This window comes from Cupressus sempervirens, chromosome 1 (assembly GCF_028749045.1).
Source record: "Cupressus sempervirens isolate cs-2001-9-10 chromosome 1, ASM2874904v1, whole genome shotgun sequence".
Classification (NCBI taxonomy): Eukaryota; Viridiplantae; Streptophyta; class Pinopsida; order Cupressales; family Cupressaceae; genus Cupressus; species Cupressus sempervirens.
In genome coordinates, this window is record NC_143118.1 from 851,281,375 (window position 1) to 851,425,553 (window position 144,179).

Sequence of the window (144,179 nt, forward strand, 5' to 3'; positions counted from 1 at the left end):
AGGTATACTTGGCATTGTATCAGGTTCAATGTAAACAAATCTTCTGTAGTCTTCAGGTTCCTTTTTGCTTTCTTCTTCTGTTCTTTCTGCAAACTCATCAACTTTCACATGTGCACTTTCTATGACTTTGTGAGTAGATAAGTTCAAACATCTATATGCTTTGCTTTTGCAAGAGTATCCCAAAAATATTCCTACATCATTTTTTACATCAAATTTACCTTTTCTAGATTCTTTCAAAATGTAACATTTGCTTCCAAATAATTTTAGATAAATTACATTGGGTTTGTAGCCATACCACAACTCATAGGGTGTTTTGAATGAGTCCTTTTTCAGCTGTACTCAGTTTAAGGTATGAACTGCAATGTTGATAGCTTTCTTCCAGTATTTGATGGCAATGCCTTTCTCAATCATTAAGGTTCTTGCACAATCCATGATAGATCTGTTCCTTCTTTCTGCTATTCCATTTTGTTTAGGAGTTCCAAGTGTTGAAACCTGTCTTTTGATTCCCCTTTCAATGCAAAAGTTATTGAACTCATGTGAAATGAATTCACCACCTTTGTCAAACCTTAAGCATTTCAGTCTTTTGCCTGTTTCCTTTTCTACTCTGGCCAAATGCCATTTGAACTTTTCAAATGCTTCTGATTTCTCTCTTAGGTACATGATAGTCATCATTTTTGAATAATCATCAACAAATAGAATGAAATTTTTTTCACCAGTATAACTTTCAATGCCAATAGGTCCACACAAATTAGTATGCACAATTTCTAGAACTTCTTCAGTTTGATAGTTCTTGCTTTTAAAACTAGTCTTTCCCATTTTACCAATTTGACAATTCTTGCATAGACCAACCTCAGGTTTCTTTATGTTAGGAATACCTCTTACTTTTCTAAATTTACTGATCTTTATCAAGTTGTCAAAGTTTACATGACATAACCTCCTATGCCATAACCAACTTTCTTTAATTTGAGCAATGAAACATGAACATTCACCAAGTTCAAGATAAAATAAGTTACCTTTTGTTTGAGTGCCTGATCCAATTAGCTTTCCTTTGCAATCTAGCAATTTTGCTTTTCCATGTATAAATTCTACTTGGAATCCATTATTGAGTAGCTGTGCCACACTCAACAAATTATGCTTTAGTCCTTCTACCCAATATGCATTATCACATACAAGTTCCTTGGTTAGTGAGATTCTTCCTTTTTCTCTTATACAAAAAAGTTCGTTGTTACCAAATCTTACACTGCCACCATCATAGTCTTCAAAGTATTCAAACTTAGTTTTATTACCAGTCATGTTATGAGAACAACCACTATCTATGATCCATGTATCATTTCTACTCATATGAGAAATGAGTGCCATTTCTTCATCATTATCAGACTCGTCTTTCACAACAATGTAGACAATTTCATCTTTTTCATCATCATCAGAATCATTAGAATATTTAGCCATGAAACATGTTTTATTACCTTTATCCTTGAATGATTTGAAGTCTTTCTTGCCATTGTACTTGTGACCTTTCTTCTCATCTTTGTTCTACTTATTTGGGCACCTAGTTGCAATATGTCCAATTTCTTCACAAGAAAAGTAGATTAGAGGAACCTTACCTTTGTATTTCCCTTTGCCTCTTGAACATTTTCTTGCTAGTAGAGCTTCAACCACCTCAAGATCACTGTTTGAACTTTGTTCTGATTCTTCATCACTGTCTAATTGCGGATCCTTCATCTTTTTCCCTTTTTCTTTGAGTGAAAGCTTGGCTTCAAATGCTGATTCAATGTTCTTGATAGCTGGAACATAATTGTCATAGTTGTCTAGCTCAAATGCAGTCAATCTTCCAACTATGGCCTCTAAATTTATTTTATGATTTGCCTCACATCTTTCTTGAATTGCAGAGACTCTGATTGCATAAATGGGAAGTAGAGTTCTAAGAACTTTACTTATAACTATCTCATCATTGATATCTCCTCCAGATGCTTTGATTGCACTAACACATGCTTTAACTCTTTCAACATACTTTGCAATGTTTTCATCCTCTCTCATCCTCATTTGATCAAATTGTCCTCTCAAACTTTCTACTTTGGCTCTTCTCACATTATCATCTCCTTCATAGATCTCTTTCAGCTTGTTCTATATTTCAAAGATAGTTTTGCAATCCTTGATGTCATCAAATTCTTCATAACTCAGAGCAGATGCTATATCTATCATCATGTTGTTGTGAGTCTTCTTTTCAGCAATATCATTGACGGATAATGTACCAGAAGGTTCTTCATATTTTTCGTCGAGGTACTTTAGCCCTGTATCACCAATAGAAGCTAGATGAGGTGGAAGCTAAGACATGAAAGAAGATTGATATTGCAAGGACTTCTATTTCTTCAGATGTTGCGAGGGTGATGGTACACATATGAGTGATCTTGTATTGGGTAGTTCTGATTCAGTTTCTTATCGCAATGCAGTTAGTGAGACAAAGAGATTGCATACGAGTCAGGGATTGCAGAGACATGACGTGATCAATCAGCTGAAGGTGAGTGATGGTGACATTTCTTCAGCTCTTAGACGTCATGATGTTATCCATCAGATGCTAGCTACATATGGTTGGGGTCCTCCTATGTCTGATGAGCATAGTGATAATACTCTTTCTCTACCAGAGGTTCATGTGCTATGAGAGGCTGTCAAGATCTTGAAGCATAACTATTTGCAACTAGTTATTGACAGGGATTACCTTTTGGAGTGGGGTAGCACCTATTATGAGACATTGTTAGAAGAAGAGGAGGAGGTGGTTGAGCTCACCCAAGAGCTTAAGATGACTATGGACTCTCTTTAGTGTACTTAGCTGGCTCTTCAGGAGTCACAGTCACAATTGGATGAGATGACCATAGAGTTGGAGCATGTTCAGACCACACCAGCCCTAGATCCAATTCATTTGCATATTGTGGTTGGTAGTGAGTTTTCTTCTACAGTTGGGGATGATGGATGTGATGATGTGGTAGACACATCCATTTCAGATATGGGTGCAGTAGGTATGGATGAAGTAAGAGTATTAGTGGAGTTGAGCTCTCATGTTGATTTTCTTCCTTCTGTTGGAGCAAATCCATTTCTTCATCTCATACAGCTGATAGCATTGGTCAGTTGGTAGTGCCACATTTTCAGTGGGATCAGTTGTGGGTCTAGGAGAGCAGGTTGATTCTTCCACATATAATTTCTATTGCACAAAGTCCTCCATGGAGTATCTATTGGAGAGTTCAGACATGAGGGAGGATTCATACAGAGTGTCTAAGGGTACTTTCATCCGAGGCTCTCGTGCTATTTAGAGGTTGGTGGGAAAGATTGTAGAGACATTGTCTACTATGCTTCCCCACAAAGATTTCAAGGTTGGGTTTGCTAAGAGGGTTGCCTAGGATCTTTCTTGACCAATAATTCAGAGTCAGAGATTGGAGCTATCTTTTGATTTCCAATTTGATGATGATGAGCCCTTGATAGAGATCGAGAGTTTTTATTGGCATTACACTGTGAGGAGTGCTCATCACTTTTCTTTTGACCTACAAGTAGAGGACTTGGTTTCATGTCGGTGTGGGTTGGCTCCAATTTCATATCATCCATTATGGAATGGGTTAGCACCATCTTTTGCAGATGGGATTGGCAGCTGCAAGTTAGATCCCTTGCAGTATCTACACACCCAGGACAGTTTGGTAGAGGTTGGAGTTAGTGGTAGTGTTTTAGTTACCTATGGTTGTTACCATCTCCACAATGCAGTTGGGTGTGAGTATCAGTTTGACGGGGACTCAGGTGTGGACAGAGTTGGTATTATAGTTGGATTGAGTTTTGATGGGTTGTCATCACCATCAGCGTGTACAGTCAATTTCTAGATGATTTTGTCATTCATATTAGTTATCTAGGTGTTGATGCTTCAGGAGTTTCTTGTACATAGTAGGGATAGTACATAGTTCTACCTTTGAGATCCATGGGGATTGTGATGTTAATTTTGCTCTAGGATTGCTTGGAGACAAGCAATCTTAGGGAGGGAGGACTAAAATGTCTCCATTTTTAGCATGTTCTTGTAGTTGACTAGGTCAGTCCACCATCATGACCCTCGTGAGATGACAGTGGGATTTGAGGGTCTTAGTTGTGTGGTTATAGGCTTTTCAACTGCCTATGGTGTATTTTGGCTCTGTTTGAGGGACTTAATATTTATAGTAAGTCAATCTATTGGTTCAGATGAGATCAGTTAAGTTAGAGGAGTTGGAGGATGCTCTCAGTTTTTATTTCAAACTTCCAGTTTGAGCTCCAAGAATCTTGGAGGGAGTGTCTATTTATAGTAAGTCACCCCGTCAGGTTCATTCATCATCTTTCATCATCAAGATCACTTTAGTGTTGTTAGATTTTAATTTTGATGCCTCTTAAATTATTTTCACAAGATAGTTGAATTATTATTATTATTCATATAAATGCACTCAAGTTGCTATTTTTGATAGTGTTGTTGGTTGGTCACCTCAGTATCATAGATCGTTGGAACCAAGACACATTTTTTTAAATCATGGGAACAAGAAACAATGGCCTTCCATGTCAAAATTTTAAGTTATGGTGGAAAAGGTCATTTTCGGAGCCAAAAGCAATTAATAAATTAGATTATAATGACACTTTATTATATTTTTATGTTGTGTGTGGGAAGCTTCTTAAGTGAAGTTCATTTGGGAAACTTTGTGCCATTTGGAGATTATAAATATGAGCCCATTTGATGAGTAAAGAATCTGATTATTTGATTATCTTATTTTGCTTTGTCGTCTTTGTGACGTTTCTAAAGTTCTAATTTTTCGGTGCCCTTGCTAAAGTATAAGGGTTTGGGAACTACAACCGAAGTATTGTAGATTTAATTATGAGAATCCACAACTGAGGTATTGTGAAATTTTCAGTTTTATTATCGTCTCCTCTTTCTATATTAACTGTGGCTGAGGAACATTTATACAATTGAATATTACAATTTCTTTATTGCTGGACGAGGGTTTAGTCTACAAATTGGAGTTTGTTTTGGGCAACATTTGTAAGAGTAGATTGTGAACGTCAAATTGAAATTGGACTAGGTAGCTTTCAGTTTGACTTTGCAATTACATTTTATGGCAAAGATCAGGTTCTTAATTTGTAAATTCAATTTATATTACATAGTTTGAAAGTAAATAGGTTGGCTTCAAATTATGATTTATAATTAGCCAACAATTAAATTCCATTTTCATTATATTGCTATATGGTTTGTTGATGAATGAATTTAGAGGTTGGTGTGAATCATTTCATAATTGTTTATTAGCATTTGGTATTTATTTATGCAAAACTTATAAGGCCAAAATTAAGTAAATTTATGATCAGTTTGATGTACATCCTGATATTGTGTTTGAAAATTTAAGACATCGTAGATTGAGTGCTAATTGGGTTGCTTGCCAAGTGTTTGACAAAATGTCAAACCATCGAAAAGTGAAAGAAATTGATGCTTGATTTAGCTATAACCAGATAGGGTTATTATAGTGGTATCAAAGCTTTCTTGCAAAATGTTTGACGAAATGTCAAATAACTGAATTATAAAAGAATTTGGTGTTTGATGAAGTTATAACTGGTTGAGGTTATTACAATTGAACAGACAATCAATAGGAGTGATGCATTGTGTAGATCTCAACTAGAAAGTGACTACAACTCCCTCCCTTAATCATATCAGACACATCAAACATAAATGTAAAACACACACACACACACACACACGCACGCGCGCACACACACATGCAAGTATGGGTAAGTATAATAGTAAATCTTAAATAAAAATAACATCATATTCTAACATGAATATCTCATCATCATGAGGACACAATAAACATCTTTCTAAGACACAACATTTGACATCATCGTAAAAGTAATTTCATTAAAGCATCATCATTGCAAGTAGGGAATTGTTACAACTTGACATTATCAATTACTCAACATATCAAAGTATCACATTTTCAAATATCAAATAAAGTCTAACACATCTATAGAAGAGTCATACGAAACTTTAACATCTAAATTTACAATGATAGCAAAGTAGGGGTATTACAACTAGGAGCAACTTGGGATACGAGAAATACGCCCGTTGGACAAACAACTCACCATCAAATTACTAGACATTGAGGCAATAACTGGTCACCTTCTCTTTTTAGTTTATTTAATGCATTCATGTGAATTAAATGTTTCAATTTATATTACAACATGAAAAGGTTAATCTCACTGATTGTGTTAGATAGGTATACAAAAATTAATTAAAAAATCATATTTTTAAAAAAGATTAAAAAATCTTTCTATGTAATGCTCATTTATGCAATATGTAATAATTTTTGTTTCTATAACCTTTCAAGCTATTGTATTTTCTTGCAAATGAATAAAATATAAAATGATTTAGAGTGCACATGTTGCTTGAAAACATAATGACTCTAACTAATTGAGCATGTAGGTGAAATGTGGTAACATTCTTGGCAACATTTACATATGTCTGTGTACTAGAAATCAAACCAGTAGCCTAAAAATTATCCATTGGGCATGGAGTCAATTATCAAAACATATCAAAGACTTGGAAATTAGATTGTGAAAGAATGATAACCCCTCATTAATGATTGAGTGTATGTTAAATTGATCTATGACGATGAAGTACATAACTTCATTATCCCAAATTATAGATGTATGTTTGCTTATTCAACAAGTGTTGTTTTGTTTGGTGGCAAACACTCAAAATAACTTGTATGTTTGCTTATTCAACAAGTGTTGTTTTGTTTGGTGGCAAACACTCAAAATAACTTGTATCTAACTACATTGCATATATTTTCCTTTTTACTCCCTTGGGACCACTCCCAATTCATAGAATACGAATATATGATTTATTATAATAGAACACAAATTTCATTGTCATGGACTATATGTATGCACTCCACAAATTAAGATTGATTGACAATTTAGTAGACCTTCACTTGCAACTTACGAACGTTAAAAAATAGAATGGAAACTAAAAGAAAACCTAGCTTAACTATACTGGACAATACTTAGGGAAAACAAAAATAAACAAACTAGACTGCAACAACACTCTTAATGAAAGAAAAACAACTAACATAGGGTATTACAAGGGTAGATCAAACCTCAAAATATGCTTGAGTTGTATCTCATTAATCGGGATAGGCAAAAATTTCCCATCCATCTTTGATAATTAGAATGTGTTATGCTCCTTGCATTTTTTAATGATGAACGTGCCACTCCACATCTTATCAAACTGGGTGTGCTGCCCTAGCCCACTTTTTGATATGTCCCACCCGAGTACATCACCTTCCCTAGCCTACTTTTCGATATGTCCTACCTGAGTACATCACCTTCTTTGAGCAACCTAGGTATGGTTTTCTTGTCAAAGATCCTCTTTACCTAGAATTGATGATACTCTATGTTCTTCATTGCCTTATCCTACTGGTTTCCTCTAATTCCATGAGTTGATCATATCTCACTGTCATAAGACCTTTCTCTTTAAACATTTCTAGCTGAAATCTCTAATGTTAGAAGATCAACTAATACAGGTAATCTAGCCTCTTCCCCATAAAGAACATATGGTAAATTCTCAATTGATCTCTTGGGCTTTTTATATTTGTCCTTCCTATTTGAATGCACCACTTTAAAAAAAAAACATATAATGCCTACATGTAAAATGAAACTAATTTTTTTTTTTAATTCAAATTAAAAACATTAAGATTGTGTTTCACAAATTATTAATCTAAATCCAAAAAAAGGAAGTCAAAGTAGGATGAGATACAGTTGAAATTACGTGGCAGGCTTTCAACAAAACTATACCGCCTCACATTTTTCAAAACATGGTAACTAAAACGCAAAAGGTCAATTAATGGAGCCCACGAGCGTCTCTTAAAACAACATTGCTGGCAGTAGATAATGCGCTACAATTTCATCGTGGCAGCTGAGCTGGCAATACAAACGTTGCACATGGCATTACAGGATATTAGGCAGAAGTAAATGATGGATTGTTCATTGTAAATATGGTGGTCACTGCTGCCTTATGGATGCCAAACATCTCACCTCCCTGCAAGCAAGTTTGGATTGGCCAATGGCCGCTTCAAATGAGGTAACCCTCTTATCAACTCGATAGCATATATCCACACATATAATCCATTCGATGGCATTGCATATGTAATAAATATGATGTATGTGCGAGTGCATTTATTATATACACACACGAAAAATGCCGCTCAGACATTCTTCTGACTGATGGCCTGTTAGCTTAAACTAGGCTTCCTGCAACAATATGCCTGAGTTAACCTATGAATTATCACATTATTTTCCCATGAGGATTTAGGTACTGGGTAGTGGGTGCCCGTTAGGAGCCATTATCAATTCTTCTTTTCAAAACCTTCGATTGTGCTAGAATTCTACGAATGGCTTAGTTTGTAGAATTCAGGTCCATTCCAAGAGGGCTATGGGTACTGCCCTTTTCCCTGAAATGTCCTTCTGTAGGCTTCTGCTCAAAGTTATTACCATTTGGTATCGGTAAAGGAATACGGATTCTTTCCGGAGTTATTCTTGTACATCATAGACATGAATTTTACTAGAGTGTTCCATACTTTCTATTCTTTTCTTTCTCACTGTCCGATATATGCATTGTTTACCGATGGTATATACACGAGTTTTCATCTTTTCTTGAAAAATCATCAAGTCTTCCAACAATCTGCAAGAATAGCCATCAATAGAAATCACAGAGCCGTTTTCCGCTCATACAGAAAGACCAAATAAAGTTTTACCTTGCTAGTATGCTACAGAGGGAAATAACATGCAAGAAAATATTTTCTTTTTGAATCCAACTTGCTTATGGATTTAGAGCAGCAGCAATATTGAGGGTTTTTAACTTCAAAAGAAAAGGCACCAAGAACTATTTAAGACTTCTTTGAAATTCTAAATGAATGAATGAAAGAATTTTAATGACGTCCACGAGGCCATAAGCCTAAGGGACCCACATAAAACTCCTAGTCAGTTTGATGTGATTTCTCCAGCCTGTATCTTTTGTTGTGAATTTGCATAAGTAAAATGGCTCCCTTGAAGAGTCTTGCTCCTTCGAAAAGGTCTTTTATGTTGTTCACTTTTAACGTTTCTTTGTGTTGGCTGTGAATGTCTTTGTATGCTGTACAATCCTTTAGATAGTGCCACTCTATTTCCACCACACCCTTGTTGCAAAATCTACAAATTCTGTCCTCCCACTCTTCCTTAGGAACTTTCCATCTACCAGTTTCACATCTCAAATGGTGGGAACCAGATTTCAATTGTACGATTAGGATTTTTGCCTTTCCTTTGATCTCGGCTCCTAAATATCCATTGTCATCATGTTTGCATGTGGGATTAAATTCTTTGACATAATAGTCTTTTTTTCTACCTAGTGTTGATGTTAGTTTTGTACCATTACATAACATATAGCGATTGAATACTTGATATAGAATATCAAACACTCAATCCCTCTCTTGAAAAGTAAATACTCATGAAGGCATGAGAATAACTCCAATGTTCCTTACACTTGTGGATACTAACTCATGTAGGCAGCCTTTCGTTGTTCATTCAAGGATTGTCGGGTTCTTGTTGTGGTGGTGATGATGATGGTTTTATACGAGTGCCAAATGACGTTGATGGTGATGGTGATGGTGATGGAGGGTGAGTGTTCGAATGACCTATGCCATCCTAACCTTCTTCAAAACTCCAACTACTCAACTACTTGCTGTTCTACATCTACTCCTATGAATGGAAAGATTAGTAAATGGATGGGGATCGAATCTAATGAAAGCTTACCAGTGGCTCTACCTCCATAGATGCAATGATTCAAGAGAAAAAGACTAGATTACCATGCAAGGCTTCCTAACAAGCCGCTAGGATGCTAGTGGCTTAGTTATAAATCCCTATCAAACATCCACTAATATCACCATGCAACTATCCATCTACTCTTATTCTTACTTAGTGACCTTCTTGAAATAAAATCTACTTTAGTAACTTCAATGAAATTTAATTTTAACTATTGGAAGTAGCAACCATGCAATAACACCAAATGCTCTTGATCACCATGCAAGTCACAACAATGATAAAGAGAAGTGATTTTGGTATTATCTTAGCAACAATTTTCTTCAACCCTTTACAAATGAGAGTCAATGGCCTTATATAGAGGCCAAAATTACAACCAACGGTAGAGATTAAGAGGCAAAATCAACGATCCAGATTGAATCTTAGAAACCCTAATTAGGTTGTCACCCCATTGGCTAATAAGAAGATGCCACCTCATCAATGGACCAATGAAAAAAAGGAAAAGTGACAAACAATGAGAAGGCACCAAAATGGTAGCCAATCATAATCAGACACCTATCCTCCCCAAGAAGAAGGAGAAATTGCCACTTGGGCTTACATCAAATGATCTTCTAATATAAATCTACCCTTTTCTTTCATCTTTTTAGCCAAGGCAATGAACTTGGCTAGCTTGTTGTTGATTTCCTTGATGGAAGGGTAAAGTGTGTGCTTCATCTTGAGCTCAGCCGAATTCATCATGTTGCTTGCTGCTTGCAGTGTCTTTTCATGATCCTTTTCATACCCTTTCGCATATCCGATAAAGGCATTGAGGGAGGCAAGAGTGCCCAAATGTTTCTTCTTGATGACAACTTTCCCCAACTCATCCAATCTCGACCCAAATTTTGTCTCATTGACGTTCTCCTCTTTGATATCTTCAAAATCAAGTGCAACCCCAAACATCGCTCATCATGGTTGAAATGGAAGTGTCAACGCCTGGGCTGTGCTGTGCAATCTCATTTCGTATCTCCTCAAGTATCCTCAATCTGATGGTCAAGGCAACAAACCAAGACTCCACCATACTCATTCCTCCTTCATCTACCAACTTGGTTTTCTCCAAATATTTCTCTGGTAGCTCGATAAATGCCTGTAGCCTGGGAATGGCTAAGTCCTTGATTGGAAGGAAATCCTTCCACTCCCCTTCAAACGCTCTGAATTTATCTCTAATAGCCACTAATGACTTGAATGTAGAGATAAAGGAAGGCAAGAAATTTTGTCCATTTTGGATTGTAGCATGAATCCAATCCTTAACTTCGCGAGCTGAGCCGATATCTCTTCTATGTTGCTCCCGCTGTCTTGAGGAAGGGTTGCTTGGTGCAACTCTTGGATAGGCTAGCAATCTCCCCAATAATTGTTCTCGGCCTCCAACTTTACAATCCTTTCATTTGCCTTCCTCAACCTTTCTCTGATTGAAACCATGCCTTCTTGGATCTCCTCACATTCCATGTCATCCGTGATTCTTCCCAAGTTATGCTCAACTATCTCATATTCCTGAGCTACAATCTCATCCAACGCCTTGCTAATTGTTGGTATAGCAATCTGACCTTTTCGGTGACCGTCATCATCACTCCTGATTACCTTTGCCACCATTTTTGCTATTTGCTTCTGCTTCTCGCTATCACCCTTTTCCACTAACCCTTAAATGTCTTCAACTGTTCGGACAATCACCACCTCGTCTCTTGGCATAAGCATTTGCCTTGACCATAGTGATGCTATGTATCTCCCCAAATCTGGATTCAGTTTGACTAACAAAGCATCACCAACGGCTTCAGGCACTTGGCTTATTTCCTCAATATCAATTGGCCTATCCTCTTCTTCACTAGTGATTGTCGTATCATCTCCATGTTAATTCTCCGAGAGGAGAGTACTCGGAACTATTGTTGTTGTTAATGTTTTAGCATCAGTAGAAGTAAATAATGCTTATCTGATATACTAATCTGTGTTTATGTTTTCAGATAAATTGTTATTGCTGATTCTTATATATATAATATATATTATATATATTATGCATTATATATCTTATATATATATATATATATATATATATATGATATATGTAATATAATATGTATTATATATTATCATATAATAATATATATAATAATATTATATTATATTACATATATGGTTACTATATTAATATCATATATATGTTGAAGATGAGTTATGCATATAGTTATGGTGATTAACTATAGAGACATGTCTCTTCATGTCTCTTGAAGAGACATGTCTCCTCCTCTCATATTATACATATATGAGATCCAAATTTGCATTTGGAAATTATCAATTACAATGGCAATGAAAATACATTTGCAGAAACGATCCTAGTTACTTTAACATGGTATCAGAGCCAATCTGCAAGCTTGTATGTGACAATAATTTATTGTTTTTAATAAGATCAACACAAAACACTCTATATTAAAAAATGCTGCACGAAAATGTAGAGGAAGCAGATTCATGTTAATCCTACTGAATATTAGATCACCACCATAGGGAAATATGCAGAGAAGACAAGACAGGGATGGGCATCTTCGTTTATAGGCCCACACTTAAAGGGACCCCTTGTTAGTGAAGATACGAGATTTGTAGGTGATAAAATAATGCACACAAATAAAGGTAGTGAATCGCAACAAGGACAAAACATATGTATTAAAACCATGTGTCTTCTATCACATGCACAACAGTACCTATACTAGAAAGAGCCCTTTGCATCTCGAAGTGCTTTGTGCATGCAAACAGATTGCTATAGGGTCCTGGGAGTCGTGTAGGGGCCTAGAGCTTACATCGAGCAGTGATAATGATTTCCTGGTGCTCTCAAATATATATGTGAGAATGCAGAATAAGGGCCGGGGTATTTGCTTTATGATCAAAGTAGTATATAGATGAGACGTTGCGCAGCGGACTTGGAAGTGTGCCTACTAAGTGTGTGGTTCTAAGTACAAGTCTAGGCCACGACATACCTGATAGTTTCAGAGCCAACACCCATTTAGTACCATATAATAGCAGAGGCAGAGGCACCACTAGTCTGTAATATTATTTCTAGAATGATCACAACCTCTTATCAGTAGAAGTAAAAGTAGTAGATTCGGTTGGAGAACCTATTGTTGAACCAATTGATCCAATTGCTTCATCGAGTGGAGGTCATCGGATCCCACACACGAGGAAGGGTGAAATAAGTAGTAATAAGTCCATAAAGGAGAAGTGGAGTTTGACCTTCAAGAATAAAGCTTCGTGTAAAGGCAAATAGAATTAGGCGCCGATGTTTGAGAAGAGGAAATTAAAGGACAAACTTTGTGCAGCCAAGTCAAATTTGTTCTGCAGTGATCAAACCTTAGTGACTACTGGAGCCATGATACGGAAGACAAGTTAATTATACCATCAGATTTTAGAACATAATGTATAGGGAATGAAGTGAGCCGCAACCAGGCGTGATGCGTGAGCTTGGTAAATATATTGGGCGATTAAGTATTATTTAAGTTTCAAATTAAGCTTCAACGGTAAGACAAGTACCAACCTAAACCACGTGAGCAACATACAAGAAAAGACTCACGTTCGAGTCTCTCATTACACTCCAGTGAAATTATTGGGAATGAAAGATGTGAAATTTGAAATTCCAATCTATTGCGAAATTTTTTTAATGGCGACAATTTTTTACAAATATGGGTCAGTAGTCGGGCTAAATTATAGTTACCACTGCCAATGAGGACAGGATTGAAATCTATGTTTGCCTTCTTGAAGGATTGCAAGAAGAATATGCCTAAAATAACACTTTCGTTGTTACTGACAAATCCAACTCTCGTGGAATTCAAAATAGATTCAAGTTGCTAAATGTCGAGAGCATATACAAATACATGATTGAGATGAATAAATACCTGGCGATCCCAAGTATAATAGTCAAAGTGAATTGACCTTTAATGGAGGATACGTGTGATATGGCATTAGATGAGATGATTGATACTTGACATGGGCACCGTCAAATCTGTGATATCGAGGGGCTAAGTCTTATTTATTATGGGAAATATACATATTCCTGGCAGGCTCTTTTGGATTGAACTAAGAGTTGTAATTACAAGGTCTTCAATCATATTGCAACATTAGGAATGTACAACAAAGGAGGGAAAAGTCATTCCTGCAAACGACTAAGATTATTTGGTCTAGCATAAAGACTTTTTTGTATATGGCTTTAGTACAAGGTAAAAGGAGGTATGCAAATAATTTCAAATTAGTGGTAATATTATGGATTAAAATATATATATTGAAAATTGAGTATATATGTTCAAAGCATATAAGATATTTATCTATATTATATTGGGAGGATCTTATATAATTTTGCAGAGTTATTTATCATCCTTGAGTATTATCTCTTATTTCTATACGAGCTATGTGCCTTGATCTTTTTCCTTCGAGAATGTTATTTCAGGAAAAAGAGGGAGGTTGATATTTCAGGCAACTTTGAAAGAGAGGGTGCAGATAGATGATATGATTAAGTCAATCTTCGGTGATCTCGATCATTGATTCAGAGGGAGTAAACCATGTTGTGATGGAATCTTCAATGATCGATAAATTGTAACAATAAAAAAGACTATAATTCATTCAACTATGTGATCTTAATGGACCTACCCCTTGAGTACATGATATGAAAGTGCAAGTTGAAACTTAGAAAGAAGTATTCAAATTTGATGTGATGTGAAAGTGTTCAAAGATATACGAGTGGTAACTTTACATTGTGGGGGGAATAATAGGCAATGTTTCATTCCCACTTGAACCATCCTTAGAAAAGGAGATATTCCATGATCCTCATGGGTAGATAAGTACTTGTATCTTTTACATTTATTTATTCATTTATTTGTAATTCTATACATACTTTAAGGGTTATTTGCTTTGATCTTTTCCTTTATATTTGAGGATATTCTTATAGGAAAAGAAGGTTGGTACTTCAAATATGCTACCAAATATTGTGCAGACTAAATCTAATGAAAGTATTTTCAAATACCCTGATGATCAAGATGGATCTTGAAGCAAGTATCTTTGATGATTGAGATTATGAGATTCTTCTACATTAAGAGGGAGTATGACACTTCTTCGAAGACAATGTTGGAGCTTAAAAGATTGATACTCAGAGGGAGTATAGAAATACATGTGGGTGACTGCATGATGTTGATGGGCCTACTCCTACATATATCAAGAGGGAGTGATGAGTTTGATAGGGATCCTTGGGTAAAGAGAGTTTCTAAGGAAGTAACAAGAGGACTTGACTTCCCAGGATTGATGTTCAAAGGGAGAAATTCTTGAGATGCAATCATTTGTGGATGATATCGTCTCTATGAGGAGAAGTTCTAAAGAGAAAAACTTGGTATGATTTGTAATATTGAATATTGAATTAAAATTTTTCAATTCATGTGAGTTTATGCTTCTATTGTTGTTTAGTCGCATCATATATGTAATGAAAGGTGACGATCTTTCATGGACATATTTATTCATAAGGTAATTATTTAGAAGGTGACAATCTTGTAAATAATAGACCTGTTATTGTGGACATCTCTAGACATTGCTTAAGTGCAAGTAGAGATTATGAAATCTTATGTTATTACTATGGACATCTCTAGACATTTCTTCAAGTAATTAGAGATTATAGATAACGAATTTATGTTACTATCATGGACATCTCTAGACATTGTTTAAGTGCAAGTAGAGATCACGAGTAACAAATTTTTATGGACATCTCTAGACATTGCCCAAGTGCAATTAGAGATCATGAAATTTTATATATTCACTATGGACATCTCTAGACATTGCTTAAGTGCAAGTAGAGATCATAGGAAATATTTTTTATGATACTGTTTCAGATGACTAGAGAATATAATGTATATTATGATAGTGTTCATAACATGGTGATTTTTGTTATCTGACTTACAACTGTTTCATTGTGTGAAGATCAGATAAAGCAACCAGGTATTCTATACTAAAATTCTAATGGTGTATTACTTCTCCGTTGCTAAAGAGGGAGTGTTAATGTTTTAGCATCAGTAGAAGTAAATGATGCTTCTCTGATATACTAATCTGTGTTTATGTTTTCAGATAAATTGTTATTGCTGATTCTTATATCTATAATATAAATTATATATATTATGCATTATATATCTTTTATATATAATATAATATAATATATATGATATATGTAATATAATATGTATTATATATTATTATATAATAATATATATAATAAGATTATATTATATTACATATATGGTTAATATATTAATATCATATATATGTTAAAGATGAGTTATGCATAATAGTTATGGTGATTAACTATAGAGACATGTCTCTTGAAGAGAGATGTCACCTCCTCTCATATTATACATATATGAGATCCAAATTTGCATTTGGAAATTATCAATTACAATGGCAATGAAAATACATTCACAGAAACGATTCTAGTTACTTTAACAGCTGTAACCGCTTGATTCCGAATCAAAGCTCACCTCTACTACCCCTTGTCCACTTGTATTATCCTTACTGTCTTCATGGCAAAGGCATCACAAAACATCTTATAATCTTTGGTGTTATGCAAATGAAGTTGTGGATAGCACTCATGCACCAAACATTGCCCTGACCCATTGCCAATCACTCCTAAGGCCTTAAGTCTAAGATTTTCATATAGTCTTGCAATCAGATAGAAAACATAGGACCCCATATAGAATTGCTTTTGATTTTGCATTGACCTAAGTTGCAATTCTAAATTTTCACTTATAATTCCGGCCCAATCAAACTTTCTCTTTCCATTTTCAATTTTATCTATAAAGTAATACATCCAGTTCTCGAATTGCATACCTTGAGCTATGCCCACGATCCGACTGAGAAGCACAATAAGATCGTCGTACTCTGATTTAAAATTTGACCTGGTAACTCCCTTCTTCCCTTCGTGTAACGAATTTTTCTTTAAATGAATGAAATAAGCCTCCTGATTATTCTGAAAGAACTTAGCCGCCTGATCCTTCATCACCACTGTCACGCTGTTATATTGGGGGATATTAAATGCTTCCACGATCGCTTGTCCGCCGATGTTGGCTAACACTCTTTTTCCTTCATAAAAAATGATGGACTTGGTAATAATATCAAACTGGGATGCACATTGCATTACCAATTCTGGACAAGGCAAGGTAGGAGGGAAGGTCGCCGCGTGTACAATTCCGCTCTTGTAGATCTGTTTCGCCATGGGGGATTGCCCTTCCTTCAATCTATCTTTCAACTGTACCATGTTTACTGTGCTGATATTGGTATCACTTATTCGCCTCACTTTCTTGAAGAAGGTGGTCTTAGGCATCATGTCTTTCTTGTCTTTTTTGGTATTCGTTCCCTTTGGGTTCTTGCTTGCACTAACATCTACCATCCTAAACACTTATTTCTGCCCCTTCGTTCTAAATGATATGGACTACACTTATCGATCTCCAACTTTTTTTTCTATCAATGGAATTTAGCTTATTTTTGCCTCTCTAAGTCCTATCTCTACACTTATCAATCTCCAAACTTCAACTTAGGGGTGAGACTACCACTTATTTCTGCCTCTTTGTTACCTTAGGATGGACTACACTTATATCTCCCAACTTCAAACCTAGGGTGGTCTAACTTATTCCTGCCTCTTTAAGTGTCCTATCATGAAATCTACACTTATATCTCCCAACTTCAGCCTATCAATGGAATGATGAAGTGGTGGATGATGAGTGCAAGGAGAAAATAAGGGAAACAAACTAAGCAAAAACAAGGAATAGAATCCGCCTTTAAAACCAATCTTCACCTCGAAAAATGAATAGAACTTTACCTTAAATCTGCCTTTATCAATAACCAAACTCTTCAAATTCGGATCAGATTTCAGAAATTTCAACCTTCCTTGCAAATAATGATGCCGTAACAAAAATCAGAATTTTGACTTCCTTGAAATTGCCTACACTTGCTAAAAATTAGACCTTGAATCATGTAGTCTTTTCACCAAATAAAATCGCCTAAATCTGGAAAGAGAAACCGCAGCCCTTGGAGGAAAAATCAGACCTCAAAGAAAATTGTCCAAGCTGGAAAAATTTAGATCTGCTCCAGAAATTTGACCTAGGGCAGAAATTCGCCCATGGAGGAAGGAGAAAATTTTGCCAAATAATGAAAAATCTGCTCAAAAATCACCCAAATCTGAAAGTTACTTCTCTAGAAGAAAAATCGCTCACCCAAGGAGGAGGAGAAAGAAAGAATGAGGAAATAAGAGGGGGGTGAAGCCCCTCTTATATCAAAATTTCTTGCCTCTCCTAGTGGGTAGACTTGCCTGGAGCAAAGACAAAATTAAATTAGCCCTCTAATTAATGACCCAAATTTAAATGCAATGTTAAAATTACTTTTCCCATAGTGAAATTGGCTCATTTAATTGCTAGTTTTGATCAAAACTTGCAAAATAGAAACAAGGTAAGCCTAGGAGATGTCAAAATTTGCATTTAATAACATTTTGACAATTAAAATATCATTAAAATTGAATTTAGCAAGCTAAAATCAATCTTCAATTCCAATTTACCAATTTCCTCTAACATTTAAAAATCTTCCAAGCAATATTTCAACCAATTTGATGCGATTTTGCAATTTAACCAAATTTCAATTTTGCAATGCAATAATAATTTAAAAAAAAAAAAACAAAAATAATTCTTTTCCTAGCAACCAAAAAATTCAAACTCCAATTCCAATTTCACTATCAAAAATTTCATTTTCTTCGAAAAAATTCAAGATTTTCCGAAATGACCAAATCTAACAAATTCATTTTTTGAAAATGCTTAAGCTCATACAATTATTTCAAAATTCCATCTAAGTCTAAAATTTGCAATTTTATCCTACCAAGTATTATTTTAACCATCGAAAAATGTCGTTCTTTGAATTCTATTTAACCTAAGGATAAAATTACATGTTTTGAAAAAAATTAAAAAATCAAGTTCCGCACCGGATGAAAAATAAACCAAATTAAATCACATCCCTCCTAGTCCGAAGGTATCCAAGGTGTAAAATTTTCAAATCGAAAACCTCTGGACAACTTGATGGAACTCTAAATTTTGTCAAAATTTAGAGTCCCAAGCACCATGGAAAAGAGAATATGGAAGACATGGTGAATTAAGGAATCGCAATGAGTCTAAGGTAATGATACATCTATAAGCAATGATGGGGTCATGGCTGAGAAAGATAACATTTGAACAAGAAAAATATCCATATATGGGCCTTTAATGATAAGGCTAGCAAGCCTTGAGGATTCAATTTATTTTATTCTTCTCCATGCTAATACTGGAATTTCAAGTAATGCTCGTGGATATAATAAATATGAGAGAGAGATGAATCTTCAGATAACCTCACGATTAGAGTGACAAAATATTGTGCGCTAGCAGCCATCAATAGCATCTCACCATCATATAACCCCTAGATAGCACTATCCCATGTGTATTGGATTGATACCAAGATTACCATAATATCTAGATTGAGTACAAATGCGATACAGGAGAGGAATCAACTACGATTATTGGAAACATTGCTATTGTGTGCATCCGCAGTGCCAAGGAATTCGTGTATTGGTTTAAAACATACCTAATATGATATAAGTAAATATCCAAAGAAAATTTATTTTGAGCGCAGAAGTTATGAAACGTTTGTTCAAATATAATTTGCTAAGGTTGGTAAATATGATTAAGAGCCTGTGCGATTAATGTGAGGCTAGACAAATAAGTTGATGACATGGTAAGAAATTTTGCAAGTGTCCAGACTTATAATTTGCAAGGCTATCTAGCAGCCCGATTAATCACCAACAATTAAAAGAGAATAAAATGACAATTATATATATATCACCAAAGACATACGAAGACAAGAATAGAATATATATTCCGCATCTAGGTGTCGAAGGTCATCATTAGTCATAGCAGAGAATTTTCGAGCAAACTGGGCAAACAAATTCCATCCTTCCAAATAGCGGGTACAGACTATACGCATTAGTACACATTCGACTGTTTGGGAGTTCCAAATAAAATAAAATAGACATGAATCAAAGTGGAGATAAAGAACAATGCGAGACCATTGAACGAACATCGTTGAATGGAGAGGGGTGATAAACAATGAATAATAGTAGGAAGGAAGGATATACTTCATCTGGTCGAGTAGTGACGTTGATGGAAGCAACGTTGAAGTCATCGAACATCAGATGTGTTAATGATTCACTGGCACAGATGGAATTTTTAAAGTTGCATCCAAACCAGTCGCATGCACAAAGGTTGAAAGCAACCGAGGTATCTTCTATTTCAAAATTGTCGTTTCTAAGAATGATTATCATGTGTTTCAAACGAAACATATAATCAAGAATATAATATCATATTTAATATGATATGATTTAAAATATTATTAGGTTAGTTTATTTAAAAGCAGACATGACTTTTTAAAAGGTCACAATATCATGTATAAGTAAGAGATAAAGTCATTTGTAAAAGAGATGAAGAAAATAAGACATATCTAAACATTTTATATTCTCTGAGGAGAAAGTATTTCATATTCTTTATTGTATTGAGGAATAAGGGGCTTATTATGATTTTGTAATACAAATTCCATTATTTTATTTTTATAATAAAATAAAATGTTTTTGCTTATTATTAAAGGTGTGGAGATTTAAACCGTAGGCGAATTGTCCTTTGTAATTATTTTTGGAATTCTGTATACAATTTAAATGTTAGATAAGTGGACATTGTCATCTAGCATTTAAATTTGATCACAGATATTGTGAAATATTAAATTGTTTCCATATTTATGTCCAGTTTGTCTCCCAGAGGAGTTAAAGTTCAATTTGGACTAATTTAAAATTGCATATACATTTGATCTGTCGCATCTTGATTATTTAATTACTGGCAGTATAAGTGCGTTGAACATTATAAAGTTGTACGTGAAAATTCATTGAAGTTGACTCTATTGCCCAGATGAGCAGAGGCACCATTCTTTTTATTATTAAAGTAAGAAAATCTATAACTTCCTTCCTACAAGCATCAAATTAATTATTATTCAATTATACAAAACATTCAACTATTATCCAGCATCCAGTTTTCATTTTAATTGAGTTCGAGGACCTTGCTAGTCGGAGAACTCCAAAGTTTAAATTCGCTATAGAAAAGCCTTGGACCAAACAGTTAGTGTTTGATGTAAAGGTTTACCTGCCTGGGTGTAGTGGAGCCTGAAGTGCAGGGGAATCAAGGTGATTCCCGTTCGTTGGCCAGAACTGATTGCGGAATCCTATCGGAGAAGTGGCAGGCTCTTGGATTTCCAATCTGCGGTTTTGGGAACCAACAGATTGGCGACTATGCTGGGGAGAGTTGCTTGCAACACATATTACGAAGCTACCCAGAATTTCTAAGTTCGTAGATTAGTATTAGAAAGAAGTTTTAACAGTTTGATTGGAAGTGTACTTTGTTGGAAGTAAGAACCCGAAAGATCAATACATTCCTCGAAAGAGGTGGCGACTCTATTCAATAAAGTTTCAGTTGGTAGCTCTGCTGAGAGAGAGGACTTAGAAGGAGATGATTTGATTACCTAACATGGAGAAAGAATACTACGATCAAGAGGCGGATCTATGTTACACCATGGAGGAAGAATACATACACCCCTCAGATGCATTTTTCAATCTGGAAAGATATGAAGGCGAGACATCGGCACATTTGTTTATAAGGATGGTGGATATTTTTCGGGAAGTACTTTTAGATATCATGCCTCCATGCAAGGAATTGATAAGGAAGTTTTGTGAGTTGAGAATCTCACCAAAAGATCCTGATTTGATGCTTCTCTTCCAAATGTTGGATGAAAGTCCGAGTTATGTATCTCCTTTGGATGCATATTTGAATTTAGAAAAGCAAGAAGATGAATCTGCAACAGAATTCTGCCTGAGAATGTTTAATGCTTATCAAGAAATACCTTCAGAATAAAAACCTCCATCATCTGATTTTCTCTACAGGATGCCGGAATTAGTCCTCTTATATGATCATCAGTTTCTTAACTTTCTTGAACTTATGGATAATGAACTAGTTCCAAAGAAAAATGAATGTGAGACTGAAGTAACATATGAGTCAAATGAAATTTCAGATTCAAATGGAGATGAAAATTTTAGGCATTTTGAAGGAGAATCAGCCCATGATGATATTCATATGCTTACAAGTGATAGTGAATGTGAAAAGGAGGAAGAGGATTCTTTGAGTGTGGAAGAAATTTCAGCTTTGTTGGACATGGAATATCAGAAACATGTTGAACGAAATGGTTTAAATTTTTTCTCAATTCACTATGGTGAGCAAGGTGATGTATCAGCTCATTCTCAAGAAGTCTTGGATGAAAGAGATGATCATTCCGAGGAATCATATAGTGAAGATGATATAGAATTACAGATGGCATATGAGCATGAAGAAGTCTTAGGATATATTGTTGATGAAGATATCCATCTTACTAGTTAGGAAGATGATGATTCCCAGATGGATGAAATTGGTACATTATTTGATGAATCATTTGCTGATCTTGATGAAAGCTCTCATGATAGTATGACTGAATTCTCTATATTCTTGAACCCATTGTTCGAAGAAGAAGTAATAGAAGACGGGTCTGAATTCACTATATTATCAAATCCATTGTTTGAAGAGGATTTTCTCTGCAATCAAGTCCATCAGCATCATGATGAAGATAGCAGGTCTGATTCTGAAATTGATGGAACTCATGAAGTATATTCAAAAGATGAGACTTCTTTCAATTCATCCCATCAGCAGGAAGTACATCAGACATGTGAAGGTGAGATAAAATCAGACTTACACAAAGAAAAGAATGTGTTGAAGAACAGTGCTGAAAGTTTTCCAAATGTAATATCTGATCAGATCCTTGACGAAAGTGAAGTAGCATTTCATAAAGTTAAGCCTTTTTGTGAGGAGAAACAATTTCTTGAGCATGGTGATGGGGCAGATTGTGTGGAGAAGGATGTCCAAGAAGATGCTTGTACAACTGCTCAAAGGTGTTACTCAAAGGAGCTTCTATTCAGCAAAGACCACGTTGATGAAACAAAGCCAGCATGTATTGTCTATAAAGATGATTCACCTGATGAATATTTGAGAGATGGACAACAAACCAAGGAAATAAAAAAAAGGCATATGTCACATGATGATTGTTTTCTAACATTCGCTCATGGATTGGATTCTACTAAGGAATAGTACGATATCATGATCAACAGGTTCAAAGTGTTACACAAACAGAATTGAGTGTTTGATAGAGGAAGATATTGATGTTCACTTTTGGGGGGCCTTGGGCCACCCAATTTCACCTTGTATCATGTTAAGCATGAATGCTCGGTCTGCTCTTCCAGAGATAGTTGAGATCTCATTATGTTCACATGGAGCATATGTCCCCAATTAGAGCCACTGACGGAACTCTAAATTTTGGCAAACTTTAGAGTCCCAAGCACCATGGAAAAGAGAATATGGAAGACATGGTGAATTAAGGAATCACAATGAGTCGAAGGTAGTGATATATCTATAAGCAATGATTGGGTCATGGCTGAGAAAGATAACATTTGAACAAGAAAAATATCCATATATGGGCCTTTAACAATAAGGCTAGAAAGCCTTAAGGATTCAATTTATTTTATTCTTCTCCATGCTAATACTGGAATTTCAAGTAATGCTCGTGGATATAATGAATATGAGAGAGAGATGAATCTTCAAACAACCTCACGATTAGAGTGACAAAATATTGTGCGCTAGCAGCCGTCAATAGCATCTCAACACCATATAATGCCTAGATAACACTATCCCATATGTTTTGGACTGATATCAAGATTAATGTGATGTCTAGATTGAGTACAAATGCGATACAGGAGAGGAATCAACCATGATTATTGGAAACATTGCTATTGTGTGCATCCGCAGTGCCAAGGGATTCATGTATTGGTTTAAAACATACCTAATATGAAATAAGTAAATATCCAAAGAAAATTTATTTCGAGCGTAGAAGTTATGAAACATTTGTTCAAATATAATTTGCTAAGGTCGGTAAATATGATTAAGAGCCTGTGCGATTAATGTGAGGCCAGACAAATAAGTTGACGACATGGTAAGAAATTTTGCAAGTGTCCAGACTAATAATTTGCAAGGCTATCTGGCAGCCCGATTAATCACCAACAATTAAAAGAGAATAAAATGAGAATTTTATATATATATCACCAAAGAAATACGAAGACAAGAATAGAATATATATTCTGCATCCAGGTGTCGAAGGTCATCATTAGTCATAGCAGAGAATTTCTGAGCAAATTGGGCAAACAAACTCCATCCTTCCAAATAGCGGGTATAGACTATACACATTAGTACACATATCCGAATGTTTGGGAGTTCCAAATAAAATAATATAGACATGAATCGAAGTGGAGATAAAGAACAATGCCAGACCATTGAACAAACATCATTGAATGGAGAGGGGTGATAAACAACAAATAATAGAAGGAAGGATATACATCATCTGGTCGAGCAGTGACGTTGATGGGAGCAACGTTGAAGTCATCAAACTTCAGATGTTAATGATTCACTAGCAGAGATGGAATTTATAAAGTTGCATCCAAACCAGTCATGTGTGCACAAAGGTTGAAAGCAATCGGGGTATCTTCTATTTCAAAAGTGTCGTTTCTAAGAATGATTATTATGTGTTTCAAACGAAACATATAATCAAGAATATAATATCATATTTAATATGATATGATTTAAAATATTATTAGGTTAGTTTATTTAAAAGCAGACGTGACTTTTTAAAAGGTCACAATATCATGTATAAGTAAGAGATAAAGTCATTTGTAAAAGAGATGAAGAAAATAAGACATATCCGAACATTTTATGTTCTCTGAGGAAAAAGTATTTCATATTTTTTATTGTATGGAGGAATAAGGGGCTTATTATGATTTTGTAATACAAATTCCATTATTTTATTTTTATAATAAAATAAAATGTTTTTGCTTATTATTATAGGTGTGGAGATTTAAACTGTAGGCGAATCATCCTTTGTAATTATTTTTGGAATTCTATATACAATTTAAATGTCAGATAAGTGGACATGGTCATCTAGCATTTAAATTTGATCACCACAGATATTGTGAAATATTAAATTGTTTCCATATCTGTGTCCAATTTGTCTCCCGGAGGAGTTAAAGTTCAATCTGGACTAATTTAAAATTGCATATACATTTGATCTGTCGCATCTTGATTATTTAATTATTGGTAGTATAAGTGCATCGAACATTATAAAGTTGTACGTGAAAATTCACTGAAGTTGACTCTATTGCTCGGATGAGTAGAGGCACTGGTCTTTTTATTATTGAAGTTAGAAAATCTATAAATTCCTTCCTACAAGCATCAAATTAATTATTATTCAATTATACAAAACATTCAACTATTATCCAACATCCAGTTTTCATTTTAGTTGAGTTCGAGGATCTTGCTAGCTGGAGATCTCCAAAGTTTAAATTCGCTATAGAAAAGCCTTGGACTAGACAATTAGTGTTTGAGGTAAAGGTTTACCTGCTTGGGTGTAGCGGAGCCTGAAGTGCAGGGGAATCAAGACGATTCCCATTTGTTGGCCAGAACTGATTGCAGAATCCTATCGGAGAAGTGACAGGCTCTTAGATTTCCAATCTGCGGTTTTGGGAACCAACACAACTCCAATTTGTTTTTTTGCCAAGGCAACCAAAAAAGGGGGTCCCCAAAACTTTTGGGGTGATGATGTGAAAACCTCACAAGACCTAGCTGGTTTGCCCACATGACAGATCTGATTTTTCCTGCCACCCATTTTTTTATTAAAGAAAAGGCTGTGAAGGTTGTGAAGGAAATGGCCTTTGTTCAACATAATGAGATCATAATTTTGAAGAGGGGAGATCACATCAATCAATTAGAACAAGCAAAACGGATTAAAGAGCCTTCAATGTATGATACAAATGCTCCAACAATTTGCTGAAGTCTAAAAGGAACCAAATCTTCACAGAAAATCTTGCAAATTCTCACCAAAATGCGGCACCCAAAATGATCAAGCATGAATGACAATGCAAGCAAACATTTGTGCCAAGAGGCTAAATAATCTTGTTTGAACTGAAAGATTCCTATATATATAATTGAAATTCTATTGAAAATGTATAAACATTTCACAAAATATGCAAGGAAAATGAGGTTGAAACCCTCTTTCAGCCAAGAGATTTCCAATATAAATGCAGTGAAGTTCTATGTTGTAGAATGGTTACCAGACAAAGAATTAAAGCATGAATTCAACTTTACTAGTATCAACATAAACATTTACTGCCAATGATAATCATACCAATATTGGCCAGGGAAACCAATATTCTTTTATTGATTGCCAAAAACAACAAGTCCATCATTCATGTTCCAATGCTTTTAAATAGAGGTTGGTTGGTTAGGGAGACCAACCGACACCCCCTCGCTACCTAACTACCCAAACCCAAAACTATCTATAATCATATTATTGCTTTATTATGCCCTACATTATCCCCCCCAAAAAAAAAAGTTCCAGACTACTTAATCATAATAACCTGAAAGGTTAGGCTTCTAGGTGGCCTTTCTAGCTTGATGTCTACACATGTAGGAACTCATTACTTCCACCTGGTACCCAGGTATACGAGCTTGTTGCTTTTGCCTCCTGGTGTCCGTATGACGTATGAAATGCCCCCTCTATGTACAATCTTCTGCCTTCGTACGACTTGGTTGTATGATCTTGATGCCAACTCGTACGACCCACTTTCATGGTTGCATAGTCCGTACGACATATGACATCCTTAATTCACTATGACATCATTTTCTTCTTTTCGTAAGATGCTTCTTCCACCCATGCCTCCTTTCACCATACGAACCTGGTTGATGTGTCTTCGTATGGACCCCTTGATTGTTTAGGCTAGTTTCTGTCATGATTGCTTTGTACGGACTTTACTTTTGCCCTCCCACGTACAAAATATTGCATATGGATTTTTCGTAGTTTGTGCCATACGAAAATAATCCTCCTGCGTTCTGCAAACTCCGTCCCTACTCCGCGTATCGAAATTGTGTGTACGGAAATCATCCTCTTGATTTTGTATGTCGTGCAATCTCTATTTTCCTACTGCCCTTTGTACGTCGTATAGATTTAGTCCTTGTGCCTTCGTACAAACCTGTCTTCCTCGGTTGTTCAGCACCTATGGGCTATGCTCCGTCTCTCTTTTTGTCTTTTCCCTCCTACTCCTTGATCTTTGGGTTCAACTATAGTCTGGGCATCTTGATTTCTTTGCATGTAACCTTTGATTTTGGACTTCATTCCATCTTTTAAGAGATTATAAGATAATTTTATGGCTTCGTTTGTTTCATCTTTGACTATCCTTTTAATGTGCTCCTTATGGCATCCTGCATCTCCTTTCTGGGATTCTCTCTCTTGGATCTTCAACATATTGTGTTTTGGTTGAAACGCTTTGTAATCTCCCATTTGCTAGTGGAATAGGTGATTAAGAGAACTTGTTTCATCTTTTGATTAATTTCTAAAGTGTGATATGCCCTCTTCATCTGGCTCAACTCTGCCATCTTTGTCGTCCGCCTCTCAGGTGCAAATTCCTAACTTATAGACTGGCTCCTTAAGTCAATTGTGTACTACCGACAATCTACTTCGATGGAAAGGCTATTTTTCTTCCAGTTATGGTTTGCTTTTGTTGCGACTAACCACCCTCTCCCTAATAATGCACCATATCCCTTCTTTTCTAGAATAATCACCATGAAATCTAGAAAGAACTATTGTGTGCCAATCATTACCTTTTCTCCCATTAGCATCCTATAGGCTTGTTCCCATGTTGATTTGTTCCCACCAGCTGAAATTTCAGTGGCCAAGGGGTTGGTTTCCCTAGAGCCTTCCAAGTTTCCTCAGGGAGGACATTAACACCCGAGCCTCCATCCTCGATAGCATTTGTCAACTTGCCCTCCATTATCTCCATTTCTACCACAGCGGGTGTCCTGCTGATCCCTATGGTGAATAAAGTGTTCGTGTCCTTTCCTAGTTTTGCTTCCTCCTTTCCATCTTCCTTGGTGCTTCCTCGTGTTATTGCCACCCACAACTGAGGTAATTTTCCAATAGATCAACAATCTTCACCAGAATGGTGGCTCTTAGTATTTGTTGTATAATGTTAGTTTTCGGTACAAACCTAGTGGATGGAAGTTTAGAGGTACTTACTTCTCCTTCCTTTGCCATGGTATCTTGGATATCCCTCTTGGCTTCTTCAAATCTTTTTTTCTCCATGCTTGCATTAGGATATGTGAGTTTCCTGGCTTGCATTCTTGTGATGGCTAGTACTTCCCTCTTTGGTTCTGCAATCTCGAGCATGTTCACCCCTTTTTGTCTAGGGTAGTTGGCATCCTCGTGATTACCTAGTCCACACCATTTACAGAGCATTCCTCCATTCTAGTAGTCCCGAGCAAAATGTCCCCATTCATTACATCTTTAGCATTATATCATGGGGTGTCCCCTTGAGTCATGCTAGATCCGACTCCTAGGTGTGGTGGGTGTGTTATTATTACTATTGTTATTGCTTCCCCCTTGCTATTCCGATAAGCCCCAGGTGATGCTTCAATGTTTGTTTTTCTTGGAGGAGTAGAAGGTGGTGTGGATTTTTCCCCTTGTGTAAAAAATACTTGAGCATTTCGTGCCTTCAAACTATAGGGGCAATCTTTAACCAAATGCCCCAATGCCTAACATATGTCGTAGAATGCCTTCATGAGGCATACATTTTTTGTGTCCTTCCTTTTCATAGTCCATGCACCATAAGTCTTTTCCTTCTCTTTTCTCCTTTCTTCCTACAATTTCTTTCATTATCCTCATCATGACTTTTCTTAATGCTTGGATCGTTTTAGATTCGTCTCCACTTTCCTCCGAACTTTCGCTTCCACTTATGCCTCCTCGCTTAAGAGTTTTGATTTCTCTTTCTATATCCATTGCTTGAGTGCATGCACTGGTAAATGATGATTATGGTACTATTTTCATTTTTCTTTGTAGGGATGGGGTTAATTCTTCAATAAACCATTTTTTTTAACTCATCTTTTGGCTTATTGGCTAGTTTCTTGATTAATTCCTTCATCCTCCTACTATACGCTCTCATAGATTCATTTTTTCCTTATCTTGTATTGTATATTTTTGTTACTATCTTATCGTCATTGTCTAAGAGTCTAAATTCTTCCTCAAAGGCTTTACGAAGATCCTTCCATGTCGCTTTCTTCCCGACCTCTAGATCTGTGTACCAGTCAATGGCGATGCCCCATAGGGTGGCGGAAAATGCTTTTAACCATCGATTTGCATCGTTCTCTCCATTTGCTTGCTATATGGTTATGCATATTTTACAACGTCGTGCTGGATCCTTTGATCGTTTTCCTATGAATCTAGGAAGTTTTTGCTTGTCCATGGCCATCCTCTTCCCTTGATTGTTTCGTCCTACCCGGACAATGTTCCCTCTTTCTGGGATAGTGCTCCCTCTTGTTGGGACAATGCTCCCTCTTGTTGGGACAAGTTTTCCCTCTTATTGAGACACGGTTCCCTCTTAACAGGACATTGTTCCTCCCAACGAAATTGTGTTTTCTCTTGACAGGATTATTCTTTGAGTATTGGTTCCTGCCAAGATAGTGTTCCTTCCTGTCAGGACAGTGTTCCCTCCTACTAGGACATTTTTTCCCTTTCGTCAGAATAGTTTTTCCTCCTACTGGACAATTTTCCCTCCTGTCAAGACAATTTTCCCTCCTGTCAAGACAATTTTCCCTCCTACCAGGACAATTTTCCCTCTTGTCGAGATAGTTTTCCCTTCAGTCAGGACAACTTTCCTTCCCGCCAAGACAATTTTTCCTTCTGCTAGGACAGTTTTTCCTCCTGTCGGGACAATGTTCCCTCCTGCTAGGAAAATTTTCCCTCCTGCCAGGATAGTGTTCCCTCCTACCAGCACACTTTTCCCTCCTGACAGGATAATGTTCCCTCCTAATGAGATTGCTTCTTGAGTGCTTACTTGTCCTTCTTGTAGTTATTCCTCTATGTGACTAGAGTTATGTACTTGGATAGGGTGGTGCTCTCCATATGCTGGGGTTTCAGGGTCCATCTACCCTTCCTTCCTTCCCTATTCTTCCGAAATTGTCAAATTGGCTATGCCCCTTATAGTGTTTTCAATCAAGTTTTCTTCGGTTTGGCTTGGCATGTGAGTTTGATTATTAGCCCCTCTGAGACAACGACGCCTTTCTAATTGCTCCCTAGTACGTAGAATCCGCCGAAGGGCAATTTTCCCTTCGGGTTGTTCTTCTTGTACTGGCCTTGTGCCCTTATTTGGGATTAGGGGCATGAATTGTTTTATTGTCTTGTTGTTCTTCTAGAATTTTCTTGTTCTTGGAATTCATGAGTACTTTTGGCAAACTATTAGAGTAAGTGTTGTCTTCTCCGCTCTCTTTGAACTTTGACTCTCTCTTCCTCCACTCATACCAAGTTTCTGGCTAGTAACCGAGGTATTTGTCCAAGGAGTTCATACACTGCTGGTGGTACTGAAAGTTTGTCTTGTACTGTGCTTTCTAGAACTGCTTTATCTCGGGCTTCCCTTTGCACATATTGGTTGATGGAAACTTCCCAGGCTACCACTAGGTCTCCTATCACTTGATCTTCCCTTGTTATTTCTTCCTCTTCCTCGTCATTGTTTGTGATTTGTACTTGTGGTAGGAATGGTCTGCCTATCACTCCATCTCGTTTGTCATATGAACTCCAAGCTGGAACTTAGGCAATGACACCAAAAATGTAGAATGGTTACCAGACATAGAATTAAAGCATAATTCAACTTTACTAGTATCAACATACATGTTTACTACCAATGATAAGCATACCAATGTTGGCGAGGGAAACCAGTATTCTTTTATTGATTTCCAGATTCAACAAGTCCATCATTCATGTTCCAATGTCTTAAATAGAGGTCAGTTGGTTAGGGAAACCAACCGACACATCCCCTTGTTCCCTAACTACACAAACCCAAAACTATCTATCTTTAATCATATTATTGCTTTGTTATGCCCTGCATATGTCAGGAAAGAAATAAATTTTCTTACTTCAGATCTGAGAAAGAAATAAGTGATAATAATTGAAGCTAAAGGATCTGCAGGGAAAAAGGACCAAAAACTGCTGTTCGAACTCAAAATTTCTAGGGAAAAAATCTTCTATGATGATGCCATAAGATGCATGTAAAACCGCATAAAAATCTGTTTTTTAAAGCTCAGAATCTGCAGCAAAAAAATGCGCACAAATATCTATATTCGAGCCATAAAATGGCTTCAAAATCTTCAGCAAACCCTTTTGTTTCCATTCATGGTGGCCAGCGATATAAGAGCAAAGAAATCTCAGAGGAAAACGCTGGAAAATGTTCTTCAAATTTGCCAAAAAAGCTCCAAATTTCTCTCCCAGTTATGGCGGCCATCAAGGGTTTGAAGATTCAGACCAGCAGAAGGCTCTTAAATCTCAAATAAAAATGGAAAATGAAATGCATTATTTTGTTTTAGGGTTTCTTCTAACCCTAAAAGCTTTGACCTCTCTTTGCATTTTTTGTGGGATTGATTTAAAAAAAATCCCAAGTCCAAATTAATACCATGCTCTTGGGTAAGAAATTTGTACTTCATAAACCATTCTCATAACATTTTAGTAAGCTATAAATGTTTGGGGTGATAAGGTAAGGTGAAATAAAGTTGGGCAGTTATATTATTAAGTAATTCATTGTTAATATTCACTAGTTTCATTTTTAATTTATTTTTGTTTTGTTCCTTGATTCCTAGTCTGTTATTATATATTTGAAAAGTTCATTCAATATATAATAATAATTAGTAGGTGATTAACTTACGCTTTGCATGGATATTATTGTGTTGCAAATGAGGTCAAGGCGTCTTTACAAGTCTTGACTTGTTATGTTTCTCTTTGATGCAAAGATAAAGGTCTTGTTTGTTTGAAAATAAGTGGAGCAAATTTTGGAATGTTTGAGGCGATTTAGGAGGTGCTTTGACTTCGTAAGAGTGTTATGGAGGAGATTTATGAGTTTCGGATATGATCTCCTTTATGGTCATTAAGGAGTTATAATGGGCTAGTTGAGCATTTTGAGGGGATATTTGATGAGGTGTTAGGTTCCTTATGGTAGAGGGTGACTTTTCCAGCATCATGACTTCTTGTTGGGTTTTGACTCCTAATGAGATTTTTTGGTTGAATTCAACCCAAGAGGTTGAATGAGGTTTGTACTTAATGAGCTTTTGCAACTCATTTTTGAGAGTTCTATGTTATGCAAAATCTGGCTCTTGGTGATTTTCTCTATAATTTGGCCCTTTTTTTGCATTTCTTTTGTAATTCATTCATGATGATATATTCAAAGGCTGCTTTGGAGACTATTTTGGCATAAATGTTTATAATATTCTTGTCATTTATGGAGTTGTGTGTAGTGTGATTTGAACAAACTGTTAGTGAAAATCTTCTTTCATTCCGTTTTGTCTCACTATTTTCCACCTATTCTGTGATAAATGTAATGCTCAGGTTGCAGATTGTGTTGAGCAAATGTCATAGATTCATTATTGTGAAATTGTCTTTTCCTTTATTGGGCAAGTAGGCATTTAGACTTTTCTGCAAAATACTTATGTGCATGCATGGTAAAGGCAAGTTGTGTGAGTTGGGCATTGTTTTTGTGGTTTTCAAGTGTAAAAATTTCTCTGAATATAATAGGTTTAAAATTCAGGTCCATCACCATAGGTTTAGATTTCTTTTCCGTTATCTTTCTATCCCTTTCCCTCAGAAAATTTGTAAGTTTTAAGTGAAGCATCCTATAGGAACCGGTCTAGAAACTGGAGGTCTCACTTCAGTTGCATGTCCCAAGTCACAGTGATTCCATTGTTATACCAGAATTTCTGAACTCATTCAATTCGGTACTGGGTGCAAATTTTGGAGTTAACAGGCAGAATATCTGAATCAACCATAGGAATAGTTCATCTTGGTAAACAAGCTCATGGTTTGGCAAGATGGGGCTATAGGACGGGTTGCTTGGGTACAAAAATATCCGATCTGATCATATTATGATTTCCTAGTTATGGCTTTTGATCACATGACATGCATAGCTCATCTATGTTGTTATCTTTTTGTATTGTGATTGTATATGCTCATATAGTAGTGGTAGAAACACTCTAGACATACTCTCTTGTATTTTTTTGGCAAATTCTCTCATGCATTTTGAATAACGGAGGGCCTGCGGTATTCTGCCTGTAAAGTGATATGATAAAAAATACAACTATGTCATACTGCACAATTAATGTCTAATTATTTTATATATATATTAATATTAGAATAGAGTAAAAACTGAATACATCAGGTTCATCATGAACTGTTCAGCATAAGCTACCGGAGTATCATATTTTTAAAGCTACCATATCGCCATTAAACATGACTTACAGGGTAGTCACCCTATTTTGTGTATATATATACATTGACTTATTTATTATTAGCAATTATCTAATATTCAATTAGCTATTCCATTCACATATCCTTTTAATCAATCACAAATTAGGATATCAATTCTGATTTAATATTAGATTTCATTATTAGAGGGTGTACTCTAGTCCTACCCTCCCAAAATTGCTTGTCCTCAAGCAATTACGATTTTCATTTCATACATTAGATCTTAACCAATCCTTTCCTTTGTTATATCACTTTATCCTAGTTTGATACAACCAAGAGTTGAAGGATAAATTGTTAAGTGCATATGTATGATATGAGTGATTGAACTTTGATGGATTATATGCTATAATAGGATTGGTGAATGTAAGATTGATTTACATTTAATATTTGGTGATTGATTGAGCACGAGTGGTGTTTGATTCATATTTGAAAGTTAAATAATAGATTGTAGGTCGATTGATAGCTTTCATAATGTCCATGTTGGAGCAATTCCAATGATTCTCTCATATTATTTTAGGCCATCATAAATTGTTTGATTGATGGTTTCATAATTGGAAGATGAATGTATGATTGATCCAAATAAAATGATTTGTTTGAACGTATTATTGTTGCAATTGATAGTGAAATCAGTGATTTATTTGATGAAGGGATTGAATGAATTGACAATGGTCATTTTCAAATTAAATGCTCTTCTTTCTTATAACTTCCAATTTGAAGGAGTCACAATTTTTGTACGAATCATTGTTATTCTTTTTGTTTAATAAACTTATCCAAATCCTTGAATATTTTCCAAATGCACTATTATATTTCTTTTCTTTGAAAAAATAGATTGATCAATTTACCTTTTCCCTATAGGATCGCAAGGTTATAGCTCTGTACCACTGTAATGTCCCCACTACGCAGGTTAGCAAGGAATGAGTAAAACCTGCAATTAATTGTTAGAATCATAATAATAGCAAATCCAACTATACTATTCTACCCTCTATCCTAACTCCAACCTTAAATACGCATCCAGATTGAGTTTTCTAACCCTTAGCTATTTGACCGTCTTCTCTAGAGTGCACCCCTTAAGATTCTTCTTGAACGGGACATCCTCTATCCAAGGCCACTCACATATGCATATGTTATCATCAGAATATTCTAGTACATCAATCTTAGACACGTCGGTCAGATGGAGGTTATATTAATCTCACATATCGACTTTATAGGAATGATGACAATCTTAGGCATATTGGTCAGATGGAGATTATTAATCTCACATACCGACATTATAAAGATTATATCCATTTAAATGGTGTTGGCCAAATGAGAATTACACCTATCTCTGATAGTGACACTGAATATCCATCTCTGTAGTGTCAGCCAAATGGGTAATCACACCCATCTTTGATATTAACACTAAGAGTTTGTATTTCACCTCCATTGTGACAGTCAAATAAGAATTTCACCCATCTCTGATACTGACACTAGGAGTTTGAGTTCCATCTCTATCGTGTCAGCCAAATGGGGATTTCACCCATCTCTGATACTGATATGAAGAATTTAAGATCAATCTATTTCCACCATAAGAATCATTATTAATCTTTCATTAAATATCAAATATCTTCTGTATATATCAAAAGATTTATATTCACAATTATATATATATATATATATATAAAAAATTCTTCATAACATAATGCCATAAATTAACCTAATACTTTATTCTATATAGAAATGAAATTTACCATAATTACATATAAAAATGAAATTTACCTTACAGCTTGAATTTAATATTCACATATCCTTGTAATCAATTACAAATTAGGATATCAATTATGATTTAATATTGAATTTCATTATTAGAGGGGGTATTGCAAAGAACCATGAAAATGTCATTGAAACCCTCTAAATATCAAGCACAAAAAGAAACACAGATCTTGAATATAGAACTCAAAACCCAATGGCAAAGGCACATAACAATGAAGAAGCCCTAAGTGTCTTTTCTATATAAAATGACCCACAAGAAATACACAGAGAGCATATACAGATTATGAGCCATGACCAATGTGTTATACAAAAATAGCAGACAAAGCATGAAATCTTCAGCCACATAACAAATACAATAGAGGAATCAAGGTTTTCATTGTTTGGTATATGACAGGGGCTCGAATACAAGTACTTGTAGAAGTTGTATAAATTTGGAAAGTTCTTCAGTAGTCCATGTAAGATGCTTAAAAAACCTTCAAAAAATCTTCCGTACAAACCCTCCATGGTGGCAGCACTTGGTAAGCCAAAAAGATAAAATGACAAAAGAAGAATGGAAGTTTATTGTCTTTCACAAAATTCTCATAGAATTCTCTTCCCTTCAATAAAATGCCATGCATGGGAGAGGAAAAAAAATCAAGAAAAATAATATAGAAATTACCATTTCAACAACTTAGTTACAATAAGACATAGTTCATAATGGGCCAAAGCCGAGATTAATTATTATTTGTTGACATTAATTATTATTTGTTAAGTTTGAATAGACTCGAACCCAAGACCTCCCAGATGAGAGGCTTACAACTTACCTTTGTGTATTAGGCTACTAACTATTTTTCATTTATTTTTTATTCTCCTAAAAAAAGTTTTATTTAATATAATCATTTGAATAATCAGCAAAAAGATTTCACGATCAGAAAAAAAATCAGTTCATGAGCTTGACAATTTTCCGGCAATTTTTTATATTTTTTAGGGTATTTATTAAAACCCTAAAGTGTACTTCAAAAACAATTTTAAGATATTTAAGACGATCAACCTCCATCCGAGTTTATAAAAGGTCCAAAAGAAAATATAATTAATAGTTGAAGACATTTATACTTATGCTTTTGGATGTGTGAGCTTTGTATAGAAATACACAAGGGTTGTAGTCATCTTCAGCCATTGGAGAACAAATCTCTTCAAGGTTTATGCAATTGTCAGGCTGTGAGATACTGGCTGATATTATTGCTTGATGAGAGCTTCATTCCGAAGTTCTATTTGGGACTAAAAGGTGAGAAATATCAAGGTTTCTGCCTAGCTGTACCATCTTCTATGCTCCCAGTAGCAGCATCTTGCTTGGCAATAGGGTTTGGTTGTTGTTGATGGTGCTGATTAGATTGTCTGCAGTTTGAACTTCCTGATTGACTTCTAGACCATATCTTCACTGAAAGAAATGCCTGTAGCAGCATTTCTCTACATGGCGTGAGGACCTTTGGAGACAACTGGAGTGCAGATCAGATTTTATATAGTCTGGACTCTGAACCCTATGATCAGACCTTATAATTGTGTTGTATGCTGAAGGTTTGGTATATAATTGATATATAAATAGAGTTACAACTTCATTCTTGGTCGCTTATTTCTATTGCCATCACAAGGAATTTAAACATCAAGAGTTGTCTTGCTCATATTTAATTTTCATGCCAACTATTTGTATTTATGTCTAGCTGTTGTAGGTGCATATTTACATTGCGTGAGTCATCCATATGCATCCAGAAGAGGAAAAAATTGTTCGTTGCCTAGATATTTTAGTAATCATTTGAAAGCATTTAAATCACATTTGATGTCATTTCAAGTAATCATTATCAGACTGAAACATTGAAATGTCAAGTAAAGAGGTTGTTTGGAGAAGTGTTTGACGAAATTCCTTAAGCCTACAACTAGCATTTTGAGGTCAGAATTGGCAAGGAATCTTTTAACAAATTTGTCGTTCTCAAATATTGCTTTCCCTCAAGCAATGCAAACGCATTCTTCTAGCTTGTCAGATTCTTCTTAAGAAACATCCTTTGTAAATAGGTTCCCCAAGTGAACTAGATATTTGTGATAGATCCACTCCTTGATTCTTTCATCCTTGTGCCAATGATGGCATTAGTTATCCATACGAGTACCGCTCTTCTATCTGTAAACACAAGGGATGGTGCTAGATGATATGGCAATATTCTCCTAGGTGATGCTGCTTGACCCACACTAATTTTTGTTTTGAAACATGTTCTTTTATAATCCTTGCTTCCCGCTTATTCATCATTTCCTTTTTTCAAGATGTTGGCAGTTGATAACTCATATTAAGTGTGAGTTTTGTCCCAGGCAATTGAATTCCTGCCAACAACTACTAAAAAATTTGCTACCTCTATCATTGAAATGACTATTAGGCAACCTTTCTAGCCTAATCACCTTGTTGACAAATATTTAAAGCACATCACGATGTGCTTTAAATACAAAATAAATGGTGAAGAAGAATACATACTCATTTTACTTGACCACTCCAACATAAAAGCAAACCCTTGAGAATCTTGTAATGAGATGCACAATTGTATTTTCCCACCTTTGACTTGAATTAAGCAACAAAGGCAGCTAATCCAACACATGCTCTTTTTTGCCACCATGATGAATGAAAATACTCACAAATTCTCACAAGCCTCACGGGTCCCACATTTTTTCACTTCAATGCTTTTGTTGGTGAGCTTTGCACAAGAATCTACTTATGTCGCACTACTTTGGTTTTCATTAAATCTTTTCCTTGAGATCTTATTGTGGTGCTCATAACTTCCCTAGTTGGGTGGGTTTGTCCAACATAATTTCTCCTTAACTGTGGATGGTACCCTTTACTTATTCCCATAATAGATAGCACCTGTGTGGCTGCAAATAAACTCCAACGCTAGACATTATGTGGAAAACAGCCTGTCTTGTTCCTTGTGCAACATAGTTGCAAAATGTGAGCATCAGTTCTTCCTCTTCTGCTTGGTTTGTTTTATGATGAAAATGAATTTCTATTTGAGTTTCTTTCATCAAATCCATTGACATGTCCGTAATGTCTTTGTTCTGGGCAAACAACGTCCTTTGAATGAAAGATGCCTTAAGACACTATCTTTTTCCTTGGGCGCTGATCGTGGCATGCTCAAAATCCTGCTCAAACCACCAAAGATTCTTACTTAACAAATACTTTAGCTATAGTCAATCATCGATTTTTTATTATAGTAACAAAATAACACTCCAAAGACCTAATATTATCATCATTCAATCAATAATAATTCTAACGTCCAAACTTTGAATTCAAAATAAAAATGAGGGGTATGTATGCTAGTGAAATATGTGTGAAGAATTATCTGTATCTAAGACATAGTTTGCATGTAGGTAGTTAGGAATTGTTCCAATAGTGCTTGGCTTTATTTTATTGGAAATTCTTTTATGGTACGTGCTTGAAGCTAATTAGTGAAAATGCATTTCTGCGCTCTACATAAAACTGAAATATTAAAGTCAAACTATCATACCGACACATAGGATCTGTGTAATGGACACCCCCAAAATCTGCTTACAAGTATTCACAACTATATGGTAATTTTATCAAACACTTAGCTTGTAGTCTCCATTATATGCTACAACCCTTATGGCTCTAAAAGGTTGTCTATATCGTGTTGTGTTTGGCATGTAACATAAATATAGGAATTGAAAAAGCATAATATATATTGCAAAAATAACCAGCACTCTATATTTATATTGATTTCCGAAGTTTAATAACAAGTGCAAAGCTGACTCACTGAATACTCCAACAATAAATCAGAACAAACATTGTTTACATCAAATAATTGTGCGCGTGGCCCTTGCATTGACCTGCTGCAAACAATATGCAACTGCTACAGTAACTTGGCTACTACAGTGAAACTGCTACAGTAACTCGAGTGCTACAGTGATGATTGCTACAGTGGCGCGCTGCTATAGTGACGCGACTGCTACAGTAACGGATGCTACAGTGACGCGCTGCTACAGTAACTCAGCAGCTACAGTAATAGTTGCTACAGTGACGTGCCACTACAATAACTCGACAGCTATAGTAACTTGCTAGAGGAACTTGGTTGTAGCTGGAAATGCACCCACTTTGCTGGATATAAAGCTGATAACAATGAATTCCAAAGGCCAAACCCCAAGGGAATGACATCTAGAATGTCACACGAGAGGATAGACGTCCTCTAATGCCAAGATCAGATTTGCAACTCACACAGCCATTTTCTTCTCATATTCAACCTGCCGAACAAGGGCCACAAGCTTTTCTTTTTATTTCTACTTCATAGGGTCAACCCACTTTTCATAAGCAATGTGGGATAAAGTGTTTTAAGATAAGATAAAATAAAATAACACCTTATGTCTCCCTTGGGCTTCCCTTTTTCGACACACAACCTAACATGAATAATATCAAAGTAACACTTTATTATTTTCACATTTAATTTAAATGTTGCTTTAATAGACTTCAAGCATTAAAATAAAATAGTAATTGGGCTTGAAATAATATGAGTAATAGCTTGTCGGAAAGCTCTCATTGAGGAGCATCAAACCCAATCACTAATTTTGACATCGTCCATGCCCTACTGAGTTACTAAAAATAGTAAGTTTGCTCAACACCATGTAAATCAACTCCATTCTGGCTCGAATTGGAAATGACTAGGCCAAAACATCTCAGGATCCCATTGACCTCTTCATTAGCCTCCGGGACCATGCAGAAATAGGCTAACGGTCACACAATTGGACAACTGCTAAAGTGGGGACATTATAGTCCGCCCCCCTTGAAATTGGTTGTCCTCAAGAAATCTCAGTCCTGTTTGCTGTAACACCTGCTCACTCTCCCAAGTAGCATCCTTCTCTGGCAGATCTCTCCATCTGACTAAATATTCTTTAACCACCCTGTTCTGCAGAGTCCTTTCCTTGGTATCCAGAATAGTCGTAGGAATCAACACGAAGTTCCCCTCCTCATCCAATGGTGGCAAATTTGCAGAAGGCACAACTCTCTGACCAATGGCTTTCTTAAGCCTCGACACATGAAACACATTATGCACCCGATTGCCCTTTGGAATCTCAATCTCGTAGGCAACCTCGCCCACCCTGTGAAACACTCTGTAGGGACCATAAAATCTAGGCTCCAACTTCTCTGCTCTTCTCTTCTTGAGTAATGACTGTCTATATGGTTGTAGTCTCAAGTAAACCATATCCCCAACTCCAAAGCTGAGCTCTATATGGTGCTAATCAACATATAATTTCTGCTGATTTTGGGCTTGCTATATATTCTCCCTGAGCACCCTCAAAACATCCTGACTATCCTGCAAGAAGTCTTTGGCTTTGGGCACTCTACTATCCCCCAAAACCAGGTCCATGAAGCTAGGTGCTTCATAACCATACGGTGCCATGAATGGAGTCATCTTGATTGACATATGATAAGTGGTGTTATAACAGTACTCTCCCATATGTAGCCATTTGACCTAAGCTCTCTATTGTGCAGTCACATAGTTCCTCAGATATCCTTCCACCCATTTATTCACAATCTCTGTCTGCCCATCTGTCTGCGGATGATAACTAGTGCTAGGTGTAAGATCTGTGCCACACAACCCAAACAATTCCTGCCAAAAAGCACTCATAAATTTACTATACCGATCACTTACAATGAAACTAGGTAGCCCATGTAACTTGAATATCTCTCTGAAGAAAAGATCGGCCACCTGTGCTATTGTGTAGGTGGATGGAATAGCAAAGAAAGACTTCGTCAACCAGTCAACTACCACATAGATGCAATCTCTCCCCAGTACTCGTGGTAACCCGATGATGAAGTCTATAGAAATACTTTCCCATTTCCTATCCGAAATGGGCAAAGGCTGTAACAACCCTGCAGGATATGTGTGCTCTCCCTTATTCTACTGACAAACTACACACTTCCTGACATGCTTTTGAACATCATCCTTGAGCCCTTTCCATGTGAACCACTCACGGATCTGCCTATAGGTCTTAAAGACCCCTGGATGTCTAGCTGTAGGTGCATCATGAAATGCCTTCAGTATTACCTCCCTAAACAGTGAAGAAGGAATCAAATTCATCCCACCCTGGAACTTGATCAATCTGTCCTTCACCACATAATGATCATCTTGTATGGTGCCTACAATCACTCCAGAAGCCTAAGTGTCCCTTGCATACTTTGCTATAATCTTATTTCTCCAATCTCCTGTTATCTCAGCTAGAGCACAAATATGAGGTCTCCTAGATAAAGCATCTGCCAACACATTCTTCTTACCTTTGATAAACTCAATGTCAAAGTCATAAGCCTGCAACTTCGTAATCCACTTCTGTTGTCTATCATTTAAGTCACACTGGCTCATGAAGTATTTGATGCTGTTGTGATCAGTCTTGATAACAAACTTACCCCAACTAGGTAGGATAGAAACTTGGTCAATGCATGCATAATGGCCAACATCTCTCGATCATAGATGGAATAGCTCCTCTCCACTCCACAGAGCTTCCTACTCTCAAAAGCAATGGGATGCTTCTCCTGTATCAAGACTGCCCCAATCCAATCACCTAACGCATCACAATGAAGCTCAAATGGCTTCGTGAAGTCTAGTAGAGCTAATACTAGACATGATGACATCACCTTCTTGAAATGATCTAAGCAAATCTGAGCTGCCTCTGTCCATGCGAAGACCCCTTTCCTGGTAAGGTTTGTCAAGGGTGCAGCGGTTTGTGAAAATCCCTCAACAAATCTCCTATAAAACCCGTAGAGACCAAAGAATCCCTTAAGCTGTGTGAGGTTCATAGAAGTAGGCCAATCAATAATAGCTCTAATCTTTTCGAGATCTACTTGAACTCCATTTGTGCTGATGATATGTCCAAGGTATAGTAACTCAGTTAACCCAAACTCACACTTAGATTCCTTGGCATATAGTGACTATTTCTCCAAAATGGACAACACCATCTCAAGATGTTGTACATGCTCCTCCCAAGTCTTACTAAAGATCAAAATTTCATCAAAGAAAATTAGGACAAATCTTCTAAGTTGTCCCCTAAATACATGATTCATACAACTCTGGAATGTAGCAGGGGCATTGGTTAGCCCAAATGACATAACCGAAAATCCAAAGTGGCCATAGTGACACTGAAAGGCTATCTTCTCAATGTCCTCCTCCCTCATCCTAATCTGATGATACCCTGACCGTAAATCAATATTTGTAAAGAAGCATGCACCATGTAGCTCATCAATCAGCTCATCTATCCGTAGGATGGGATATTTGTTCTTAATGGTCTTCTTATTTTGTTCATGTTTGGTAGTTTCAATCGGTTAAACCTATAAATATACATATATATTACATATATAAGTGTGATATATATATATATAAAATATGAGATATTATATACATTTGTTATTGTATAATTATAATTGATAGACATGTCTCATGAGAAGATATGTCTCTCTATGTGTCATTTACAATACATATAAGAGGAGACTGATGCATTTGAAAAGTATATACCAAGATGGCAATGCAACTACATCTGCAGTTGATCCTAAGAAAACAACATGGTATTAGAGCAGGCTGCAAATGTGATAGAGTTGCAATTTCATTAAAAGTGGTCTCTAATTTCCTTAAGAATCCAATGATATTTGGACATTACATATTTTTTCCTATGTAAAATATTTTGGGTCAGAGCCCTCTATTTGTTCAAATTGGTAGAGCAAGAATAGTGCATGACAGTTTGTCACTCGATTCAAATACGAGTCTTAGGAAGACTCTTGATGTACCACTAAGCAATAAGGAATGGATGTGGATGACACATCAAACAAAGAAGGGGTCACTGCAATCACGAACAAGTAATCTTTTATTTTTATGGAGACTATCAATACAATCTTGTAGACATTGATGTGGCAGGTAAACACAAACCCAACTCAATACCCGACCATGTATGATATAAAGGGATTCGGTGAAGTGAGAGGAGTATACGTTGATTTGATAACAAAAGACTCAAATACTTCGCACAGTCCTTGGAGATTCTATTTTGGTACAAAATTATGCAGATAAAGAGTATAGGGGAGATTATTCTTGGCTATTGATCCCACGTGGAGGCTACATTGAATTGGGTGAATGTGATCGAGCACCCACCAATATGTGGTGCAACTAACCTAGCTGCAAAACAGGTGTTATGGAGATAAAAACCATCACAGATTCGCACTAGGACTGACTGCCGGCAAGCCGGACACTTGATATTGTAGAGGAGTTTATTAAAGAATGAAGAACGTTGATGATTAAACCAAGAAATCAGGGTATTTGATGGGATAAGTCTGAGCAGATAATAAGCTAGTTTATATCCCAACAAATTTCCATGCCAAAAGTGTATCAATAATTATATTTCATTGTAATAATAGTTTATGAAATATTGAATTTGAAGTGGAGCACATACGATGACAAGTAAATAGAGCATCATAATCATGTTCCAAAAGATTTTAAATGATATAGGAATTACTCAGACAAATAAAATGGAAAATTTGAACAATTAGCAAGGATGTTGCGCAATAGTGTATTGTTCTCTTCTGAATACGAGATTCTTGGGTCTAATAAAACAAATTTTATGAAGGCACTGATTATTATTGATGACAAAGTGACATAATTTGTAAAGAAAGTATCTATGAATCAAAGTAAGATATTTCTTTTAGCTAGAGACTTATGAGTCTATATACAAAAGATGAGAAGGAAATCACACTTATTGGAAAGATTGGAAAGAGGAAGATTTATCCGCACTTGAATATAATAATATGGAGAAGTGCTCTATGATAGGAAAGAATAATAATAGGAGTTGGAGCAATTTGTACTAATAGATAAGTATTTATTGAGTATTTAATTTATCTACTCTCTATTTGTATTTCTATAAGAGCAATTTGCCTTGACCTTTTCTGAAGATGTTCTTGTAGGAAAAAAAGGGAGATTTGGATTTAGAGGGAGTCTGAAAGTTCATGTGTGTGACTACATGGTTTTATTGGGCTTGTCCCCTATGTACATCATGAGGAAGTGACGACTTCCAAATGATCATCACTTGTACTTGTAGAATATATTGAAAGGTGACAATCTTTCAATAACTTAATCTGTTATGATAGATATCTTACGATGTCTTTGTAGATCATGATAGGTTAGGTTGTGAAGTTTTCACACCATCGCCCCAAATTTTGGGGACCCCTTTTTATTTTTCGATCACCTTGGCAATAATTTTTTTGAAGTTGTCCAAAAATTTCCGATTTTAGAAAATTTTACACCTTGGATGCCTTCGGGCCTGGAGGGAGAAATGGTTAGATTTGTTTTCACTCGGTGTTAACTTGATTTTCTGGAATTGGTAATTTTATCCTTGGGCCAAACAAATTTCAAAGACAACACTTTCTCGATAATTTGGACTATACTTAGCAGGATAAAATTACAAAATTTTGGACTTAGACGGTTTTTATTTTGAAAATTGGATGTAGTTATATAATCTTTAGCATTTTCAAAATGAATTTTTTTTAGATTTAATTGTTTCGGAAAATTTTAATTTTTGGTGAAAAATTAATTTTGTGATAGTGAAATTAAATTTAAAAATCGATGTTGGATGCTAGAGAAATAATTTATTTTGGTTAAAAAATTAAAATTGCACTGCAAAATCGATTTTGGATTAAAGTTGCAAAAATTGTCATTAAATAGGTTAAATTTGCCTTGAAGATTTTAAAATATTTAAAGAGATTGGTAATTGAAAATTGAAAAAATTGATTTTGGCTTGCTAAATCCGATTTTAAATGATATTTTAATTACCTAAAACATTATTAAATGAATTTTTTTAATATCTCCAAGGCTTTATTAATTTTATTTTACAATTTTGGTCTTAACAAGCAGTTAAAAAATGCAAATTTCATGAAGGCAAAATTAATTTTTAGCTTGGCATTTAATCTGGGCCATGATTGAAGGCACTAATTAAATTTTCTTTCTCTCCCAGGGCTAGTCGGCCAGCTTGGAGGAGCGTGTGGAGTTTTGTATAAGAAGGCTTCCCCCCTCTTCATTTCTCATTCCATCAAGCAGCTCTTTCTTGCCTTGGCAATTTTGTAAGCAGCCTTATACTTAGCGATTTTGGGAGCAAATTTGTGTGCTTGAAGCAGATTTCTTGCCTTGGACGAATTATTTCTTGGGGCAGAATTTTCTTGTCTTTGGCGATTTTTCCCTTGAGGCAGCTTTCTCACATACTGGGCGATTTTCTAAAGAAGAGCAGATTTCACATGCTTACTGATTTTTTTTGGAGCAGCCTTCTTATGTGCTTTGGTGATTTCCTTTTGCAAGGAGCTGCTTTGTAGTGTTTGGCGATTTTCCTTTGGAGGGCAGATTTCAACCTAGGCAATTTAGGGCAGATCTGAAACTTCTTCTTACTTGGCGATTTCTTCTTGAGGTCTGATTTTCTAGAGGAGCTGTGATTTTGCATCAGATTTGGACAGTATTTGTTGGTAAAGGAAACATATGATTGAAGTCCGATTTTTTTGGGCAAATTGTGGACAATTTTAAGGGGATTAAAATTCTGATTTTGCAAGGAAGCCTGAAATTTTTAGAGTCTGATCCAAACTTCAAAGAAGACCCGGCTATTGGTAAAGGTAAATTCAATTCATTTCTAGAGCTAAAGATGGTTCTTAAACGGATTTCACTCCTTGTTCTTGTCTGGTTTTGTTTCCCTTATGTTCTTCTTGCGTTCATCATCCACCACTTCATCATCCCATCTATAGGTTGAAGATTGGAGAGATAAGTATAGAATCCATGATAGGACATTTGGCGAGGCAGAAGTAAGCTAGACCACTCTAGGTTGAAGTTGAGAGATATAAGTGTAGTCCATCCTAAGGCAATGAAGAGGCAGAAATAAGTGGTAGTCCCACCCCTAGGTTGAAGATTGGAGATTGATAAGTGTAGTGATAGGACTTGGCGAGGCAGAAATAAGTTAGAATCCATCGATAGAAAGAAGGTTGGAGATCGATAAGGGTAGTCCATATCACTTAGAATGAAGGGGCAGAAATAAGTGTTTAGGATGGTAGATGTTAGTGCAAGCAAGAATCTTAAGGGAATGAATACTAAGAAAGACAAAGAGGACATGATGCCCAAGACCACCTTCTTTTCAAAAGTGAGGCGAATAACTGATACCAATATTGGTACAGTGAACATGATACAACTAAAGGACAGACTGAAGGAAGGACAATTCCCCCATGGCAAAGAAGATTTACAAAAGTAGAATTGTACATGTAGCGGCCTTTCCTCCTACCTTGCCTTGTCCAGAATTGGTTATGAAATGTGCATCCAGGTTTGATTTGTTTAGTAAATCCATCATTTTTGACGATGGGAAAAGAGTGTTGGCCAACATCGGCGGACAGGTGATCGAAGAAGCATTTAACATTCCCCAGTACAAAGACATGATTGTGATGATGATGGATCAGGCGGCCGAGTCTTTTCAGGATAACTAAGAGGCTTATTTCATGCATCTAAAATAGGATTGGCTACACGAGGGAAAGAAAGGAGTCATCAGATCATCAAGGCTCACTGTGGCAGATTTCAAATCAGAATACAACGATCTCATTATGCTCCTCAACCGGATCATGGGCCTAGCTTAAGGTATGCAATTCGAAAATTGGATGCACTTCTTTATTGATGAAATTGAAAAAGGAAGAAGAAGATTTGATTGGGCTAGGATCATAAGCAAGAATCTAGAGTTGCAACTTAGAACCGTACAAAATCAAAAGCAATTCTATATGGGATCCTATCTATTCTATCTGATGCTAGATTGTATAAAAATCTTGAACTTAAGACCTTAGGAGAAATTGGCAATGGGCTGGGGCAATATTTGGTGCATGAATGCTATCCACAGCTTCATTTGCACAACAACAAAGACTATAAAATGTTTTATGATGCCTTTGCCATGAAGACAGTAAGGGTATTACAGGGGACACCTGCTAAGAGGCTATAATCAGAAGGAGAAACAAAGATAAATAAATATGAGAGTTGGTTCGTCCAATTTCCGCAATTCACATACATTAGAGTAGCAGGAAGCATAGTTTGTCCCAAGAGGCTTCCAAGGTACCCACCCAACAAGGTAGTTTTGATGGAATTGGCTAGGTAACTTGAGCATTATGACAAAATAATGAAACTCAAGGGTGAGTTAGAGATTATCTTCTCATTCGGAATTGGCAATGATAGTTGCCCCAATCCTGTCACCTTTGCAGCAGCGGAGAGATAATTGGAATGGTATCATCGAGGATGGTAAAAAGCAAGACAAGGATTTGATCCTAATGGTCTTATCAAGGTATCTCACGAAAACGCATTTAAACATGTTCCTAATATAGAAGATTTTTGGGCCAATGCCCATGATGACTTTCATGTGAGAAAGGTAGCTTTCTCAAGATTGTTGGTGAACATGATGAGAGATATCAGATGGAGAGGCCTTGATATCCCCGATCAACTAAAGAATGATGAAAATGTGCTGAGAGAAGATTATGATACAGTGGAGGGAATAGAGTTGAATCTAGTGCATTGGATTAATCATCAGGATCCTTCCTTGGAGGCAGTTTCAAGGACAGTTGATTTGCACATCGAGGCGTGGTACAATGGAAAGTTAAGGATATTACAAAGTCAAAGGGTACCCCTTACTTATGAGAAGATGAAGCCTAAGGAAGGTCTAGCAGAATCAGTCGGACAAAAGGGTGAGGGACATAGTTGGCAGCAAGAAATAGTTAGAAGTAAGAAGAGAGTGTTGGAGGTTGAGAAAAGTAAAGAACATCCGGAACCTCCAGCAAAGAGACAGCATGCAGCACCGTCAAGGGAAAGCATAATTGAGGCTAGAGGTCAAGAAGATAACACAAGTGAACAAAGGACCGTGGTTGAGGTGAGCTCTGATTTAGAATCAAGTGGTTACAGTGATAGCATTGAGTACTCTCCTCTTTTAGAGAACCAACATGGAGATGACATGGCAGTTACTAGTGGAGAAGAAAATGGACCGATTGATATTGAGGAAATAAGCTAGGCACCTCGAGACTATTGGTAATGCTTTGTTAGTCTAACCAAATCCAGATTGGGGGAGATGCATAACACCACTATGGTTAAGGCAAATGCTTATGCCAAGAGGCGAGGTAGTAATTGTCCGAACAGTTGAAGACATTCAAGGATTAATGGAAAAGGGTGATAGCGAGAACCATAAACAAATGGAAAAAACGGTGGCAAAGGTAATCAGGAGTGACAATGATGGTCACTGAAAGGTTCAGATTGCTATACTGACAATTGACAAGGCATTGGATGAGATTGCAGCTCAAGAATACGAAATAGTTGAGCATGACTTGGGAAGAAACACAGATGACATGGAATGTGAGGAGATCCAAGAAGGTATAGTTTCAATCAAAGAAAGGTTGAGGAAGGCAAATGAAAGGATGATAAAGTTGGAGGTTGAAAACAAATATTGGAGAGATTGCCAACCTGTCCAATAGTTACACTAGGCTGCCCTTCCTCAAGACAGCGGGAGCAACATAAAAGAGATATCGGCTCAGTTGCATGAAGTCAAGGATTGGATCCATGATACAATCCAAGACAGGCGAAATTTCTTGCCTCCCTTTATCTCGACATTCAGGTCATTAGTGGCTATTCGAGATAAATTTAGAATATTTGAAGTGGAGTGGAAGGATTTCCTTCCAATCAAGGATTTAGCTATTCCTAGGCTACAGGCATTTATTGGGCTACCAGAGAAATATTTGGAAAGGGCCAAGTCGGTTGATGGAGGATTGAGTACGGTAGAGTCTTGGTTTGTTGCCTTGACTACTAGATTGAGAACACTTGAGGACATATAGAATGCGATTGCACAATACAACTCAGGTGTTGACACTTCCATTTCAACCATGATGAGCGACGTTGGGGCGACACTTGATTTTGAAGGTATCGAAGAAGAGGACATCAGTGAGATAGAACTTGGGTCAAGATTGGATGAGTTAGGGAAAGTTGCTATCAAGAAGAAACATTTGGGCACCCTTGCCTCCCTCAATGTCTTTGTCAGATATGCAAAAGAATATGAGAAAGACCATGAGAAGACACTACAAGAAGCAAGCAGCATGATGAAATTGGCTAAGCTCAAGATGAAGCATACACCGTGCCCTCCCATGATGGAAGTCAACGAAAGGCTAGCTAATTTCATTGCCTTAGCTAAAAGGATGAAAGAAAAAGAGAGATTTATAGTAGAAGATCATTTGATGTAAGCCCAAGTGGCAATTTTTCTTCCTTCTTGGATAGGACAAGTGTCTAATTTTGATTGGCAACCATTTTGGTGCCTTCTCATTGGTTACCACTTTTCCTTTTTTTCATTAGTCCATTGATGAGGTAGCATCTTCTCATTGGCTGATGAGGTGGTAACCCTAATTAGGGTTTCTAGGATCCAATCTAGATCGTTGATTTTGCCTCTTTATTTCTATTGTCGGTTGTAAATTTTGGCATCTATATAAGGCCATTTGCTCTCATTTGTAAAGGGTCGAAGAAAATTGTTGCACAAGATAATGCCAAAATCGCTTTTCTTTCTCATTGTTGTGACTTGCATGGTGATTAAGAACTTTTGGTGTTGTTGCATGGTTTCTACTTCCAATAGTTAGAACTAGATTTCATTTTGAAGTTGTTAAAGTAGATTGCATTTCAAGAAATTGCTAAGTAAGATTAAGAGTAGATGATAGTTGCATGGTAACATTAGTGGATGTTTGATAGGGATCAATAACTAGGCCACTAGCATCCTAGTGGCTTGTTAGGAAGCCTTGTGTGGTAAACTAGTCCTTTCCCTTTGAATCATTGCATCTATGGAGGTGGAGCCGCTGGTTAACTTTCATTAGATTCGATCCTCGTCCATTTGTTAATCTTTCCATTCATAGGAGTAGGAGTAGAGTAGCAAGTAGTTGAGTAGTCAAGGTTTAGAAGAAGAAAGTTAGAGAAGTATAAGTATTACAGCACACTTCCCATTACCATCACCATCTCCATCAATATCATCTGGTATTCATACAAAATCACCACCATCCCACCCAAAGTCCAAGTTGTCCTGAAACAAAATAGTGTAAGGCCACCTATATGATTACTAGCAAATCACATTGATATACCGAGTTAGTATCCATTGGTGTAAGGAACATTGGAGTTATTCCCATGCCTTCATGAGTATTAACTTTTCAAGAGAGGAATTGAGGGTTTGATATCCCATATCAAATGTTCAATTGCTAATATGTTATGTAGTGGTACAAAAACTGACATCAACAGGTTATACTTTGCATGTGGATGTTCATATGGTAAGCATTATGAGAATGCCTGTGCACATACCTTATGAACATTTTGAGTATATGGTGAATATTATGCAAATCGATGTTCAGGAGGCCATTACACAGAGTATTTGGTGAATATCAAATGAGTTGACATTCTTGAGACCATTACTCACACTTCTTGCTGAATATCTTGCTACTTGACATTCAGGAGGCCATTGCTCAAAGAGTATGTGGTAAATGTCAAACGATTTGACATGAGGCCATTACTTCCAATATCTATATATTACATTAAGATAATATATGGTCGTATGTTTACCCTCCCTAGCTAAGAGGGAGTGTTAATGTTTGGTAGCTTCAGTCGGTTAAACCTATAAATATACATATATATATATATATATATATATATATATATATATATATATATATATATATATATATATATATATATATATATATATATATTACATATATAAGTGTGAAATATATATATATTTAATATATGAGATTTTATATACATTTGTTATTGTATAATTATAATGGATAGACATGTCTCATGAGAAGACATGTCTCTCCATGTGTCGTTTACAATACATATAAGAGGAGATTGATGCATTTGAAAAGTATATACCAAGATGGCAGTGCAACTACATCTGCAACTGATCCTAAGAAAACAACATATTTAATACCCTGTAATCGATGCACATGCGCATCATCCCATCCTTCTTCTTTACCAATACTACTGCTGAAGCAAAGGGGCTCTTACTAGGCCTGATATGCCCCATCTCCAACAAATCCTTAATTTCCTTCTCTATCTCATCCTTTTGTTTCTTAGGATGATGATAGGGAGTAATCATAACTGGTTTGGCTCCCTCGAGCTCAATAACATGCTCTATCCCTCTATCAAGAGGAACCCTATGTAGAATCTTGCCAAAAACTTTAGCATGCCTATCAAGTATCTCCTGGATATTTAGTGGATGACTCTTCACCTGTGGCTCTTGTGGGGCTGGCATATTGAAACATTCTACCGCCCATTCTACATCATCATGCCGAAATAGTTTTTGCATTCTCTTCAAGGATATTACTTTGTAGCTCCCATCTGAAAGTCCTCTAAGTACAACAGTTTTGCCCTCATACTGGAGCCTCATCTCCAATTTTACTAGGTTGAGTGTGAACTCAACTAGCGAGGCCATCCATGTCATGCCGAGGATGACATCATAATCTCCCATGTCTACTACATTGAACTCATCCTCCAACTCATAGCCATCTCCAAACCTTATATGAAGGTTAGATATCTTCCGAGTGCATAATAATTTGTCACCGTTCGCTCGGTCTGTAAACCTCTCTTGGCTACCAATTGTGCATCTATGAAATTATGTGTAGCCCCAATGTCAATGAATGAGATCACTTTTTGCCCCTGGATAGTACCCCTAACCTTAAATGTGATTGCTTCCTGAGCCCCTATTAATCGTGCCAATGACTTCTCATCCTCAAGAATGCTTATCTCCTTTGTAGTGCTACCCTTGTTTGAATCAGAATTCTAACTCTCCCTCTCTGACTGTGACTCCTTTGCTAAGAAATACTCCATTTGATTTGCCTTAGCCTTGAGAGGACACTTATGAGATAAGTCCCAAGGGTCTCCACAATGAAAACATAGCTTATTCCTCCTCAACTCATTCAGGGTGTCATTATCCAACTTATTATCCCTTTTTGGCTGAGCATCCCAGTGAAAATATTTTTTGTCCTCCTCATCCTTCTTCGTATGTGAATTCCTAGGCTGAAATTTGCTCCTAGAAGAAGGTGCTAAGTCATGAGCCTTCTTAGTATCCTTGTAATGTAGTTGGGTCATGCCCCTTGACCCAAACGCTCAAGGGATTTGAGAGTCTATCCATAAACAACACTACTAACCTCCTCTCTGAAATATCTGTGACCAACACAGCTAACCTCTGAAATTAATTAATATATGTCTCAACTGATCCCCATTGCTCGAGTTGTACCAACTCCTTAAATTGTAACTCGGGATCCTTGGTATCAAATCTCTCTATGAGCCTCTTAGTGAACTCCTCATAAGATGTGATCTGATTATGCCCTAAGGTTACCATGCCATGGTGCCACCACTCATGTGCTGGGCCATCCAAATGAAATATCTGTGAGCACACAGCTAACCTCTGAAATTCATTGATATACGTCTCAACTGATCCCTACTGCTTGAGTTGTGCCAACTCCTTAAACTATAACTCGGGATCCTTGGTATCAAATCTCTCTACGAGCCTCTTAGTGAAATCCTAGTAAGATGTGATCTAATTATGCCCCAAGGTTACCATGCCATGGTGCCACCACTCATGCGTTTGGCCATCCAAATGAATAGCCACATACTTTATAGCCTCCTCCTCAGGCATAGGATTCAACTGCAAGTATCTATCTACCTTCTGCACCCAAGCTCGTGTAGTCATTTTCCTTGAAGCATCATAATGAGATAAATAAAGTTTTCCAACTTTCTTTCTCAACTCAAAGTTTTGATTCCTCCCTCCTGCTCTAGGCATGTGTCTCATCCTCAAGTCCATATAATCTCTAAGAGAAATGTCCGCCTAAAACTTCGGTCCACTAGCCTCCCAATCCCTCTTGAATTGATCTTGTAACTCGGTAATCTGGATCTCTGGATGGGAAGGTGGGTAGAAGAGGTCTCGAGCTCATTGTTCGCGCTGGGCGTGCAACGTGTCTAAAGTTATCAGTCTCATTCCCATTGTTGCCATGTCCATTATTATCATTAATGTTATTCTCAAGACCGTTGTTGTTGCCTTGGCCTCCATTATTATCATTGCCCCTATTGTTATCGTTTCCCCCGTTGTTGGCATCACCTGGATTAATATTGACGCCCATTTGTCTAGCCATAAGTTGCAACATCATGTCCATTCGCCTTTTCTGCTCGCCCTGCATACGCTGCCCTTGCTCTAATGTATCTAGTGACTGTCTGAACATTACCTCCCCCTGATCTGGACCGGTATTCCTACCTCTGCCTAATCCTATATTCCTGTCATCTCGCTCACCCATATTGTTGTTTTGATCAAAGAATATCTTCTCTGTGTCTTTATGACTTGATTGTATGTCCACCTGCAGGGATGAACTAGACTGTTCGCTCTACAAGTCTGAAATCCTATTTTGTCTTGCTCTGGTAGTGTGGAAATTATAAGGCCCCCATCGCATGCTCAATCATAAATGTTTAGCCTGTTTTTTAATTTCTAATTTTAGTGTTTTGACATTTTGTCAAACACTTTTCTCTCTATTCGGCTGTTCCAAATTCCCTATAAGATCTCCACAGGATCGTAGGACTTATAGCTCTGATACCACTGTAATGGACACCCTCAAAATCTGTACCCTCAAAATTTGCTTACAAGTATTCACAACTAGATGGTAATTTTATCAAACACTTAGCTTGCAGTCTTTGTTATATGCTACAACCCTTATGGCTCTAAAAGGTTGTCTGTATCGTGTTGTGTTTGGCATGTAACATAAATATAGGAATTGAAAAAACATAACATATATTGTAGAAATAACTAGCACACTATATTTATATTGATTTCCAAAATTTAATAACAAGTGCAAAGCTGACTCACTGAATACTCCATCCATAAATCGGAACAAACATTGTTTACATCAAATAGTTGCGGGCGTGGCCTTTGCATTGACCTGCTGCAAACAATATGCAACTACTACAGTAACTTGCTACAATAACTTGGCTGCTACAGTAACTTGCTACAATAACTTGATTGCTACAGTGAAACTATTACAGTGACGACTGCTACACTGGCGCGCTACTACAGTAATGGCTACTACAGTGACGCGCTGCTAGAATAACTCAGTAGCTACAGTAACGAGTGCTACAATGACGTATTGCCATAGTAACTCGGCAGCTACAGTAACTTGCTATAGGAACTTGGTTGTAGCTAGAAATGCACCCAATTTGCCGGATATAGAGCTGATAACAATGAATTCCAAAGGCCAAACTCCAAGGGAATGACGTCTAGAATGTCACACGAGAGGTTAGACGTCCTCTAATGCCAAGATCATATCTGCAATTCACACATCCATTTTCTTCTCATATTCAACTTGCCGAACAAGGGCCACAAACTCTCCTTTTTATTTCTACTTCATAGGGTCAACCCACTTTTCACAAGCAATGTGGGATAACGTGTTCTAAAATAAAATAAAATAAAATAACATCTTATGTCTCCCTTGGGCTTCCCTTTTCCAACACACAACCCAACATGAATAATATTAAAGTAACACTTTATTATTTTCACATTTAATTTAAATGTTACTTTAATAAACTTCAGGCATTAAAATAAAATAGTGATTGGGCTTGGAATAATACGAGTGATAGCTCGTCGGAAAGCTCTCATCGAGGAGCATCAAACCCAATCACTAATTCTGACATCATCCATGCCCTGCTGACTTACTAAAAATAGTAAGTTTGCCCAACACCATGTAAATCAATTCCGTTTTGGCTCGAAATGGAAATGACTAGGCCAAAACATCTCAGGATCCCATTGACCTCTTCGTTAGCCTCTACAACCACGCAAAAATAGGCTAACGGTCACACAACTGGACAACTGCTAAAGTGGGGACATTACAATCTGAACTTCCATCTCCTAAGGATGTGAGTTTCCTCTTGCACTAGTAGATTGTAGAATAGAAAATTTTATGGGACTCATAAACCATTCTTGCTCCTTAAAAGTCCTTGGCAACTTCATAATGCTTAAAAGTGAAAATCCTAGGTATGATGTGGTTTGTAAAAAACCAGTATTACTAGGAACTACAAACACCATTTAAAATTTAATGTAAGCAATTGTGAACCTATTGCCTAAGGATAATTTAATGTTGAGAGTAATTCAAAAATTTAAAGATCATTTTCATGTGACTATTTGACATTCATTGAAAAAATTAAATCTGAACAAGGATAATTTGTTAATGGTGATTTTATTTTGAGCTATAGTATTAGTTCTTTTTTATTACTTCCCTTTTGCTAGGTTGGATCTTCTTCCATGGGGTCATGAATATGAGGATTAGGTAATGTGGACAGCCACATCTATATTTGGTTCCTTGGAATGCCCTTGGTATGCGGGCATGGAATAGAGAATTGTATTATGAGGTGAGATCAACAAGTGCCAAATTTTGTTACTACAGTAGTATTCTCTTTAATTTTGTTTTAAGTCCCTATTGCATGGACTATGACCTGAATTGACGGTCCTGGTTTGGATTCAGATTCAGGTTCACAAGTTCGCTAATTTTATTTTTGGGGTGTTTGGGTTTGTTTTTGGTTTGTCCATACAATAGCGTATATCTGCGTGTGTGCAGCAGAAAATAAATTCATAATACACCACTATGCTAACAGTAAGTAACATAGCAAAATACACCACCGTATATATTAATGATTAATCCAAATAACATAGAAAAATGCCATACACCTGTTAGGTTTTGCCCAGAAATAAAGATAGACAGCAATAAGGGAGAACAAACTAGGTACAAGATAGATACATGAGACATGCAAGATTATCTTGGGTTCCAGATGAAGGGAAAATCCAGCCACACAACCAAAAATATTGCTTTTATTGATCATAAAATGTTCAAGTGTACGATACTTTTTGCTTGATAAAATATATAAAGAATAGAGAGACTTTTCATTACATAACTGAAGGTCTCTTCAATTTCAAAATACACAACTCTTTGTATTTCATTATGCGCGCCTCAATGCATGTCATAAGACACGTCTCTACTTTTAATATCGTCTCAATTATGATCACAAATGTCCTCTTCAGATGAAGGTGATCATAATGGTTGTAATGACCATATTAAAAAACAAAACATAAAGATCTCTATCGTAGCTACAATCTTCAAAAAACCACCATATCAACGTTTCACTTTCAAAATAATAATGTCAGTTTTAATAACTGCCCATCATTGATCAAATTATTCACATTTTTAAGATATCCGCAAATTCTTCACAAATTCTCCCTAGGTTTAGCTGGCCGAACCCATAGGCTCAAGGTTTATCTTATCTGTACCCATAGGCTCTAGGTTTTATCTTATCCTAACCCATAGGGTACCAAATTGGATTCTGGACGAACTGGACTAGGATCCAGGCTTCACTACGAAGAACTTGAGACCTTAGACTGTGGTTGGTAAGGGGTTCAAGGCCCCAAGCAGTTATGAATTGAATTGCCTATTAATTAATGGAGAATGAAATAAAAAATATTTATAAGCTAGAAGAGGAACAAAATCTATCTAAAAAACAAACCACATTAGCATTTTATTTGATGGATGGATGGCTAGGAATTGCACTCGTTAACTTGTTAGTAAAAAATTAGTTTAGAATTTGTTTTTCACTTCTATGTTTACTAAAATTCTTAATCTCTTACAGACTTAAGAATGTCATCCTTGTAGATTTGTGTTGGAAAGATTTTGGTCGCACAACATCAAATCCTTAAAGCTTGCCGATCTGCATTGTATTCTAGCTTTGCAACGCTTCTAATTTTGAGTGCAATTGGAGTGTTTTTGAGTTATTCACAAAAAAGTGCAACAAATTGACCCAAAGCACTTTAATGATGTGTCTGTGCAATGCAAACTTTGACATCATGAAGAGATGTTGGGGTAGGATACACATCATGCACTTGACCTTGATGACACACCCTTATTTGCTATTGATGGTATCATTGATTTGGAGAGGGTTTAAGCCAAATGGAAAGAAAATGCGGCAGCATATAAGGCTTTAGAATGTGAGATTGATGAGCCATCGAGGGTGAGCTCATCACATACAAGCTTGGACCTACGCTCAAGGCTCTTGTTGAGGATACCACATCTATACCATCCACTTCCATCACACCTACACAATGGCAGTTGTTTTTTCTGAGCTTTAGTTGTACAAAATTTTTATGATTTGTAATTTTTGTTGATATTGAAACGAGAAGTTTATATGTATTGAAATTTTCAACTCATTTTTCAGTCTATGAAGTGTACTGTATTTTAATTCTGATCTAAATCTAAAGGAAATCAATAATATGGCTTATATATTCAGCAATATGTTTTTACAGTGTATTTAAAAAAATTAATGTATTCTAATGTTTAAAAAAATTGCTAAAGTTTTTCCCAATATTTCGATTTCTTTGAGTGAGTCAATTAATTACAAAGTCTGATTTGTCAAACTATGATATAGATGATGGCAAGACTCCTACACATGATTTGGAGTGGTATTGTGGTTTCTTGTGGTTCAAATGAAAATTGAAATTGAACCAAATGATAACTTATATCTAGATGCTTTCAATGGAGAGGGAGATACAAGTCTTTGATTGCATTTATTATTTTCAAGTTTTAACATTTTGACATATAAATATATGAATGAATTATGGGATGTGTTTTCAATTCTATTATTTAACTTATTTTTATCATCAGTATCAAATAAATTTTAAATTCTGTAAGTCACTAGGATATATCTTTTTGCACATTCATATACATAGCCATACCTGTGCCTGGGAAAAAATATTTTCAGTTCCGGTGTACCTGAAACCCAAACACGAACCTGATTTTGCGCCCATATTGCCAACTTAGGGTCCAGGCTTAATATGGGCTGCTTTTCTAGAATGCTTATTATGCTTCGGCATGAAAACAGCACACTTCATTCATGAGGATTCTTGCATTTGATTCAAAGATGTGAACAATGTCTCGGTTATTTTTTATTTGTTTTAAATTTTATTAAAAGTTTCCCATTTTTATTACTATACAATAAAACACTAATACTCATACAAGCAAAAACCTGGTGGTGCAAAATTTGTCCTAATAGCTACTAGGAAATGGAAATTCTATTGAAAATTGACAAAATACTACTAATTGAATATGGAGGAGACTGACAAAGTCTGCATAAAAACTTCACATATGGCATTTAACATAATAATTCTTTATAATGGGAAATTTAAGGCAAAAGAAATATGACCATCCTTCTGTAGGAAGGAGTTAAGATGAATGCATGACAGCATGCTAGGGATGTGTTTCAGCAAGGCAGGTCCTATGTGTTATTTATTTATAATGTCATTTTGGTTGTTTATCTATATTGCTGAACATTTCAAAGCAATATTGAGTTTATCCAGATGGACACTTGCTTATATTATCGTTCACAAAGTTTAATGCTTATTCTGTGTATCCACTATCCAGGCATACCAATAAAAAAATGAATGGGAGGTCGCATGTTCATATGAAGGTCAGTGGCACTTACAGCTCAAATTCAATCAATTTAAAGCATAATGTGAAACTAGCAAGACGAAAAATGTTACTAGCCACTACAGGAATCACCACTGTTTTTTCTGTTGTTGATTTTTCAATAGCTGGACCATATCCCTCTATGGAGGAACCTATCATTCCTCGGTAAGAACTTAAAATGATTGAGTTTTGGAAGATTAACAATACTGCAGCATTCTATCAAATTCTCCCATGAATTGTTGTTAAATTTTGTTCTATACGTTCTATGTCAGGCCCAATACCATAACTTTATGCTGCCATAGGTGATACAGTTACACATCTTAGAAGAATTGCCTGGTAGAATGTAATCCTTCGATTATAAAATATTTCTTGTTGGATATATTTACTAAACTAATTAGAAATCATCTTGTTTCATTGTTGTAGTTATTATAAGACAGCAAGTGGAGTCAAAATTGAAGGTGCGTGTATTATTTTACATACCTGGCATTTACTTTAGAGCCTATTTTGTTTTAGTCTTGTGTATGAGTATGGAATTACTTGTTAGGAGAAACACTTTAACATCTTGCTCAAATTCATCTACTAATTTCTTATCTTGTTTGAAATTTGAACGCATTTAGCAATATACACTTCTGGTAGTCTATACTGCACATTATTTACAATATCTATGATTGAATCCTTATCAAACTTCTCAATGTGATAGTGTATAGTGCACATTATTTTACAACATCTATGATTGGATCCTTATCAAACTTCTCAATGTGATAGTGGGAGAGGAAAGTAGGGGGATGTGATGATAGGAGTGCTATGATGAAATATGAACCTTAATGTTGTTGTAGGAGAGAGAATTAGGTGTATGTGATGATAAGAGTGCTTTGATGGCATGAATAATAGCTGAAGTTAAATGTTTGATAGTCTTTTGAACACAGATGTGATTTTACAAGAGAAAATGATCTTATTCTTTAGTTAAATGAACTCAGTTCTTTGTAATGGCAATTTGTTTGGTCTACTTTGTAATGTTCCCTTTTCTAGCACCCGTTGTATGATGATCTTATTAGCCTATTTCTCCATGGTCCCATAGGCTAACTAGGACTTTTAACGGATCTCGATGATATTTGGCCTGAGTAGTTATAGCAAGAGCTGATTTTGAGGTGTTTAGAAATAGTTTTGGGCATGCTTACTATTTATTGCACGGGTAAATGGATTAATGCACACAGACAACAGATAAGAACAATAGAACTCCTTGTTTTATTCGCATATGCCAAAGGCATTACATTCTGCTTCTGATGATGATTACAATGATCTCGAAGGGTGTATAAATACTTTTTGAAGAACCTTCTCGAAGGGGTCTGTCGGCTACATGACAATTATTGAAGGGCCCATTGGCTACATAAAAAGAACTTTCCCGAAGGGACCTGTCAGCTGATATACAATTTTACCGACGACATCATTCCCCCCAAATGAAAAGTCATCTCTGGACGACAATACACAAAACTTAAAATAACAAATAACCCAAGTACATAACTACATAAATACTAAACAGCAGGATGGGTCCCTGACGTAGTGTTCCGCGCTCGCAACTCGTTCAGCTCCGCCCATAGCTTGTAGACTTGTTCAGTTCAGTTCAGCTTCTGCCTCCATCTGAAGCTCTAGAGCTGATTGCATCATGTCTGCAATTTCCCCTAATTCTTTGTCCTTTGCTACTGCCACTTGCTTCTTTTTAGTTGCCAACTGCTCCCTTTCTGCTGCTAACTTCTCTAGCTGACTTTGTCTGTCCAACAGGGCTGCCCTCTCAGAGTTCTAGGCCGCCCTCTCAGATTCCCAGGCTGCCCTTTCTTAAGCTAACCTGACAGCTGACTCCTCTCGAGCTCTCTCAGCTGCTACCTGATCTGCCTGACTTCTCCGAAGAGTGTAATATGCCTCCCTGTATATCTTCACTACCTCATGAATCAAAGCCTCTACTCGGCTCTCCATACCGGGATCCCTCGTTGTAGCCCAATCTCGACACATCTCTACAGTCTCCACATTCGGCCACGCTCGCTCCTCAAAGCAAATAGTAAAGGCAGCTGGGCATCCCAATCTCATAAAAGATATAACCCTCGCAAGCTCCTTCACGACTGAGTCCAATGCTTGAGTCTCCGTCGAAGCTAACACCTGGCGAGTGCGAGACGCTAGAGACGCTAGAGCTGCTACATTAGCAAGAAATGCTTCTCTCATCCCTGTCTCCTGCGCTATTGAATGTTCCTGTTGCACACCCATAGCCGCCTCTACCACTTCCGCCATACGCTCAACAACACTATGCGACGGTCCCTCATCTTGAGCTGGCTTCGCTACTTGTTCCTGCTGAGTACCTCCTTCCGGAATTTCATCCCACATAGGTGTCTGTATGCTGGCCATCCGAGGGACTGGAGTACGGTGGAACCGCGTACTCAAGTAAGTACTCAACCTTTGCGCTCTACTCTCCCTGTCACGCTCGGGTGATGCCAAGAGTGCTGCATCCACCGTAACTACGGCATCCGACCCAACTACATCCAATTACACACCCGGCGTACTCTGACTCTCTGCTATCTCTGGTACTGGTAAGTCAGGTATCTCCATGGTAGTCTCTTCTCTTGCCTTTGGTACGCTCTCTATTGCAGGTGCGCCAGTTGCTGTTGTTGGTTGTGTTTCCGTAGGTGCCACGGTTTCTACTACCAGAAGTGCTACAACAGGAGCTGGCATACTCTCTCGGTTGATAGGTGCTGCCACTCGTGCAAACCCCATGGCAAATCCAACTGCTGGTTGGATTGGGGAAGGCCTTACCTCGTGTTGCCAGGGTGCTGCTACTATAATCGCCTGCTAAGGTGCTGTAGTCATCACTATCGACCACCGTTTCTGTCCAAATCTTGGTATATGAGCCATGTGTAGAACCGTTGGGACCATACAGGAAGTGGTGGATAAAGCAAGGCGTGGAAATAATAAGGGGGTGGCTATGACAATCTCAACCTCTTCGTTGTTGTTCTCGCCTTCTTCCTCCCCCACACTGTTCTCCTCGGAAGATGTCTCCTGCCGTGCGCTGTCCGTATCACCTCCTGTATCAAGCCGAAGTCTCTTCTGTCCTGTAGGACCCTTCTGCATAGTGGCTGAGTCTAAGTGTCTCCACTGCATGATAGGGGGGTTCTTCGGGAGCTAATGGCCTAGGTTTCGCCTCCAACCTGTCCTGTGGAATCATCTATGCTGTAGCATCGAGGAACAGTCCTATGGCATAATGTGGCATATAAAATGTCTTGTGCTGGAGAGTCATAAAATCGTGCATACATTCGGCTAACACAGATGCCCAATCATACACTTTGCTGTTTATTATACCATTCATCATAGATACCTGTGGAAAGGAGATATTGAATGCCCTACTTGATCCCGTAAGCCTACTCTTGACTAAATCCATCAGGCATCGCCAGGTCCCTCCTGGATGTCTGTTTTCTTTAAACCCCTTCCTTTTGATGTCTCAGCCAACGCTTTCTGTTTTGCTTCAGCCATGTCTCCACATACCAGCCTAATCAAAAACAGTTTTACCTCCTTAGAAATTTTCTTAGGCTGAACCTTCTTGCCTTGCAGCCCTGGTATGCCAAACACCTGTGTGAAATTTGTTGCTTTAAACAAAACTACCAAGTCTTTTCCCAAGTATTCGAATGTGCTCTTCTAGGAGCCCCTACCGTAAGTCTCAATCATGGTGCGCAGGAAACCCTCATAATCCCAAATGCAAAAAAAAGGCATCCGAATCGCCCATTCCACTGTGCCCTTCTAATGTTGGCTTTTACTGCACGGTCGTCAGGAGTTTCTTGCCACCACTTTCTACAATCCATTCCATTCAACCCTTCAAATGCTATAGTCTGTGGTGTGATCTCAGTGGTTGCAGGTGTTTGAGCTTTACGTTTCGGCTTGCTGGTGCCTTCACTCTGGTTACCTGCACTCGACATTTTCATGCCCTTCTCAGCTGCAAATTCTTCCAATTGCTTTTTCCACTTTCTCTTGCTTGCAGACTCCATTTATTTCCTCACACAATTTCTTTTCCTTTCCTAACGACCGTTCGGATCTGTACGACCCCTTTCTCCAATGAAAGCTAACACTCCCTCCCTAGCCCAGGCGAACAGATTTCAGGCTCCACCAATTTTGTTCTGGTTATTGCATCTGGCTGATCGTACGACCTCTCCTAGGATCCTTGCGAATTTGTGAATGGTCTTTTCCGTACGGTCTCTTATGTTGTTCCTTGTTGTCATTCTTCTCTTTGCCTGCTTGCCTCAGAAAATAAATTGCAATTGCCGTACTGTGCTGATATATATCTATGTTGGTTTGGATTGCAGGGTCCGTATGGCTACCAGGCTACAGGAGAAGCCAGACGCATTAAGCATCCCTCAAAACTTGCACGCAACAAATATCAAACACCTTAATCAATGTTTTAAACCCAATCCGTACAACAGTACAAAAAACTTGTCCTTAGCAAACTAAACACTTATCCTTCGAATCCATACTAAAACAAACCCGTAGCAGGCAACTTATTCTTTAAAATCCGTATGGTGACAAACTGTAAGCTTAATCTCTAAATCCGTACGGTGATAGTAGGCAATATCCTTCAAAGTCCATACGCCAAATTGTACGCAATATCCTTCAAAGTCAGTATGTAACGTCCTTCAAAATCCGTACCTAATATAATGCAAAAGCCGTACGCCAAATCTTGCAAAATTCGTACGTCATATCATGCAAAATTCGTACACCAAATCTTGCAAAATCCGTACGCCAAATCTTGCAAAATCCGTATGACAAATCTAATCCTGTAAATCCATACAGTAGTAATCAATTCATCCTTCACAATCTGTACGTGTTCAATCATACAATTAAAAATTGAAAATCCGTATGCCAAGCTTTATTTTCCAAATTGGTAAGCCAAGTGCACCATACGGTGCCTTTAGGACACATTAAGTTGCCGTATGGTGTCTTTTAGGACACCTTCAGTTGCCGTACGGTAACTTCTTTTCCTCTTTTTTTTTCCCATTTTTTTTGAACTGCTGCTCCTTGATATTCACTGATGGCGACTTAGGTTGCGTGTGATATATTTTTAATTTACATCTGTTCACTGTTTCCGAAACTTCCTGTCCATCCAGCGTCCATAACTTGATTGCTCCATTATCGCCTACTTCTCGAATTTGATATGGCTCGAACCACTTAACTTTAAACTTGCCCAGTTTGATCTCGTTTCGGCCGTCGTACTTCAATACCCACTGACCTGGTTGGAATTTGTTCAGTTTCAGGTGTTTATCATGCTACACCTTGCGCCTGTTCTGCGTTACCTCCATGGCCCACTGTGCCAATAATCGCTTCTCCTCGAGCTAGTTCAGATTATGCAACCTCTCCCTCAAGCTTGCCATGTCACCTAACTTATTTTCCAGCGCAATTCTTAGGCTTGGTATCATGAATTCTGCTGGTACCACTACCTCCTGTCCGAACATCAATTGGAACGGCGCGTCCTGTTGTGACCTTGTACGCCATATGGTATGCCTAAAGGATAGAAGGCAATTTTTCCTCCCAATCTTCACCCTCAACCGCACAAGACTTGTAGATAATTGATACTAGGATCTTGTTTGTAGCCTCGGCCTGTCCGTTTGCTCTCAGGTAGTACGGGCTCGATAGTGAATGATAAATCTTGAATTTAGTGGTGAGTAGTCGGATAACATGGTTAACGAAGTGCCCACCCCTATCATTTCTTAACTGCAATGGAATCCTGTACCTGGTAATGATTTGCTCATAAATAAATCTGGCTGTGCTTACGGCCAAGTTATCCGGTAGTACGCATGCCTCCACCCACTTGGTCAGGTACTCTGTCGGTACGACAATGTATCGGCACCTTCTAGTTTTGCTTACCTTCAGAGGTCTAATGAAATCCAGTCCCCATCTTTCAAAGAGTTCCTGCGCGTGGGAGGGGTTCAGTGGCATGAAGTCCCTCTTTAGTGGCTTCCTGGCCCGTTGATAAGTGTCACACCCAACGACCCATTCCCACGCGTCATTGTACACTGTTGACCACCACAGTCCTGCCAATAATATTTTCCATGCTGTTGTATCAAGTCCCATGTGTCCTGCTGGACTCTCATGTGCTTCCTTCAACACCCGTGGTATTTCTTCCTCTAACACACATCGGTGTAGGATGTGATCAGACCCCATCTTGTAGAGTAATCCATTGATTAGATGAAATCTACGGCTTCTGATTACCAATTTCGGCCTTTCATTTGGTGGCATCTCACTTGGGAATTGTCTTGTCAAAAGGTATTCTCCAATGCTCGTGTACCATTTCGGTAGTACTACAATCTTAAACAATTGTGCATTCGAAAAATTGTCGTTTACTTAGTCTGCCGGTTCCTCTATTTTGAGACGTGAGAGATGATCTGCGCTGACAAGTTTCTTTCCAGGCCGTACAATGATCTTGAAAGTGAACTCCTGCAATAGAAGTAACCACCGCCTAATTCTTCCTTGAATGACAGGTTTATTGATCATATATAACGGAGGCTGATGGTCGACATAGAACACGAATGGTGTCGCCAACAAGTAATGATGGAACTTTTGCACAACGTAGACCATTCCCAAAGCTTCCTGTTCTGTTGTACTGTAGTTCTGTTCCGCTTTTGATAGCAGTCTACTGGAAAAGTATATCGGGTGATCCAACCCGTGGTTACCTGTCTGCGCCAAGGTTAGTTCGATTGCATAGTTGGACGTGTCGATGTGAACATGGAATTCCTTATTCCAATCTGGGTACGCCAAGATGGGTGTCGTAGCCAATCGTACCTTCAGCCCTTCGAATGACTCATCCTATTCTTTCTCCCATCTGAATGGTTCTCCTTTGCATGTTAATTTGTCCAACGGGTATGATACTTTGGCAAAATTTTTAATGAACCTTTTGTAATAGCTTGTGTCCCAGGAAAGACTTTACCTCTGTTACATTTGTGGATGGCTGCATCTCCATTATGACTCTGACTTTGTCTGGATCTGTTTTCAAACCCTCCTTGCAAACGACATGTCCAAGCAATCTCCCCTGCGGAACCATGAATCTGTATTTCTTGGGGTTCAAGGCTAGTTGCGCCCATCGACATCTCTTCATGCATTCGCACAATGCCGCTAGATGTTTATCTTCGGAGCTAAATATAGACCAGTCATCCAAGAATGCCTTGAAGTTTCCAACAGACATCTTGTCGAATATGTGTAGTATGATCCGCTGGAACGTAGCAGACGCATTGCACAGGCCGAATGACATCCAGTTGTATGCGTATACCCCATCTTCTACGACAAATGTCATCTTCAGCTTGTCCTCCTCTGCTAAGGAAATTTGATTATACCCCGAAAACCCATCCATAAAGGAATAAATTTCATGTCCTACTACTTCAAGATACTGTCTGTAAATGGAATCAGGAAAGGGTCCTTGATTGTGACTGCATTAAAGCATTTGAAGTCTACGCATATGCGGATCTGGGTGGTATGCTTCTTCAGTGAGATTACTATGGGTGACATCCATTCACTTATCTGAACCTTGAAAATAATACTGGCTTCCAGCATCTGGTTGATCTCATCTATAACTTGTGTCGCATAGTTCTTATTCATCCTGTAAGGTCACTTCCGTACAGGTACTGCTCCTTTGACTGACAAGATGCGATGCACACACAACTCCGGCGGTACTCCTTTTAGATCCTTGTATGTCCACACGAATACATCCTTGTATTCCAAAAATATCTTGAATGCCGCTGCTTTCAGTACTGGATCCTAGTTATCTCCTACCAGTATGTTTCTTGGTTCCCCCTTGTCTCCCAAATTCATTATTTGCAGTATGGCTTCGTTGTATTTGATGGGCTCCCCCTCACTGAATGCATGGGTGGGTGTTTCATCTAGTGGCGCATCCCCCTCTTTTATTTTCGTGAATTCTCTTGGAAATTCATCACCGCTGTGCCTTCCTCTATCGTTAGTACATTGCAGCTCTGGAACAGCTCATAGTCCTCCATCTGCTAGTGGAAAAGACCGTTCACTGAATCCAAATCGTCGTTCGTTGATCCTCCTTCCAACTACAGGACTCCCTCCTGATCTAGTTCCACAGTGGCCTCCCTTCATTCTCTTCTTTGGAATTTGATGACAGAGCTTCTTCCCCCACCATTTGGGTGTGTAAATCAATGATGAATTTTCGCCCTTTGCTCTCGAGTGACAAAGTATTCTTCTTCCAGTCATGTTTAACTTTAGCTTGTATAAGCCATCCATGGCCCAGGATGGCGTCGTATCCTTTTCTCTTCTGCGGGATCACGACGGAGTCAAGCAGGAATGGCTATGTGCCAATCGTCACCGGTTGTGCCATCAGGATGCCGAGAGGTCTAATGCCATGTTGGTTTGCTGTCAGCAATTGGAATGTAGGTGGCCACAACGTTGGTTGTCCCAACCTTTTCTAGGTGTCCTTTGGTAACACATTGACAGTGGACCCTCCATCCACAATCGTGTCTATCAGAACAGTCCCCAGAATTCCCATTTCGACGACTGTCAGATATCGTCCGGATGAGAGGGCTAGCAGCATTGGATCCTCTGCACTTGCACCACTTTCTTTCTTGCTGTCAGCAATTGGAATGTAGGTGGCCACAACATTGGTTGTCCCAACCTTTTCTAGGTGTCCTTTGGTAACACATTGACAGTGGACCCTCCATCCACAATCGTGTCTATCAGAACAATCCCCAAAATTTCCATTTCGACGACTGCCGGATATCTTCCGGATGAGAGGGCTAGCAGCATTGGATCCTCTGCAATTGCACCACTTTCTTTCTCCCTTGCTTATTCTGCTGGTACTTCAGCCATTGGGGCGATGTTTATGAGTGCCGATCGGAGTTGAGGCATTATGAGCAGCAGATCGCTTATTTTGACAGGTACTTCAATTTGTAATATCTGCCGTACAATATTTTGTTCCGCGCAGTGCCTTGTTGAGGTACTGGTAGTGTCCTTTAAGTGTGTTTTTTCTGCCTGCATTGCTTTCTGGATTTCTGCCTGTGCTTCTTCCGGTCTCTTCTTTTCTTCCATTGGGTCGGGGTACAGTTTTGCTTGTTTTCGAGTGATTGCCAGAACCTCCTCTTCATTCGTCCTGATGGTGATCAAATTCACTCCTGACTTTGGGCACTTGGCATCTTCATGATCTCTAGGACCGCACCATTTGCATAACAACTTCGATGTGTTTGCCGTTGTACAGTCTCAGGCAAAGTGACCTCACAAATTGCATGCGCAACATTGAATGATCGGCCGTCCGTTCGCATCGTATTGAATTCGACTGCGGCTTCCAGTATTATTATTATTGGCTTTGTTGTTGTTGTTTTGCCCTCGTCGATTATTTCTATACCCTCCTGAGGTGGCACCCTTCGTACTGGTGTTTCCGCTCCCTAATGCGGAAGCCTCTTGGGTCAGGAACACTTGTTGAGGTCTTGTTTTCATATTGAAGGGGCATTCCTTTGTGGAATGTCCCATGATCTGGCAGATCTCGTAGAACTGATTCTTCGGACAGGATCCCTTTGTATGGCCTTTTGTCCTGCAGTTTGTGCACCACAACTCATTTGCCTTGGTCTCCTTTTGCATGTTCTTAAATTCTTTCTCATTATTCAGATCATATCCTTTTGGAGAGCTTGGACCTTCTTGCTACCCTTTTCGTAATCGCTGCTCTCTTCTTCCGAAGACACATCATTGTCTAACTCAGATGAGCTACTCTTCTTCTTCTTCTTCTTTGTTTTTCGTTCACTTTCCAAGTTCATCGCCCGATTGTATGCTTTAGTGTATGATGATGGCAACGCAATCTTCATCTTCTTCTGCAACTTTGGGTGTAGGCCTTCAATGAACCATTTTTTTGCAGCCCATCAATCGGCTTGCTTTCCATTTTATTTATTAAGTCTTTTAATTTCTTGGCGTAAACTCAGACCATTTCATTCTTCCCCTGTTTTGTGTTGTATATCTCGGCTATGATCTCATTGTCATCGCGAAGCAGTTGAAATTCCGTGGTAAACTCCTTAAGGTTGTCCCAAGTGGTTAATTTTTGAGGATTCGTATTGGCGAACCAATCAATTTCGACACCCCGTAGAGTGGCTCGAAACTGTCAGACCCATTCGTTAGTATCTGTTATGCCATTCGCCCTCCAAATCATTTCGCATGTTTTACAATGTTGGATTGGATCGGCTTTCCATCACCATCAAATTTTGGCAAATTTTCCTTTGGTCCTACCATTACTATTCGAAGTTGAGAGGTTTGTTGTGTACCTGTGCTGTTTTGCACTCCTGCACTGTTTGGCACTCTTGCATTGTCCTGCACACCCGCGCTGTTATGAACACCCGCACTATTCTACACACCCATGCTATTCTGAACACTCGTGCTGTTTCTGACAGTCGTGCTATTTGGTGAAGAAGGGTTTTCGTCAATTGAAGCTGTCCGTTCCGGAAGTGTATTTCGGATGAAGAGTTCACTCCACGCTCGTGCTCCCTAAGCACTCCGAGCCGTGCGAGTTAATTTCCTTCTGTCTGGATTCTCTTCCCTTGGCGTATGCAGGTTCAAAAACTCCTCCCTTGCTTCTTCCACCAAATTCAACCGTTGTCAAGTCTCTTCCAACAATTCTTCAGTGCTATGGTGTTCGTTGGCAATTTGCTGAAACCTTCATCTACATTCGGCCTGCTGTGCCAAAATTAAATTTTCTTGCGCGGTGTGTATTTCGTCCTTTTCCTTTAGCTTATTCTTATTCTTGTTTAGCTGATTCGGCATTAGTCTTCATTCCTCTGCCTTCGTACCAGGTCCATCAGGCAATGGCGCCAAATGTTTACCACATGGCTAAATGGATTAATGCACATAGACAATATATAAGAACAACATAACTCCTTGTTTTATTCGCATATGCCAAAGACATTACATTTTGCTTCTGATGATGATTACAATGATCCCGAAGGGTGTATAAATACTTTCCGAAGAACCTTCCTGAAGGGGTCTGTCGGCTACATGACAATTACCGAAGGGCCCGTCAGCTACATAAAAAGAACCTTCCTGAAGGGACCCGTCAGCTGATACACAATTTTACCGACGGCACTTACTATTTATAGTAAGTCATTCTAGACATGGTTGGGACTTCCATTGGAAGTGTCATGTCCATGGTAAATGTTTAATATTGATAAAGGATTTATTTATCTGATACGATTCATTGTGCATTGATAAAGTTAGTTTACAAAGTTAAATTTAAATATTTAACTTTACTAATGTTAAATCTATAGTTGTGGGAAAAGTTTAAGTAAAAGAATTTCCCTTTATTTAGTAACAGATTGGAGATATAAAATGTTTGGGGACTTAAGATTAAAGGACTAAGCATCGCAAAAAAAAAAGGAATCGTGATAAAATAGAGTCAAAAAATTATTAATGATAAAATAGCGGAAAAAGAAAAATCCTAAAAAAAGGAAAAGGCAAAAAGTGATTTTGCTTATGCCACAAGGGCAAGGTGAGTGAATGAGCTCTAATGAGAGCATTATAAGAGAGATTCAAGGGTTCTCTTTCAGCATGCTTGAAACTTGAAAGTATATGAAATTTATGAAACTGTCTAGAGGATATATATATATTCTTGGGCTTTGAGGACAGAACCCTCTTCAGTATCATTTTCTTCACTGTTGAAAGATGCAGTTAGGAGGTTTGGGTGAGCTTTCAGTTTCAAGGTAAGAACATACTGCTGAAACTAACAAGTACTTTCATTTGCCATTGTTATAGTATCAGGAAGGGTTCAAATTTGAGATAAAGTGGAAAGATATGGGACAAAAGTGGTGTTTATGTATTGTATTAGTTGGCCAACTTAATCTCAAAGCTGCATTTGTGATTTTATTGAGATATTGAGGAATCTGCATGTTCCTTACATGGAGTTGATCTCAGAGGTGCTGTACAAGACTTAGAAAAGTCACAGAAGAACCGTACCTGTCAATAATCATCATTGCGGGTTGTCAGGGTTTCTAACAGCCACAGGGTCGGTATTGGGTTTCCAGACAATTTGGATGCAATTTACAGTCATCTACATTACTGCTCTTATGCCATATCAGGGCAAGAAGAATTATCTGGGTTCAGTCATTCCTTGGCGGAGCTGCAGCTAGCTGTGAAGGCTCATTATTAGTTGTTAGTGCTATCTGAATCTTCTCTTGTTGTGTTTGTAGCAGAAAACATTGGTATGGTATGTTAAATTGAGCACTGACATTGTCATTGAAATGTAATATCATAGTTGTCAAGTCTGAGATATCTAATTGCTATTGTAGTTCCAGTTTACCAGTGAAAGAATACAATTCTTATGTGACGAATCTGCTTTGTTATATACATTGTGTTGTTTATTTAACATATGCTTAAGTTACATTGCTACATACATATTGTTTTTCTATTAAGTGATTTGTCATACTCATTATACTCTTCCAAGCATTTGCCAACCTCATATAATTCATAGTTGTCAAGTCTGAGATATCTAATTGCTATTGTAGTTCCAGTTTACCAGTGAAAGAATACAATTCTTATGTGAAGAATCTGCTTTGTTATATACATTGTGTTGTTTATTTAACATATGCTTAAGTTACATTGCTACATACATATTGTTTTTCTATTAAGTGATTTGTCATACTCATTATACTCTTCCAAGCATTTGCCAACCTCATATAATTCAGAAAAAAAATCAGAAGTCGAATAAATACAATTGACAATAAAGGAAGCTCCTTATAGTGGTATTAAAGTAGGTGTATCCTACCATCCTGAAGAATTGATCTGAAAGATGAATTCCTATAAAGTTTTACTAGAAAATCTTCAGTACTTGTGTGAGCATCTTGGTTGGTTGGATCCAATTATTTTGACTACAATTATTGATGAATATGATATCATGTCAGAGCCACTCATAGCTTTCCTATTCGCTGTATGTAAACAAGAATTAGTTATATCTACTACTACGTACAATTTGATCAGCAGTGTTTTCAGTCAATATGATAAATTTAAACTTGTGGATAAAGAGAAAGGAAAGGAAATTGAAAAAGGTTTTTTCAGTGAAAAATTTCTAAAAGTGAGCAAGAATGAATTGAGGAGGCAAAACATATGCTTCTCTTGCAATAGGGATTAGAAGCCTAATCACCAATGCATGGGTGAAAAGGTATTGAAAGATGTTTCATCTATGTCCAAGTCTCTCTTGTCATCATTTGAGGAGGAAATACAGGTTGTCAATACATGTTTGCTTCTGAATGATTATTTGAACAAGGAATCTGATTTTAAGGATGAAGCTGATTCTCCATGTGAATCTGCTATTGAAGATATTCCTGAAGATGAGGAAGTTTTGTCTAGCAATGAAGAGGATAGTTGCCAATAGGATGAGCCAATTTTTGCTTCAGGTAATGGTTGCACGAACCTCTTTGTGGATAATTTAGAAATCATGCTTGAAATTTCTTGAAAGGTAATGACTTCTTTTGTTGATTCCACGACTCATGTTATTACTGCTCCACTTTCTCCACATGAAAAGATTGGTCCAAATATTGATGATGGTGATTCTATACTTGATTCTAATGCTGCTTTGATTCTAAGTCACTAGGAGGGCGAAGAAGATATTATATAAGAAGTTTTCAATGAGAGGCGAATCCCTCAAAGTAACTCAGCTATTTCAACATATGAATCTAATATTATTAACTCACACAAACAGGAGAACCAATTGAAGGTCAATGAAGATAAGATAGTTGTAACTTTAACACATTTTGATGATCTGCACAAGTTGGTTGAAGGTTACCTTTAGAAGGGACAACTTGACAATAGAGAAAAAGGGGTAAAGATGAATCTACTTAAGCTGATTTGCAGGTAATCCAACAAGGTATATAGACGATGAAGTCAAATTATTTGCACTTACTTTCAGATCATGACCACCTCCTTAATCTTGCAGAAATTTATTCAGAATCATTGTATAGGAAAGAAGAAGAGGTTGACAATCACACTTCTAACACTCATTTGTGGAGGTTATTTTTGTCTTGAGCAAGAGCAAATTGGTGTTTGAGCAAGAGTTTGTTTGTGCTATGATTACAAGTTTAAAGTTTATGCCTATAGTGTTTTTGTTGTTTAAATGATTAAATCATATGATTTTATGATACTATGTGACATTCTAATTTTAACTTATGCTACAGGCTTACGTATATATATTATTGTTTATAATTTTTACACATTTTTATACGAACAAACCCAAAACCCTTTCCAAAATTCTACCATACCAGCAAACTGGTTCTTCGAAACTCGAACTGGTAACTAAGCATATAATAAGTGTATACCAGCTATCTTATACATTTAAGTATTAAGATACTATATCAGTACATCAATGGTTTATTATGCATTTCTCTAAAAAGTCATAAATGCTATAATATGGAATCTATATGTGAAATGTTACCTTTACTTTCTAATTAGCTATGAAGGATAGTGAGGTAATTATTATTGGAAGAATGGTGATGAGGTCACCTTTCCAAGCACGCCATCTCATGGGTATGACTAGGGAGTTCCCATGGGGCCAAGGGAGGACAAGTGAACAGCCTTTGGTTAGGAAGGATAGATTCTTGGGGCACACTATATCCTCACATCCCTACTATGGTAGATAGGTGCTCAATCATTTGAAGTCAAGCGAGGAGTGGTAAAATGTAGGGAAACAGCAATGGAACCTCACCTCATATGTATGGAATGGGCCACATGAGGCCAAGGGGGATGGTATATTCTGTCTTGGGCCTAGAGTAGGTCACTGGGGCACCTCATCAAATCACCCTAACTTAGCACTGCTATGGTTGGGCCACCTTAATGTTTATTTTAACAAACAAATGTCTAGAGCATTTTTTTTTGTTGAAGAACTTTAGTTATGAAATATGATTATAAATAATTGACCCTAATTGTGCTGTAGGGCTTCAACCAGAGTGAAAGGTATCTCTTAGACCTTAATTGTTTAATAGAAATTGTGCGAAATTTGGATCCTCAAAATTGGGATGTTACATTCAACTTCTCAAGTAGACCAAGAGCCACCTGACCTGTAAACCAATTTTCATTTAAATATGTGCAAATTCCAACTTGATGTCATAAACATCCATTTGGTAGCTAACAACTTAAACAACTCTAGTTTTGTTCTGAGGATATACTAACACAGATCTCTCCCATTATGCCAGTTTTGTCAAAACCAGTTTTTTCAGGATCCTCATCAATGCCTGTCATCTTATACCCTTGCCTTTCATAAAACAAGCTCATGTAGCCATATAAGATTACCTTAATGCACTATTTAATGCACAAATAATGATTATTGACTTTCAGAATTTTATAATATCTAACTCCACTTCTATCCTCTTTTGCAATTGTTATGAATTCTAGAGATGAGAATTGTTCACTGGTTTTGATTCCATTTTTTATTTATTTGAACTAAAGATATTGTTAAAGGAGAAGGGCCAATAGCTCATGACGGAGACATTGTTGAGCTGAATTATGTTTGCAGGCGATCAAATGGATACTTTGTTTACAGGTAATTTTTATGCTCATTAGTGATGCTATACGAAATATTGTTTATTGTAATGCATCACTTTAACATATGATTCTCAATATTTTTTTACCTGCTTTCACAGACTAGTAATTGAAACTCTCTGATTTTGGAAAACACATTATCTCAATAAATGCAGTACTGTTGATCAAATTAGTGGAGAAAGCAAGCCAGTCATGCTTCCTATCGATGACAAACAGGTCATGTAATATTTGTTCTTACTGTTTCCATCGTCTTTTCAATTAGTACCTCATAAATACAATTGTTTAGAGAATGTCCAAAACCACTACTATTAACAACTTGTTTTCAATAATAGATGCCATGCATGCTTCAGAGTCTCTATGACAAAATGTTCTAGATAGGCTAGGCTACTAGTTTATGGCTTCAAAAATTGAGCGGCTTCAAAAATTGAGCAGTTTCAAAAGATTTACATAGGTAAGGATATGATTTTTTGCACAAATGCTACATCAGCTTTGTGGGCATTTTCTTTGTCAGATGACTGTTCGATAGTTGGAGATCAGTTCACTTGCAATGTTGCATGTTACTGATTGTTACATTCTGTCATTTCGCTTCAAATGTTTTTTTTTCCATTGAGCTTAAATTGTTCTCCATTCTTTCTTTCATATCCTGAGTGATGCTTGTTTCTGTGAAGAGTCTCGTGTGAATTTCAAAAATCTTATTTTGCATGCAATTTTGATTTCTTTTTAAAAGTGTGTGAGATGATTTTGGGGGCCAACTACACAAGTATTTTCCTTTTCAATGTTTTGAGCCCCACTAATGGATTTGTTATCAGGGCAGAAGCCTCATGTGAATATCAAAAATCCTATTTTGCATGCAATTTTGATTCCTTTTAAAAAGTCTGTGAGATGATTTTGGGAGCCAGCTACATAAGCATTTTCCTTTTCAAATTTTTGAGCCCCATTAATGGATTTGTTATCCGGGCAGAAGCCATTGCTTGAGATAAAAATAAACAAAGCTATTCTCAGAAAATGCCATAGTACAGGAAAAGAAAAACACATAAAAAGAAAGGGCTAAATTGGCTAAGAATAGGTGAAAATAAAATGTGAAAATATTAAAGAATATTTCTGTGCAGTTGGCCCCAGAGTAATATAAAACTGCAAACAACCTGTCGGATTTCATTCTGTGAGAATTTATAAGGGGCAGGAAACTTTATTACATTGAAAGTGTAGTTGAAAAACACTGAAACCTGGCAAGATATTGTTCCAACATGAAGAGTACAAGTGCCCCTACCCTATGAATGCTTCTGGCATTAAATCCTATATTATCGCTAAATTAGCCAAGTATATTGACTTTCTACTGACTTCTTGACATATACTTGAGCTTAATGGAACAATTTTTTTTAAAACATGCATTTTCTTGGGATACTTATTATAGAACCTTGAATTAATCTTGCAAATTGGGCCAAGCACTATTTGAAACTTCATTTGTAATTATGCTTTTTCTGAAGTTTGTAACTGGCATTTATGAGCAAGAAGAGCTCTTGCAATTATATAGCTAAAAAAATGTCTTTATCTTGGACATATGCAATCTCTAGCTACAAATTCTTACAAAAATGGACCTCTACAGTATAGGGAAGTGCTATTGTTTTTTAGATCAATTTTCAGATCCCGTGATGTGTGAAATGGAAAAGGAATATGTTTTTACATTTCTGAATTGGAAAACACTTTCAGACATCGTAAAGAGGACAGGGGAAAAGATAAGTGTGCAGCTATTCTATAGTCTCTTCAGATGATTCTCTTGCTTCTCTTTGCACACATTGCTCTGTGCTAAAGCAATTAAAGTAAATAGTAAATACACACTACAAGTTCATAATAGCAGAAAGTTAGGAATCTGTGATAAAAATGTAACAGAATGTCGACAGAATTTGTCAGCCAGATTATCAATCTAAGCCAACTGTGAAGCAGTGAAGTAAAATGTATTTCAAACTGAAAATGGGCCACTTGTGATGTGTGGTAGACCAATCTGTTCAAACCATATACCTTCTTTAATCAACCAAAAACACCTATGCTATCAAACCTCTTTATTCTAATAAGAATGATTAAATTACCTATTGTAGAAACCTAAAATTGCCCATAGACAACAACATCAGACTTCATTCTGTTCTAACAATTTAATTAAATAGATATTATTTGACTAAGCAATCTGCACTCCTCCATCTTTATCTAAGGAGTGGATCAAGAGAGTTTTGGAAAACCCATTTCTCAACAAGGGGGACATCCTCTTCTGCTCAATGCAAAAGAGTATTTGAAAAGAAAGGTAAAAAATTATTTCCCTTCATTTTTATCTTGATTTGTATTCTTGTGTGCCTTGTCTTTATTTACTTATAAATGATAATACAGTCAGATATTGAGTATATAATTTAAACATTATGATGTTCTAACTAGGCAATAGGCAGAGATTAAAATGAAGGCAAATGAAAGAAAAAATTACTAGAAAGTAGAAAATATCATTTTGAAAGATGACAAAAATGACCCAATAGTTAGAGCAAGGAGAAGTGCAAATTAGTTATAATACCAAAATGCGAGCAACACAACTTGTAATGTGCTCTTCCAAATTTGCTGAAAATCTTAATTGCAACAAATTAGTGTTAGGATTGCATCTTATCTAATAAATATTTCCTTTTTAATACGATCTTGGATTTGATTATATATTTGTAACCACATTATATACTTAGGTTACAAGCATATTTGGGGAAGAGCATGGTGGGTCCCCATAAAACCATTTCTGTAGCGAGCCCAAGAGTGGATGTCTATCACATGCTCTTGCTTGGCAGCTTGTACCTACTTTCCCCGTTTGTTAGCCGACTGGATGGTTCCGGCGGTGTTCCTGTAGCCGACGGTCCGGCGGTGTTTCTGTAGCCGACGGTCCGGCAGTGTTTTGTAGCCAACGGTCCGGCAGTGTTTCGGTATTCCGTAGCCGACAGTCCGGCGGTGTTTCGGTATTCCGTAGCCGACGGTCCGGCGGTGTTTCGGTATTCCGTAGCCGACGGTCCGGCGGTAAATAGTTTGTAACGGATAGAATAATTGTGGCCGACAGACTCCTTCGGGAAGGTTCGGGAGTAGTATTTATATCCCGTTTGGGATCATTGTAAATCATCATTCATCTACTATTGCGAATATTATGCTACTGTTCTGCTGTTACTTTCTGTATGCGTTACTTTACTTTACCTGTACGGTAAACATTTGGCGCCGTTGCCTTATGAATCTGGAAGGTGGGAGGAATGAAGATTAATGCCAAATCAGCTTAACAAGGATCGAAATAAGGCGAAGGGAAAAGATGGAATCCGTATTGCGCAAGAGAATTTAATTCTAGCACAGCAAGCCGAACGCCGACGGAGATTTCAGAGGATTGTCGACGAAAACCGAAGTGCGGAGGAATTGTTGGAGGAGACTTGGCAGCGAGTGGAATTGGTGGAAGAAGCACGGGAGGAGTTCTTGAAATTGTGTTCGCCGAGGGAAGAAAATTCAGACGGGAGAGCATCAACTCGCACGGCTCGCGGTGCCGACGGAGCACGAGCGTGGAGTGACCTCTTCGTCCAGGATAGACTTCCGCGGGAAACAATTTCGGAGGATCCTCCGTCTTCACCAAGGGTTGCAGCTGTCGACACCTCCAGTGTGGGAGTGCAGACTGCCGGTGTGGGAGTACAGACTGCCGGTGTGGGAGTGCCGACCATTGTAGGAGTGCAGACCTCCAGAGTTATGGCGGGACCCAAAGAAAAATTACCGAAATTTGAAGGCGATGGTACAGCCGACCCTCTCCGACATTGTAAGACATGTGAGACGATCTGGCGGGCAAATGGAATCACAGATGCCGACGAATGGGCCAGGCACTTTCCGGCAACCCTACGGGGTGTCGCGATTGATTGGTTTTCGGATATGGATCCACAGAAGCTGGATACATGGGATAACATTAAAAAGGAGTTCTTGGCGGAATTTAAACTCTTACGAGATGATAATGAAATCGTAGCGGAAATTTTCAATACCAAGCAAGGGAAGCACGAAACTGTCCGTGTCTATGCCAGGAGATTAAAAGACTTAGTAAACAAAATGGAAAGCAAGCCAGCGGACGGATTGCAGAAAAGGTGGTTTGTGGACGGCCTACGCTCGAAGTTGCGGAGGAAAATGAAAATTGTGCCACCGTCATCATATGTGGACGCATATAACAGAGCACTGGACCTTGAGAGTGCACAGAAGACAAAGAAGAAGAAAACCAGCTCCTCTGACTCTGATGATGATGAATCCACTCGGGATGATAGTAGTGACGACGAAGGCAGCAGCAAGAAGGTTCGTGCCCTACAGAAGGATATGGTTCGCATGATGAAGGAATTTAAAAACATGCAGAAGGAGCCAAAAGGCAGTGAACTGTGGTGCACGGAATGTAAGACCGACGGTCATACTAAGGGATCGTGCCCGAAGAACCAATTCTACGACATCTGTCAGATCATGGGCCATTCGACAAAGGACTGTCCTTTTAACATGAAGACAAGAGGATCTCCGCAGGTGCTTCTTACGCAGCAGGCTTCCCCGTCGGGCAATAACGGAAATGCAAACATTGATGGTGCCACACCCGGAGGGTATAGGAATAATAGCAGAGGGCAAAATACCAACAATGCAAATAATAACAATAATAATGGAGGCCGGAGTCGAACCCAATATGATGCAAACGGACGGCCGATCGTTCAATGTCGAGCGTGTAATTTGTGGGGTCATTTTGCGCGGGATTGTACAGCGGCAAACACACCGAAATTATTATGCAGATGGTGCGGACCCGGCGATCACGAAGATTCCAAGTGTCCAAAGGCTGGAGTAAATTTGATCACTATCGGCACGGATGTAGAGGAGGTTCTGGCAATTACACGGAGGCAAGCGGAGGAAAAGAGAAAAGTGGGGGAAGTGCAGGCGGACATTGCAAAGGCATCGTCGCCGGAAACATCTCAGTTGAAGGACATCACCGGCACCTTGGCAAAGAACTTCGCAGAACAAAGCATTGTACGACAGATCTTACAAACGGAGATACCGGTCAAGATAAGTGACCTCCTTCTCACAATGCCCCAGTTACGGACGGCTATTCTGAATCATACACCGTTTTCAAACGCACCGGAGGAAACAAGAAGGAATAGTAGGGAAGTAATGGCAACAGACCCAATGCTGCTGGCACTCACCTCCGGACGGCATCCGGCGGTCGTCGAGATGGGGATTTTGGGAAATGTTTTGACAGAGACAATTGTTGACGGAGGGTCCGGCGTAAATGTGTTGCCGGAGGATACTTGGAAGAAGTTGGGAAAACCGACGTTGTGGCCACCTGCATTTCAGTTGCTCACGGCAGACCAACATGGAATCAAACCGTTGGGAATTCTGAAAGCGCAACCGGTAACAATTGGTACGCAACCATTTTTATTGGATTTTGTAGTCATTCCATTAAAAAGAAAAGGCTATGATGCTATTCTGGGACGAGATTGGTTGGTGCAAGCAAAAGTACAACATGATTGGAAACGCAATACCCTATCAATGGAGCGCGGAGGCAAAAGATTCATAATTGACCTGCATACGCAAATGGTCGGTGAGGAGGCAGCATTGTCAGATTCTGACAGTGAAGGCGAAAGTGATGACGAAGGACAGAGGAGAATGGAACCGGATGAAGGAGGAGTATTGAGACTTGACGGAGGATCGAATGACGACGACCTGGACTCGGTTAATGGCCTTTACCACTGGCAAATAGAAGACTACGAACTCTTTCCGAGTTGCAATATGCTAAGGGTCGACGAAGATGAGAAAAAGGAGGAATGCAGGGAAGTGGAAGAAGGAAAAGTTGCCATGGTTGAAGCTGAGGGGAAGAACATACAGTCTCAACACAAAAAAACAAAAGATTCCACTGTCCGGTACATGGTGAATAGACCGCGCGGAAAGAAAAGGTCACACTGCAGCATAAAATTAGTGGAAGGGCACCGACAGCAAGGAAATAATCCAGTTGTGCGACGATCGCAGGCACAGTGGGCAACAGAAGTAGCACAGAATAGACGCAAACTCTGGCATGACAAGCATCTGAGACATAACAGATTCCAGACAGGACAATTAGTACTGAAGTATGATGGCCGTAACGAAATCAAGCCGGGCAAACTCAAAGTGCGATGGATTGGACCATATCAAATCCGAGAAATTGGCGACACGGGGACAATGAAATTAGCAACCTTGGACGGACAAGAGATAACTCAGCCAGTTAATGGATCTAAGTTGAAACCATATCGTGTAAGGAAGTACTCCCCGGTGGTGAATCCTTCCGTCTCGTCAGTACAACATTCTTTGGCGATGACGTCACTCAGAGGTACTGTTGTTGAGTAATGTATTCTGTAAAAAAAAAAAAAAAAAAAAAAAAAAGGAAAAAAGAAAAGCTGACAGCCCCGCAGACCCCGCGGACTTGAAGTCCCGCGGGAAGAAAGCCCCGCGGACTAAGAGTCCCGCGGGCCCCGCGGACTAGAAGTCCCGCGGACTAAGAGTCCCGCGGGCCCCGCGGACTAGAAGTCCCGCGGGAAGGAAGGCCCCGCGGACTTAAAACCCCGCAGATCCGCAGACGGAAAACTTCCACGGCAGTAGCAAGGTAAAACAACCGCGATTTATCTTCTCTCAGACAGTTTGGGTGGGCATGTTGAAGAATTTGGTGAAGAATTTGACCAGCAGAAGGCCGCGGGTAGGAGAAACGAAAGGCCGCAGGGAGAACAGGAAGGCCGCAGGTGATGCAGAGTCAGAGGTTCAGTACTTATAAAGAAAAAAAAAAAAAAAAAACGACTACAAAATCAAGTTGTTCAGAATGAGTGATGGATGATGCCAAAGGGAAGGGGACACATCCGTGGTTGCCAGAAAGAGTGCAGAATTGGCAGATAATAACAGAAATGGTGTGTTCCGTGCATTTTTGTGTAGGTTTCGAAGTGCTAATTTGGTCTTGGTGGCGAGGGGCGCTGCCCCTCGACCCCGCCCTGTACTGCGACAGGGAGCGCACCCGGGGCGCTGCCCCAGGACCCCGCGAGGGCGCTGCCCCTCGACCCCGCCGGGGGCGTTGCCCCCTGGACCCCAGTCGTGGCGGATATCAGTCGTGGGAGTCTGACTAGTTGAGAAGAGTTGAAGTTGCTGCAGGCACGAACTTTCTATGTACCAGAGGTAGTGGGAGAAGGTGTTGGCTGTGAGGCTGTCTAGGTGGATGCGTAGAGAGCTCGGGAGGAGCTGATCATCCGGTTGGAGGCAGTGCAGCGACACTTGGCTTAGGGTACCGAGGAATTGAAAACAGAGAAAGCAGCACAGGTGGCTATCAAGGTCAGCTTGAGGAGACAGTATTGTGTTAGCAGAGGCTACAGATGTAACGGGATGAATGTGGAAGTGATGTGATAGAAGCAGATTTCTCTTGTTGTAGTCACTTTGTTAATGTATTTTGTTTGTTAATTTGTCTCAGATATTTTGTCAGTCGTCAGGAGACGACTTTTCTTTTTGGGGGGGATGGTGTTAGCCGACTGGATGGTTCAGGCGGTGTTCCTGTAGCCGACGGTCCGGCGGTGTTTCTGTAGCCGACGGTCCGGCAGTGTTTTGTAGCCAACGGTCCGGCAGTGTTTCGGTATTCCGTAGCCGACAGTCCGGCGGTGTTTCGGTATTCCGTAGCCGACGGTCCGGCGGTGTTTCGGTATTCCGTAGCCGACGGTCCGGCGGTAAATAGTTTGTAACGGATAGAATAATTGTGGCCGACAGACTCCTTCGGGAAGGTTCGGGAGTAGTATTTATATCCCGTTTGGGATCATTGTAAATCATCATTCATCTACTATTGCGAATATTATGCTACTGTTCTGCTGTTACTTTCTGTATGCGTTACTTTACTTTACCTGTACGGTAAACACCGTTCATGTATTTTCTCCATACAAATAGTTTCTATCTTGTGGAGTCTAGCAGAGGTCGAAGGGATTTCTTGACTCTATAACTCCTTGCCCTTGGCCGCAATGGTCCTACTAGGACAACCTTCTTATGAGCCCCTTGCAATTCTCTCTCTCTCTGGTGAGTTTTAGACAGTCAAACACTTTGAATAATTGTCATCATAGGCAATTTAGTTATCTGCAATGATATATGATAATTGGCATAGTTTCAAGCATTATTCCTATATATAGATATATATAATATGTTTATTTAGTAGTCATGATGAGCAATTAGTATAGATATACCAATAAATATGAATTTGAAGATATACCGAGTTCTTGTTGGATGATGCTATTCTGTATGACCTAATTGTTAAATGCCATGTCACTGATATAAGTTATACAAAAGTTTATTCAGTTTCCTCTCTTAGATTGTTGCTTCTTCTGCCATTTGGTTGATCTTGTTGCTTTCTATATTGTCTCTGTTGTTGATGCCTTTTTTTGAATATGTATTTTCTGCCGAGGCTGCTATATGTTTTCAGATCACTGTAAATATAAACTGCTGTTTGTATTTTGTTGCTTACTTCTCCCGTTCTTCCCCTTTGCCTTCTACCTTTTATATCCTATTATACTCTTGAGGGGAGGTGACCATTGTGAGGAGTCATGCCTCTTCTTTCATTGTTAACTAATTAATCATACCAATTCCTTGATCATGTTTTTATTTTTGGTGTGCTCGAATAACCACTGGCAATGACATTTCCCTCCCAACCATAGATGGACAACTATTGTTTCCCTTGAGCATTGGAGACTAGCTTATTGTTTGTATTGCAATTATCAAGAGAGGAAGATTTAATCTTCCTTTATACCTATTGGTGGTGCCCTTCACCAAGGATCACCATTCTTCACATATGGCCCTATTAATTTAATAAATGTCTCATATAGTTAATTATATTACCAATATAAGTCTATTACTCAAATAATTATATTATTAATATAATTATATTACCCCAATAATTATATTACCATTATAAATATTTATACTATCACGACCTTTATGTTATCTATTCGGCCTGAAGGTATCTGATCATAGCTACAATTAACATCAACACTCTCCCATCATGCTATGACTCGGATTATGATCTTTAATTGCTCAAAGACTTCTCATCTTCACTTCTTTTTTTAGGGACAGGAGATTAAGATCACTTCTTCTTATATATATCTAGGTGTGAAGTTTTCTGGACCATGCTTCAGTGTGAGACATACAATACAATCCAGAGCTAGTAAGGGTATGGGTTCTCTTGCTAGGCTTGAGACACAATGTTTCAGACACCATTCAGGATACCTCGTCCAAGTTATCCCTTTTGGACTCCTTTATTCGGTTGACTGTTCTTTATGGCTCAATGGTTTTGGGGCCTTCTCTCCTTGGTTCTGATTGGGCCTCGATCAAACGGGTTCAGACATTGCTTTTATGTCACATCATTAGATGTCATAGGTTCACTTCTCATAGTATCATTCTTGCTGAGTTCGGTGCTCATCCCTTCAATCTTGTGGCCACATTTGATCTGATTTGGTTCCTTCATCGCTTGCATAGTTTTGCAGATTTGAACATGATAGATACTCCTACTTGACGTATTGTTCTTCTGTTGCTATTGCAAGTTTTGATACTAGTTCTTGAGCTCGTTACTGGTATATACAGGCATCTTCTCTGCTGAGCTCGATTGGGATTGATATTGATTGTCTCCCTCCTTATTAGTTCTCGCTTAATGCCCCTGCTCATCTCCTCCCCTCACGACAGGAGTTAAATGAGCATGTTAGCCTAGATATCTACAGATAGTACATTATCACTACCTGGACTAACCCTCTTGGTGGCTTACATTTGAGGATGACCTTCTATATGGAGCACTTTCTAGAGATCTGTGATGGGATTATTGTTCGTCCTAGTTACCTATCTAGACAGTGATGTCATGCCCTGCATATCTCTTTGGGGTCCTTCAGAGTTGGTTCTCACTATCTTCGGGCTCAGACCGATCATCATATTGACAACAGAGAGTGGATCTGTAAGCTGTGCACTTTACTTGAGGTTGAGACGAAGATTCACTTTATTTTCCGTTGCCCTATCTTTTATGAGATTAGAGGCAGATTTTATTGCCTATTCCATGTTTGTTTTTCGCTTTCAACTTTCTTCAGTTATAGTGACCAGTGGTGTATCGTGCTCTATCTTCCAAAGGCCACCTTGCTCCATGACAGCACTTTACAGTCACTACTTCCTCATCAACATACCTCTGTTCAGCTCATTATTGTCTTTTTCGCACCTTATCTCCTTTGCATGGTGTGAAAAGGCAGTCTAATTCTACCAGTTCTTGTCATTCTAGGTCTGTCCGACCCCGAATCGGTTTCTTATGTCAGCGACACTCCATGAGCTCACAGAGATAGATCAGGGCTCCTAACCACTCGCAACCTTATCCTTATGTGATTGATTTCTTATTGCCAAGGAAGGACTCCTAGTCTTTTTCTTGGCCTCTCTCAACGCCTCTCTCTCTTCTTCTTGATTATTGTTGTTCGCTTTTCTCGAACATCGTTTGGTGCTCCTGCTACTGCCAACTGTCTTGTTGCAATCTCTTAGTCCCATAGACCTTTTGTGGTCTTCTGTTGGACATTAATATTATTATCTTATCTTATCTTATCTTATCTCTCTTATGTAGGAAGGAATCTTTCTCAATATATGAGGTAGTTGTATCCACCATGGCTACTCCCAGAGGGTGGATCCATTATGACTACTCCTATGAATGGAATGCAAATGAACACAAGTGGGAATTACTCAATGTGATGTCATCATCACATCATGACAGTCACTATGGCTACTCCCAAAGGGTGAATGTAACACAAGTGCAAAGTGATGGATTCTCTCATACGACATCCACCATGGCTACTCCCAAAGGGTGGATCCTTCATGGCTATTCCCATGTATGGAAATGCAAATGAGAACAAGTGCCCATCATGAAATTATTTAATGTGATGTCATCATCTCATCATGACATTCACTATGGCTACTCCTATAGGGTGAATAGACACAAGTGCTAAGTCATAGAGTCTCTTACATGACATCCACCATTGCTACTCTTAGAGGGTGGATCCACCATGGCTACTCCCAGAGGGTGGAAGAAGGGCTTACCCTCAAACTTCTATCTCACATAGAAGAATGCATCAAGAAGGGCTTGCATCTCAAACTTCTCCCTCATAGAGAAGATGCATTAAAGCACATCTCAAGAAATCACTAATGTTGAGACTCCCTCTTAGCAAGGGCTTTATTCTTCATAATTCCAAGCTTGTCTAAAAAATGCACAAACTTCACTCTGGCAAAGGGCTTGGTGAGAATATTGGTCGTCTAATCATCAGTGCTAATGTACCTCAATTGGATAACATTTCTTTACATTATTCTCTAACACAATTATATTTGACTTCTACATGCTTTGACTTGCCATGAAATACAAGGTTTGAATTTGCATCACCCTCGGTGGATCCCAAGCTCACCAAGTACCTATCTATCCAAGAATATTATGACCTTGGTGTCAGCATAAACACCTTCCAACCTACATACATGGGACTCTATCCCAGGAATCATAGTCATCTGACTACTACAATTTCTCAAAGAGGAAAATTGATCATTATATCTCATTGATGCGACTTCCATCTCATGATAGAATTGGAGAAGTCATGGTCCAAATAGAAGTATACCTGATCAATAGAGAAACCATCTAGACATGGTCTACTCCCTCTTAACCAATATGATTGAGATCCTCCGATGTCAACTGAAGAAAATCCAATAGCTGCTCTCTATATCATGGAAGAATACCTTGCACCCATGGTCTTAATCATAGAAGATATCTTGCTCCAAGAAGCTTTGATCATTTCAAACGTGATTATTTGTTCAATGATCACAACATTGTTTGTAGGAGCAATTTCCCTACACAAATATACCTAGGTTCCATGGGAATGCATCCCCACCCTTTTTGGGCTCGTTTCCATACTGGGGATGGAACGGGGATGACGTTTCCATGTCCTCCATTCTGTCCCCAATTGGGACAATTTGGGGACAGCCCCCAAAATGACAATGTTTGTCAAGTGGGAAATGCGGGGATGGCAATCTATCCCGGGGACAATGTAGCTGTCCCTCGCTCGTCCTCAGGATAGATCGTTGTTCCCGATTTCTTGGCGGGGACAAGACGACGACAAAAATGCAAAAAAATATTTTTGGTTGACCACACAGGCCCCACATGGCTTTTTGACCCTTGTTAAATATGCCAAATCCTATTTGAGTATTAAAATAGTAGTATTACAAGCTTTTCTTCTCATTTGTAGTTTTGTCAAAGTTGCTAAGAGGAAGAGGAAAACAGAGAGCAGCAACAACTGTAAGTAAAGATTGCATTTTGGAGTTGCAAAGAGAGGTTTCACATTCATATCTTCTTCATTCCAGGTATGTATTTCATTTTCCTTTTGTTTCTTTCAAACTTTTTTACTATTTGTTGTCATTTACTATTTTTTCTCATCACACACAGAGGGCATTTTGAATGAAACATTGAAATATCTTTTTTTTCAATAACTTTGCAGCACTAAATCACACTGCAAAATCTGAAAACACTAGCAACAATAGTGAGAGTGACTATGAGGGAAGTAGTGATACCATGGATGTTGCTATGGAAGAAACTCATCTATCACAAAGAAAAAGATCTACTGCTACTGCTAGGGTAGCCATAGGGGCTTCAATTAATGTGTATGTTCATAGAGAAGATGCAACAACCTCAGATTTATTTGAGTGCTCTTCCCAAATCTTCAAAAAATTATGCCAAAGGGCCGTTCAACCCAAAGAAACCTCTCCTACTATTTGACTAATGAGTAGAAAAATATAAGAATTTTTTTTGGGGGTAGTAGGGAATGGGAGTGCAATATATGTAAGACACATTATTTTGAGAGCTACACTAGTGCGTATTGCCATCTTTTAGGAATAGGTGGGGAAGGAGTCAAAGGATGCAAAGTGATTACACTAGGGGAAACAAATGAGGCCACTAGATTGCACATGGAGGGGGTGGGGGATTGAAAATGGGGAGTCCAAGAGAGAAAGTGCAAGCCAATATACCTATGAGTAGCACAACCCCCACAACCACTGCTAGTAAAGGAAAGGGAAAGAGGACCAAAAGAGAAACAAATGTTGCTGATTTGTTTAATCAGCAAGCAAAAGAGAGGGCTGAAGAGTTTATTGGTAGGTTTCTTTTTGCTCATGGTATACCATTTTGTGTGTCATGTTCCTCATTTTTTAAACAAATGTGCAAATATATATATATATATATATATATATATATACTGTTGGTCCCTCATTTATACCACATGGAGAGACAAAACTATGCACCACTTTCCTTGATAAAGAGGACAATAAACAAACATGGATGAGTGATGGATTCTCTATCATCATGGATGGGTGGACATATATCAAACATCGACCACTCATTAGTTGTATTGTCACTAGTACAACAAGCTCTTATCTTCTTAAAGCTATTGATTATATAGGGAAAAGGAAGGATGCATCCTTCCAATTTTATATTTTGAAGGATGCTATAGAATAGGTTGGACCTTCAAATGTTGTGCAATTAGTCACTGATTCAGCCCGGGTCTGTAAGTCAGCTGGAATGGTGGTGGAGAGTACTTATAAACACATTTTTTGGACCCCATGTTGTGTACATGCATTGAAGAACGCAAACGACATTGGAAAAATTGATTGATAAAGGATGTAGCATATGAGGCTAGAGATGTGCAAAAATTTATTTTTAATCATCACACATCTCTTGCATTATTTAGGACATTTTCCAACAAGAATTCCTCAAGCTCGTATCTAGTCACTACATTTTGTTAGAGAGGATGGTTGAGGTCCAAGAGGCCTTACAATCCATGGTGGTCAATGCACAATGGAATAGATGACATGAATTAAGCACTCTAGATAGAAGAAGCGTAAAACAAAGAATCTTGGATGATAATTGCTGGACCACAATTAGCTAAGAAGCTTAATAGTTGTTATTGCTGATTTGATAAAATTATTTCTGATTTTAGTGATATTATTGTCTATGATGTTTCTGACATGTAATCGCTTGCATTTTCAGTTACATTTTCTCCTTCATTGAGCCTATTGTGGCGGTCATTAGATATTCTTATATTGACTCTCCTAGCCTTGAAGAAGATTTATGAGACTTTCGATAGCATGCTTGGGCAGATTAAGCATGTTATTCATGCCAAAGGTCCTAATTTGGGGTTTTATGAGGAGCACCTTAAGCCCATTGTGATGTAAAGGTGGAACATAATGAACACTCCACTTTAAATGGCAGCCTATGCTGTCAATCCTAAATGGTATGCACCAAGGCCTAGGAGAATGCCTCCATCTAAGGATGAGGATGTGGGTCTCAATTCTAAATCTCGAGTTTTACTTTTGAATTTGAATTTTGATTTTCAAATTCTATTGTTGTCATTAATCATTATTTGACATTTGGTAATTTAATATGTTTTTATCTGTTTAGCATAGGTGGATGGCTTCTTCAAGGCCATTATAAAAAGGTATAATGATAGGGATGCTGTATTCTTCAGGAGCATTGGCTTGACTTTGCCAATCTTTGCGGTCTAACCTTTAGTAGGCTAGAGACTAAGACAGATAGAGTTACAGTAGCTCAAAAGGACCCTATTGGATACTGGTTGTGGCATGGTAGAGATACACCTAAGCTGAGAGTTTTTGCCATTCATCTTCTTTCACAGGTTGCGAGTTCCTCTATTGCAGAGAGGAATTGGTCCACATATAGCTTCATCCAATCAGCTAAGAGGAACAACCTTCCCTCTAAACGATTAGAGAAGTTAGTGGCTATTCACAATGTATTGTGCCTATAGGATTGACAAATTCCTTAGTATCATTAGACTGTAGCATTGCGCTAGGATGTTAATCCCAAGGATGCTATGTAGGTTGAGGGGATGAGCCACCTCCAGGATTGCTTGGGGTTCCATTGGATGAGGACCTTGCCTACCCCTAGCAGACTCAGAGGATGATCACAATGATGATGTTGATTCAGATTTAGATTTAGATTTCTAGAGGATAGCCTATATTTGGCATATACTATTTGGCATTTGCAAATACATTATTGATTTTTAATCTTGATTATTATGGACAAGAGACATCTTATTATGGAATTGAAACATCTTATTAGTATTTTAGTTGGACTAGTATTTGTCATTTGATTTCATGTATGATATTTGGAGCCTTTGGGCATTTTTGCTACATGTACGCCATATATATTGCAATGAGAGTGCTTAGTATTTTAATTTGTTATGTTACATGTATTGAGCTTTTAAAATGTCTATGATGAATGGTTTATGAATGTTATGTTATGCATATTTGAATTCTGTCTATATAAAAAAAATTCCCCTATGTTTTTAATCATCATCCCCTAAGGTCCATCCCGTAAATTTTGGCCTCGACCTATACCCGTACCGAAAACACATCCCCCTCACAGAAACTCTGTAGAGTATAGGATTATACTTTTTTGATTCTATAGTAACATGAGTGAATGTAATAATTGTGGATTTATCCCTAGGCTCCACATACATTAGCGATCTCGCCCTTTCTCTTGCAAGAATATCCCACTTTATAAGACTCCTAGTAGTCAAAATTGCTTTAGGGACCAACTCATGAGATACTTTGGCAAATAATATCCATGTGGCAACAAAGACAACATCCTTTACTTCTGGAGAATTTATAGGTGACATAAAGCAATGCCCACAAATTCTGAGTATGGGCTGCAAAAGCTCCCATAAAAGGGGAATTCCCCCCCCCCCCTCCCTACCTCGACCTTCCCTAGCCTGTTTTCATAAATGACCAAAGAAGAAGGCAGAAACAGTAGTTTCACCGAAAGATTTTCTATCACTAGACCATCGTCCGTGGTTTCCTCCGATGGATTTGTGAAACTCCCTTTGAATGTTATTTCCTCCTCTTCGAAGAAATTGATCACAAAGACAATCTGTATTGGGTTCTTCCTCTTTGAGGAATGTTTTCAGCCATAAACTTGTTGGCTAAATATTTTGTAATCCACTATAACCACAACTTACAAAATAGGAACAACTCAATAATAGGGGTGGCTCCCTTCTTACCGTAGGTGGCTACAACAGAGACCTAATTGGAATTAACAAATAGGTGATTCACGAGATCAACTCCTCTTCTTTTAGGAATGATCTTATACTAACAACTATTTGCAATTTAACAAAAGGAATATACTGCTATGGTAATATAGGTGGCTTAAGAATTGACGTAAGAACAACCTTAAGACCACAGTTATAACTAGGTGATTGATAACAAGAACCCAAAGTCTCCTACAAGCAATCTTCTTGAAACAAAAGGACAAACAACTAACAAAGCTCAAAGTCTTTTGCTAACTATCCAAGTATAAAATCATATAGCAAGAAATAAAACTCAAAAGTCTTTAAATCCTAGTACTTGCAGCCACTATCACACTATAATAATCTTGTTTATGAAAGCACAAAATCTTCCAAAAACAATACTAATTTCTTGAATGCTTCACAAGGAAAGAAGTAACAAAGATGAATCAATCGATGAAATTCAAGAGACAAAGATGAACTCCCAAGTATCACAACACAAAATTTGGGAAAAACTTGCTTCTTTATTCACTTCAAAGATTTGCAACAAGAAATACAAAGCCATCTAGTCACAAGCCCAACCTTTTCCTATAAACAAAAAGATTATTATTTACAATGAGCTCTCTCCTTTATATAGGAAAAACGAAGATAGAAAGGTGGAGGAGAAAGTGGAACAACCTCAACCACCTAAACTTATCTTTAACTATCTACTTTGACTTTTATCAAAGTTGCATGCCTAATGCGATTGCAACTTAACTACATGAGCTGATTATATAGAAACATGTTATCTTGTGTTTGCAACATAGATGCTCTTTACACGTAGCTTTCCTACTACTGTTGTACTTAAAACATATGGAAAATTGAAATGTTCATAGTGTCTTAACAATCTTTGCAAACTTTTGCAGTGAGTTCTGCACAACCTTGACATTGGACTCACCGGTGTACTCAACAACTATTATGATCCTTTGATATGTGCTGGCTGCCTCTGAAATTTCTTTAATAGAAATTTCCTTTTTGCTTTGTAGTTCGTCAAGTGAACACTTCCAACTTTCAAATGTGTTCATTATACTGAGATTGGAATCATCCGCTTCAAGCTGTAAGCGAATTGCTTCAATGAACCCTATATGAATATCTTCCTCTTTGTTGAGTTCTCCATTCTCAGTGATTACTCCACATGACAACTTGTTGTAGCATTTGCTGATCATGTGTTATTGTTCACCAATCTTCAATACTGCTGTCTTTACATCCTTCATCAATTGTTGCAGGACTTGTTCCTTGTTAATCATCACATGCTTGTAATCATGATACATCTCAATAGATGAGATGACTTCATAATCACATAGACCATCCAAATCAAGCTCCTTTATACTTCTCCAACAAACAAGGTCCCTATCCAACAACTATAATTGTCTTTTAAGTGATCCTTGAATTTCACTTAATTGAGTAGTAGCTTCTTTTCCCTTCCTCAACACCCTATAAATATCACGAATGAGTTGATAACCTTGTGATTCAAAACTGGCAGCCCATTCATCTACAACTTGTGCCTTTCTTTTGATCTTTTTGGTACAAATGTCTAGAACAAATTCAGTACCTGAAGAAGACTTCTTCAGTTCCTCAACGATCCCAAAGAGACTTGCATTCTCCTCCTTGAGTTTGCTTTTTTTGTCCCATAGTTCATCATTCTTTCATGTTAGGAAGTTGACGACCTCATATGCATCCTATTGATAACTCAACATAATTTGTTTACCGAGTTCAACTCTTGTAATTATGTAATCAGCGGGTTGCATGTCTTCAGTAGATTTCAACACAAGTGGTTCAACTACTTCAGCATACTTATTGTGATTTTCATCCACCACAACTCGGGAAACTGTCTTGGCTTTCTTATTGTTTGAGATTCTTGGCTTGGTCATCGTCTGTCAGACTCCTTAGGTCGGATTTCCTCTTTCCTTCTCTTCTGCGTGACAGTACTCAACCATGGAGGAAGACTGAAGGAAGATGCATTGGCTGAAGCGGTAGTCACCGTAGTTAACTCTGGATTGCTTTGCATGACAATTGTGACTATAGTATGTGCCTCTTTTTGAATGGCCATGGGAGTAGGGCTACTATGTATAACTTCAGTCGTGAATTGCTCAAATTGAGCTGAAGTCACATCAAGCAATGTTGTAGAACGAATAGTGGCAGTAGGAATGGACAAAGAGTATGTATAAAAAATACTCCCATAATCATACTGATCCCCCCCATTTCTAATGCAAGTGCAACTGAGGATATGGGCAATGTTGGCGTGATGATCACAGGATCTCCAACAGATGGATGCTTTGCAGAGAATTTATCCATAGTTATGCCAAGGGGTGAATCATGAGATTCATTTGATACTGGTGCTGAATTTGGAAGAGAAGTTGTGGCAAGAATCTCAAGAGGACATAAAACTTGCGGCGAAGGCTCCTTTGATTTTCTCGCTTCATCATCACTTGGGTCAACTTGAATTGATTGAATTTCAATCCCTTTTACCTTAAATGCTCTTGAATCCTTACCTCTGATAGATAGCTTGGGCAAACTCTGAGCAAAAGGTTCAAATGTAGATCAAGATGTCCCATCTTTACCTTTACCCTTTATTTCTGATCTCAAACCAATTGGACCAGCAAGATCAAAGTCTTTATTAGGCTTCATTTCAATGCATTTGAGACCCCTTCTTTTCATCCAAGTTTTGGTATTAGCAAGAATAGACTGAAATCTATCCCAAATTGAAGTACTTTTCTTACATGACCAAGTAGGAGGAAGAATGGGTAACTTATCCACATCATGCTGAAAATATTCAGGATCTAGGATTTGATCATCATCTTCAAATCTAGGAGGGATTGATGCCAAGTTGAAATCCACAATCTGCTTCACAGTCAACTGAGTATAATCCATACACCATATATCCACCTCAGTATGTACATCAATGCAGAGATCTTCTAGACGATGTATGTGTAAGAACTGCTTTCATCTTGTCATGTAACCCTCTCCAGTCAAAACAACTCCTGGCTGCAAATCTTTTCAGCGTGATCCTTTGGAGCTCAAACTCCATGTTCTTTGCTTTAGGCATAGTATCCAATGAGCACCCACTAATCTTCAATGGGTTATGTGATGAGATCCCCACTCCTGGCTGGCGCAAACTAGATTGATAAGCTTGTACCTCAATAAGTTGTCTTGCCAATTCCATGAGTATAATTTTATCAGTAGGCTACCTTCGCAATGTGTATGACTCTCCCTTGAAGCATCCAACTCGCGGATTTGTGAAGTTGGGAAATTGTAAGAACATACAACCATACTAATTTACCTTGTTCCACGCTTCATCAGAGAGTCACTTGTTTGGAGTTCTTTATCAAGCAAGCACATGAAATGCCCAAAGAAGGCGTCCTGAACCCTTCGGAAATGTATCCGACTTTGCTTCAAAGGCAATTTCTCATAGTACTCCCACACATGAACTATAGATCTATCATTTTTTGTTGACAAACCAAAAAAGTACCCAGGATAGCAGCAATATATACCATGTAGGAGTTCATATTGAACACACCAGTAGAAAATACATTCACCAACTGCTCACATATTGAATCAGTCACTAATTCAGCCCAAAACACATTCTTTTTTGACCTTATTATGAGCGAGATGTACTTATACATCCAGGGTTTGAAGGTGTTTGAATCCTTGAGCCCTGCCAAGTGATTGAGTAATGTAATGAGATCATTGATTTCCTCCTTGAAATCACATCGGTGCACGCCCTTTATTGACATCTAAAAAGGTTGGGCCTCTTAGTGATCAACCAGTTATCATTGACAAACTTGCTACAATAAGCAATATCCTCACTCCACCACTCCATAGCCTTTTGTTTCGTAATGTTTGTAACAACTGGAGTATGAGGAACATGAAAAATAAGATCAATAGTCTCAGGGTCAAGACTAATGATAGTATTGCCATCTTGATCTCTGATGGTTCAAGAAGATGCATCAAAGTGTTAAGCACATGCAAGAATAAATTCTGGCTAATGTGCTGCCAAGGGGAAAGTGGACAAGAAATGAATATGATTCTTCTTGATCCATGTCATATTCTCGATATCTTCAGCATCAACTCTTGCGAAGAAATCTTCAGTGTTCATGTGAGATATATCAATACCTTGTACTTCATCACAATAGGAAGTTACTAGTGACAGTGGAATGAAATTATGATACTGATCGTATTGATACTTCATCTTCTTTTTGTCTTTGCCCTTTGCTAGAGTAGGTTTTCTTGTCATTGCAAAATAGTACGCCTGCGCAAAATGGTATGCCTGCACTACTGTCACATAAAATCCCATAAAATGAGAACATCTTCATGTGAAGGATCGATAACAAGATTTTGGCTGTAAAAACACGGGTGTTGGACAAGGTATGAATAGGGAAAATGAATGTAATCATTAAAGATAGAGAATAAACAATGGGTCAAGCTCATAATGGCTAAAATACGAGTGAAATAGCCAAAAATGGGGTTTTTGGAGTGAATTCATATGCAACCAGCAAGCTTGGAATAATGAATTAAGTGAGCAAGGGGAAAAATGAATAACACATTGAGCATCTCATGTTTTAACAAGTGAAAAATGCAAAACTCTATCCATTAAGCATGTGGGAGAAACTTCGACGATAGGGCAACCATATAGAAGTACATGAAATGCGTAATGGTGAGGTTTTAACTTACATTCTCATGTGGGGGAAAAATGAACTTGTATTTCTTTGAAGAGTAGGATTTTACACCCGATTGCATATGTAAGAAATAGGAGACCTGGTATATGCAACTTGGAGAAGAAGACGAAAGATAGAAGCAACTTCATATATACAAAAGAGATGCACATCTGAAAATGGAAAAGACAAAGATTTGCAAGAACTTCAGACAAATATATACAAATGCCTTAGAGAAAATAACCAAAGAAAATTACCTCAACTCCACGAAGAATGAGAAAGACAAGTCTTTATCCAAAACTTGAGCAAATCTGAAATAAATTCAAGAGATCTAGGATTTTAGATTTGTCCAACAGCCAAAGACTCATATAGATTTTGAAATCCACACAACATGGTTCGAATTTGGACATGTGGAGATGGTTAGAGAAATGCAATGCCCAAAATGTGGAACAAATTTTGACCTAGCAACTCCATATGCAAAGACATAAAAATGGCATATAGGGCATAGATTGGCTTGTAAAAATGATGAAAAACAAGCTAAAAATCGAAACCCTTACCTTAGAACTCTCCTTGAAAAGTTTCAATACCAAAACACATGAGAAAGCAAGGTATCTTGGTGGAGATCAAGCCCAAAACGGGCTCTTTTTGCCCAAACGCATATATAAAAACATATGTAAATACTTAAAAAATTGCCGCCTATGCCTTTAATGAGGAAATCACGAGTTAAGATGCTTTTTAGAGGAGAACTAACATGTCACAAACATGTGCATGTTGGACAAAAATTGCCGCCAATCTCTTAGTGAAAATACCTTGCAATAATATGCCCAAAAAACTTCTCCACAAATGCTAATGGTTTAAACACATTTCTTGAATATAAATGCATATTTCAACAACATGCAATAGCATAACTTTATGAGGACCTGTTTAATCGCTACCTTCAAATGTGTTTTTGAAGATCAAATACATATACCAAAATACATGTAATAGCATTAAAAATCACTACTTTGGCTCTTTTAGAGGAAAACACAATTTGGAAAGGCAAAAACATGTATTTGAAAACATGTAGATCCTCTAAAAATTGCCACTCCTCTTTATGATGTGTTCTAAAGAGGTTTTAACATGCTTTGATATATGCATTCTCTTGAAAAATTGCCACTACATGAAATATATAAGCTTCCTAGTGGAAAATGCGATTTTAGAAACCATTAACTTACCTCTTTTAATATATATGCAATAGTCTTCAAAAGCGCCACTTTTGGATTAAGCTAAAAGGGAACAATGTATTTTAATTAACAACATATGTATTTGGGTCCAAAATTGCCACTTTAGCTCAAATTTTCATTTACATGTTATAAAAATATGCAAATGAATTTGAAAAGCCCTCTTGAATGACAATTAAAAAATACATATGCATTTGATTATTAAAAATGTACTTTAAATACAATAACATATGTAATCATATTTTAAAAACACACTTTTATTGATGCTGGTACTTCAAATTGATTGGGAGTGGGGTTTTATGAAGTGTTTTGCTTGTGGATATCTGCAATATGAAATAAAAATCCTACTCTACACACTTAAGTTGTCCCATGTAATTATATTTAATATCTCACTATAGTTTTTAATAAAGTAACATGAAAAATAGTCTAGAAATAGGCTATTTTCATAAAACATAAAAAACTATGGTTAAATCAATTTAGAATGAATTGAAATTTAAAATGGACCACAAAATCTACTTTAAATATTAAAAATAACTTTATTTTGCCAATAAAAAACCCACTTTTATGAGGTTTTCAATAAATATGCAGTTGACCTGAAAAACCCCACTTTTTTCCCTATAACTTGAGCTGGAGAACTCTGATCTGGGCCTAAGTTAGCTCAAATTGAGCAGAATTCCAAGGGCTATTTACCTAAGGCAAAAACAAAAACAAAAGCTATTTATAACACGAAGAAAAACAAAGAAAACACATGAAAGTTTATCAAAAATTGAGTATTTGTGGTCCAAGAAGAAAAACTCTTACCAACAAACAGTTGGGGATAATCTCGACAGAAAATCTTCAATAGAACACACAGACAACACTGCACAAAGAACAATACAAAGATATTGAATTGTTTTCTTGACGCCTCATCATTGCGTTAAAACAAAGGGGATGCACCTACAAATCCATGAGAAAATTGCGCAGGGTTGCCTCAATTTTGTGATGTCAAAATTGAGGAAAACACAATTCAATCGAATGACTGCAAGCATCAAGTTCTTCCTCTCTTGAATGAAACCTCTTATGCTTGTTGGGCCATCCTAAAAGCATTTAGAGAATTTAATAATAGTTCATGGAACTAAACTATGTTGAAGAGAAATATCAGTGCTAGAAGCATACATGGCTCACTTTCCCAATGTTATTGCATGAATCAAGGTCATTGGGAGATGGGGAGACTTAGAGGTCTCCGGTACTGGGATGGGGGTACTTGGAGATGACAATTTTTTTTAATAGATTAAAGAGTCTAATACAAAATACAAAATTTGAAAATAGTAATATTGTAAAACGAAAAGACTGAAGTAAATAATAATAGTAATGTCACATTAATATAGAGTCAAATATTTCAAAACTCACATAATCACAATATTGTATCTCGTTGGTGTTAATTGTTGCATTAAAAACATTAAAATGAGGGCTAAAATATATACAATATTTAATATTATATTTTACACTTATATTTTATCAAGAGACTTTGGGGAGACTTCACTTTTGGGATTAGGAGACTAGTAGACTTAGGAGAATTTGTCATGAAGTTTCCAACCTTTTTTGAGGTCTCTGGAGACGCAAAAAGTCTCCAGGTCTCCTTGAAACCATGGCATGAATTAATAACTACATTATAAAATTCATGAACATGAAATACTTATATCTTTATTAATTAATCTCAAAACCTTAGTCCACTCCCTCTAGACGAGGGACACAATAGGAGCAATTAGGTCGAGCTTTTAGATCTATCCGACAATTGCATCACTATCAATAAAAAAACTGCAAAGTATTAGAACATCCATCCCCATCCCCATACTGCAAAAACAACACTAATCATTTCTACAATAGTCTCCTTCATCAAGTGTGAGACATAGAAATGACAAACAAAGTGACATGAGAATCTCAATAATCAAAATTATGCATAATCAAACACAATTTGTTGGACTTAGAAGTCTTGGAAAGCAACAACAATTAAATTGCACCCTTGTAATACGAGAATCTAAATAGATTAATACGCATAGATGTGCTGGGAATTATTATTATATTTAAAATCTTCAGTGACATCTAGGAAGAGAATCGTTAAGGAATCAGTACAAAGCACAAGAACGAATATTTTGTATGTTTGGGCGCTCTTCACTAAAATGAATGATTGTCATCGGTAGAAATTGTGTATCAGCCGACGGGTCCCTTCGGGAAGGAAATTGTGTATCAACCGACGGATCCCTTCGGAAAGGTTTTTATGTAACGACATGTATGTGGCCGACGGACTCCTTCGGGAAAGTTCTTCGGAAAGTATTTATAACCCCTTCGGGAAGCATTGTATTGATCCTATCATCATATCTTACCATCGAGTATAATGTACTGTTGGTATATGCGAATAATAATAATAGTTCTGCTGTTTTCTGTTCGGTGTTCGTGTCTATTTCCTGTGTGCATTGCTTGATTAATCCATACGGTAAACAATGATCGCTTCTCATTTGTGTAAATTGACTTCTACTTGTAGAGAGGTCAATGGTATTCCTATGCCAATAGTCCTTGCATATATTCCATCCATGCACAGGTAAATTGTCCACGGGAGCTCAACATGATTAGCAGATAAGAGAGTATCATGTTCTCACTAGACGCTAGGTATCCATGGCATTAATCAACAATAAAATATACTGTGATTCTCTAGAAATAACAGTGTGTGTGAAACCTCCAGCAATGGATAGACTTATTAAGTCCAGAAAAGCCTCTTTAGAGATGCCAATATGAAATTATGACACCGTTCAACTCTTGATCAGGCTTGTGACCTATCACTTATGATTTCACAAGATAAGGCCAATGATCTGTAGATTCCCTTTGCTTGATTACTTGCTATAGAATCAAATACAAAATGCCTTTGTTTTTTCAAATTGTGACTAGCGAGATGCTGCTCTGGAATAGATGAACTTGTAATGATATAGACAATAATCGACTCTTTTATATTCACAAACAAATTATTCTCTTACCATCGACTGTCTCTTTCCATCAGCTACTAGAACCACAATAGAGTGCTTAAGAAAATTTGTTCATGTCTTTTCTTAACCTAGCTTTGATACTTTGTTGGTTTTTTTTGATGTACTTGATTAACCATGGGCAATGACATTGCCCTCCCGGCCATAGATGAATGACTATTGCCTTCCCCAAGCTCTACAAATTAGCTTATTATTTGATCTATTGTAAAATTGTGTGTATTTCAATTTCAAGAGGAAGATTTAATCTTCGTTTATACCTATTGGTGGTTCCCCTTACCAAGGGTCACCACTCTTCACATGTGGCCTTTTTAACTTAATAAATGTCTCATATAATCAAATTATGTATTAATCATTTATATAATTATTAAATTATCAATAATATAATTATATTATCACAACCTTTATGTTCTATGTCAGCCTGAAGGAATTCGACCATAGCTACAATTAACATTAATAGATCACACCACTCCTACTTAATTAAATTGTCATTTAGCTATTGTTTCATTTAATTAATTTGATTGTTGGGCTTGTAAAAGAGGTCTTTGATTTAATCAATATCACTGACTTGAATTTGATATCATTGACTTGTATTTAATTACTTGCAAGGTGGCTTCCATCATTTGCACTTACGTGGGGAATCTCCTATTGAGACATGGACATGATAGTTCGCCCTCCCCAAGATTGCTTGTCCTCAAGCAATTTGAGGTTTGAAGGATTGATGATCTCCTTCCTTCCTAGACAAAGTTTTCCTCAAGTAGGCCCTTCCACTTGATCAAGAATTCAGGAATAGACTTATTTCTCAATCGCTTCTCTCTCATCTTGAGAACAACTTCTGGCTCCAAGATTAGCTTACCCTCATCATTAAGCAAAGCTAACTCCACACATGGGGTGACTTGTTTCCCTAGTACTTTCTTTAATCAAGATACTTGAAAGATGTCATGGATACAATTGTTCTTAGGTAACTCCAGTTTGTAAGCTACTTCACCTACCTTTCGCAGAACTTATATGGTCCATAGAATCAAGGCTTTAGTTTTTCCGCTCTGCTTACCTTGATAGAAGATTGCTTATATGGTTGTAGGCTCAAGAAAACTAATTCTTCAACTTCAAAAGACCTTTTGGGATGGTTTCGGTCAGAATATATCTTTTGTTGATTCTTTGTTTGATGTAAGTTGTCTTTTATGGTATTCATAATGTGTATACTAAGTTGTACAAAATCTTTTACCTGTGGTACTTGACTTTCTCGTGAAATCAAACTTCTGAATGTGGTTGATTTGTATCCATACAATGCTTGAAGGCTTCTTCAACATGTGGTGAGTGGCATTGTACCAATACTCACTATGGTGCAACCATTTTATCCACACGTTTTGCTGGCCTGGAACACAATTCTTCAAGTATCCTTCTGTCCACCTGCTAACAATTTCGGTTTGCCCATCCATTTAAGGGTGATGATGGAAGCTTGTCATTGATGAAGGAGAATGTCGTGTACATGCTATGCCTATTTTCATTTATGTCAACATAATTTTGTTGACTTATTTTGTTATTGCTTTCAAAATTTCAATAATTCTGTCAATCCTGCTTTGGCTTGCATTACTCTGCGACTTCAGATTTGGGCATGAGATTTTGACAGAATCTTTCGGTCTATTAGATGCCTCTATATTCAAGTTTGTGTGTGTTCTGGCACTTTGGTCAGATTGCTGCTTCGTTCGAAAGTTCAGTTCACCCATTACTCTCTTCTTCCGAGACATAGCAAGTTATCAATTTTTCCACATTTCTTTGGATGGATGTTTTTTGTCTTATGATTTTGGGATAAGGGCAAGGTGTGGATGAAACATGTGATTTCAAGTTGGTGACAATCATTGTTATATTTTGGCTTACCTATGAAAGCAAAACTTATGGTATACTTTGAGGTGAAATGTATACAAACTATTACGACTTGGTGAAGTTTTAAGTAGGAGATAATTTCCACAGCAAGTCAAATTGTGATATTGCTATCAGGATTTAACTGTGTGATTTTGAGTCAAACTCATTGACCCATGTTTCCTGAGTAGTGATTCAACACGAATCCATCTCTCATGGTGAAGTGTGTTTAGCTGACTCGAAATATGTTTGGGATTGGTATATATACATGCATACTTTTTGTATGAGATAGGTACGAAGGTGTGAGAACATGCGAAAGAATATACAGTGATATATGACAAAGTTAGATGTGAGTTGTTGAAGAACAAATGAAGTGTGTTAAGTCCATTTTCTGAGCTTTAAAGGAAGAAGTTTTTGTGCATATGTCAGATGCAGTTGTAATTACTTATTTTGTTCATCCATCCTACTTTGGGCAGAAATCCTTTATCTATTGGGCAATGAGCCCTCTAAGAGTGCACCTTGCATTGAGCACTTGTAATATATTATAACCAGTTATACTATATTGAGAGTTAACCCTCTCTGTGGTTTTTTCCCATTTGGGTTTTTGACGATAAAAAATTTGGTGATCTCTTGTGCATGTTTCGTTCTGTTACATAGATCTTAAGAAGAATTTGCAAAGTAATAAGTAAATTGATTCCAATTTTTAAGTGTTGAAGAAAGTTTAAGGGAATAATGATTCACCCCTTAGTATTCTGGCTTTTCAACAGGTGATAATGTTTTCTAGGTGTGAGTTAAGTTTCTGCTAATCAAAAGAGATCATGTCAGCATGGGCTAAGGAATATGTTGTTCCAGCCATTGACAATGTTTCTTGGAAGATCATGTTATTGGAAGTTTTCTTTGAAGAATAATTCTGTTATTTGTGGAGCTTGATGTTCAATAGAGATCACCATGAAATGTGTGTACCTGGTGAGCCAATCTACCACAACAAAGATGCAATTCTTCTCTTGAACTTTAGGTAACCTTGTTATGATGGCCATGCAAATACTATATGATTTTGTGACCTGCTGGGTGGCTTTTCTTAGTTTTGTTTTTCTGCTCGATCATGCATTCTTGTGCATGCTTTAGGACATCTCTCTCAAGCCCTTTCCAAGAATATTTCTCCTGTATTTGCTTGTAGGTTTCAAAATACCCTTGGTGACCTGCTAAGGGGTTGTGGCGATATTATATAATAATTTTTATCCTTCATTCTCAAGTTGGGCACAAGAAATATCCTATCCTTATATAGGATGATCTCTTGCGGTACTTTGTACTCTTCATTTGGAAAATTCCCTTCTAGTATATCATTGGCCTGTAGGTCTTTTACATACTTTGCAATGATGTCATTTTCCCAATCTTTGGTGATGCTTGTTATGGCGTTCAAATGGGGTCATCTGGTCAAGGCATTTGCTGCCACATTATTTGTCCTCTTGACACACTCAATATCAAAATTGTAAGCTTGTATTTTGCTTACTCACTCATGCTAGCAGTCATTTAGATCTTTTTGATTTATGAAGAACCTTAAGCTATTATTATCTGTTTTGACATTGAATTTAATACAGACCAAGTATTGTTTGACTTTGGCCAAGAAATGCATGATGGCCAACATTTCTTTATTGTAGAAAGAAAATGCTTCTCAGTTTCTGTGAGCTTGCAAATTTCAAATGCTATGTGTTGCATATTTTGCATAAGAACTGCTCCAAGTCCTTCTCAGTTTTTGTGAGCTTGCAAATTTCAAATGCAATGGGTTGCGTATTTTACTATTTTGTATATGAATTGCTCCAAATTTTTCCCTAAAAGCATCACATTGCAGTTCAGATTAGGGTATGCACTCATTGCTTCCTTCAGTATTTCAAGAGTCTCTTGAGATGCTTCACTCTAGACAAAGGCCCCCTTTTTGGTAGGTCTATGAATGCTGCAGTTATTTTGGAGAACCCTTTTACAAAAGGTCTATAGTAATTATGTAGTCTCATGAGGCCCCTTAGTTGTTAGGGTTTTGGGTTTTGTCCATTCCTTAATGGCTTTAATCTTTTCTTCATACACACTTCCCGCCTGTGGATTAATCTTGTGGTCCAGGTAAAGGATCTCATGAAGGCAAAACTTACATTTTGAATCTCTCAAATACAAAGATTCTTGTTTCCAAATGCTTAGGACTTCTTCAATGTGTTTGAGATGTTTGTGCCATAGATGGAACTTCTTAGTTGTTCCTTGAATACACGATTCATTCACAATTGAAATGTTGGTGGGTAATTTGTTAATTAAAAAGGGAGGACTAAAAGCTCAGAATTCCCATAATGACATCAAAAAGTAGTTTTAGGAATGTCATCTTTATCATCCTTATTTGATGATACTCTGATTGTGAATCAATTTTGGAGAAATATTTAGATGCATGGAGTTCGTTGATTACCTCGTAATCTTGGTATGGGGTATTGGTTCTTTATTGTTTTCTTGTTTAAAGCCCTATAGTCTATACACATTCTCATGATACCATCAATTTTCTTGACTACTACAATAGCTGATGCGAAAGGACTAGAATTAGTCAAAATATGACTAATTTATAGTAGTTCCTTAATAGTTTTTTCAATCTCTTTGAGTTTATAGGGGTGTCGATTGGGTGTGGTGGTCACATGTATCACCCCTTCGAATTCTATTGTATGCTCAAATCCTTTTTTTGGGGTAGCGGGGGGGGAATGTCATCAAGTACTTATATTTTCTCAAGATCAGTTGGATGTCAATGTGGATTTTTTTTCTATGGGTGAAGGTCTTATCAAGGATCATGCATTGAGCATCCCACTCTCCTTGTCCATATCTAAAAATTCTTTCCAATCTTTTGTAGGAGACCACTTTTGGAGATTTGTTGGGTAACCCCTCTAAGGTGACATCTTGTCCCTCGTGTTGGAAATGAACTTTCAAGCTTGAGAGGTCAAATATGAAGTATGCAAGGTTGTATATCCAATGGGTGCATAATATTACATCGACATCCAATGGTACTAGATAGAAATCTTCTGTGGAGAGGTGTTTCCCTGATGTTATTTCTAGTTGGGAAATTATTTTGTTATAGCTAACCAAAGCTCTTGTAGTCATGCGCTATAAATCCTTTAAAGCTTTTGGGTCTCAACTTTATTCTTGCAAGTAATTTTTCATCAATGAAATTGTGGTGTCCCACTATCCACTAGGATGATAATCTTATATCCCCTGAAGGTGCTTTTGATTTTGAATGGATGTCTCTTAGAGGCTTGAGAGATGCTAGAAAAGTTCTATGCTCTTCATCTTCATAACTTGTCTTCTTGCTAGGGTTTTCTTTGATCTCCTCGTTAGTGGTTACTTCCATTTTTCTGGGCTTGGCCTCCCTTTCCACATACGTGTCCACATTCCAATGGTTCTTTACATTTGAAGCTCAAATTCTTCCTTTTTCGTTCATCTTGTTAGTCTTGGGTGTTCTTATATGGGTATGCATGTTTGGGTTCTCAATCATATTACAACAGAGGCATGTACTTCCTTGGTGTCTCCACCAATGCTTTTTTATCTTTATGAGGATAATTGGAATGTGAGTTGCAGGTTAATTTTTTTTACTTATATTTTGAATGGCCTTTTGAATTGCTTCTTCCAAGTTTGTTGGGTCCAAAGCACTCACTATGATTCTAATCGATTCTTTGAATCCCTCCAAGAAGAGTTGAGTGAGATTTTTGGTACCATTACAACTCATTTTTGGAATTCGGTGGCAAACTCTTCCATTGTTCCTTCGTGTTTTAGCTAACTCTTTTAAGTATCATTATGGATGCTTTCGATAGAATCTTTTGGTGAGTTTTTGTGTAAATTTTCCACAAGTGGATGTTTCTAAACAAAACACTTTTTAACAAAATGCAAAAAAGGAAACTTCTTAAACCAACTTAGATAACCATTATAAAAACATTACAATATTTTAATACCATCCCTTAATGATCATCATTCTAATTACCCTACAAAAGACATAATTTCTAGGTCTTTTTGTTACCAATGTATCGAAGGCTGCCCCCTCCTCTTTAGAGCGCTCTATGACATAAGCCTACTATTGAGACCCTCCTTGGTCCTACAGAGCTTTTGCATATGACTAAGATAACTGCAGCCTTCAAAAAATATTATTTTTTAGGAAAAAACTATAAAACCAACTATAATGTTTTAGGAATTTTTTTATAAAACCTGGAATAATCTTTTAAGGAAACAATATATAGACCCAACATATATCACACAAGAACCTTGGATGTTGAAACAAATTTCCAAAATAACCTTCATGCAGTAACATGGAACCTTTTCGTGAGCAGGGAAAAAAGGAACTTTAGCCAATAGACACGTCTTTATGTTCCTTAGAAAAATGATGTTAGAAGAATTTCGAACTAGATACGTTGCACAAAAAAGACCAAATGTGGCGTAAAAAATATACAAACCTTTGTCTTCCACAACCATCGTACGCTGAAGGTGCAGGTAGCAAAGATCACGATCGATCTTCATTGCAGAAGATAGGGAAAAGACCAACTTGTCGCAAGAAAACCAAATGCACGAGTTTAAAAATGGGTTTCTAAGTCATTGAAAGCCTCAAAAGTTGCATGATGTTTAGGCAAAATACTATGTGGCTTGAAACCCTTAGAAACAACAAAATGAAACCCTTAGAAATAACAAAACGAAACCCTCAGAAAAACACTTATCACAAACAAAAACACCACCAACAGAAATCTCGGGGACACAAATAGCAACACATGAATCCTAGACCATAAACCGCCTATGATTTATAGGAAGGAGACCCTCAATTTTTTAATTTTAAAACAATTCATTTTTTTGTGGGAAAAATTCTAGCTAGAGCGTCGCATTGTTGTTAAAAAACTTGCTAGAACTGAAAGAACCCCATAGAACCACTTGAATTGTGGCTTCCATCCTTTCCACTCATGCTGGGAATCACCTATCAAGATGGGGGCATGAAAGGAGTAGGCTAAAAGGCACTTAAAGGTAAGCTTTGAAATGGAGGTCATAAAAATGCATGGAAATGCATAGTTAATGATTCCTAGATTCTAAAATTTGTATTTCAACCGGAAAACAAGCTACTTTCTGCACAAGTTTTGCTTGATATTGTGTAGAGCTTTTCATTTGGGACTGCTAAATGCAGGATGAGAGAGATTTGAGCAAGCTACAAAAAGCTGTCTCAAATAGGATTGAGGTTAGTTATTTCTGAAGAAGTGGAGGCCTACATAAAATGCCTTTCTGAATTACTGAAAGGGTCACAAAGAGTGGCGATGGTTATTTATCAGTTATATCACCTATCATTGAGATAGAAATCTATTTTCAATGTTTATTTCATTTAAATGATGAGTGTAACCAATAACTATAAACATATTTTGTAGAGCAAAGCAACATTTTTAAACAATTAGTTACATTTTCCTTCAGTGTGGAACTTCCTCAAAAAGGATTTCCTAAGACTTTTGCTTTGCCTCCTATATCCAATCTGAACATATTCTATTTATATATTTTTAATTGTAGAAACCAAAGTCACCACTTCACAGTTATGTCTTATCAGCCATTAGTATCTGGCTTGGACCTTTTTTGTAGACTCTTTCCCATGGCCACTTCCTAAGCTGCACGTTGTGAATTCTTTTATTTTATTCTAGTTTTAGATTTTAATAAAACAGTTGTACAGATAAGCATACAAATATCTTCTTTAATTTTCACGCTGAAAAATTGGTATAATCTTTACAGATCATTGCAGGACTGAAGGAAGTTCTAATAGGCATGAGAGCAGGAGGTCAGTTGGATAATCTTAGTCGACTCAGTTTTGTGTCTTTATGTTTGAATCCCTATTTAAAATTTTGTGCACGGTTACAATTCATGAAAACTTAGCTATCACCTGCAGATATCCAAACTGTTGCACTAGAAGTACATGAATTTTTAGAGATCTTATATAAATAAAAATGCTTATTTGAGTTTTGTTTTCAGACTTTATCACGAAGCATTAAAAATATATACCCCTGAAGGCTATGAAAGAACATGTATTTGACAATACTAATTTACTGGATTGAATGTTGAGACAGGGAAGAGAAGAGCTCTTATACCTCCTTATGTTGGTTATACCACTGAAAATCTTGAGCCTCAACCTCTGGAGGTTAGACATTTCTCTGCTCTTACAAGCACTATGAGTTTTGTTTCTAGAATTTCAAAACATTCCTAGTTGGAAAATTAATTTGATAGTTATTTTGATTTCATTATTGTGAATTCACTGACCATTATCAACTCATCAATCTTCATATACCTGTAATAAATCTGAGGTTGTATAAAATCTTGATTTCAGCAAAGTAATTCTCAGCTATGTTACTGTATCTTCTATTATTAACAGTAGCATGATTTGCAGTTTGGACCTCGTAGAAGCCTGTTATCCCATGTGAAGGAGTCATTGGTTTTTGAAGTGCAGGTGCTGAAAGTCTTGTGAATGCTGTGCATTATTCATCAGGCTATGCACAATCTGAAAAAAAATGATAGTATATAATGGTCAAGTGTTTGGTAAACCGATACTTATTATTTGAGAAGCATCATTTCATGATACAGAGAGCTAGATTTACTATGTTGCATCATCTGTAAATTACAAATTTCCAGATTCCATCGTATACATGAGATGTTTTGTAGTAGTTTCTTTTTAATCATCATGATGCATTACCCATATGTGATAGTACTTTCCTTGTGCTTAGACTATGGGGTGATGGAAGCACGAGATCTTCATTCTGAGATTCCAAAGAGAGAGAGAATGGAATAAATTACCTTAAATGTCCATAAATGGCCAGCACTTATCAGTGATAGGAATAGATGGGAGCACCTAAAACATCTATCTAACAAAGTATGATTTTCTATTAAGGCCTCAGTGAGTTCAAACGAGAGCTGGTGATGCTTACAAAATAGCTCATGCAGATATCCTAATTTCATTTCTCAAGGCAATCCAATACCTAACAGTCACAATGACCACGGGTGTGGCCTACTGTATCTCTTGGTAGGTGCGGCTGAGAGAATGTAGGCATTCTTTTGCACATAAGCTGGTCCCATGCACCAAACGGCTTAAACATCACACATTAAAGCTTGATTCTTAGACTAAAAGTGTTAAATAGTCAAAGTTGACTTACTTTTTCCAAGCTTAATTTTTTTCTTAGTGTGTGATGTTTAAGGGTGGTCCCCATGCACTTCTTCAATCTTCCTCACCATAAGGTTTACAATACAATTAGGGTTTTCTACAGAAACTTACTTTTAAATGAGGCATATATCACAACCTTTTACCAAACATGAGCTAGTGCTTGGCGGTAGACATGTTAAGCAGGTGTAGAAAGATTTCAGTAATCCACCCATCTCTCAACGCCCACTCGAAGTCACTGATCAGCTTTCCATGGGTCGGCCTGCACATGAAAACTATGGCCCTACATTAAGTCATATTGAAAATGATAGCATATGATTAATATTTGTTGTTTCCTGCAATTTAAGATGAGTGAGTGAAAAGTATTTAATAAAACCAGTTCTGTTCTCATCCAATCTGCTCAACTAAGAACCAGATAAAATGAATATTCAATTGTTTTAAATAGCAATTCATTGCATAAAACCAGGGGAAGTTGATTCTAGTATAAAAAAAAGCAAGGAGGCCCCTCTACCTGGCCCTTCATATTGTATAAGTGACCCGACCATTCAAGATTTGGGGATGCCTACAGACTTTCAAATACACTACTACAAAACGAGAAAGTTATGCCTCTTCCATGCGCAGCCCACATATGATGTATTGAAAGAGTTTTCTTGATTGAAATATAGATAACTGTGATTTTATTTTGTTGAATAATTGTACAATTTGTCAATCCTAGAGAACCATTTTGAAAGTAAGGTATAGAATTATATGGTTTTTGCAGGCACTTGATAAACTTTGAATTAGTTTATAATTGTTAGTGTTCATTTTTTGGATTGAGGTTTTCAACTCTAACATAAACTTTTCCATAAACGAAATGCCTTCACATCTTGATTTAGATTTTTGTTAGTATTAGAATAGACCTTCATTTAGTTTTGCTTTGAGTGAGAAATGGTTTAATATTTAAATAGACTATTTCACTTCTGAAGAGGAAAAGGTGGCAATCACAACCAAAAGCTAGTTCTTGAAATGAAAACATTGAGATGAGCACTCTAAATTCTGCTCTTATAAAAAGCTTGGATCTAATAGAGTGAGCAAGTACACACAAGCTTCTTGTCCAAAAGAGTTGGGGAGTTGGAGATTGAAAGATGAAATTTAATTTACCCTCCTATTTTTGGAGAGAAATAAATTATTTCTATTGTATTCACTTTAGGAATGGAATCATATTACTTTAGGTATCAAACAATTATAATGTATAGACGTGAACTAAATATGGGTGTTGGAAATGTAATATTAGATAAAGCTATAGTACTTGAAAATATAAATGTAAATGGAATTAGAAAGACATGTCCAATGAGGAAACTTGAGTTGGAAATGGAATAGGATGTTTGATAAAGTATCCTTACAAATTTTGAGTTTGATTTAAGTACTTGTAGATCTATGGTGTGCATGTTTGATTTGAGCATTGATGTGTATGTGTGGGTTTTTCTAGAATGCTAACTAAAATTCCATGACATCAAAAAAACATGCATTTTTTTTTGTCTATCACAAAAGATGAGATCTAACCTAGTGAATTTGTGGATAAGAGGTTTGATTTGTGTTGTATGGAAATTGAACTCAATTAGTTGCATGTTTGGCTTATTCCAATTGTTGGTAAATAGATTGTTCTTTCTGATTTAACTCTTAGATGCCCAAATTTGTGAAAAATATTTGGTTACAATAATTGGAAAGTTGCTTCTAAAACGACTAACTTTCCTCTAAATTATTAGGTACAACTCCCTATTGCAGATTTGAAATGAATTATGTTTGTTTTTAAAACTAAAACAAGGCATGTTCTTAACCCGAGAACAGGAGAGGTAAATTGAGCCAGGCCTAAACAGGAACTAACTTAGGCAAGAAATGTTTTGTGAAATTAAGCAAGTGTATGTGCTCACACATCTTATGAACTCATAAGGCTTACTGATTTAAAAGTGCATGCTAACTACTACTAAACTGATTCAGCAGGAAACTAACTACAGGGAAAGAAAACTAAAATGAAGGGAACACCAAGGGATTTCTCTTTGAACCTATGATGACAATTCTTATCATATTTAGTTCACTGCCTCAAAATAGGGGAATGAAGCTCTATTCGTTCCTTGTTCTAATTCAGTTAAAAGAGAAAAATATACAATTAACATCTAACAGAATGGAACAAAAAATAATTGACACAAAATACTGTTCAATTGACTCTGCAACATCCAGTATTTCACACCAAAAATTACTGACCGTTCATTAATTTTTCATTTTGTTACATATAGGATTTTAGATGACCGTTACAAAGGAATTTCAATCGGTTCATCTCTTAAAAAATGACAAATGGCAAGGAGCTCGTTTGTCTATTATAATGATTACATTGAAATATGAAAGAGGCGGAATATGAATCACTTCGCCTTCTTTCCTTTTTTTGCTTTTGTCCTATAGGCCCTGGCGGCAACAATGATTGGAATTAATTCTTCATGCCTATGGACGTGTACATTAGTGTATCTCAAGAGCCATTTAAAATGCTCTTGGGCCAAATCTTTGATAGCACCCAACCGGTCTTGTAATTCTTCCATGGTCACGTGTACGCATCACCAAGTTTCTGGAGTTCGAAGACTTTGTTTTGGTGATTGGAGGATATCCTCGTTAGACTATCTATGAAGTTGGAGAAATTTGTCTGCATGATAGCTACTCCAATGATTGCTTTTCCTTGCCTACTAGTCTATGAGTTTGTATGCAAACCTCTTATGAGTTCATAATCTCTAACTTGCTCCTCCTTTACTTTGGCTTCTGTTTCTTTAAGCCCCTCCTTTGTTACCATGATCATTTCAGACTTGAACTGCATGCTTTGAAACTAGTCAACTAAGGATTTATCTCCTTTGGGCAAGATCTTTGCCTCGATAGCCTCCTTTACCTTCATGTGGATAATCATCTTCAGTAGAGAGACACAATCTTCACTCTTAGTTTTCTCCCCAGCCAAGGTGGCTCTATTTGCTGATATGTTATCTTTCTCTGTCTCCAACCTCAATACAACATTGCCAATTTGCTCTATGATGACACTAGGTTTATATTGATGAGCTTGAGACCTTCCTTAGAGATTCTTCGCTCCCAGGCGATGGTTGCTTCTTACACTAGGTTTTGATCTCCATCCTTCTCTATGCTGACGACATGGTCCTTTTAGCATCTTCCCCTGAGAGTCTTCAAAGGCTCTTAGATGATTTGAGCTCCTTTTGTGACTTACGACAACTGACTGTTAACGTGAGTAAGACCTGGATTATGATATTCAACTGACTGAAGAGCTCTGATCTACACTTTTATTTCCAGGGACAAGAGATTGAGATAACCTCTTCTTATACATAACTCGGTGTCAAGTTCTCGGGTTATTGCTTCAGTATGAGACCGACCATCCAACCCAGAGTTAAGAAGGGGATGTGCTTCCTTGTGATGCTAGAGAGACAATGCTTTAGACATCACTTCCAGGACATGATATCCAAGTTGCCCCTTCTGGACTCCTTGGTTAGATCGATAGTGCTTTATGATTCAGTGATATGGGGACCGCCTCTTCTCGACTCAGATTGGGCCTTTATTGAGCATGTTTAGACTCTGCTTCTCAGATGCATTATCAGATGCCATAGATCCACCCCCCAATGACATTATTTTGGCAAAATTTGGAGCTCATCCTTTTAGACTAGGTGCCATTTTTTATCTGGTTTGGTTTCTCCATCGGCTCCGTGGCTTCGCAGACTCTGCAGATGGTTGTCACCAGTACTCTTACTTGGCCTATTGCTCCTTTGTTGCCATTGTTACCTCGAATCCCTCCCCTAGATGTTGCTGCTAGTACGCTCAGGCAACCTCTTTGTTGACCTCAATAGATATTGTTATCAACCATCTCCCTCCCTTCCATTTTTCATTGGATGCTCTTGCTCATCTCCTCCCGTCACCTCAGGAGTTGAATGGGCATGTTAGGATAGATATTTACAGGCAGTATATCACCACGACCTAGAGTAACTCGGTCAAGGGGTTACATCCTAAGATGGCCTTTTATGCTGAGCACTTCTTGGTTATTACTGATGGGATTATTACATGGCTTCGCTACCTTTCACGACATTGGTGTCATGCCCTACACATCTCCCTAGGATCTTTCAAAGTCGGCTCCCACTGGTTACGGATCCAAACTGATCATCATATGTGTAGAGAGGACTGGATTTTCCACTTATGCTCCTTGTCTGAGGTTGAGACAGAGACCCAATTCATCTTTCACTGCCCGACCTACTATGAGATTAGAGGGAGATTCTATTGTCTATTAAGGGTGTAGTTCCCTCACATCTTTCTTCATGTATATAGATCAGAGATACCTGGCGCTTTATCTCAAGGAGGCGATGCGGCTTTAGGACTACACTTTACAACGCTTGACCCCTCAGAAGAGCACAGATCAACCCCTCATCACCACCTTCTTCTTCCTCAGTCTTTGATGAGGGGACCTCCAGTGCCAGCGGTACCATGGATGACCATTCTAGATCAGTGAGGCCTTGCACTAGGTTTTATACTACTACTACTCGTACTCCTCAGTGGCACCACTCTCGCAACTCACAGTGAAAGACCAAAGGCCCTTCCAACCCATATACATCTCATTTGATACTGGAGTTCTTTCATCAGAGGAAGGATCCCTAATTCTTGCCTCCTTAATGGCTCCTCTGTTGCTTTGTTTATTTTTTTTTTGCCCAGACATCGTTTGGTTTCTTGTAGTCTGTGGCCTCTTTGGTTGTATTATCTCAGTCCTTTAGACCCTTGATGGTCTTTTTTTGGACATTAATAGATTTATCTTATCTTATCTATCTTATCTATAATAGAGAGTCCTAGCTTGATTTTCTTGCTCCACTCTATCGATATTCCTAAAGTGTTTATCTTCTTGGAGTTGAGAGATGAGTGCTTGAACATCTGCAGCAGTAGGGTCATTAGTGATAGGCATTCTGGAGATGCTTACTAATGGGGTGACCAATTGCTTGATGAAGCCATTCACTTCTTGTATTTTTGCCTTCGTCCTGACCTTTGACAGTTTAAGGTTTTCCAACTATCCTTCACTCACTTCGTTTGTTACCTTCTATAAGCCAACCTTGTTATCATGTCTGGCTTCCCCAAGATCTATGGAGTGCAAGGCAAAATCATTAGTAGACATATCTTCAATTCTTCCTTCTTTGGTGGGCTTTGCAATCTCCATTATTAGACGCCCTGTTTCAAGGTCTTGTCCAAGGATGGACAAGGTCTTCTGCTTTTTGACCTTGTTCAATGTTGATCCAGAGCGGATAGCAAGAGATAGAGTATCCTTGTTGGGAGCTCCTTCATCCCTCCTCTTTCTCTTTTTGTCGAGGGTGTCCTCTAGCCATGAATCTGTGCTTATCACCTTGGAGGCAGTCCTGAGAGAATCTATGCTAAACATATTACTCTTAGCAGGGGTGATTGTTTTCGCAGTCAAAGAGAAAGGATTTTCTGGAGTTTGTGAAACAAGTTTTGAAGAATCTTGGCCTTTCTCTTCCTTTGAAGTCTTCTTTGTTGCTTCATCAGATTCAATAGACTCGCTCTCACTGCTTCCACCATCTCCTAGATCCACCACTTGTACTCGAGGGCTACTCGGCAAGAGAAGTGCAAGGCTTACAGATGGGATTGGGTTGCTATGAGGAGAGGGGGGAGGAGTGGCCGCACTATCCTTTGCTTCTTTCGCCTTCTTCTTCTTTGCTTCTGACGAGGATCCAATTACTACAAGGGAGCCGTCTTGGCTAGTTTGGGCCAGGGGAATGTTCTTGTCGGGGGGTTGATCACCTCCACCTGATGGTTGAGCTGGCCCTTGGGTAATGGTCAAAGTTACACTTGATGTGTCGCCTTGAGAGGAGGAAGCTGTTGCAACTATGGGGGAAGCCTAAGTGGAGGTACTTTTGCATTGAGTCTTCCTGGTGGTAGCCCATTTGACCTATTTTTCGATCCTTTTGATGATTTGAGCCATCATTGTATCTAGCTCTTCCCTTGCACCTTCATAAGGTTCCGAGCTTATCAGAGTGCCTCTTAGCTTAGTCAAATAGATGTTGTATGCTTAAAATGTGGGCACACTTCTATGAGTCATTATATCCAAAATTGTTTAAGAATGAGGTCTCGAATGGCGGCTCATAGCTCTCTATTCATGGAGTGCAAGGGTTTGTAATGGAAGCCCTCATTTTGACCTAGTTTGTGCCCATGCAAGTACATCATGAAACAAGAGATTCAAAGATCCAATATGCATGCAAATGGAGATGAAAACTAATCTAAATGATAACAATGCAAAACAATGCAAGAAAGTAAATGTAATAATAATGCAATACTAATTTATGAAAAACAAATATGGATCTAAGCTAATATGCAAATGCGAGGATGAAACCTCATGATGGAAGCCATGGATGCATGAGAGAAGAAGACAAGAAAATAGAACTTCTCCATAAAAAACTTAAGTATTCAAACTCTAAAAATCGCTCTCCAAACCTGTAGCATAACAATAGCATAATAATGGATGTCCAAAATGAGGAGAGGGCTCTCCCTTATAAAGGAAAATATGGAGGTGAGAGGCATCTCGTAACCAATATGGGATAATAGAGTTTGATCCATGTGAGACAAAATTTCACCAATGAGAAAAGAGGAGTGTTGGAGAAGAAAGTGGAAAGAGGAAAAAGATAACTCCCACATTAAGTGTAGAGAAAACAAAAAACAGATTTATTTAATTTTTTATTTGTTTTATTTCTTTTTTCATCAAAAAGAGATATTTAAGTGAAATTTTTATTTAATTAAAAGGGAGTAAGTTCTTTTAATTAAATAAGAAATATTTAATTAAATTAAAAGAGGGCTTTTTCTCTTAATTAATTAAATGTGGATGAATTATTTAATTAAAAGAGAGGTTTTCTTTTAATTAAATGGGGACTTATTTTATTTATTTATTTATTTTTTGATCGGTAAACGATCGAAGCCTTGATATTTTTTATTGATCAAATAATCTTAAATTACATTTCCTCCGTTCAAATGAGAACTAGTAGAAAAGAACTGGGAAGAAAACCTCCAGTCTTGCCCGGAACTTTCATCCTAAAAGTTACATACGAATATAGGGGCATACCCCTATTTACAAGCTTAATCTGATTCGGTGCAATCACCTATCCATGAATTATAATTACAAATATATTTTAATTAGGATTTACAATATAAATGAAGATCCAGTAAACTATGTTACTTTTAGTCTGTCATGGAACTGGATGGGCCGAGCTTTCTTCAAATAAGGATTCCTGAAACACAAACTTGCCACACAAAACACTAGACCCAATAGTGATCAGAAATACATGTTAGAAAAAATTCCATGAGATAAAGCTAATTCTATCCAAATTTAGGAATCAGAATGCATTAAGTTGCATATATAATATTTTAAGTTAATAAACTGCAATCAGGTGAAAGTGAAAACTAGTTCTATGATCCAAATAGAGACTTTACTTCAACTAACAACCACATATATAGCTTTCACCATGGGAGATACCAAGATAAATAAACCACTTAGACTACCATATACAGCCCCACTCACATAATTACAATTTAAATTATAACTATATGAATGGACCTGCAAATCATATCTAAAACCAACATTTAACTGAAACTGAGTCGATCCATAGATGAGCATTTGATTGCATTGCTCAAACATCTAGATGAGTTCAGAATAAAATGAAAATATTAGAAGTCTCTATGATTAGAATACCATATACATGCCTACTCACATAATTTGATCCTTACAACTGTAACTATATGAATAGACCTGCATATAATATTAAAATCCAAGACATAGCTGATACTGAACCATTGGATGTTCATATATATATAAGCTACTGAACACCATACATTCCAACTAACTTATGTACAAATGTTCGAACAAAACCATACATCCTCACTAGGATATTGTAAAAACTAAGAGGCACTATTAAACAAAAATCCACTATGAAAAACCTAGAGAACCAGTCACCCAAATCCTCAGGACAGCGACTGAAAGGATTCTTAATTCCTACAAATCTCATAATAATTACCAACTAGAGGAATATCTACAGAACAACCGAGAATATATAGCATATCCACCATCCAAAATTTCTGGTTAGATTTAAAAATTAAAGTTTGCATATACCCAACTTACCATTACAGATTTCGAATTACACAAATACTAGAATATATATGTAGACAAAGAAGCCAAGATACTAAACAAAATCCTAGATTTAAAAAAATAAAACATTAATAAACTATACTAAATATTGAACAGAGCTCCCCTGATTCGACCTAGAGTAAGATACCAACTTAATCAAAATTATATATGAGGTTCAACCGACACCAGAAAAAGACAACCTATACCTTCAAACAAGAATAAAAATGAAACAACAAAACTAAGCAAAATTTTTAGGACTGGGTCAGCCAGATTTACTAAAAACCAAGATAATCCTTTTACATGAGCTTGATCAGTCTAAATTTGCTCCACCGTATAATGATCATCATTTACAATTGGAACATCATAGACAGACTTACCCAGATATAATAAAGCTGATACTCTACAGATCCACTGTTTGATCATATGTATATAGACTAATGAATGACATTCATTCCATTAATTTATACACCTATGCTCAAGAAAATTTGAATATGCTCATTTAGTGCATTGTGAATGATTATTACAGAATATCAAAGTTAAAAATAACTTCTTTTTGGCCCTTGTAAACTGACCTTCCAGTTCTTTGAATAAATTAAAAAGCCATATTATACCTTCAAATTCCCTAATACAACCATCAAGATGAATAACTGTTTTAAAATACTAATCCTGACTTAAACAGCCGTGATTATAAAACATATCCATCTACATATATTTATAGTTAAAATTTACATTTAATGTATATGTGTCACGAACTTAGAATAACCAAAGAAAGCTAAAAGACAAGTAAATACAGAGAGACCAATCTACAGAAACTGAAACAATTACTTACAGACTACTAAAATTAGTATGTATTATCTAAGAACCGAACTCCCCTGATTCAACCAAAAGGTAGGAAGGATTTCAAAATTTAAGATGAGATCAAAACAGAAAAACTATGAACCCTGATCAAGACTGAACCCTAGAAAACGAAACTATAAACAAAGGACATACAAGACTGGGTCAGCTAAATTTATTATGAACCATGATTATCTCTGCGATCTCCTCTGCATCCTTCGAGGGAAAGTTTGGAGGGGAAACCAGAGCATTTCTTTCCTTGCTAAATTTATCAAAATTGGGAGTATTAAACTCCAGCTCTCCCCAATCTTCCAGCCTCGTGCCTGGTACAATATAGGCTCCAAATAAATCAAAATAGTTCTTTAGCCATAAAACATTGTCGTCTTGAACTATACCTCTCCATCTTAAGAGGAATTCAACACTTGCTTTAATTTTAGGCCAAATTTTGAAAAATCCCACATTATCCCTGATTGCTAGGGTAGGCCTTCTTAGCACATTTGCGGTCGCCAAACTCCCTGGAGGAACATTCATATATGCTTCCGGCATAGGAGCCCATCCTTTGTCATCCATGTTAAAGATTGCCTCTTCTAGCCCAACACACCAAACCAGATTGAACAAGTTAATACACAATTTAAACGTATCCCATTTGTCAATCTTTGCTCTAGCTAACACTCCTATAAAAGCCCCTATTACATCACTGTTCGTTCTCCAAGAGAACTCATAGTTGAAAATGCCTTTACCTAATGCTCTATTCAGAGCTATTCTTGACATATTATCTACCGGATTTAAGATTCTACTCCATCTCTCTGGTTTGATCCTACCCCTGAAAGCCATGGTTCTCAATTCCACTGAGTGAAATATGTAAATGTTAGTGTCCATTTTAGCAGACCAAGCCATTTACCAATCCAATCCTAATAAGGGGTTAATCAAAACTTCTAGAAGCCGATAACTTTCTAGAATAGTGTCTTCGGTTAGGAGAATTTATTAAGTTAAAAGAAGTAAATACAAAATAGAAACTACATATGGATCCCAGGCTGCCCAGATTGGCTTATCGATCAATCATGAGTTTAATGACTAATGTGTTTAAGGAGCCAGCGAGTTCCAAATTGTCTTAACACCAAGGATGATAATAGGTCCGATACCGCTAATCTCAAGAAAAATGAGAATATGCCACAATACTACTATATAATAAGAGGCATGAATAAAAGAAACTTAAGCATTTCTACATCCTTTAGATAGGAACTATTATTATCAACTATACAAAAGTAGAAGGTTCTTATTTAAAATTATATTTCACAAAATTATTCCCATCTACCCCCAAATTGGCAAGACTATCTGCTATTCCATTCCCTTCCCTATAAATGTGATCAATCTTAATATCTTCAAAATGCTCCAGTAAGCTTTTAATCTATTCCAATCTGGAGTTGAGCACCCAATTAGGTGTTGCTCTCTTTCTTATGGCATTTAGTACGATTTGAGAATTGCCTTCAATGACTATTTTAGACAAACCTAAATCAGAACATATCAATAAGCCTTCTTCTAATGCTTTAAGTTCTGCTAGATTATAGGACGTAGGTGATATACTAGCTGCTTTCTTTGCTATCCATTCACCTTTGTCGTTATTAATAATGATCCCTATACCTGCTTTGCCAGGATTTCCTCTAGCAACCTCGTCAAAATTGAGTTTAGCCCAACCTTTCGGAGGAGGAATCCATTTACAAATCTTTCTAGCCTCCTTATTTGACTTAGCATACATTTGCAGAGGATTGATCAAGTTGGACCATGCCTTCTTAATTAATCCATCCCATGAAGAGAAGGAACCTTCTTCTATGTTAGTTTTACGAAGATAAGAATTGATAGTTTCTACTATACTGACTTCAATTTTTGCAATGAGGATTTCAGTTTCCATTTCTGAATTTCTGAAAATCCTTCTATTTCTTTCTTTCCAGACTTCCCAAACTAGAATGGAAGGACATATATTCCATACTTTACTACAAACATCTTTATTAATATTAATCGGCCAACTTTTAAGAAAATCATCAAAAGTCCTAGGAAAAGGGGATGACCACTCCAATTTCTTAACTAACCATTCCCAACATGTTTGAGTAAAGAGGCATTTGTAAAGTATGTGCTCAACCGATTTTGCATCTTCTTTGCAGAGGACACACCTTGAAGGGCCTGGGATCCCAAATTTTTGAAGTCTATCTTGAGTTAGTATCTTATTTTGAAAAGCTAACCAAAGAAAAAAACCAGCCTTAGGCAAACATGCCGAATCCCAACAAAGTTTTAATGGGATATCCATTTTTTTCCATTTTTCTGAATTGATCAATGTATTATAGCCATTTTAAACTTTGTATTTACCATCATTAGATGCCGCCCATATAAGTTTATCTTCTCTATTTGTCTGCTTTATGCCTCTCGATAGAACCAGTTTCTCGTATTCCTTAATAATAACTGGATTGCCCTCTATCTCTTTAATAGATTTCCATTGCCATATTTCCTCATTACCTAATATATATTTTGACTTATAGTCACTCACTTTATTACCCCAATCGTTGGTCAGTTTAAATTTCAAGTTTTCAAATAATGAGTTTCGTTCAAGAGGGGGAAGACCCTCCCAAGAGTCTTCCCAAAATAATGTAGCATCACCTCTGCCTATATCCCATGTCAAATTATTACTGAAAGATCTCGACACTTAACCATAAAATTCCAATTCTCTGACCCTTTGGGAAGGGTCTTGCATCTGAATAAAGAGGTCGGATCCTCCACGTTGAGGTATTTATTGAAAAGGATTTTAGCCCACTTCTGATTTCTTTCAGTGTAAAGACATCAAATATGTTTAGCACCTAAAGCTTCATTCTGAAATTGAAGTTTCTTAATGCCTAATCCTCCAAATTCTTTAGGTCTACAGATTTTATCCCATTTAACCAAAGCTAGTTTCTTTGATTCTTCACAGTCATTCCATAAAAAATCTCTTAGTTTAGATTCCAACTTGTGATTTAAGAATTTGGGAAGGGGAAGGCAAGAGAGTGGATAAATAGGGATAGCTGTTAAAATACAGCTGATTTTGGTCTTTTTCCCAGCTTTGGATAGCCACTTTCCTTTCCAATCATTTATCTTTAGATTTAATTTGTCTAAAACATTATACCAAATTTTACTCGATTTAGATCCTTTTTCCAACTCAATACCAAGATATTTACACGGAAACACTCCATTCTTATAGCCCATAATTTTACAAATTTGATCCTCTATCCTCTTATCTGTGTTTAAGAAAAAAATTTCTGACTTAGTGTCATTTACTTTTTGTCTAGAAGCACTCATATAGCTGTTAATGATAGATTTAACTGCAGTGGCTTCTTTAATGGTACTCTCACCTGAGAGAATAGTGTCATCAGCATATTGTTGATGCATAATATTTGGAATGTTTTTAGTTACTGTAATACCAGGTTAATAACTCCTTCACACAGTGCTCTAGATAAAGACCTACCAAAGACTTCAGCCATGATAATATATAAGGAAGGAGAAAGGGGGTCACCCTGCCTAATGCCTCTAGAAATCTCAAAGAATCCTTCTGGAGAACCATTAACTAGGACTGAAATTTTAGTGGAGGAGATACATTTAAAGATGAGGTTAATCCATTGGTGAGAAAAACCAAAAGCCTCAAGGGTCTTGCACAAGAATCTCTAGTCCACCATGTCGTAGGCTTTTTGAATATCTAGTTTCATGAACATACATGCCTTTTTGGATTTTTGAGCAGTGTGAATAGTTTCCTGGGTAGTAATGATTCCATCTAGGATGGATCTGCCTGGCACAAATCCTGTTTGTTCCTCAGATATAATCTTAGATAGTAAAGGTTTCAATCTATTAGCTAAAATTTTAGAATTTTTTTTATAAATTGTATTGCAAAGAGCGATAGGCCTATAATCTCCCGGTGTTTCAGGCGAAGATTTTTTAGGAATTAAAGTTAAAAATGAATAATTGATTTCAGCTAGGAGGGAGCCCCCTTGTCTCAAAACTTCTATTGCTTCCCAAAGTTCTACTCCTATAATATCCCAAAATTTTTGGTAAAAGCAGGCCTGAAATCCTTCAGGGTCGGGAGATTTATCAGGGTTCATATTAAATACTACATTCTTGACTTTTTCATAAGAAATTGGTTTATTAAGAGCTTTGTTATCCTTCTTATTGATGATATTAGGAATAACTTCTAAAATTTTATTTTGAGCGATCCAATTAGAGCCTTCTATATTGTTGAGAATATTTTGGAAATGACTAATGAGAGTGTCAGCAATCTCATTAGGTTTGTCTGTGAATATACTTGAATAATTTTTTATACTAGAAATTCCATTTATTTCTCGATTAGCTATAGAGGAATTGTGGAAGAATTTGGTATTTCTATCTCCTTCATCTAACCATTTCTCTTGGGATTTTTGCCTCCAAAAAATTTCTTCCTTTGAAAGTAAATCCTCTTGTTTTCTCAAAAGTTCCTTTTCTAGGAGAAAACTCTCGTTATTCATACCTTTTCTGATAACTTCTTCATTTAATTCCTTTAATTTGGATTCCACCTCTAATTTCTCTTTGAATATATTATTAAAGTGATTTTTGTTCCAACTAAGGATTTTATCTTTTAACATTTTTAATTTGGACATGAAAACGAACATTTTTGATCTTACAAAAGAACCTTGAGACCACCATGATTTAATGTTATCTAAAAAGTTAGGATCTAAGAACCACATTTTTTCACATTTAAAGGAGCATTTGACTGGTTTGTGAGGTTCAGAGATATCTAACTTGACAGGAAAGTGATCAGATCCTGCTATAGGGAGGATAGCAGAAGTTATATAAAAGTTATAGATTTCTAGATCTCCCTTAATAAAAAATCTATCTAATTTTTCTGCTATATATGCAAAATCTTTCCTCCTATTGTTCCAGGTGTAGGTTCCATTATTAGTTTGGATTTCTATTAGATTTTGCTCATCACACCATATTCTAAAGTCTTTAGTAGATTGAGTTATTAGAGAAGAACCCCCTATCTTTTCATTGGAATCTAAAATTGTATTGAAATCACCTCCTATTATGATCAATTCATTTTGATATTTATTCAAAAACTTACTAATCTCATTCTAGACAATTCTTTTATCATGATTGCTAATAGGACCATATACGTTAATAAGGATGAAAGAAAGGTTAGATTTCAGACTTTGAAACTTGCAGCTGACCCAATTGTTATTCTGACAAAGACTTTCTAAATTCACTTTCCTTTGATTCCATATTAACCCTATTCCTCCAGAGGCACCTGTGGATTCCTGCGATAACATACTCCAATTACCAATAGCTCTCCCCAAATTAGAGCTTTCTATTTTATTCAATTTGGTTTCTTGAAGCAGAATAATATCAGAATCAAAGTTTTTTAAATTATGTTTTAAAATTCTTTTTTTACTAGGGGCATTTAGACCCCTAGCATTCCAGGTTGTGATCCTCATGGTTCCATGGGAAGGCACTTCCCCGTCCCTGTATGAGATAATTGATTTATCTTTTGTTGTTCCTTTGCTTGCCCATCTATTTCCCTCAACTCTTTGAGAGATTTCTTGCCTCTCCTAGTTTTTTTCAGTCCAAAGTTAGGTGATTTGAAACCTTCTTGATTCTTGGCTAGGCCCAGCTGATTTAACTGAATTGGAACTTTTGTAGCAATTTCTGTATGATATTGTTCCTGTTCTGATTTTTCTTCATTTCCTACTTCTTGCATTATTAACTCAGACACCCTCTGCTGATCCTTGCTTTCTCCATCCTCAAATCAGAACCACTATTTGCCAATATGTTTGCTGGTAATGCTCCTTGATTAATCTCTTCTTCCAGAGCTATAATATTCCTTCTGAGATCTTCATATGAGAAATCTTCTCCACCTAACTGCAATACCTTCTTCACCAATTCTTCTTTATGTTTAAGATCGGTTTTGTTAATATTTTCATGATCAAAGACTTGAATTAGCTCCTCAAAGAGTTTCTCATTTTTTTCTAAATCTATACTATCCAGAGATTCATTATTCTTCCTTTCAATATCTGACAATTCCTTATTAAGAAAATTTTGAAAAATTTCCATAGTAGAAAAAGGAGAATCATACTATCCTACAATCCTGTCCTGACTCCTATTATCCCAAGTTTCCTTTCTCGGGGATGGAGTCTTTCCAAAATTTCGTTAATTTTTTTGATAATTCCTCTTCAGATAATGTCTTAACCGAAGAAGTTTCTTCAGCCTGAATTCTGTGAGCGTCTAAGTTCTTATCTTTATTTATTCTCTCCTTCGATCTAGGAGTAGGAGAATTATTTTCCACAACTTTCTTAGGAGAAGAACATTTTCTGTTATGCTCCTTCTGATTTGCATTTTTCTTTTTTCCTTTCTATTCTTCTTGCCTTCTCTATTACTTCTTCTCTCATCTACAATAATGCTTTGTAGTCTGTATAGGTTTCCTGAATCTTTCTCTGTAATAGGGCAATAACTATTTGGAACAAAAGATTCCTCTTCCTTCTTCTATTTTTCTACTCCTGTTGGATCTACATGAATATCCTTTTCTAAGAAGGAATTAACATGTTCCCTGAATTCCTTTCTTTGAGGCTCATCATTATGATCATCATAATCATATAATTCCTCTAATTCTTCTCCCGTACTACTTCTCCAGCTATTATATGGATAAAATTCATCTAGATTAGTGGATATAGACATAGTATCAAATTCATCTTCTTTATCATCATCCATCTTAATAATTTCCACAATACCCCCCTCAAATCTCTGGAAATGTAATCTATATACTGCTCTGTTTGTGATGATTTTGATTGGCCTGAATTTTGATTTTTTGATATTACAGTTTATGAGGATTTTGATATTATTGGTTTTTTTAAAGGAGTTATCCAGACTGATCAAATGGCCCATAGATTTACCAATTTTTTTAATAATACCAATATCTTTCAACTTCGGAGGAATAGGATTAACATGGAACCAGGACGGAATAGAAAAATCTAGGTCTTTTTCAAAGCAATTAGGTTTCTAGTCTACAAATTTAATAGCCTGTTCGTTGAAAAAATAGTCTGGATTCTTTAAAGATTCTTTCTTAACATCCTTATTATCGCATATAATATATAACCGTCTATTCGAATAGTTAGATATACTTACCTGGTCACCGTAGAAAACTTCCAGCCACTCCATGACATTGTAAATTTCGATCAGGGGACTGTTCCAGTATGCGAATGAGCCCACTTCTAGGCACTCTTGCCAACATTCCTCACTGTCTTTATTGCTGATAATCACAACATCTTCTTCAAATTCGCCCTTGTTTGACTTTAAAACCTATGATGGGGCGGTATTAGTTTTAGTAGGGGTGTGTCTATGAGGAGGGATGTAGGGTTCTTTATGATCTAGGGTTTTCATATTGAGTGTATTTCTTTTGATTAGAGAGTGGATGTCGAAGCCTGGCGGAGAGTGGATGTAATTGCAGTTTGCTCCAGCATATTTGGTCATATTAAAAAAGTGTATCTACCTATCCAAACTACGTGTCGAATGAATGCAAAATTGACTCTCTATGTTACCTCTCCTTTCGGCCCCAACCTCTATGTTTGTTAGAGCAGAAAACTGATTGCTTGTGGAGAAGTTGATCTGGGTTAATTTTTGATATTGGCTCTTCTTCTTGGAGTTGGTCCCTATTTCTGTGTCGCGGGAGGAGGCTTTGTTTTCTGCGAGAAAACCTTTCTTGTTAAAACCCTGATTTGTCCTCTTATTTCTGCGTTTATTTGGTTTGACAAATCTTTCATTGTGATGTGAATATCAGGATTTAACTGTGTGATTTTTGAGTCAAACTCGATGACCCGTGTTTCATGAATCTTCACCCCTGTGAGCATCACCTAGATCCAATGAGTGCTAAGTGTTCCATTTATTCTCATGAGAGATGGATTCATGTTGAATCACTACTCATGAAACACGGGTCATTGAGTTTGACTCAAAAATCACACAGTTAAATCCTGATATTCACATCACAATTTGACTAGCTGTGGAAATCATCTCCTACTTATCAAAATCTTTCATTGTTCGCATTTGAGTTCGCATGTTTAGCTCTGCTTGCCAATTTTTTTTTTTTTTTTGGGGACTTATTTTATTTAATTAACATGGAGATTTTATTTTAATTAAATAAGACTTAGGATAAAATGATCAACCTTGAAAAAAATAAAAAAATTCAAATTTGATCAAGGAAATTGATTTAATAAAATATTACAAACCATTGATTTAGGAAATTTGATAAATTAAATAATGGGGGCCCATAGTCTAGGTGACCATTTTAGAGTACATACATTTTGTTCCTCTTTGACTAATGTGTGATCGATTTGGGAACACATGTAGTCAAAGAAAGAAATTGAAGTGTGAGATCGATTTGGGATCACAAAACAACCCAGATGTGTGGTCAATTCGAGAACACATTAGGACAAAGAATACAAATAAATTTTGACTTAAAAAAGTCAAGGATAAAATTGATAAAATTGAATCAAGGATTGAAGTTGATAAGTACTGCCCCCTCGTGATAAAAAATGAAATGAGATAGAGGAGAAACAACAAATTGATAAATTTGATCAAATCGAACAAAAGATAAAGTTCTTGATGCAAGATGAAAGATATAAGAATCACAAAACCAAGGTAGATCATCAAGTGTGAAATATTATGCCCCAAATATGATTTAGAGGAAAAAAAGTGGAGAAAAAGAAAATGGAAGATAGAAGTTTGGAAGAAATGGAAATAAACATAAAGAAGAAAAGAAAATGCCCCAAAATCAATCAACTGTTTAAGATAGAAATTTCAATTGAGATCATGAAAGAAAATAAGGAAATGAATATTAAAACACGATCATAGTTGATTAAAAGTTTACAATAAAGATGAAGGGAAAACCCTCTCAAACTCATAATGCAGCCTAAAATGCAAACTAACATGAAGTCTAATAATGCAAGTTATATGAAAATGCAAAGGTACGCTTGCAAAAGAGCAACTATAACATATGATTTTGTGTTCATCATTCATTAGAGAATGCAAAAGAATTTATTTTCATCATTGGGCCATTATTTATGGATATCAAAAAATCACACAATCATCAGTAGTCACAAACGCAACTATGAAGATATGAATGTGATTTATATCGGATTGGAATGTGGAAAGCTTCTAACATAAGCATCAAAGACATAAAAGTCAAGATGACTTCGATGTCAGCTTACCCAATTTAATGTAACAAAATCATGCTCACATCAAAGCATAGATGCTAGGATGATCGAAAAAATGATTATGCAAAAACAGTCAAGGATGATGCCTCAAATCTCCTAAGTGTTTCAAGGGGACAACAAGAGACACTCTAGAGTTCAAGACCACACCCACAAGCAAAAAAAAAAAAAAAAAATGTCACATGGCCCAAGTCTTCTAGCTATGCTTCCCGAAGAGACTTATTAGACAAGGACACTCAACAAAAATCAATAAAAGTCAGCACACAAAGAAAAGATCATGACATAAGTCAAGCATTAAGTGTTGCGTATAAAATTTAAGTGTGTTAACTGATACTGAGTTCTGAGGATAAGGATCAAATGCTTGCAAGAAGGGAAGATCACATGACAAAATTGGGTAAGACCAAACTAATAAGTGTTGAAAAACACTCGATGTCAGGGGTTGTATTGAAAAATACAATTGGGGTAGTGTTGAAAAACACCATCTGCGAGGTGTCCTAAAAACTAACGCAACCAAGAGACCAGAGCGAACATAGTTATGCACCCTAGACAAAGACCAATTCCAAACAAAGGCAACAAGGACAAGGCGTGATAGAGAAAGGCTAAGTGTCGAGGACACGCGCTAAGAAACAAGGGTGCAAAGGCCTCAAGTAGCACCTGTTTCTAGGTTTTCACCGCTTGGAATTTTTGTTTTTCCATTTTTTTTTTGGAGATACATGAAAGCGTTTATTACTAAGATGATCATTTTTTTAGAAATTTTTTCAATTTTTAGAATTTTCACAATATATCATTTTTTTGATTTTTTGAAATATATCTTTTTTTGAATATTTTTAGGATCAATAAATATATACAAATAATATACAATGCCCCAACTAAAAACAAGGACCAAACTCTCAAGGAAGATCACATCGTTCAATCCCAATGTCTAGCAAGGTGGAGGACAAGAGTGATTAGCAAGTTGGTGGATATGATGGATAAGCAAGGAGTGTATGAAGCAAGTGAAAGTGATCTTCAAGGACTGACTCCTCAAGAGTACCCAAGCCAGGGAAAAATTGTCATGTAAAGCACATTTGGACAAGAAATGAAAGGCCAACATAGGATAATTCATGAAAGCATAATGTCAAAATGGGAAAGATGCAATCCAAAAGAATAGACATGTCAAAAGGCTTCATAGCATCATATTTTACTCTTTTTTATTAAATCAAGACCAAAGGGGTAAATGGGAAAATGATAACGAAAGACTAGAATGAATGGAGGAAAATAGATATGAAGGCTAAAAATGAAAGGAATGAAAATAAGATCATCATAAGATAGCTCACAAGATAGCCAAATGTTTGTGTATAGGTCAACATTGTCAAGATCAAAGAGAGAAGACTGAATGGATGAAAGATGTAGAAGAAATATGCATGACACTTAATTGTCAGGTTTTCATCATGGTACTTATCCAAGGTGCCACAAGGGAGTGGTTTTCACCATAGGACAAATTTATTTCTCTTTAATTTTGCTACCAAGGTGCCTGATTACCAGGTTTTCATCAAGGCACATTTTCAAAATTTTCATTTTTTTTTGAATTTTGAATTTTTTTTGGGAAGAAGTCAAACTTTTTAGATAATACTCCTTGAATGTTTAAACCATGACATGCAAAGGAGTTGAAATGAAATGCTCAAAGATGCTGATATGGAAGGGAAGATGGAAGACAAAAATGGAGGATATGGCTTTATGCAAAGCGAGTCATTATATCCAAAAATGTATGCCTAAAATGTGGGCACGCTTCTATGAGTCATTATATCCAAGATTTCTCAAGAATGAGGTCTCAAATGGTGACTCATAACTCTCTATTCATGGAGTGCAAGGGTTTGTAATGGAGGCCCTCAGTTTGACCTAGTTTGTGCCCATGCAAGTACACCATGAAACAAGATATTCAAAGATCCAATGTGAATGCAAATGGAGATGAAAATTAATGTATATGATAACAATGAAAAATAATGCAAGATCTAATCTATTAAAGCAATATCTAATCTATCAATCCAAGATCTAAGCTAATATGAAAATGAAATGATGGATCATGATGATGGAAGCCATGGATGCATGAGAGAAGAAGACAAGAAGATAGAAGTTCTCCACAAAAAGCTTTAGTATTCAAACTCCTTTAAAAATCGCTCTCCAAACCTACAGCAAAACAATAGCATAATATGAATGATCAAAATGAGGAGAGGGCTCTCCCTTATAAAGGAAAATATGGAGGTGAGAGGCTTCTCACAACTAACATGGGATAATAGAGTTTGATTCATGTGAGACAAAATTCTACCAATGAGAAAAGAGGAGTGTTGGAGAAGGTGGAAAGAGGAAAAAGATAACTCCCACATTAAGTGTAGAGAAAACAAAAAATAGATTTATTTAATTATTTATTTATTTTATTTCCTTTTTCATCAAAAAGAGATATTTAAATGAGATTTTTATTTAATTAAAATGAAGCAAGTTCTTTTAATTAGATAGGAAATATGTAATTAAATTAAAAGGGGGTTTTTATCTTAATTAATTAAATGAGGATGAATTATTTAATTAAAAGAGAGGTTTTCTTTTAATTAAATGAGAATTTATTTTATTTAATTAAAAGGGAGATTTTCTTTTAATTAAATAAGAATTAGAAAAAAATGATCAACATTAAAAAAATCAAATGTGATCAAGGAAATTGATTTAATAAAATATTACAAACCATTGATTTAGAAAATTTGATAAATTGAATAATGGAGGCCCATAGTCTAGGTGACCATTTTAGGGTACATATATTTGCCCTTCTTTGACTAATGTGTGATCGATTTGGGAACACATGTAGTCAAAGAAAGAAATTGCAGTGTGAGATCGATTTGGGATCACAAAACAACTCAAATGTGTGGTCGATTCGGGAACACATCATGACAAAGAATACAAATAAATTTTGACTTAAAAAAGTCGAGGATAAAATTGATAAAATTGAATCAAGAATTGAAGTTGATAGGTACTGCCCCCTTGTGATCAAAATCAAAATGAGATAGAGGAGAAATAACAAATTGACAAATTTGATCAAATCGAACAAAAGATAAAGTTCTTGATGTAAGATGAAAGATATAAGAATCATAGAACCAAGATAGATCATCAAGCATGAAATATTATGCCCCAAAGGTGAATTAGAAAAAAAGAAGGGCAAAAGCAAATGGAAGATAGAAGTTTGGAAGATATGGAAAGAAATTAAAAGAAGAAAGGAAAGTTTTTCATAAGAAATAGAATGCCCCAAAATCAATCAATTGTTTAAGATAGAAATTTCAATTGAGATCACGAAGGAAGATAAGAAAATGAAGATCAAAACATGATCATAGTTGATTGAAAGTCCAAAATAAAGATCAAGGGAGAACCCTCTCAAACTCATAATGCAACCTAAAAAATGCAAATTAACATGAAGTCTAATCATGCAAGCTATATGAAAATGCAAAGGTGTATTTGCAAAAGAGCATTCATCATTCATTAGAGAATGTAAAAGAACTTATTTTCATCATTGGGCCATTATTTAAGGACATCGAAAAATCACACAATCATCACTAGTCACAAACACAACTATGAAGATATGAATGTGATTTATATTGGATTTAAATGTAGAAAGATTCTGACATAAGCTTCAAAGACATAAATGTCAAGATGACTTCGATGTTAGCTTACCCAATTTAATGTAGCAAAACCATGCTCACATCAAGGCATAGATGCCAAGATGACCGGAAGAATGGTTATGCAAAAACAATCAAGGATGATGCCTCAAATCTCCTAAGTGTTTCAAGGGGATAACAAGAGACACTCTAGAGTTCAAGACCACACCCACAAGCAGAAAACAAATAAAAATATGTCACATGCCCCAAATCCTCTAGCTATGCATCCTGGAGAGACTTATCAGACAAGGACACTCAACAAAAATCAGTAACAGTTAGTACACAAAGAAAAGATCATGACATAAGTCAAGCATTAAGTGTCGCGTTTAAAATTTAAGTGTGTTAACTGATATTGAATTCTGAGGATAAGGATCAAATGCTTGCAAGAAGGAAAGATCACATGACAAAACTGGGTAAGACCAAACTGATAAGTGTTGAAAAACACGACGTCAGGGGTTGTATTGAAAAATACAATTGGGGTAGTGTTGAAAAACACCATTTGCAAGGTGTCCTAAAGACTAACGTAGCCAAGAGACCAAAGTGAACATAGTTATGCCCCCTAGACAAAGACCAATTCCAAATAAAGGCAATAAAGACAAAGCGTGATGGAGAAAGGTTAAGTGTCGAGGACATGCGCTAAGAAACAAGGGTGCAAAGGCCTCAAGTAGCGCCCATTTCCAAGTTTTCACCACTTGGATTTTTTCTTTCTTTTTCTTTTGGAATATATAATTTTTTTGGAGATACATCAAAGTGCTTATTACTAAGATGATCATTTTTTTAGGAGATTTTCCAATTTTTAGAATTTTCACAATATATCATTTTTTTGGATTTTTAAAAATATATCATTTTTTTGAATTTTTTCAGGATCAATAAATATATACAAATAATATATAATGCCCCTAGACAAAAACAATGACCAAACTCTCAAATAAGATCACATCGTGCAATCCCAATGTCTAGTAAGGTGGAGGACAAGAGTGATTAGCAAATTGGTGGATATGATGGATAAGCAAGGAGTGTATGAAGCAAGTGAAAGTGATCTTCAAGGATTGACTCCTCAAGAGTACCTAAGCTAGGGAAAAATTGTCATGTAAAGCACATTTGGACAAGAAATGAAAGGCCAACATAGGATAATTCATGAAAGCATAATGTAAAAGTGGGAAAGATGCAATCTAAAGGAGTAGACATGTCAAGAGGCTCCATAGCATCATATTTTACTCTTTTTTATTAGATCAAGAATAAAGGGGTAAATGAGAAAAGGATAGCAAAAGACTAGAATGAATGGAGGAAAATATATATGAAGGCTAAACATGAAAGGAATGAAAACAAGATCATCATAAGATAGCTCATAAGATAGTCAAATGTTCATGTATAGGTCAACATTGTCAAGATCAAAGAGAGAAGACAAAATGGATGAAAGATGTAGAAGAAGTAAGCATGATGCCTGATTGTTAGGTTTTCATCATAGTACTTATCCAAGGTGCCACAAGGGAGTAGTTTTCACTAGAGGACGAATTTATTTCTCTTTACTTTTGCTACCAAGGTGCTTGATTACCAAGTTTTCACCAAGGCACATTTTCAAAATTTTCATTTTTTTCTTTCATTTTTTTTTCAATTTTTTATTTGAATTTGAATTTGAATTTTTTGAAAGAAGTCAAGCTTTTTAGATAATACTCCTTGAAATTTTAAATCATGCCATGCAAAGGAGTTGAAATGATATGTTCAAAGATGTTGATATGGAAAGGAAGATGAAAGACAAAAATGGAGGATATGGCTTTATGCAAAGCGAGTGAAATTGGAAAATGGAAATGAAGGCAAGATCAACGTCAACACACACTTTGAAGGGTGGCAAGAGGATGGAGAAAATGTGAATGAAGGAATACGTGAAGGAATATGGTGAGTGGATAGAAGATGTTGCAGTTTAGGCACATGGAATGGACTTATGCTTTTGGAAGAAGATGAAGTGGAATTCTTTGGAAGCTTGAATGTCAATTTCAATTATTGTTCAACATTAGACTCTCTCATATAGCCATAGGCCTCTTTTCATTTCTTTTTGATGATTTAGAGATAATATTTTCAATGATGGATTTTGGAACCCATACTTGTTTTATAATTTTTTTCTTAGATATCTCTTTTGACTTTATGCGCCCATGTTGATTAGAGGAGACATAGTGGTCTTCTTTTATATATGGATTCTTGAATTGCTTCTTTTTCTTATATTGAACATTCAGGTTATTTCAAAAAAACTTGGAACTTGTGAAAGAAGAAGGATGATATGACTGGTTTAGATGAGTGGGTGGATGAAAAGGATTCAAGGATATGCATTTACATTGATTTTGAAGAAAAATAGGAGAGGGAGGGACGTAAGGACCCAAGATGGATGATGAATTAAGAGAGTTGGAAGAGGAAAGTGAAGGGACATAAAGATTCAAGATGGAAGGAAGATGTGAAGCATTTAGTATTGGTGGCGGAGGTCCAAGGATGGATGTGGAATATACAAAAGAGTAATAAATAAATTTATCAACATCTATATGAAAATCAAGGACATCAACATCTTTAGAGTGAGCATTAGGATTTTCAATAAGATTATGAACATCTTGAATAGGAGAAACTTCTTTGATAGGAGTAATTGAAGCTTGAGAAGACTTAAGAAGAGTAAAAAGTGGAAGGGAACATGGAGTGGTAGAACAAGAAGATGGAACACTTTGATCTTGACAAGGATCTTTGGATAGCATAAATGTAGAGTTTTTCTCTTGATTTTCAATAGGCTCAACATTAGAAGTAACAACACTATTTTTAATAACCTTAATGGAAGTATCATCTTTGGAAGGTGCAATTGTATTAAGGTCATTTTGATTGTCAATAAGCTCAATGATGTAAGTAGTAGCTTGATCTTGCTTAGGAGAAGACTTAAGACATGGTGGAATGAATGAGGAAGGGCAAAAATGATCAAAAAGACCATGAAATGAATTAGAGACACCGTGAAAATAATTGGATAACATGGATATTTTTTGATCTTGATCTTTCTTTATATTTTTTTCTTTATAATTTTTAGAGTCCTCTTGACATAAAACCACTCCTAAGGACAAGGAATCATGTTGGAATTGTATGGAAGACTTTGGAATAGATGATGAAGGACTAGATGAAGTAGGCATTATAGTGCATGAAGGCTTAGGCTCTTTAGGTTTAGCATTATCAAAAGTATTTGCAGCCAAGTGAAGGTTAGATTGAGTTTCTTTAAGAGGTAGCCTTTGAGGATAACTATATGGAACCACATGAAAAACATTAGGATCTTTGGTGGGTGAAGGATTGGTAAAAGATTTGAGAGACTCAAAATCTTTAGGGGATGTATGGATAGTCGAGGAAGTAGAAGATGGAAGGGGAGCATCTGAAGACAAAGCTTCAACATTAACATGATCTTGCTCAAGAGTGTAATCTTTATTTTTAGCATGAGGGTTCTTAGAAGAGGAACTCTTTTTGCATTGATGTTTTATTTCAACAGAAAAAAATGTTTTCTCTTCCTCAAAAAATGCAGATTTATCATTTGGATATTGTTCACAAAATTTATCAATGTTGTTTTTAAGATTCGAGTCATATGGATTACCATCAATATCTATTTGTGACTCATCCCCTTTAAGCACAAGCATAGGACTAGGAGGACTTTAAGGACTTGTAGGAATATAATAGTCCTCGTCATTATAATCATTGTCAGTATAAGCATTATAGATAGGCATATCACAAGACTTTTCATGTTGTTCATTATGGTATGTCTCAATAAGAGGAATAAGACTCTTGGTGGAAGTAGAAGAAGAATGATATTGTGAAGAAGAGGTAGGTGAAGACCTACATGAATGATATTTAGAAGAATCATGGTAAGACTTGAAATATGAAGAATGTGAATGATATTTAGAAGAATCATCATAAGACTTAGAAGATGGAGAATGTGAACGATATTTAGAAGAATCATGATAAGACTTAGAAGATGAAGAATCTGAATGATATTTAGAAGAATCATAATAAGACTTAGAAGATGAAGAATTTGAACGATATTTAGAAGAATCATGATAAGACTTAGAAGATGAAAAATTTGAACGATATTTAGAAGAATCATGATAAGACTTTGAAGGTAAGGAATATTTGGAAGAAGGATATTGTGATATGATCTTGTGTATGATCTTAGCAAGAATGTTTGATTTTTTTCTCTTTTCAATCATATTTCTCACAAGGTTAGCATTCATATATCTATTGTAGTAACAACACTTTTCAAATTTAAGAAGGAGATTGAGTTCATCTGTGCTCAAACGAGGGTCCCTAACAAGATATTCAAGATCCATGGTTCTAGAAGAAGAATCGAGCATGGAAGAAGAGAAAGGATGAATAGAAGAAGGTAGACTATATGATAATAGGAGGACAAGATTCAAGAAGACATGAAGAAGAGGAAGAATGGAAATGAGAGATTAGAAAGAGATGGAAGATGAAGAAGAAAGAATACCAAGAGTCATTTTGTGAAACTTGATACCATTTGAGTTCATTTGAATGTTGAGCAATATGTAATAACACTTGTAACGAACATGAAAGAAAATGTACTAGTTGATAGGATAACCCTAAGAAATGTTGGTACCAAACTAGGATAGTAAAAGCACTCACTTGTCCAAAAGAGAAATGATAAGATAAAATATTGCAATAGGTGTACAAATCAACACTACCATAGAGGTGCCCACAACTTTAGGTGAATACCCTAGCACATATGGACCAGGAGGATGATTTACCCAAATTATAAATACAAAAAATTGAATTTTTATGAAAGTGGATAGACAAAAAATTACTAAGACTCTCCAAGTGTAATATCAAAGAATCCAAGGTATATCTTTCTCAACAAGGACGGTCTCTAACTCACCAACTCCAAACAAGGTCTCTTGTGAAATCAGTGATTACTAATTCAAGAGGTCAAAGTGCAATAACCCAAGGCATAAATAAGCTTCTAACAATGGGTAAGTGGCCTAATCTGAACTGGATCAACCTAGCTAGATTGAAAATAATAGAGCAACAAAGCAATTTGATTGTAAAGTCTCGATTCAGGAACTCAGATTTTGTTTGTTTAAATGCCCAACTAGGTGTATTAATAGATTTTTAATCATAAACCAAACACACAAGATAGCAATCAGGGATTTCAAGAAAATATCTTCAAACAATGAGCAAGGGACAAAGAAACCTTGCACATGAACAAGAATTTAATTAATCTGAGATACTGAAGAGATTTGACAGCCCAACAAAAGACTACATCCATGAGGATTTCCCCTACAAGGACATTTATATAGCAGTTGCTACTACCACATCAAAAATGACTACTACCACTTGAGGTTCCATCCATGTGGTTGACTTAATAAAAGAAATGTCCACTACAGTTAACCCTTTCTAATCAAGGAAGACTCACAAAGTTGTACCACATGGGGCCTTGGTTTGGATTTAAGGTATCTAAGTTTCTAATGTGCCCAAAAGGGAACAGAGCATACTCCTCTAGCCTCTTCGCCTTACCCAAACATAGCAAACAAGATTCTTTGACATGCTAATTTGAAATCACCTCACTAACTATTTGGACAATCTAATAACAAAAACCACCAATCTCAAAAGAGACAGGACTAATTGAATGTTGAGGACAAATCCAAGCATAATAGTGAGATAATAACAAATATCCTTCCCTACCTACAAGGGGATCTTTCGTCAAGAGGAGCTTCGCATGTAAAGCAAGCGAACGAAGCTCAGTTTCTCAAGATCTTCCAAATAGTGTTCATAGGGCTTAATTACTATGTGAAACATAGATGCGTGAAAGTAAATCTAGATCCAATTTTAGAGCACCAAATGAAGTGTGCATTTATGAAAGCATGTAAGAGCACTCAAGCCAAACACATGAGATGTTCATTTTAGTTCCAAATAAAAATGTTATAGAGATCCAACAAAATACTTGGTAATCCTTGCAACACGTCTTTTTTCTGTTGTACCTTTCATTTACGCTTGAATGCTCGCTTGCAACGAACAAAGCAACAAGCAAAACAAGCAAACACAAGATATGTAATATATATCCAAATTATGCAAAACTCAGGTTAGATCTAAAAATCTGATTTTTAAGAGTGATAATAATTAGAAAATAACCCAAATGAAATCTCACATCATGCATTGATCCATTGTAAAAATTAAATGCAAGCTATTCATTATATGCCCTTTTTTTAAAATTGATTTTTGACTTAGTCATAAAGATTGGACCTATATGATATGAAATTGGATCCAAAACCATAAATGTAAAAAATAAACCCTTATCAAAAATTAGAGAGCTTTCCAAAAACGTAAGAATTTTGAAAAGATCTTTTGATTTTTGTTTTAGGGAGCCATTTTGTCAAAACAAACTAGTTTTTGTAAATTGAATTATTGAGCCCTATTATGATCCCTAAAATCAAAATAAAAAGAACAAACTCTATTTAGAATTCAAAAAAATTTCCAAAAATGCATACTTTTCCAAAAAATTCGCTAATTTTCTCCTTAAAATGATTTTTTATTAAAATTAAAGAAAATATTATAAAAATAAAAAATACTTCAAAAAAATCTAAAAATTGGATCAAAGCTTCTTTGATATGTTTCCACCTTGCAAAAAAAAATTCAAATCAAAATACCCAATCATTTGCGAGATATGATCAAATCTTTTAGATCTAGATTTTTTTTGTCTCCAAACAAATCCTTACAAGGGGGTTAGATCTAAAAATGTTCAAAACCAGCAAGTAAAGGTGGGTTGCCCCATGGTGGGCCCCAAGAATGTGTATGCCTAAAATGTGGGCACACTTTTATGAGTCATTATATCTAAGATTTTTTAAAAATGAGGTCTCGAATGGCAACTCATAGCTATCTGTTCATGGAGTGCAAGGGTTTGTAATAGAGGCCCTCAGTTTGACCTAGTTTGTGCCCATGCAAGTACACCATGAAACAAGATTCAGGGATCCAATATGCATGCAAATGGAGATGAAAACTAATCTATATGATAACAATGCAAAACAATGCAAAATCTAATATATGAAAGCAAGATCTAATGCAAGATCTAAACTAATATAAAAATGAAAGGATGGATCATGTTGATGGAAGCCATGGATGCATGAGAGAAGAAGACAAGAAGATATAAGTTCTCCACAAAAAACTTTAGTATTCAAACTCTTTCAAAAATTACTTTCCAAACCTGCAGCGTAACAATAGCATAATAATGGATTATCAAAATGAGGAGAGGGCTCTCCCTTATAAAGGGAACTATGGAGGTGAGAGGCTTCTCACAACCAATATGAGATAATAGAGTTTGATTCATGTGAGACAAAATTCCACCAATGAGAAAAGAGGAGTGTTGGAGAAGAAAGTGGAAAGAGGAAAAAGACAACTCCCACATTAAGTGTAGAGAAAACAAAAAACATATTTATTTAATTTTTTATTTGTTTTATTTACTTTTTCATCAAAAAGAGATATTTAAGTGGAATTTTAATTTAATTAAAAAGAAGCAAGTTCTTTTAATTAAATAAGAAATATTTAATTAAATTAAAAGAGGGGTTTTTCTCTTAATTAATTAAATATGGATGAATTATTTAATTAAAAGAGAGGTTTTCTTTTAATTAAATAAAAATTTATTTTATTTAATTAAAAGAGAGATTTTCTTTTAATTAAATAAAACTTAGGATAAAATGATCAACCTTAAAATTAAAAAAAATCAAATTTGATCAAGGAAATTGATTTAATAAAATATTACAAACCATTGATTCAGATAATTTGATAAATTGAATAATGGGGGTCCATAGTCTAGGTGACCATTTTAGGGTGCATACAGATGTTACTATACATATTCTGACCATCATCTTTAATTCCCTCTATGTCAATATTAACTTTACACATCTTCACTTCATCAATTGTCAGCCTGGCGAAAGCATGGTCATGGCTCTCAAATTCATCTTTGCAATCGACCTAGTAGTCTTCAATAGTCGTGACATGCTTGATGACACTTCCGATCTATAGAACATTCCTTGCATACTCATTTGGATCAAACATGGGGCTCAAGACTTCATACATCTCTAGCTTATACTTCATCTCAAACACCTTTAGCATATTCTTGGCATTAGAATGAGTCTCACAACTAAAAGCTCCCACCTTCATAGGAAATTCATACCCTTTCTTCTTCAAAATTTTGCTCAACACATTTACTTGTATTACTTGGCGCATGATCTCAATCAACATGATCATATCGTTAGGATACCTTGGCAGCTTCAAGAGAAAGCCATCAAAAGCTGCAAGACACTAATACGAAAAGGATGAGAATTGAATGAAGTAACTTTCAAATTAGCTAATGGCTACCATGGCTTCGAGGCTAAATCTCCTCTCTAGAAATCCCTGCAGCTCCCTGCAAATTCTCATAGTGAATGCATCATTAACTTTCACATACTTTGCATAGCTATTTTCTAATGGCAAGCATGGGTAAAACTCATAGGATTTCACATCATTAGGAAAAATTTCCACCCGTTGGAGGCCTGGCCATAATTGTAGAGAAGCTAACATGTAAATGAGGAAAGAGGACATATAGAATGTGTTGTATAATTTTGCGACATAAAGAGCATTGGACATATTCTCACTTACCTCACAAGCCCAATCAATATATTGGGTGTCAGAGCAGATGACTTGCACCAAAAAGAAATATTGCTCAACAAAATTTAAAATTTCTACCTCACCTTTCAATTTGTGCAAGAGGACCAAGATATCGACAATCTTAGGTTTGAGATTGGTCCCAAACAGAGTCTTAGGAACCTTACTCTTGGCACTCTGTAGCTTTCGAAACCATGTCTGCATGATTTTCACCATAGTTTGCCTGTCTATGGAAATCAACACTGTGTCATCTGGTAGTACAATTTGCCTCGTGTTTGGGTTGTATCAGTTTATGCATTCATAAATTAACTCTGGGGCTTGGACTACAACTAAAAAAAGTAGCTTCCTTGACCAACCTGCATCCTTGTAGCTTCTTAGTAATTGGATGGATCGCCTTTGACCTCACTCTCCTTTGCAAATCCCTCATGTTGTAAAAATGAAGGGATGTATTTGTAAAGTTCTGTAATTGGGACTTGATCTCGTTCAACCTGTCAAAGCCTGCAAATCTAGTTGCCATTCTTTGAAAATGAATTTGAATTGAGAAAATGAGAGAGATAACTAATACAACAGATATTGGCCTTTTGAAAAAGTTGTGCACATTAACAGAATAACAGTTCCAAAAAAAGAGCGGTAGTTTGTTAAACTATTCATATTTCCATATATATTGGGCCTCAATTTATCCATTAATTTTTAGAGTTTGCGCCACACAAATGAATTAAAGGAGAGATCCATTGAAATCGTAAATGTGTGGTCTTAATGGATATCTCAGAGTCCTTTCACTATTCTATTGGCCTAATGGTAACTTTTTATCTCCCCCTTTTTAATTTCTCGTTCTCCTTTAAGTTTCAGGAAGCTATCAACAAAGTACTCCATTGGAAAATATCTGTTGTGTTGAATTTTGCTCATTAACTCTTTCCCACAAATGATTAGGTTATTTCTATTATCATCTTGAGGTGTTTTGTGCACAAATTGTGGGTCCAATCTGCTTACAAGCCTAATTTTCTTTGAAATCTAGAAAATTGGCTTCGTGAGTTGAAAACTCGTCGAGGAGTTCATTTTTCATTTTTTCGCCAATGCTTCCCTTTTAGTTGGCCTTTTGACCAATGTCATTTTTTGAGTTTGGAAATGTCTAAGCTACAAAAATGCCATGGGGACACACCTTTTGTTTCTTTTCCTTTAGAATTGCCTTTTGCAGAAAACCAACTTTATGGGTTGAAAGCCCGCCAAGGAGAAGTTCATTTTGAGTTTTTTGCCAGATTTGATTATGAAAGCTGTGACAAATATTTAACCTTTTTTGAGTCACATAATTGTAAAGGGAATGTGGATTCATTGTAAGGTAACTTAATTTTCTCTTGTTTTTGATCCATATGCATCATTTGGTGCCCTTCGCTAGAAATCGTCTACGTGGGTTGAAAACCCACCGAGGAGAAGATGAATTTTGAATTTTTGCAAGCTTCTATTTTTATTGAGAAAATGATAGACCATGAGTGGATATGACCTTATGAATGATCTTTGTATGAGTAACATGAATCTCCATTGGACTAGGAGTTAACCTACTCAGGAGATGACTTCGATACAAAGGAAAACCACCTGGTTATGAAATGTGGAGAAGGGGAAAATGAGAAATCCAATGGAGACTCATTCCACCTAAGGGGGTTTAGACTTAGACTCAGACACAACTAGAGATTCCCTAAGTGAGAGAACCCGCATCGAACCATCCACCAGGAATGAAATTGCTGAATTGCTAGTAGCCTATAGATAAGTAAGGCAAGACCCTTCTGACATAACATAAATGTGCCAAGATTGAGCAAGAAGCAAGAGTAATGCATATTGGGTTGGAGCCTGATGCAAAATCTGTGGCCCTACAGGTGCCTACTATAGGCAAATGTCGAAGTGGGGATGCCTTAAAATATAGGGGGGAATAGATAGATAAAATTTTAAAGGTAGGCCTCTCAACCCTGCCTTAATCACTTTTACTAATCAGGTAGAGATGAAAAGTGGGGCAACACCAATATCCACAATAACACTTAACTAATATTATCAAATCCTAATGGGGTCAAAATAATAGTGTAGGTAGAACTATTGAGCTTCAAATTTGAGATCTTAAGTGGCGTTTTGCATTATGTTGGCATGTATTTGTCATGTGATGAAGTAGGGTATAATGATTGTAGAATGTGGAAAAAGGAGAGGGTAGGAATGCATAAAAGACTTGGATTTATAACCTTATGTGAATGAGAGTTTGTCTTGAGTTAGGGTTTTATTGAAATGAGAAGCAATAAAGGAAACTTTGGCCTTGTGAGAATAATGAGAGGATATATGGGTGGTGTACGTATTTATACTTTGCACATGTTCTTAAGTTTACTTAGGAATCAACAATATTCTAGATGCATACCACTATACATTGGCTAATCAAGTTAGGTGTATCATATTTTGTGCTAGAGTAGTTATATGCACTCTTCTTCTTGATTGGGAAAAAATTCCTCATCACTTGTATATTCTTTACTCCCCTTTTTTGCTTTATGAGCTTTAGGATTGTACAATGTAAAATATCTCATTCTCATCACTGCATCATGTATACTCACTGTTGAAATAGGTTTTGGTTGCTTCTCATTGTTTTTGGTGAAGGTCTATAGTTTGTCTTGCAACATATGCTCCTTGGTACATCAACATGGTATTAGAGCGATTGTGACTCTAACCCCTTTCCACTGAGTGAGTTTTCACCTGGTGTGAGATCCAATATTTTTCTCTATGAAGGCATAGATTGTTTGGAAAATCTTGGCTGGTGATTTGCATGAGACAACTTCTCTAAGATCAGGTTCTGCTCTTTAAATTTGTGTATTAATATTATTGTTTTAGTTTGCATGCCTCTATTTAGTTGTGTTCTTTGGTTGAATACTACTCTTCTTTTTTGCAATCTCCATTCATTTCATATGAGCAAACTAATTTAGATTGCAAGTTTTTTGAAGATAGTTTCTTATATGCAACTTGTACAATCTTTTAGCCAAAGCTCCCACTTTAGGGCCTTATAGAGTTGGCCTTAGAAATCATCTTCCTTAGTGCATTTCATTTTTAGGTTTCCTTGCAATGGTTAATTGCTAACATTTTTATATATAAAGTCTTTCTATATATATATATATATATATATATATATATATATATATATATATATATATAAAACCTATTAGGGTGTTGTGTGAGCAAAGGAGGCTAGTTGTAGTGAGCCAGAGTGAAGTATAATTTTAAAGAATACTTTGAGACTTTTGTCCCACATTCACTATATAAGGAAGTTTTTAGAGCTTCATAAAGCCCAACCCTAACTATCCTTACTAAGAACTTAGGCCAATACAGTCTTCTCTCATATGGAATTATGCAATTTGTGAGTGCTTTGAGAAGCAAACAAGATATCATTGAACAAGAGCTCTTGGTGAGCTGGAGTCCCTGCCTTTTGCCTTCTGAAAAAATGGGAGCAACCATGAAGTTGACTAAGCTCTATTTCACTAGATTGAGCTCACATTTTTTTTAATAAATTGTAGTTTTATTGTAAATTTGGATTAAATTTAATTAAAAATTGTAATGCTAATTGTATGTACTTCAAAGATTTTAATATATCCATGGAATAGTACAAATTTTAACAAATTTATTAACCAAATATAAATGAACAATCGCCTTCAAAATTAACGCAATATTATGCATTCAAAATTAATAGAATATCATGCTAATATTTAGAGACACTAATTAATTAGTAAAGCCTCAAATTTATTATAAAAATGTTAACTACAAAATTTATTAATTTTTAATTAGATATAAATAAATAGAATATTGAAAAAAATAGAAATCTAGAAAAGGAAAATCAATTAAGAGAAAATAAAATAACTTAGACAAAACTAATAAAACACTATAGAATTAATATAAAAAAACTTCATCTTCTTCACTATGTCAACTACTATACTAGATTTTATCTTTGTAGTCAATTCATATACTAAGACACCTTTGGTATAATAGATTTTTACTATCTAAATATAATAGATTCTTATATATTGGTTAATATATATTATATTTGAAGACAACAACTTACAATACAATAGTAATTTGTGAACTTTTATTAAGATCTACCTTAAAAAAATTAAATAGAATAAAATATTAATCTATAATTTTCTAAAACATTTATTCCTCTATATATTTTAATTATTTTAAAATTTTAATCAAATAACCAAACATTTTTTACTAACAATTAATAATCATTTTATATAAATTTAAAAAGCTTTTATGATTTAGAATAAAATTTGCAAAAGTAAAATCTTTCGTTAATACAAAATAGTTAAAACAAGTTTTAAAGTTTTTACTTTATTATTAGTTTTAAATTTATAATTAAAAGCTTTATTTATATAATCAAATTAATTTTACTCATTAATAATTTTTATTATAATAAATTAAAAATTAACTTCAAAAATCACAACATTGTGGTGTGAATACAATGTACATGTTTTAGAAAAAGTCTTGCTTTTTGGAAAAAATTACAGGGTAGTGTAAAATTTTTGACCAACACACACTATATATTTTTTAAAAATTAACAATAACATTATTAAATAAGTTTATATTAAATATTATAAAGTTATAAATCATAGTATGAGTAATATTAAAAATGTAAAGAACAATAAAAATTTAAATTATATTAAATTTTAATATATATATTTTAATATACAAGTGTTTACAAGGAGGAAGTATTTGAACTTTACTTATAAATAATCTTTCTTCCATTTGGGCACTTCAAATAATCGTATATTCTGAGCAATAATCCAATTGTATCGTAATTTATTTTCAAAGTGAATTATGAATAGTACAAAGTTGCTAGGTATGGTATGGCATGGTGATGGGGCATGCATCCAGTGCTGTGCGGAGAACCAGGGACAATTTTAAATAGTAACATGCATCAAAATTTTGACATTATGACATTGACAAGCATTAAATACATGCTTATCTCTTGTTAATTTTTTTTGACCTTTTTTCATTTAGGAAAAAAACATTTATACCCCAGGAGATTGGTTCTTGACCAATAAAAAATAATAGAAATTTGATGCTAATAATTCAATTTAAAATACATATGTAAAAACCTTAAGTTTTGACATTATATTTCTGTCATAAAATTAGTGCGGGGGTCTACTGAAAACATATATAAGGTAGGGACTAAAAATTGTACTGATAAACTACATTGTGGGGGACATATTTTAAGTATAATTTCCCATTTCATGCCAATTAATATAGCTTGAAGTAAGTTGTTATTATTCTCTTGTGCCAAAATTGGTATTTGG

The 144,179-nt window shown here is 36.7% G+C and overlaps 1 protein-coding gene across 2 annotated transcripts; it reads left to right on the forward strand.

The window, feature by feature from the left end:
* The first annotated feature begins 7,938 nt into the window (after window positions 1–7,938).
* On the forward strand, window positions 7,939–107,818 carry LOC149580518 (FKBP-like peptidyl-prolyl cis-trans isomerase family protein). 2 transcript variants are annotated; one of them, XM_089791641.1, is made up of 8 exons: window positions 7,939–8,119; window positions 58,640–58,849; window positions 59,108–59,142; window positions 74,126–74,219; window positions 74,374–74,434; window positions 106,864–106,909; window positions 107,196–107,266; window positions 107,513–107,818. In XM_089791641.1, the coding sequence occupies exons 1-8, from the start codon at window positions 8,034–8,036 to the stop codon at window positions 107,588–107,590; spliced, it is 681 nt and encodes a 226-aa protein (XP_089647767.1). In that variant the 5' UTR covers window positions 7,939–8,033; the 3' UTR covers window positions 107,591–107,818. The 2 variants fall into 2 exon arrangements, with proteins under 2 accessions (XP_089647767.1, XP_089647772.1); XM_089791646.1 differs by lacking the exon at window positions 7,939–8,119 and adding an exon at window positions 45,645–45,781.
* The last annotated feature ends 36,361 nt before the right edge of the window (window positions 107,819–144,179 follow it).

Bases quoted from the DNA above. Each gene is read 5' to 3' on its own strand.
- LOC149580518 (XM_089791641.1), top strand. From the start codon at position 8,034: ATGGTGGTCACTGCTGCCTTATGGATGCCAAACATCTCACCTCCCTGC. The intron at 8,120-58,639 runs GTAACCCTCTTA...TCCACTATCCAG, and splicing joins CAATGGCCGCTTCAAATGAG to GCATACCAATAAAAAAATGA. The intron at 74,435-106,863 runs GTCATGTAATAT...TAATCTTTACAG, and splicing joins TTCCTATCGATGACAAACAG to ATCATTGCAGGACTGAAGGA.